Here is a 144,179-nt window from a genome sequence, read left to right as displayed (position 1 = left end):
TTCTTTTTACGATAAAGCCCCAAACCATACTCCCCCCCGCCCCCACTATTTACTATAAAATGTTGTTTCTCATTTAAGTGAATGAGCTTAAAGTGACCTTTTCCTAGGACTAATTATCCTCAAAAATCTTTTTACTAAGGAACTCCTTAATTCTACCCTACAAAAGCATATAGGGCGCACTAGTCATGAAGGTATTCTAGATGTGTTGTGTGTTTGGTTAGTGGAGATTGCAAACCTGGCTTCAGCTCACTGGCCCAGCTCCTTCCTCCAAGAGGAGTGAGGTTTCCCCAAGACAACTGCATCTGCTTGCTCCAGATTTGAATCATGAATCAAATGCTGGACTGGCGCAAAGAAACTGCTCTCTGGGCTTCATGAGAAATTCAGCTGCTGATATGACCAGCTGTTCTTCCTTCCTTTAATGCTGCAGCCACATTTCTTTTCTTTTTCTTTTCTTTTTTTTTGGTGAGGAAGACCAGCCCTGAGCTAACATCTGATGACAATCCTCCTCTTTTTTGCTGAGGAAGATTGGCCCTGGGCTAACATCCATGTCCATCTTCCTCTACTTTATATGGGACACCACCACAGCATGGCTTAACAAGCAGTGTGTTGGTGCACGCCAGGGATCTGAACCTGCCAACCCCGGGCCCCCGAAGTGGAGCACGCGTGCTTAACTGCTGTGCCACCAGGCTGGCCCAATGGCCACATTTCTTAAAAAGCAATACATGTAAATAAAATATTTATAAAGTGGATCAATTGTAAAGAAGGGGAGAAGTCCATGTTTAAAAAGCAGAGAATCCCCCTTTTATGGGAGGAAGTTCTTAAAGCAAAGAATTCCTTCTTTTTTGGAAGAAGATTGTGAAAATTCTTCCCTTCCCCATCCCTCATTTATAGATATTTAGTGGATTTATTTTGTAAATTGAATGGCAAGGGTGGAAACGGGGAGATCAGTTAGGAGGCCATTGCACTGGCTGAGGCGGGAATTGACGGTCACTTAAACCTAGGTGGAAGCAAAGAAAGTGTTAAGAATTGATTAGCTTTGAAGGTAGACCCAACATTTATTCTGATGCATTGAATATGTGATGTGAAAGACAGAGAGGAGTAAAAGATGATTCCAAGTTTTTTGGCTACTGGAAGGATTGAGTTTCCATCAACTGATGTGGAGAAGACTGTGGTTTGAGTGTGAGAAAATCTTAGTAGTTTAGCTTTGGATATGTTAAGTTCAAAATGTTTATTAGATATCCCAGTGGAGATATAAAATAGGCCATTGAAAATATGCATTTAGAGATTAGGAGAATTATAGGCTGGAGATATAAATTGTCATCAGCAGATAGATGGTCGTTAAAGCCACACTGATAGATGAGATTGCCAGAGAAGCCAACAGGCCCAGGATGGAGTCCAAAGGCACTAACACGTTAAGGTGTTGGAGAGAATAGGAGGACCCAAAAATGAAGACTGAGAAGGAGCTGCCAGAGAAGTAGGAGGGGAACTAGGAGACTATAGTGACCTGGAAGCCAGGAGAAGAAAGTGTATAAAAAAGGAGAAAACGATCAACTGTGTCATATACCGCTGAATGATCAAAGATGTGGACTGCGAACTAGTCATTGGGTTTAACAACTTGGGCCTCACTGGCGACCTTGACATGAGAAGTTTTGTTACAGTGGTGCAGGCCAAAGCCTGATTGGAATGGGTTTCAGAGAGAATAGGAGGAAAGTAATTGACAACAGAATAGAAAACACTTTTGAGGAGATTTGCTGCAAGGGGAAGTAGAGAACTGGGGCAGAAACTGGCAGGGAAAGTGGAGTCAAAAGAAGGTTTTGTTTGGTTTTTTAATATGAGGAAATATCAGCATGTTTGTAAGCTGGTAGGAATGATTCATTAAAGTGGGTAACATTTTTGATGCAGGAAAGAAAAGGGAGAAATGATGAAACCATGTCTCTAAATCTACAAGAGGGGATGAGACAAGCGCACAAGGGCACGACTGGCTTTAGGCAGGATCGTGGAGAGTCCATCCAAAGCAGTAGGAGGTGTAGTGGTTAACTTTTGCAGCATAACAAACCATCTTAACCTTAGTGGCCTAGCAGGTCAGTGGGGGTGGTTCTTCTTGACTTAACTTATCTTTCCTGGGCTTGCTGTGGTCAACTGGTGGGTTGACTGGAAGTTGGATGATCTCAGATCATCTGTTTGGCACTCATGTGTCCCTCATATATCTGGTGATCTTCTAGCTGTCAACTGCAGTGCCTCAGTTGTTTTCCACATGGCCTCTTATCTGTTGGGAGGCCAGCTTGAGCTTGTTCACATGGTGGTCTCAGATTTCCAAACTCAGAAAGGGAAGGCAAGCCCCAATGTGCAAATATTTCTCAAGCCTGTATTTGTGTCACATTTACTAATGCCCTATTGTCTAAAGCAAGTCATATGGCCAAGCCCAGATTCAAGAGTTAGAGAAATAGATTCTACGTCCTGCTGGAAGAAGCTGCATAATTACGTTGCAATGGGACACAGATTCAGGAAGGGGAAGAATTTATGGCTATCTTTGCAATTTGCTACAGGAGGGAAGGTGGTGAATATGGATACTGATGCTAATAGGTAGGTAGATGTAATTGTGGGATTCTGGGGAATTCTCTTCTGAGTGCTTCAATTTTCTCAAAGGAAAGGTGTCAAGTTCAAAGCCCATACCAGGCTGATGTTAATTTATTCATTTACAATGAACAACAAAACTGCTAAGGGAACTGGGTCCTCATGGCAGCTTCCTGGAGTCCTCCTTTAGGAAAATATTTCCTGGAAGCCGCTTAATCTTGAAGCCTGGGATTCTTGCAGAGGGGGCTAATTGGATAACTGATGGCTAATGCCATGGAGCTTGACAGCAAGATGCACTCATCTTTGGAAAGGACAGACTTTCCAAGCCAATTGAAATATCCCATCTGCTAGGCACCCCCTGCTCTGGATAATGCTACTCTGCTGGACTCTGCTTTTTGACTGTATTTTCTCTGTGGACCAGTTCCTTTATCCACCTACTTTCTACTACATGTGTTATCAGTGAGGCTGCAATGGACTTCTGTTCTTGCTGCTGTGGGAGGCGTCTTGACTTTTCAAATATATTTCATCCAACCTTTACCTGTTGAATCTACTAGTTTAACTACCAGTGTTCTGAGAGGCTTTTACACTTATGCTTTTCTTTCTTTGAATGTCTAGGTTTTTTCAGACCTCTGTTTCTTCTGGATTTACAGTGCTTCCCTGTAATTTTATGAAATCTCATTCAGTGACAAGAAGTTTCTATGGCCTGGTTTTATGATCAACACATGACTTGTTTCTTGTAGTAAAATTAATCCCTCTCCTGTTTAGTATAGAAGTATTTGGTTGGAAACTAATAATTTTAGAGGGAGGAAAAAGGAACAAAGGTCAGTTTTGTGGACTGAATGCTTGTGTTCCCCGCCTCCAAATTAGTATATTGAAGCCCTAACCCCCAATGTGAAGGTATTAGGAGGTGGGGTCTTTGGGAGGTGATGGTGCTCAGGGCAAGCTACCCCAAGAGGCACCACTATGGTATGTGGATTATTTAGAGCTGAAGACAGTAAGGACTCAGGGAACTCAGGAAGAATCTTTGAGTTTCCCCTCCCAAACTGCCTAAAGTATTTAAAACAAAAGATCTGTTTCAGGAAGGAGATATTATCATGATGGCTGTAAAGATAATGTAGGATAGAGGTTACAATAGGAAAGGCACCAAGCCCCTTTTATCAAAAACTCAATCTCTCCCTGACCACAATATCTATAGATGACCCTGAGAAGAGTTGTCAGGCAAACATTTGCATTTCTATCTCTATGTGAGTTGTCTTCTTGCCCTCTGAGGTCCCAGACCACTACCCACCCCCAACACCTTCCTCGCCTTTAGCTACAATACTTAAGCGGGCAGCTTAGACAGAGGGACGAGTTGCTCATTTCTGAGTTTCTCCCATGTATACATGTTATTAAACTTGGTATTATTTTCTCCTGCTAACCTGTCTTGTTGATTATTTGGCCAGCCATAAGATCCTTAAGGAAAAGGACAGAGGGGGATTCTCCCTCTCTCCCCACAGAGGTAATTAGGTTATATGAGGTCATGTGAGTGGGACCCTCATGATGGTGTGGGGGAAGAGGGAGAAATCCCCCTCTGCCCTTTCCCTTAAGGTTCTCATGGCTGGCCAAATAATTAACAAGACAGGTTAGCAGAAGAAAATAATACCTAGTTTAATAACACGTGTACATGGGAGAAACCAGGGACACTGCGTTTCTCAACACAATAGCAGAAATTCTCGTCTTAAATACCATGTTCAGCCAATGACAAAGGAGGATGTTGGGGGTGGCGGGAGTCAGTTAGAGGAGATTACCACTAAAGCACAGTAAACAAGAGTAAGGTTATTATGCAGATTTAAGGCCTCACCTTCCACCTTGATAAGTTTCTAGAAATGAGGTCATCCCCCCTCTTCCCAATACAGAGAGGGAGATACCTTTACAAATGGAGATTTCCCTTATAAATGTAACTGTTTGTCTGGCAACTCCTTGCAGGGCCATCCAGAGAATGTGGCCAGAGACAGAACTTCCAATAAGATGGGCTTGTTGGTACCTTTTCTACTGTAACATCTATTTTACATTATATTACAGCCATCAGATAGGAAATCTGTTCCAGGAAGGAGTTACTATGTCAATTTCTTTAGGCAGTTAGTGGGGGAGGTCAAATGTCCTCAGAGATAACAATCAAGGTAAAGAGATAGATTTCAGGGTGTCCAAATCTTGATCTCCCACAATGGGATTATTGCCTTTATAACAAAAGACCAGAGAGCTTGCACTCATTCTTGCTCTCTACCATGTGAGGACACAGCAAGAAGGTAGCCGTCTGCAAACCAGGAAGTAGGCTCTCAAAAGACACTAGATCTACCAGCACCTTGATCTTGGACTTCCCACCCTCCAGAACTATGAGAAATAAATGTTGTTTAAGCGACCCATTCTGTGATATTTGTTATAGCAGCCTGAGCTAAGACAGTCAGCATAACTTTGACACACCTAAATATGGATGACCCAGCTGAGAAAATACTAGACACAGTTTTGGTTCAGTGCCTCTAAGTGGCACTTGAGATTCACTTTTGGTACGGCTCCCTTTTTGCTGATTCTCATAACCTTCATCCTGGATTCTTCAATGAGTAAGACTCCCAGTAGTGCCCCTGGTATGGGGTCTGTTGCCCTTCAGAAAGGTTCCTTTTGCTTGCATGGCCACCCCAGAGAAGTCCAGGTGGATCCCCAAGCACTTGGGAGTCACAGTCACCCCAAACAACTGTCACAGGTGATCTGAGGCAGAGAAGTGTCTTGGGAGAATTGAATTTACCTTTCCTCTTCTCATTGCAACTCATTTCTAGGCCTGAGTGTGTCAAGTGCAGCATTAACCACTGCTCCTGAGAATCAGTCAACTCCACCAGTTCTTGAAAATCAAGAAAAAGCACTAGATTAGAGTCAGGTCCCAGCTGGGCTGTGTGATGCTTGGCAAATCACTAAATCTGTCTGTGCCTTGGTTTCCTAATCTCTAAAATAGTGATTATGCCACTTTGATAGGGTGACAGTAAGGATTAAGTGAGAATAAAGGTGTGAAAGAGATTTAGGATGACATTGTAAGAGTATTTTTACTATTTAAAATGAATCGGGTAGAAGGTAAAGGGATTACTCCTTTTGTTTTACATGAGTCATTCACATAATATGCAAGAGCAGGAGAGAGATGTAGAAAGTTGACTGTCAAGGGGTGAAGATAGATCAGCCAGAAGAAGACAGGCTATCTGTGAAGACAGATGACAGAAGTCAGCAGTTATATTTAGTAAAACTGTAGGGCCTAGAGGAGAGCAGTGTGTTGTCTATCAATGTTTCGGGGCATAAAAGCACAGAGCATTCTTGAGGAGGATTGAGCATTGAGCTACATGGATGATTTGGCCACAGCCAGTCCTGGATAGATTGAAATCTGTGTCTTTACTCTGTAGCTTAAACACGATGGATCAATTCATCAGGCCTTCAATGAAAACCTTCGCTGATAGAGGATGTATGGAATGCAAAGGATGTGTTGGACATTGTTCCTATACTCAAGGATCTTGGGAAGAACAGAATTGTGAAACAACTGGAAATTATTAGCAATCTAAGCCACAGACCGAAAATTCAACTGCATACCAGGACCCAGCAGGTGATGTAGCTGAGGAAGCACGCCAGTTGTAAGAAAACCAATAGCATAGATGCCATATAAATGACACGTGACCTTAATGTGAGACTATAGGGAGTGGTAAAGAGCATTTGTCCTGTCGAAACGAGCAGACTCAACTTGCCTTCCATGTTGCCTCGTGAGAATGCAGGCCTAGAATTGCCAGATCTTCTGTTTTTTTCAAAAGAAGTAAGAAATCCAGATTTTTATATGGAATTTCTAAGTTCTTGATTAATTTTTAAAAATTGCAAAACATGAGTCTGCAGCTGTCTTTGTGATCTCTGCAAACATGCTGTGGTGAATGGAAAGCTAGGGAAGCTAAGAGAAGAGAGGGTAGGGGCGAGGCTGGCATCCTGGGCCTGACAGGTGGGCCCCCTGACTGACAGGAGGGTGGGTCCCCAGCTCCCTCTGGTGGAGGACAGGATACAGAGGCTCATTTTCAAGCACACTCCTGTAGCCCAAAGACTGGCCCTGGCTTGGTCTGCTTCCCCCTCTTGACAGCAGTTTCCCTTAGGGCAATGGTGGAGAAGGGAACAATGGGGGCATGGGGAGGAGAATCTTTCCTTTGTTCATTGTTTGCAAAACAATATGGAATTTGAAAAGTGATCCAAGGCAAAATTTTCTAATGTTTGGAGAGTATGAAGTAAAAAGAGCTCCCCTCCCTTCACTCCACTCCCCTCCATTTCCATTTCTGACAGGTAATCACTGATAACATTTTTTTGTGTATCATTTCAGAAATTTTCTAAGCATATAAGACCATATACATGATTTATTTTTTTCCCAGGAGACAGAAGAAGGATGTGATTGGCTCACCTCTGTGCCTTTGTGTCTACAGCGTCTCCTGCATGTAAAGCCTTTCTCTTTCTCCTCTTCTCCTTGCATTAATGTCTTGAAAGGCAGTACAGTGTAGTGGTGAAGAACACAGACCTTGAGTCAGACTTTCTGGCTCCACATCTTGGCTCTGCCATTTACTGGCTCTGATTCCAGCCAAGTTACTCAACCTTTTCATGCCATAATTTTCTCATCTGTAAAAATGGAATTAAAAGTGAAATCTGTTTCAAAGGGTTGTCGTGAGGAATGAATGTGTTAAAGTATATGAAGGGCTTGGGGCAGGATTTGACACAAAGCAAGAGGTATAGAAGTGTTCACTATTATTATTGTTCTCAAAGGTCTATCACTTGTTTCCTTTCTGCTAGAAAACCTTCCTCAATTATCCCTAAACTCTGCTACTCTCTCCTCCTCCAATTTACCTCTTTTAGTGCTAATTATGCCACCTAATTTGGTACCTAATTATATTGCCTCATATTATGTCAACATCAGTCCTATGTTCACGTGTATTGATGACCTGTCGAGGGCAGGAGCCATGCCTCTCACTTCTTTGTGCCTCTGCAGAGGCATTGCATGAACCGAGTTGGGGCAGGAATGCAGGTGTGAGGGACTCCATGTCTGTGTTCTGCTCTGCCCCCTGTTGCAGAGGTCAGTGAGATGCAGCAGGGGGCCTGGGACCCAGATGCCCCTCCCCTCCAGTGCCTAGGGTGAGAGAGAAATTGAGCACTTCCCTTGCTTCGAGCTGCTCTTTATATTCCCCAGAAGGTGCCTTGCCAAAATTTAGAGCAGTTTTAGAAACTCATGCTAGCACCGGGGCCCTAAGGGCAGAAATGCTCGGCACTTCTCCTCTCCCCAGGGAGCCTCTGAGATCATCTCAGTAAAACTTTAATGCCTGGAAGTCAATTAGAGTGGAGAATTCTCCTGTAATCAAAAGAGGCAATGCTTTTATTGGAAAGGTGCAAACTAGAGGGGAAGGATGGCAGCTGTGTGAGGCACTGTAGAGCTAATGGCTTGGGCTGGGAAAGTTATTTCGACAGAGTCAGGCCATATCCACCAGGCCTCAAGGCAAGGGGAGGGACTGTGGAGTGGGTACAGGGGAAACAGACTGTAGGCGGCCTAATGATTGTCCTTAGAGTGTGCTGAAGGGTTCCCGGAGCAGGTTTACACCTTGGTTTTCCTGGCTAACCCGTCAGATTCATGAAGTGAGAATTACTCCCTATGTCTCATTTTATAGAGGAGGAACTGAAGTTCAGAGAGGTTAATATGGCCCTGGAGTTGAAACGCTAGCCTGTCCACTTCTTTTCAGAAAGCAGACCTGGCTGGAGTGAGGAATGTGAATGAGGAGGAGGAAAGCTCTGCTCTCTCTAAGCACATTCTCCAAAACTGGCCCCTTCTCATGGCCTGTTAAGGGAGTTCTGAAAAGCTGTTAGAGGAAACCTTGTGAAATTTATAACTTAAACATCAGTGGACAGATGCACAGGTTGTGTGTGTCTGTTCCAGTTACTGCTCTGTAGCAAATCACCCTAAAACCGATTGTCTCCCAACAACCATTTTATTCTATTCACAGACTGTGTGGGTGAGGAATTCAGGTAGAGCAACAGCGAAGACGGTTTGTCTGCTCCATGACGTCTGGGCCCTCAGCTGGGAAGATATATAGGTAGGGGGTCACCTGACACCTGGGGCTAGAATCTTCTGATGATCCAACTGGCTGGGTATCCAGGATTGCTCATGACATGGCTAGCAGTTGATGTTGACTGTCAGCTGGCAGCTCTGTTGGGAGTGTTGACCAGAGCACTACATGTGGCCTTTCTAGCATGGCAGGCTCAGGGTATTTGGTGCTCTTAGATGGAGGCTGGCTTTCCTCAGAGTGAGTATCCCAAGAGAACTAGGCAGCTTTTTTGATCTAGCATCACTTCCACCCCCTCTATTGGTGGAAGCAGTCGCAAACCTTTCCAGACTCAAGGGAAGGGACATAGACCTCCACCTCTCAATAGTGTCAAAGAACATGTAGCCATTGTTTTAAAAATCACTGTATTGTCTTATTCCTTTATATCCTTCTTCCTTTACTCCCTTATGACCCCATTAATCCCTGATTACTTCAGGAATTGTAGTTGCAGTCAGCAGGTGCTGGAATCCTGCCCTGGCTTTGCCACTAACTAGCTGTGTGAACTTGGCCAAGTCACCTAACCCATCCAATTTTCTGTTTTCTCATTCATAAAATCATTTATTATAAAATAAATATCACTTTATCACTTTTAAAATCTTCTGTCACTTATAAAACATCTTTAAAATGTAGCTGTCCTATAAAACTCTGAACAGGATTATTAGAAAACATTGGAACATTCCGGAGCTGCAGGCCAAACCCTTTTGTTAAACAGAAGCTTGGTGACAGTGGAGAGAGAAATGGGGAGGAGGCCTTGAGAACAACGGTGGGGTGATGAAGTAGGGCTGGACAGAGGTGAGAGGCATGTGTGAGGACCACCTGAGACAGGAAAAGACTTGAAGGTGATCCAAGAGGACAGATGTGAGCTACATGGATGCCACTGCTGCCTGAGACAGGAAGAGAATTGTAAGAAGGAGGGATGGGATAGTCCAGAAACTTTGATGATGGAGACCACAGGATATGGACCTGGCCAGGGAATCGGTAGGATGAAATTGTCTAGGTTCAGAGGGTGAGAGAGAGATAGTAAGTAGAGGAAGGAAGAGAATTTCTGCTTCAGAGTCCTGTGTGGCTCAGCCCATGGCTGGAGAGGGTTGGGGGTACTAGCTGGACGAATGTCAACAGCAGGCCTCAACGCTGTGGACTCAGGAGAAGTAACAGGTAGGCAGGGCTGGCTTCGTGTGTGTGCAACCTATGCAGTCACACAGTCCCCTGAACTTAGATGGGGCTCATGCTTGGTTTAATGCTCTGCTGTCACCATTTTGAAATTCTTAATAATTCGTGAACAACGAGCCTTGCAGTCCTACTTGTACTGGGCAACGCAAATTATGTACCTGGTCCTGCAGGCAGGGCAGTTTGACTGTTGTCTTCAGGCTTAATCCTGAGGCTCAACTGCAGAATCTGTGCCCAAATTCCTCATGGGATGGCATGATAATGTCGAGTTATGTGCTAGCTCTACAGATGTGGGCTGGAGGCAGGGACAGGGTGGGGAAATGTCTTGCCACTGGTAAAGCCAGACGGGCATGGAGTGTGGTCCTTTGTTAAGAGAACTCCTCATTAAGCCTGGGTCTGAGGCAAGAGGGCACCTGGGGTCCCTGAGAGAGCAGCCCTGAGTCTTCTCAGGGCCTGTTCTTTGCATGTTTAGGTAAGACTCAGTAAATCTGATCAGTTAGCAATCACTGAAGGGTCAGTGCCCAGAATGAGTTTCATAGTTTTCACAGGTTGACCATCTCGGGGGTGAAGTTACAGCCCTTCAGATCATGTGGGTGAACAGCTGCCTCCTTCCTGTTCAGCCTTCTCTTAGCAGGCAACTCTTGGGTCTCAGCGTGTCTTGGGGAAATCAATACTTTCCTCAATACTCGACTCACATTCCTTAGGGAGTCTCTGAGAGGGTTCAGGCACTGGGAGAGACCATGTCACCTGTGGAAGAAGCCATAAGCTAGTAATATGGGTCCCAGGAGTGCTTGTGCCATTAGCTAGAACTGCAAGGTGACAATGACTCTTGTAAAACAGGTGGAGTGTGTTGTGTGTGTGTGTGTTTGAGAGAGAGAGAGAGGGAGGGAGAGAGAGAGGGGGAAATGCTTGCATCTTAACACTGACTAGTAGCCTTGGTTGATTTCTTTTATATCTTCAGCTTGGGGTTTCCTCTTCCTTCTGTTGGTCACCTCCCCATATCACCACTCAGTAACTCTTGTGGGCCCCTCTGTGTGTTCTGAACCCAAGTAGGAATCTATGAGGATTTTGAGAAGTAGGGCAGAAGCAGGGTCTGTCCAGCCCAGCTACGCCTTTAATGGGGAACATCCAGCCCCGCTGAAGTCCATTCCATACATCTGGAATGTGTGACCCATTTGTATCTCTCAGAATCTGACCATTCTGCTCTAGCCCTGCCTATTCCTCAGGTCCTTTCTACTAGCTGGGCCCCTCTGACACACCTGCTGGCTCTGTCTGCACTGCCTTCTGGCATCTGTGTGGACAGTGTGGGAGCCAGCCACCAAGATGGCTCCTAGTGATTCTTGCCATCTAGGATCATGCCCCTGTGTAGTCCTCTCTCACACTGAATACGGCTGACCCGTGTAACCCGTAGGATATTGTGGGAATAACAGAGTGTGACTTCTGAGACTAGGTCATAAAAGATCTGGCATCATTCATCTGGAGTAAGGCAGCTGCCATGTTGTGAGGACACTCAACTAGACTGTGAAAAGGTCCATGTAGTGAGGAATGGAAGTTTCCCACCAATGTCCAGCAAAACCTGCCAGCCAGTGAGTGAGCCACCTGCGAAGCGGATCCTCCAGCCCCAACCAAGACTTCAGATGACTGCAGCCCCAGCCAACATCTTAACTGCAACCTCATGAGAGGCCATGAGTCAGGAGCACTGAGCTAAGTCACTCCTGAATTCCTGACCCACAGAACCTGTGAGATAATAACAGCTTATTAACACAGACTATTAAATGACAAGTCTCTTTCTACCACAGTTTTCACCCTCCCAACAAGTGGCAACTCTATCTACTCTGTAATTCAGTCAGGAGTCAACCTTGTTTCTTTTCTTCCCTTCACACCCCACATCAGCAAGTCTTTTAAGGCAGCTTTTCCTTAAAACTGTATAAAAAATCTGTCAGCTCTTCTCCATCTCCATTGTCATAACTCACACTCAGGCCATCATCACCTCTTCCTGGACTCCTGAAATAGTGTCCTCTCTGATCTTTCTATTTCCACACTTGTCTCCCACAGCCAGTTCTCAAGACAGCCAGCCAGAAAGATATTTTTTTAAAAAATCAGAATATGTTACTCCTCTGTTTGAGCCCTCCAGTGGCTCACACCACTTCGTAAAACCCAAACTCCTCGCTGCAGCCTAGAGATGCTCCATGATCTGGCTCCTGCCTGACTCTCTGCTCTCATCTCCTACCTCTCTCTTGCTCACTCACTTGGGTCTAGCCACATCGACCTCCTTGCTGCTCCTTGATTATATTCTTGCCTCAAGGTCTTTGTATTTGCTGTTCCTTCCTAAGATGCTCCTCCCCAGAACTTTGCCTGCCTTGTTCCTATACTTTATTGAAGGCTTAGTACAAATTTCACCTTCTTAGAAACGCCTTCCTTGACAACTCAATATAAACATCTCCGTTTCACCATCTACTCCCTTGCCCTCACCACTGAGGTACCATATTGGAGCTAGGGTTCTTGGGTTGCAAGCAACAGAAAACAACTCTTTCCTATTTAAACTAAAATAACAATTACGAGAAGACAGGGAAGCTCATTTGATTGAAGGCAATGTTGAAGAGCCAAGGAGAGGCAGATATCAGGCAGTTCTGAAAATGCTGGTCTCCAGTTGAACAGAGCACCTGCCCCAGTGAAGGGATCTCAGTTGAAGAGTGACTAAACCCAACGTGGGGAATGCAGTGTAAGAGAGCTCTTAGCAAAACAGACTTGCAGGTTATAGAGCAAGACTGCTCTAAGATTCCTTCTATGGCCTGATGGTTAGGGAGGGAAAGAGGGAGAGCTCGGAGAAGGATGACTGGTATAGAAACCTTCACAAAACAATTAGACTGAAAAGAATTTGAAACGTGATGAGCAGGACTTCATTTTACCCCATTCTCCTGGGAACAAATCAATGAACTGATTATTGTCTTCACCAGAGGCCCATTTAGAAAGAGCACATTTGAAAAGGCACACAGAAATGAAGGATTTTTAATGTGTAAGTTTATCTCTAAGTAATTTCGGTTTCTAACTTCATGGTGGGTGAAACCCAACACAAGCTAGCTTAAGCCGAAAGGGGTTTTGTTTTTTGGTTTTTAAAATAGAGACAGATCGTTCTTTTCTGAAACTATGGGTCTGTCATGATGGCCAAAGGACTAGGACCAGAAAATTTAGAGTCCTTAGCAACCTAAAGGGGTTCTTACACTGCTTCTCACAACCTCACTATGAGGTAAGGACTATTATTAACTTATAGATGAGGAAACCGAGGTACAGAGAGGTTAAGTAACTTGCCTTAGGGTCACACTTTGTCTTGCTTCTAGGGTAGGAGGGTCCTCACTTTTCCTGCCACAGTCCCTGGGAGTTACAGAATTTCCTTGGTCATTCCTCCATGATTTCCTTTCCCCATTCAAATGAGACTCCATCTCCTGGCAGAGGGGAGGGCAGGCTGCAGAGGGCCCAGTGTCCATTAAAACTCTTATTTCACAAGGCACAGTAGTACCCTTTCTCAGTCCCCAATGCTTTTGCTTCCTAGGAGTCCTCAAATGGGGTGCCCAATGTCCTGCACCCTTTGTCTGAGGCCTGAATATTGAGGAATGGCTTGATCACTCTGGGCAGGGTGACGTGGAGCAAAGAACATCTGCTCTCAGGGGTAGAGGAGGAATCATTGAGACCATCTAATCCAGGGGCCACAAGCCCACACGCTGCAAGAACCACTCAGGTACCATAAACAAAATAAGCAGGACAATAGGAGTGTGAGGGCTGTGGCTAACGATCTCATCTAAAACAGCACGGCTTCGGGCTGGCCCCGTGGCTTAGCGGTTAAGTGCGCGCGCTCTGCTACTGGCGGCCCGGGTTCGGATCCCGGGTGCGCACCGACGCACCACTTCTCCGACCATGCTGAGGCCGCGTCCCACGTACAGCAACTAGAAGCATGTGCAACTATGACATACAACTATCTACTGGGGCTTTGGGGGAAAAAAAAAAGGAGGAGGATTGGCAATAGATGTTAGCTTAGAGCCAGTCTTCCTCTGCAAAAAGAGGAGGATTAGCATGGATGTTAGCTCAGGGCTGGTCTTCCTCACAAAAAAAAAAACAGCACGGCTTCTACTCAGCTCTGGCTTATTCTGCCATGTTGGGCTGGTGCCCAACGTTGTCAGACTTGCTGATTTTTCAAGAGAAGCCACAAATGTTCTTCTCTCACCTCCTACCTGAGATTATTGTGACAATTAAATGAAGTAACCCACATAAAGTGCTTGGAACATGTGTGTGGTGCATGGAGAAAGCTCCCCATATGTGTTGGTTGCTGTTATTATTACAGCACTTTACAGATGTGGAAACCAAGGCCTGGAATGGGCTCCCCCGAGATCATAGTTAGTGGTAGATGTTACATGACAGCCTAGGCTCCTGACCCTGGGGCAGGGCTCTTCCTTCCAGGTTTCCCTCTTCTGACCCCACCCCTTTCCTAAGCCATCAACCATCTTTATTGTGTAGCATGACACATTTTAGGTAACCACATAATGCCTTGTCATTGTATCTTTCACACAGTATTTCTGCTGGTTTCCTACCTTCAGAGAAATATTCTTTCCTTAATAAATGAAACCTTTCTTTATATTTGTTCTAGTAGAAGAATCCACAGAATTCTTTCATCTCCCTTTAGGTTCATAGAGGAGTAGCAGCTTTAAAGCAGCTCCCCAACCTGCTTTATTAGCTCTGTGGGGCTGTATTTTATAAACTCAGACTTTTCCATTCAAATCAGGGGCTCATCTACTTACCCAAGGCCCATTAAACCATTAAGAAAAACAATGCCTTGGTGATCCAGGACGATTTGTGCACTTTATTGGGAGTGAAGCTAATTTCCTCTTGCTCTCTGGAAAATGCCCTTTGCACATTAAAAGTTCCAGGAATTCTGCATCCTGACCTGGTCCAGGTGTGGTCCCCACGGAGCCAGCAACAGCGTTACTGTTTTCTCCTGAGCACTCAGCTTTTTGGTCCTCACAGCTCCAAACAAGGCCTGGTATTGGGCTCAGTCTGTACTTTTGTCTTCTTCTCGTTCCCATGGTTCTGGGTTAATGCTATCTCGCTTTGCACTCCCTGTCAGATTCATCCCACTCACTGGAAAGTCTGAGGTTGAATGGGGCCACTCCCTGTCCCTCATGGTTTTTGAACTGGAATTCTCCCTGTAGATTACCCTGTTGCTAGCCTATTTCTTTGCCTTGGAATGACCGCTATGGCACTTAACCTCAAAAATCTGCCATAAGTCAGATGGCCTGCTGCCCTTTCAGGAGACCATGGATAAGAGTACAAAAAGAGAAACTGAAGACATGCCTAAAGACACCACCATAGGGTTGGACCCAGGGGGCACTGACTCCCCTTGGTTTTCAGTCCTTCTCAGCTCTCAGAGCTCTGATTCATGTTGGAGCCAACTTTAAGCCACCTTCCAGGTCTGTTTTTCTGAACTACTTCTTGGAAATGTAATTAAGGTACAGGGGGAGACAACTGTACTCCTTGCATTTGTCCTTCAGGTCAGGAAGTGACATTCCTGGATAATAAGAATTTCCATAATAGATGGGAAGCCCAGCTCCAGAGAAAGCTTATAAATAGGTGGGTGATGAGATTAGAGTTTTTCTGAATGAGGAAGATAAAGAGCCACATAAAATAAACTGTAACCTTGGAAACTGTGACGTGTTAATGACAGATGCAGGCAGAAGGGTAGAAGTCTACAGAGAGGATGGACAAAGGAAGACCAGAGAAAACCAATGTCAAGATTTGTTCACCTGCAGCCAAGTGCGTGAGGCACTGTGTCCCGCATTCTGGTGTATCTTACCTGGGTTTTAGGCAAACCAGTTCTCCATTGCATCAGGAATTTCAGGCTCTGTGTATGTTTTGATTATTAAAAAAGCCAAAACATGTCTACAACTATCTAGTCCCCTTTGGCTCGCTTCCACCCCCAGGAAGTAAACCCCTAGTTATTTATTTGACTTCCCTGGAATCCTGATGCTGGGAAGAGGCTGTCCGAGACAGCAGTCATGACTATTTTGTTAAATAAATGAAATGTTTCTAACCCATTTAAGCTGAGGACAAGATTCGGGGTCTGACCTGACCCATCTGTGAGCTCCTCCCTGCCAGACACAACCACCTACTGGAAACTCGAAAAGCCCCCAAATCTCTCCTGGGCTCAGATGTACTTGAAGCCTGGTTACAGTTTTCAACACACTCTCACACATCTCTCCTTGTCCTCCTGCCTTTCGGATGACGTTCAATTTGCAATCTCCATATCACAGACCTGGAGAGGGGAGGGACTTGCCTGGACTCTTGCAGTGAGAGAATGTAGTAGCTGTGACTCTTGACTCCCGTTAGTGGCTGAGATCACTGTAGCACAGTTGCCTGCAGTGGCTCTGGGACTTTTGTTGCACTGCTCACCCATTAACTTCCCTTCTGGAAAAATGTTTTAAGAACCACTTTGCCTCTGGAAGTGAGCCCCCTTCTTTCTTCTGTTCTTCTCTCTGATCACAGTGCTCCATGGATTTTCTAGGATCCACGTAACTTTCTATTCTTTCAGGGTAAATTGGTCATGTTTTTCTCGAAGAAAGCAGAAAGAGATCCTTTCATTTGCATCCATGGAGTCATTCTGAAAAAGATGTCTCCCCGCAGCATTTAGGTGCACTGAGCAGCCAGCGTTGCCTGCTTCTCTGAGTGTTTCCTCAGGTGTGGGGACTGGCACTGAGTCACCCACACTCTCCTTCTGCCTGATCCCCAGGTGCCAGTGTGCCCAGTGTGCATGTGATATGAGCTGTAGGCAGATGGCAGGCCTGGGTTAAATCTCAGGGTGACCATGGGACAGCTTTCTCCCTTGTTGAGCAAAGAGGCTGAATAATGAAGTTGGGACCATGCTGAAGAGGTCCTTAAATGTTTGCTGGGGCAGCCTTGATTTTGTAGGGAATTGGGGGACTCAGTTTTTTCAGTTAAGAGGAAACCTGTCCATATATGAATTTTTGACTGTGTAGAGAATTGATTAGAGAAGACAAGGGCTGGAGGGCTCTGTTGTAATGGTCTGGATGCCAGAGGACGAGTGTGAGCTATAGATTGACAGTGGAGATGGCGAAACAAAGTCCCAAGAGATTTTGGAGGAATACTGTGCAGATTTGGCAGAGAAGTGTTTTATGAAGGGTGAAGTTTAAAAGCTTCATGGAAGTCCATTTTAAACTTTATTAGTTATGTGTTTATTTTTACATATTGAAGTCCCTGCCTGTCCTAGTCTCATGTGAATGACATGGCACAGGTCCACAGAGAATGGACGTGGAAATGGAAATGGCAGTATCTGGAGGACTCAGAAGGTTCAGAAAGCTCTGACTCTCAAAAACCTGTGAGCAACATGCCCCACTGTGCCTCAGTGGTCCCAGGAAGCAGTTCTGGCCTCACTGGAGAAGCCTGCAGTATTTCCTATTCCTCATGATCAAATTGGAATACAGAAGTGGGGTAGCAAAGAGGAAAGTTACACCCAACAAGGGATTGCAGGGCTTTACTACTTTATATCTGAAAAATCTAGGAGTCATTCATTCATTACTCATTCATTCAGCAAATACTATTAAATACCTACAATGTGTCAGGCACCATGCTTGATTCTGGAAATTCAGTGGTGAACAAAACCAGGAGTGGTCATAGCCCTGGTGGAATACATAATCTGGAGGGAGAGACAGATGTTAATTGATCCCATAAACAAGTGGAAAACTGCCACTGGGATAAGTGCTAAGGAAAGACCCACAGTGCTCTGTAGACTGAGAGTGGGAGGATATGGCCCAATCAGGGAGATCTGAGAAGGTTTTCCCAAGAAAATATCTTACACTGATATTTGAAGGGCTGGAGTGAGTTTAAGTGAGCTAAGAGGGTGAGGAAAAGGATTCTGAGTGAAGGAACAGCACGTGCAAATACCCTGTGGCTGCAGGAGGCATGGCAAGCACTAAGGACAGAAAGAAAGCTGTTGTGACCAGAGTGGAAAGGGCAAGGGGAAGAATGAAGGTACATGAGGCTGGAGGGGTAGGGCTAGATGTCGCGGGGCCTGTGAGACATGGTAGGGGGCTTGTCTTTATTGTTGCTTGTTATATTTCAAGTCTAATCACATCATGTTATCTTCACTGTATTATTTTTTTAGGATTACTTTCTACTTATGGCAACTGTTATTAGTTTTTAATGGATAATAGTGACATACAGATTTTTTAGACAAGTATATTTAAGACTAAAAATTGACTTCATTTAAATAAAAATAGTAAGTTGATAGTTATACAGGTGGTAGGCAGAACTGGCAAAAATTGCAAATGTGGCCCAGAGAAAACTCTCATGGAAGGGGTGTGGGTGCTGGAGACAGCAGACCTGGTTTAAAATCCTGGCCCCTCCACCACCAGCTCTGTGACCTTGGCTCTGAATATGAGGTTTTTTTTTTTTTGTAAAATAGGGATGATAGTAACTGCTTTATGTAGGTGGCTGTGATGAGGAATGAAATATCGTAGAAGGTTCTAACAGAGCTTGGCACATCACAGGCAATCAGTGAGTGTTCTTCTAAGGACAAAAGAATTTTCTGGAAGCATCATGGATAGTGATATTGGTGGCAAAAGGCTAAGGGTGGTTTGACTATTCAAATATTCCTGGCAAGATGTGATATAGATTTGGTATAGGGTGATAGCAAGAAGAGGAAAGTCTGGAGAGAGGGTAACACTTGCATTATGCCTTTAAAAAATGGCCCGTCTGCCTATTAATCACTATGTAGAGAGAAAAAACCTGCATTCCAAGCGGAAGTTACAGAGTGAGTGAAAGTGCAGAAATGGGAAATCACAGGCGTGTTTGAGGGGAATGGAGATGATCCAATTTGGGTTGCAGTGGGAAATGAGTCTAGAAAGGCAGGTGAGGAGAGGGTCCCACTGTGCAGCTTTATCTGCAGGGCAGAGAGTTGTGACCCAAACAAGACAGAACAAAAAAATAACAGTGGTAATGCCTCCCATTTGTTGAGCACTTATGATGTCTCAGGCTATGTTCTAAATGGTTTTCAGATATTAATTCTTCATTCTCATATCAACTTCATGTAAATTATTGTTTTCTATAATTTACAGTTGAGGAAACTGAGGCACAGAGAGTTTAAGCCACTTGTTGCAGGTTATGTAACTCTTATGCAGTAGCTAACGGGGAGCCCTCCAGGCCTTCTGAGTAGCGCTGGTCTTAGAAGTGGCGTGTGCAGGGTGGATGAAGGTAGAGGAGGAACAGGAAGCAGGCTGGCCAGAGAAGAAACCATGGCAACGTTTCAAACAAATTATGAGAGCTGGGCTAGGCTGGTGGAAATTCAGAGTGGAGCAAAAACCCACTCTTTTTTGTTTTTTGGGTTTTTTTTTTGCTTTTTTTGAGTAATCATCATGTACTCAGCAACAGTAATTTATTTAATGATTATTCTTTTATTTAACAGAGATGCACAAGGATCCAAATCCACCATAGGACGTCTGATTAAGAGGGTCTGAAGAGAGACTTTCCAGAGGGTTTTCTTCTCATTCCTGGTCAGGAACCACTTCTCTTGAATGCTCCACACTCAAAGCAGTATCAGATATTAAATTATTTCTACGTGTAATGATAAATCACTACGTTCCCAGGAGAAAGGCTCCTCTGAGTTTGGGCAGGGGGACTGAAGAAAGCTGATATATATATATATATGTAGATACACACACACATTTATTTATTTATTTATTTATGTTTTCCTTCTCAGCACTGACTCCTGACTGCAAGGAGAGCCTGTGAGTCTCTAATTAACAGGCTTGTGAAAAAGCTTTTTCTCTTGAGATTACATTTATTTACACAAAAGCTTCATTGAAAGGAGTATAGCAACTAAAAACTTTTTCTTGTGATACAACTGAAGGTTGAGAATAGTCTTTAAACATAAGATTAAATATAAATTTAAATGTGTGTTTAGGAAAAGTGATGTGGTCTTCAAACTTACACCTGTGTTGTATCTTATAAACCTCTTTTCTGTTTCTGTAATCATGAAAATGTCTTTTAATAGTGCTTGTTAAACCATCTTGTAGACACGTGGACTTCAGCACTTTAATGTTGTCTCCCATATCATGCAACTGTAACTCTCTAAGCCTTGCTAATTAATTGTCATATAAACATTACTTGTGAAATCCTGGTCTGTAACAATTCTATACGTTTCTAAAGTTCTGTCTTTGCTGATGGTGTTATTGTGCTCACTTTGCCTGCCTCTTCTGCCTTTGCCTACAGGATTATTAATACAATCCCAGACTCCAACAGATTCTTTGTTTTAAATTAAGTGTTAGAAAGATTTTTTTCTGTGCAGCCCACAATGAGTTCAACATGCTTGGATCTGTCCTCCTAACTGAGAGAAGCAGAAGCTATGTCTTATTCATTTCTGCATCTCCTTTGACCTCCTCCCCCACTAAGTGCTTTGTAATTTAGTAGGAACTCAGGATATATATATAGCCCATGCAGGGGCCTATATATAGTGAAATGAATAGAAACATAAGAAAAAAAAGACAGTCGAAATCCACGTTTTTGAACAGAGATTAAATCTGCTGTTGAGGCCATCTGGCTTTCTTTTGGGTGAGAGACATCTAAGTGGGGCCCACCAGGCTGTAAGCATGATGTTCAGAGCCTGGGGCATCATTAGGTGACCTCCTGCCACTCAGCCCTCCCCTCTGATTCTCTCTGCCTTGGCTACCTCTCTTCTCTCAGGCCACCTGGCTGCCATGGGTCCAGCCGAGGATGACCAGAGTGTGGGTAATGGGAGCTGGCCACTGCAGGAGGCTAGGCAGTGAGGTTGGCCCAACGCTTATCATCCCATGATGTCTTTGTGGTCCTGGACAAGCTACAAGCCTGAGATTGCTCCCACCTCCCACCCCCATTCAGACAGGCCCAGCATTTTGTTCCCTCCAATTAACTGTGCATAACAACAATGAGTGAAACCAAGTGATTTAAGTAATAATTTATCATATTCAGTTCACCATTAACAGCCATCTAGTGTTTCCTTTGCCCTTTTAAATGAGTCTTTGTTCTGATGCTCAGCTCTTCTGTGTATTCTATAAGCTTTTAGTGAGCACTTTCTCTCCCTCCCTCCCTCTTTTCTACCCTCCTCCTGCTATCCTTGAGCTTTGAAGCACAAGCGTTTTTCTGGAAGCAGCTGAGCCATCTCCCATCTAGCATCCTTCATCCCATTTAGTAGGGTACTGGAATGTTAATTTATGAGCATGAACTCCAGGCTGGGTGTTGAGACATGCAGGGAAGAGGATACAGGCTTTGCCCCAGACCAGCTTTCAACCTAACTGGGATGATGAGGCTCATCCAACATGAAATGGTCAGAGAAGGAAGGAGGGGACAGTATTTATCAGTGTCAGCAAAGAAAGACCTTGCTGTGAGAAATGATCCCTGGGAGAGAGGACTTGAACTGAGTTCTGAATGTTGGTGTGGATTTGGGGAGAAAGTAGAGGAGAAGGCATCCCATACAGGGGCTTGGCAGGAGCACAGGTGTGGATTTGGGCATGAGCCTCCATCTGGCATGAGAGCAGGTAAGGTGAGGTTAGGGAGGTGAGCCCTAACTAGGCCAGTGTCAGGACCCTTTGTCTACCTGCTTGCTAGCTTGTCTCCTCTTTCAGATCATCTGACCTGTGAGCCTCCCTTTCTTAATCCCATGGTTTTTGGGGTGTGGGGACCCTGACTTTACAGAGAAAACCAGCTAGTGGTTCTGATGAAGTTTTAGGTTTTCTGGGTCTATTTACTTTCACATCTCTATTCTGCTGGGCTGTGTGTGTGTGTGTGTGTGTGTGTGTAAGTGTGAGTGTATGAGTGAGTGTGAATGCACACCTGGGTTCTCAGAGACCCACATCAGACACTTGTGTTTCTGGATTTGGGGCTGGGGTGGTAATAACAGAACTGGGGCAGCAGGGACTATAGTGTTGAATCACCGATGCTTTGAGACCCTGGACCCCCCACAGGGGCCCTGATAGCAGCTCTGCCCTTACCTTGAGGCCTGTTGGGCTCCCTTACGGCGGGGGATGGCCTCAACAATGGAGAAGAAGGGAAAGGTGAGCCTTGAGAGGGGCTAAGGGAGCACCCATGCAGGCCCCCCACCACAAGCAAGGTCCCTGGAGGGCTCTGGAGGCACATTGAAGCTCCCATGGTTAGGGCGTGTCCCAGCACACTACGCTGACCCCTTCTCAGAAGGAAACTCCATGCTGGGTGTTGTGAGATAGAGATCTCACTGGCTTTCCAGGGAGTTAAGGTGTGATCAGGCTGGACTGGCCAGGACACAGATAAACCCCGAGAGTGAGCTGAGGAGGGAGAAGATGTAGAGGGACCCCAATGGTCTGACTCTCCAGGCATCTAGGAACCTGTATACACATGCTCACTTCAAGGAGTCTCTTGACTAAAATGTATTAAAAACGAGGCCTCAAAAAAAATTAACTAAGATTTCCAGTACCCATTTATTTTTTTTTGTGAGGAAGATCAGTCCTGAGCTAACATCCTCCTCTTTTTGCTGAGGAAGACTGGCCCTGGGCTAACATCTGTGCCCATCTTCCTCCACTTTATATGGGACACTGTCACAACATGGCCTGACAAGTAGTGCATTGGGGAGCGCCCGGGACCCGAACCCAGGCCACCTGCAGTGGAGCGTGCACACTTAACTGCCACACCGTGGGGCCGGCCCCTCGGTACCCATTTTAATTTCTAAACTTAAACATAAAATCGACAGCAAACAAAATAAGACAATATTACTTTTAATTCCAAATTATGGCAATCCAGTGAGGTGGAGACATGCTCCTTTATTAAAATTTCTTTTGAGGAGAGCATATTATTTATTTGAAAGATATACTCAGATAAATTGCTTGAGATGAAGGGTAAGTCCCCAAGGTCATGCATGTAAAAACAGAGAGGGCGGCATCTTTGAAACTGTTATGCTCAAGGCATCAAAAGAAATTTACCTCATTCTAGAGAGGAAAGATGGTAGGAAATTGAGGTGAACATAAAGGGCTGAGGGTCCAGTGGGGTTGGAAAAGGCCAAGAGAGATCCCCCAGGGCCAGAAGCAAGGGGCAACAGGAGTGGATACAGGTGACAGCAGAGGGACAGCAGCTAACATCTGTGCTACAGATAAGAGGACACATTCTTTTAATGCTGACAGATGACCACAAGGTCAAGCACCTGGGGGTTTTGGTTGAGCCGCCTTATGTGGAGGTAGCCAGGGGAGATGTTGTGCTCAAGATTTTAGAGAGAGAACTGAGCCTCGTCAAGTTTAGGTTTTGACATGAACAATTAACACAAGGCCACGTGGCGTACTGAGGAGGAAGGTCTTCCGATTTCTCCTGTGACACCAGTCATTCTGTTTCTGAACTTGAACCTCAGTTAGCAGACATTGTCTCTCTTCTATGCACATTGTGAATTCATTTCCAGAAGCCTTTAAATTTGTTCCGGAAATACCAACATCCACTTTCTGCCTAGTCAAGGAAAAGCAGAGAAAGAAAGCCGAAATGACCAAACAACTGGGGCATTTCTTCAGGGGACACTGCAGCCACTGGCCCACCTTCACCCTCTAATGGATGAGGAGGGTGGTAGAGAGGGGTGACAACACGGGGGCTTGGGGATAGCAGCTTCACAGTCAGGTCAGACGTGTTTCTTCCTGTCGCTACAGCTCAACTCCCTTCCTCTGTGTTCTCTAAGGAGTGGCCTCGCAGATATCTGATGTCATGGCAGGCCACTGAGGTTTTGTTCAAAGCCTAGACCTGTTTCTCTCTTTTACAAGCTTGGTGGTGCTGCTCCTTTAAGACTTTTCCTTGCCTTTTCCCCTTCCCTTCCCCCCTAACAAGGGCAAACGGAGAAGAATGAAGCCAGGGTAAATTGAGAAAATATTTGAAACCTATTAAGCGTGGCTACAAGTTTATTGTGATTCTTAAGTTAATTATATCCTTTTTGACTTCCAGCCAGTCCCTTCGCTAGGCTTCCATATAGACTTGGCCACCTATCCCAGCCTCAGGCTGGCAGCATGCCTATCTGCCTGCCTTGTTCCCTCCCTCCCTCCATCCCTTCTCCCTCCTTCCTGCACAAATAAGTCAGCAATCCACTGTAGCTACTGCTTGCTGGAGCTTAAATGCAGTAGGGGCTGTGGTGGGTATAAAGAATTTGGAGTGTGTGTGTGTTTGTATCTGTGTGTGGGGCAGGGACATGGTAGCTAGTGGGAGACCATATATGTAAGTGATAACTCTTACCACAATCACATACATTTATTTTAGTTTGCACTTTATAGTTTACAAAGTGTTATCCCTTAATCATTTAAGTCTCATGAATACTTTGTACAGTAGGTGTTATCAGTGCCGTTTCTGGATGAAGAAACTGAGGCTCAGAGAAATTTTAAAAAGAGATCACACAGCTATTAGGTGGGAGAATAAGGTGGGATTCAAGGCCAGATCTTTGATTCTAAATCGTGTGTGTGTGTGTGTGTGTGTGTGTGTGTATGTGTGTGTGTGTGTGTCTGTTTTCCCTCTGTACTATACTGACTTTCAGATAACAATAAATTGTACCTTTGTATAACATTTAAGAGTGTACAAAGGGAAGTTAGTACATATTGCCTCATTTATCCTTAAAACATTGTGATGTTAGTGCCATCTCCATTTGGGAGTTCTTTAGGAATTGCTCCTCCCAGATCCATCCTCAGGTTAGCAGTGGGATCTGCCTGACCTCCAGCTCCCTGACCTCTGTTGATTTGTTCAGAATTAGACGCCTGAGCCAGGTGGGGTCGCTCAGCTCCTTCCCCAGGAATTTTGCACCTGAGAATGAAAGGGATCAGCATGTAAACACGTGGTGGAGAGTGGCCATTTTCTGTCAGGTCAACAAGGACCAGAGAATGCCAGTGTACAGCAAGAAAGGAGAGCAGAGAAACTGTGAACTAGCAATAGAAACAAGAGATGAGGAGAGACAGAACTTCTTGAATGTCCTGCAGGTCTTCAGTCTTGGGTTCTATTTCACAAGGGTCAGCAGTCTCTCTTCCCTTGGATTTTATCTGACACCCCTGTTCCCTGCCAATAAAGTCTCTTTTTTGCTTATACTATATGCTGGGGTTAGGGTTTTATTACTTGTGATTAAAAAAATTCTCAACAATACATATCAGAAAATGGAAGCAGAGTGAACTAAATGCTTAATATAGGTCCCAGGAAGGAACTGTGGTAGTTAGAAGATGGAGCGAGTTTCACTGTTGTGTTGCAGGAGACACTATGGGCTGGGCATTGAAGCCTTTGCTCACAACCTACATATATGAGCAACCCTTTGGCTTTCCCCTGTGGAAGGGAAAGAAGAATACACGGGAACCATCTTTTAGGAAGTTTCCAAGTATAGCAGATGCTTTTGGTACCCTTGCTACATTCCCTTAGCCTACCTCTGATTTCAGTTAAAGCTGTGGTGGACAGTTCCTGCATACTAACAACATCCCACCTCAAGGGTCTGCCTTGCTTCTCTTGGCTTCTCTGTCTCGTTGCTTTCTCCAGAGCCATGGGAGCTCCCTTAGCCCATGAGCAAGCGTAGCCCAGAGATTTGGAGGTGGGAAGGAGGTCAACTCCTAACTGAGATTGGAGGATCTGCTTCCAAGATGGCTTACTCATGTAGCTGATAAGTTGGTGCTGGCTATTGGCAAGAGGCCTCAGTTCCTCCCCACATGGAATCTCCATAAGGCTAATTGAGCATCCTCACAGCATGGTGGCTAGCTTCCTTCAGAGTGGCAATCCAAGAGAGCAAGGAAGAAACCACATTGCCTTTTATGACTGAGCTTCAGAAATTACACATTGTCACTTCTGCAATATCATGTTGGTTACTCCTGTTCAATTCAGGATAGGACTATACAAAAATGTGAATATCAGAAATAAGGGTCATTGGAGGCATCTTGGAGGCTGGTTACTGTAGTGGGCAACCCTCAGCCAATAGGGAATGTAAGCCAGAGGATAAATGCCCAGCCTCTTAATCCTCAAATACATTCTGCATGGTTCCTCAGAGGCTCCCCAGAGATGCTGAGCCCCGGTTGGCCATATCAGTAATCATCTCAAGTGTGTACCCTTTATTGGTTTCTCCTCCCTCTTAGCCTTCCATTCCTCTCTCCCTCGTTCCTGTTTCCTGTGATCACTTCCCAAATAAACTCCTTTACTGAACTGCTTATCTAGTGCTTTTGGAGGAACTCAAACCAAAACACAAAGGTAATATCTAAAATAATTTTGAAACAATGTGGAACTGATCATAAAAGTATATGATGCACTGTGCTATTGGAATATTGTGATTAATCATGTAAAGGGAGCTCACAGAGGGATGGCATGGACAGGAAAGGCTTCATGGAAGCAGCAGGAATCAAGAGATCGAGGATTAGGAAAAGTAGCAAGAAAAAAGGCAAGAGGAGGGCAGCTTAGCAATACTTAGAGTGGGCGCAGGGCCTGGGCAAGGAAGGGGACAGAAAAGAGTGGGATGTGGCTGGGCCAGGAGTGGTCAGCGCATGGGACAGTCTACCAGGAAGAGGCTTGGGCAGACTCTTCATTTGGAAGGCGATTGTGACAGTCCAGGTGAGAGGTGAAAAGGGCTTGTACTAGGTGAGGCTGACTGGAAATGAAAGACGGGAGTGAAGAGCAAAGGGGGACCTACAAAGGAGGACCTGCCAGGGCTTCCTTCCCAGAACCAGACATATACGATTGAGGAGGCAAGGTTAGGTTTCAGAAAGGACTGTGAAGAGGTTAGCAGTTCTTTTATTCACTCACAGATAATTATTAAGCACCTATTAAATGATATATACTGTTGTAAGCATAGGGCCATACCGGTGAACGAGATCATGAAACTATGTCTTCAACAAGCATGTTTTCTATAAGGATCTACCTAGGAATCTCCCTTAGAATCCTGAAGGCAGGTGCTGCACAGAAAAGGATTCTTTACTTCCTTAGAGCTGTGTCCCCAGAATCAGTCACAGCCAATTCTCCCTGGTTTGCTCACTCTTAGTTTTCCCACAAAACGTTCTGTTCACTTTGGCTACTCATGCTGTGGCGTACATTGCACCCTCAGCATTGCCCATTAACATCTGTTTATTTGCATGGATGTCTTATTGTCAGTGAGATATCAGCAGTGGTACACATTAGGGAAACAGACTTGGTGGTTATATATAAAGTAATCAAAAGCTTAAGACAGTGCCAGTGCCATGTCTGTAACTCAATGCAAGTTCAAGTTCAAACTCAGTAGTATTCAAGTGGTATGCAAGGCCATATAAAGCATCCCTTTATCTTAGTCTCCTTTTCTTCTATGCCCCTCCTCCTGTCAATACTCCATCCTCATGGAACCATTTGAGATTCTCTACACATGTCCTGACCTTCCAGGTCTGTGTGTCATTGCCTGTGCTTTTTCTGGAAAGCGCATCCCTATTTTCTCTGCATATTGAGTTCTTACTCATCTTCTGAGCCTCAGCTCAAATCCCACCTCTTCTTGGAAGGCTTCCTAGGATGAGTTGCTCCCTGCTCCATGCTGTGAAGGCCTCTGTTTGCATATTGCTTGCAGCTCCTTGATGCTCTCTTTCTTATTCTATAGCTCTTTGTATACTTTTCTTTCTCATACAGCAAACTGCATGCTCCTCAATGGCTCAGGTCTTGTTTTGATATTTCCAGGTGCTCTGCAATAGTGGAGATTCAACGTCATCTTTGCTTAAACAGATGGAAGGCACGACTGCTGCTAAAGCTAATACACCTTACTTGGCCACTGATGCTGATGCTGATCAGCTTATCAGATGGCAGGACTGAGAGTGGCAGAGTCTTGCTGCTTGCTAGCACCTGAGGGAGGTGACAATGCTGTATGGCTCCAGGGATGCAAATGTGGGACATTCTGACTGTACTCTGATGTTGACATCCTCTTATTTTGAGGATTCAGCACAAGTCCACTGCTCCATCTTTCAAAAGCGTGTTTGCCTTCTCTAAGTTCTCCACAGGAAAGGTGAGTCTGGAGGAAGTCCTGAATGCAAACCCCGTAGTGCTCAGGTGCCTCGTATTTGTGTATTACTCTTTGTCACTTAAGTCCTTACATTTGGAATCATTTGCATTTACCATGAAGATGGAGCTAGAAAGATTCTATGAAACTTCCGAGTGGGAAGTCTGAATATGACTTAATAGCTTAGGAAAATAATATTTGCAAAAAGTTTATATTAAAAAAGGCCAGGGCCTTTTAAGATAATGGATTTAGAGGCCTCCTTTCCTCTTGAAATGTACATGTTTTTATCCACGTAAAAAATGCTTATTAACTCTAAGTACTTCTTCTATTCTTTGATCTTCTCTTATTCTAAGAGTCACCCTGAAATCAAACAAGGGTTTAGAATTTCTGATCACTGCTTTAAAAAGTCAGGTCATGTACACTGTGCCAGTCCTGGTACTAATCCCACGTCTGTGATTTCGGTTCCTGCCTGCACCATTTAGGTGTTGAGTCAGTAGGGGGAGAAAAGCGACCAGGCCTTTTCCCTCTTAAAAATTAACAGATACTCATATCTAGTGTTTGTGAAGTATTTTTACAGCTATTATCACATTTTCTTCTTAAGACTAAGGAGGTTTGAAAGAATTACCCCATTTATAGGGAGAAAGTTAGGCTCAGAAAAATTGAGTGATCCATCCAATATCACGCAGCTCATAGTGGTGGAGCTGGGACTGACGCCCGGTTCTTTTGACTAGTATTCAGTGCCCCTCCAGCAGGACTGAAATCTGCCTCTGATTCCAATCCAACACTCCTTTAAACACCTACTTCCTACCTCCTGCCTCCTTGTAAACACCTGTCTTGTATCCTTTATCTCAGCTGGCTGTCAGCTAGCTTCTGGAAAGTGACAATGGCTGAAAATAGCTTATGGTGTGACACTTTCCAGAGTGATTTAAATTTTCCCCAAGAATTAACAAAACAGAAGCTTACATGGGGGAGTTTTGGGTTTGGTGACAAGTCCATTGTGGAGTTGCTTTGGTGGCCAAGGGATCTTCTTGGTGTCCCTTATGACAGCCACATGAGCAAGCATATATTTTCCTAGTCTGAACCCCCAGTGTTGATGGCACAAGAGAAAAGAAGAGAGGTGGAGCTGAACGGTGCCTTGTGAATAATTTCACACTGTGGGCCTCGGGGTCCTGGGGGGAAGACCCTAGAGCCCCTGGGTTAGGTGGCCTGTAGTCTCAGCTGGATGCAGAAGCACAGCATGGCTTTTCAGATAGACTTTTCTGTATTCTCTCACCCAGTTGGATGAGGCCAAAGAAAAAAAACAACCTGTTTCTTTATTAATGATGCTTTCTGCAGAGTTAGATTAAGCACTGATTAAAGGCAGATGCTTCCAAAGTATAAATGTAAGTACCGTCTCAGTCACTTCTCCGGTTACAGGGTTTCCTACACGATTCTTTAAAATCACTTTGGCTCTCTTCCCATTTGCTTTCCTCCAAGTTCTCCACCCAGCTTCCGAGTTACTCCTCCCAGAAAGGCTCTGACGGCCAGAAGCAGGAGCTCGACTCAGTGAAAGACTTGCTCTGTGGAGAGCTTTGAGAGGTACCACTGGGGCTGCTGTCTAGAGCCAACTTACCAGAGGCAGGTAAGTCCTCTGGGCTGGGGGCAGCCCTGTTCTTCAGTCCTTTCAAGGCTAGACATGTTACTATGCAACTTGGTCTGTTTTTTACACCAGGATGGAGTACAGGCCTTTTGTGACCGTTTCCTTCTCAAATTAGAAGCAGAGACCAGGTACAAGATACGTGGCTCGGGGCATGGGGTCCATCAGGTGGTTCTCCTCCTTTCAAATGCTCTGAGAGGGCATGGGGACAGGAGATGGCTAGCTGGCCTGGTAGGTGCTCACAACCCTGGACTTTGTGTCAGCAATTGGACTTTTCTAAAAAAGATGTGCTCGAGTTTTTTCTCCACCTGAGACTATGGTGCAAATCCTCTAAATATTTTCTGAATTCCCTGTGGCCAATTACCTTAATCAGAAATTGATGTACACTATTTATTTTTTTCTGAAAATTTAGCTAATTAATCTTGGGATTGGTTTTGGACTGAGATCACATTGTGCTAAAGTCTGTTCATGTTCATTTGCTTTCGGATTTTCTTATGGGATCTATGAAAGAAAAAGGATGTATTATTTTTTTGTGACCCACACTAATGAACATGGCTTATGTGTCACCATAGTTAAGAACTTGTTACTCAGACCACCACCCAAAACGGACGAAAGGGCATCCTGGAGGGTGAATCTACCATTGGGCTGTCTGGCTTGGGTGAGTGGGAGGGTGTCATTGTGGGGCTGGTGGAATGCCTGTGGGAGTGACATGTGAATGGGAGGTGGCAGTGAGGCTGATGTCCTGGGAAGCACGTCACATACAGTGAGGGTGCCATCAACCCAGCCCAGCCCAGCTGGAAGCTGTGTGGCATTCTCTTCCTGACTCCCTTCTCTCACCTCCTTGGGATGTCTTAGCTTTAAGTATGAAGAACTAGGCCGGTAGGTGGAATTGCATGTAGTGATTGCTTGGGATTGAGATTCTCCAGCACTTACTTATGTGATCATAGGCAAGCATCTCCATTTCTGTAAGCCCTAATGTTTTCTTCTGTAAAATGTGGATGATATAATAATACCCAACTTGTAGATTTCTTGGGAATTTATGAGAGATAATCCATTTAAAGCATTTGACAGAGTGCTTAGCCCATAGCTCATAGCTCTTATCAACCTCAGTGTGGACCGTTGGCATTTCAGATTGTGTGGACCAGGTCCATGCCGAAATGTTCTGGCCATGCAGTTGCAAACCTTTTGTGACTTCCCCAGGGACTTCCCTTACTGGTTAGGATAAAATGTGAGGGTCAGGTTGTCTGGTTTCACTCCACACCTAGAGAGAAACATTAGTTAAGGAAGATGTAAGGTTTAAACCCCTGCCTTTTAAGAGAAGGCCACAAATGATTCACCTTAATTCCAGATGAACATTTCCTTTCAGAAATTGCCCAAGGATAATATTTATTTCTTGAGATTGTTCTGAGGATTAAATGAGATATTGTGTGTTAACACACTCAAAATTTTACCTGAGACAGCGTAGATACCATTAAATGATATCTACCATTGCGAAAATATTTATGATATCAAATTCATTGAAAAGTTCACAAGGTAAAATTGCATATGCATGACAATGACAGCTATGTAAATATATGCACAAAAAGACTACAGAAAAGAAATAAACCAAAATGTTAAAACTTGCATGTGTTAGGTGGCTTTGGTTTGTTGACGATCCTTTCCTTTTCTTGTTTTCTAAAGTTTATTTAATGGATGATTCTACCAGCCAGGGCCCTGGCAGGAAACAGATATCACATTCAAACTGGATATTCTGAGGATATTTTATTAAAGGGATATTTTACAAAGATATGGGCAAAGTTCAGTAACAGAAACATGTGAGAGCACAGTTCTCAGGTGTGGTGAAAATGGTATGCCATTACACCCCATATCTGAAAGGGCAGGGGAAGGCAGGGGCTGCAGAACCAGAGAGAAAGCTGTGTGGATGGGCCACTTGACAGGAGCTGTGGGCTATGGCCACCGTGAGGGAGAGAGTTAGGGAGGATAACCCTGACTTCACTCTCCACCATTCTCTGGGTAACCTGCTGGTGCCTACCATTCGCCAAACCCAACCATAAGCTAGAGTTCAAAGGATTCCACTGAGAGGTCCATGTGGATCAGTTTCCAGGGCACTGAGCAGGGTGCGGAAGGAAGGGGAGAGATGTGGAAGGCAAACTGAAGGGGCACAGTAAGGTTATGTAACTTTTATAATTACAGATAAAGTTATAAATAAGAAACAAAAGCCCTTTGCTACCGTCAGTGCTTTCACACATGTGTATACCTCCCTCTCTCCTCCCAGCTCAATGACTTTCAATTCTTCACAACCACATCTTCCTCTGGGCTCCCACAGCACCCAGTGCTTCCTCTAGTGCAGCCGTACTCATAGCATGGTTTCATCCTCCTCCTTGGCTTACCTGATTCCCCACAGCATTGTAAGACCCTTGAGAGCTGGGACGGAATTGTTTGTCACTTTGCAATCTCAGCACCCACCACACGAATGAATGAATGATTGGAGTTCAGATCTAAACACCTCTATAAATCTTATAGATTTGAAGTAAGGCCTGGAGCTACCTAATCTTAACGGTGAGTGAATTCCTGAGAAATTATGGGGCTCTGCTTAAGGAAGTGAGGCCTTGGTCCTCTTTCCTAGGTGAGTATTTTTTTCTGTCTATTCAGTGGGAGTGGGCCTGCGAGTGGGCCTGCGAGCCTGCCGCTCAGGCCTGGCCTCTGACGAACAGGAGCAGAGGCCTCTCTGACAGGCAGCTCCCCACCTCCCTTGCAAGTCTAGCCCATCACCTCATGGAGGTCTTGCAGAGCCTCCTCATGGGCCTCCCAGTCTCTGTGATTTCCCACGTCAAATCATAATTCACATGTCGCTGGCCTCCTGGGTTAGGACTGCAAGTTGAGATTATGTTTGCTTCCTTTATGACTCAAGGAGACCTAGAGTCTGTCATTGTACCTGATATTTTGACTCTCTATTTTTGAATCAGAGGATGTTTTGAGCCCTTGAAGGATTTTTACAATCCTTTTGCAATCCTATAAAAGTTACACATATGTGCACATAATTCAAATAACTCAGAAGGAAAAATTGTTGGGAAGAATATAACATGAAAAATAAAATGTGTCCACCTTCACCTATATGTCGAGTTCCACTTTTAACCATTTCAGTTTTTAGTCTTCTGGTCCTTGTCTCACTAAGTCTAACTATTTCTCTTATGCTTCTATTTCCTGATTTATCAAGTTCAAGTGGAAGTTATTGAATTGTCCCTATGCAAGATAAAGAATTTAAGTTATTGACAATAATCCTTCTGCCTTCCCCATGATTCTTCTAGTTTTTGTTACTTATATTTTTAATTTGGTTTGCACTTGATTGCCTGCATAATTTTAAGGGATAGACTTAAACTCTTATTGCTTGATCCATCAACCTTCCATAGAATGTCTTTTTATTAATTAGTTATTTTTTTGAGGAAGATTGGCCCTGCACTAACATCTGTTGCCAATCTTCCTCTTTTTCCTTTTACTCCCCAAAGCCCCAGTATGTAGTTGTGTATCCTAGTTGCAGAGTTGTAGCTCTTCTCTGTGGGACGCTGCCTCAGCATGGCTTGATGAGTGGTGAGTAGGTCCAAGCCCAGGATCTGAACTGGCGCAGCCCGGGCAGCTGAAGCAGAGCGCTCGAACCTAACTGCTATGCCACCGGGCCAGTCCCGCATAGAATGTCTTGATTCTCCAAGTGTTTAGGATGAGGAAATTGGTGTGTCTGAGATTCTCTTCATCTTTTGTTTCCAGCTCCAGCTTGCAATAAAATTTTGTAATATTTGAATTCTGTTCCATAATTGTAATTAACTTTATCTATAGGATGATTGTTAAATTGAAAACTAGCATATAACTTTCATGATATAATGATTTTGTAGCTACTAGTCTCTAAAACCATATTTGGACCTATAGAGAAGGGGATGGACTCTAGTGTCACTGACCTTCTGCTGCATGGAGAATGTTCTAAGTGTCAAGATCAAGTGGACTCTCTTTTCTTCCTATTCTTATGTTCTGAAAGCTGTCCAAACCAAAACATTTAGTTGGCTTCATATGTAAAACATGACTTTCTGAAGAATGATTTGTTTTGATGGAATTTCTAACTATCTTTCTTTTTTACCTATTCAGAAACCAGTGTCTTAATCATATTCTTTGCTACAGAGAATTTACTTTATTCTTGAAGGGTTTTTCTCAGGGCTCTCTGACTTCTAATTCTAGTTGGATCAATTGCTTTTTAAGCCAAATGAAGTGCAGTCACCCTCGAATTTTTTTATTGCATTGTTGGGTTAGGTACAATCTGTTTTGGATTCTATGCATCCTCCATTTTCTGTATTCTTTTTTCATTGTTTGGGAGCATATACTCAAATAATTTTTTTGTAAAAGGTCATTTAGTGTCTGAAAAATTTGCCCTCATACTTAGTTATTAGTAAGGTTTGGGAAATAATTGCACTTAGCCAATTTAATTCTTCAACCAATTTTCCATGTGATGCAATCTATTTTCTGTAGGGAAAATTTTCAGAATTAAGTATTTTTGGCATAAATTTCACTATGAAGATTTGAATCATTCCGAATTGTACCAATTATAGTATGTACCATATTGATTTTTAATTTAATTAAGTTTTGCATGTGCAGCCTCTATTTCCATAGTCCAATTTTCCTGAGTCTACTTTTGTTACAAATATTTGATTCTTCCATCAATTTCTTTCAGTTAATGAGAAAATTTTACTGCATGTGATTTTATTTTGTCAGATTTATTTGAGCCGATAATTTTTATAAAGTCCTCTTTTTCTGGGTCAATTTTTGCAGTTTTCAATGTTTCCTTTAGGATATGGTTCTTTAGTTGTTTCATCATCTATAACAAATTTTAACATGTGCAGTTTCAGGGGTTGTCAATTTTATTTGTGTTATTTATTTCTATGAAGTTTATTTTCCTCAAGAACCCGGGTAAAATATCCCCAGGGTCAGAATGGTAGGGTCAGTGTCCAGTTTCTTCTTTAATAGTCTCATTGTTACGGCAGCAGCCCTCTAGTGGATTCCTTGCTGTAACTTAGCATAAGGTCCAGTTTTTGCCATCCAGGGTCTTTCTCAGCTCATCCATTTTATAGGATCAACTAACATCGATATGCTGTTGACTGCAAAAGACTGCATCCCTATCTTAAATGTCTTTCATGAGCTCTAGAGCCAAATACAGTAGAGTCTCATTATATGTCCACTTCATTTATACAAATTCAATTATATATATTTATGAGTGAGAGAGAGGAATGCAATAGAAGGGAAGAGGAATGTGGGGATGGGAGGGTACAGAAGAACTTAAGTGGTATGATCAATTCCATCATCCAGGTATATCCATAAAGAACCTAACCCTGAATGGATGGGACAGAATGTAGTGAATGTACGGTTCCATATTCATTTCAGTTGACATATGGCTCACTCATTGTGAGCATCACGCTGCCTTCAGTGTGTTTAAAGACACATACATTGCCTTCATCATGGCCCTTAAACACAATCCAACTACTTTGTTTGGGGATTAACTGAAGAAAGAGTGACTGGTTCTGGCACTAGAAGAAAAGCTGGCTATATTGAATTTGCTGACCAATGAGTTGGGTTGCTATTCAGTGTGGTGCCTTCCTGAGGGATTTTCAAGAGAAGTTTCGACTATGTTTTTTTTCTCTTACGTAATGTTTTCAGAGCCTGACATGTATAAGCTGTGATTCCTCTGTATTCAAGTTGTTCTCTCCATTTGCAGGTCCCACAGGCAGCTTCAACTCCATGTGTTTTAAACCGAATTTATTCTCACAAAGTTTCTTCCTTCGTTAGTACTTTCTCTCTCTGAGTGAATAACACCATTGATGACCCAGGTGCCCAAGCCAGGAACCTTGGTTCCTTACTGTCCCTCAAATCCTTCCCTTCCCATTAATCACTTGTCAAAGCCGTTTCTTAAGTGACTCTCAAATCCATCCACTCCATTAGGTCATCCTCAGAGGTTATGATTTGTTGCAATAGTTTCCAAGCTCATTTCTCCTATTCTAGCCTCCCCACCTCCTTCACCCTCTGTCCCAAGCTCTATATTACCCTCATGGTGAATTCCATGGTCTTTACTAAGGATTACAGAGTCCCATGTGCTCTCACAATGCTGACTGAAGCCTTATCTGACCATTCCACTCCACAAAATCTCCATTCTTGGCACATAGAACTTATTGATGGACACTGTGCTTTTTTTCACCCAAGGGTCCCTGTACATGCTGTTTGTTCTCCTGCAACACTCTAATGTCCCCTTTTTTTCTTGTTTAAGTCTTACATCTCCTTCAGGTCTCAACTGAGACATTAAAGTTTTGGAAGGCCATCCCTGATTCCCCAACACTGGTTAGACACCTATCATATGCATAGATATAGCACCCTCTACTTCTCACTATATTAGCATTTGTCTTACTCTATTGAGAAGACAATTGTCTTCTCCATTACACTAGGGCAGCATAACTGGAGGACCAGGAGGAGGGACTATGGTTTTTTCACCATTAGTGCCTAGCCCTATGCCTAGAACAGACACTGAGCACATAGTTGTTGAATGAACAAACCAATGCTACGTTAGGTTCCCCATTGTAATTCCCTGGAGTGGTTTGGGAGTCAATCCCAGATCAGCATTTAGTAAATAAGAAAGGAAGAGGATGCTTGACATGGGGAATAAAGTCATTTAACCTGAACACTACTACTTTTTCTCAGAGTCTAGTTTTAAGCCTGGGGCTATAGAGAAAGTCCTTGTAGAAAGGGTTGGAAGGGATAAGGGCCTGGAGAGCTATCATCTTATGGTAGAGTAACCCTGTTAGCTTTGGCAAATCCTTTCTGCTTTCTTAGAATCTCACTTCTGCCAAGTCTGGGTCTCAGATGTAAGAGAGCTGGCATGGGATCATAGGTGTTAGTATAAATGTTCATGCCTTGTGTTCATGGCTCTTTTGTTTCCATTCCATCATATTTTAAGAACTTTGCTGACCAAACATGAGAAAAAACCCATGCACTTAGTTTTGATTTTGCAACCCATAGCTATGGGCTACTTAATGCCCTATTTCTTCGTCTCCTGTTCACATTGCGGCCACTTGTCTACAATCTGCAGGCCTCACTTCAGTAGTTCAGCTGGTTCAGTCTTATTGTCTTTCTCCATGCTTGGGTTTCAATTTTATTTTATTTTATTTTTATTTATTTATTTTTTTGTGTGAGGAAGATCAGCCCTGAGCTAACATCCGTGCTAATCCTCCTCTTTTTGCTGAGGAAGACCGGCTCTGAGCTAACATCTATTGCCAATCCTCCTCCTTTTTTTCTTCCCCAAAGCCCCAGTAGATAGTGGTATGTCATAGTTGCACATCCTTCTAGTTGCTGTCTGTGGGACGCGGCCTCAGCATGGCTGGAGAAGCAGTGCGTCGCTGCACACCCGGGATCCCAACCCGGGCCGCCAGTAGCGGAGTGCACACACTTAACCGCTAAGCCACGGGGCCGGCCTTTGGGTTTTAATTTTAGAGACTGAACTTCTTCTGCCCAGTGTTTCTGAACTCAACTTCCCAATTATCCCCAGATCCTCCAGGAAAGATGCCCTGCTCTGGTCTTGCCTACGCCCAAAATTCCTGTTATAATCACAGGGGTGGTCATGACTTCTGACCTGCCCCACAACCAATGAGCTCCCAAGCCCCCTCACCTCAGTCTCCACTCTTGTAGACTCCCATGACATCATCCTTGGAGAGCGGAAGGCCAGGGCAGGTTGTGTGATTTCTACCTCCCAGAGCTCTCTGAGGATCTGCTGCTTCTCTCTGTCCCAAGGATGAAGATGGATGATGGGTTCTACCCAGTGATCTTCCCAGATGCACGGAATTTCCGCCCCTTCACTTCTGACTCTCTGGCTGCAATTGAGAAGCGGATCGCCATCCAAAAGGAGAAAAAGAAGTCCAAAGACCAGACAGTGGCAGAACCCCAGCCTCGACCTCAGCTTGACCTAAAGGTCTCCAGGAAGTTGCCCAAGCTCTATGGCAACATTCCCGATGAGCTGATAGCAAAGCCCCTGGAAGACTTGGACCCATTCTACAGAAATCATAAGGTAGTTCCATGGGGAGGCTGAGGCATTCTAACCATGACATTATAACTAGTGTTACAAGGGTCTTCAAATACCGATCTTGGAATTTGCAGAGGGCAGGTCATCCTTCTCCTTTGCTATCACCCCCTGTCATTGCCTTCATAGTCCTGAGAACCCCTTTTAGTCCTCATTTTCTCTATGTAATGGGTGTCTTGGAGAAGAAGATGAGGACTAGGAGCAACAGAAAGTTAAAAGGAGAACAGAGAAATCATAAAATGGTGTCAGGAAAGAGGACTGGACTAGCAGTCAGAAAAGTCGAGTATAGGCCATTTCAAGTGACTGGCTTTTTGACTTTGGGTAAATTGCTTCACTAATCCTCATTTTTCTAATCTGTAAAATGGAAATAATGCCTGCTTTCCCTACTTTACAGCATAGACATACTATGGAAACACTTTATAAACTGTAAAGCATTATACTGATATGAAGGATTAGTATCACTGTCTAGAAATGTCTATTTCAGCAACAAGAGTTTATGTTGAAAGTCTCTTTGGCAATAGGATTTTTAGGCTATTAAATGAGATTTATGAAGGTCAAAGCCCTAGACCAACACTTGATGCATAATATGAGTTCAGTAAATGAAGTTTAGAGTAATGTAATCAAGTAGGCACATGAATATTATGTGTAAATCCCATGCCACTATATGATAGGCTTGCTGTTTCATCTACCTGGTTGTAGTTCTTGCAAGGAAATTATATTGAAAGTTCCTTAAAGGGGCTCCTGAGTGAGGAAATGTGAACTCTGAGCTCCTCTGATGGCTGTTGGAAAGCCTGGGGCAGTGAGGATAGTCCTCTGCAGACCATCCCCTTTCAGGAAAGGCTCAAAAGACCTTGCTGTCATCAACTCACTGTAATCCAGCAGGGAATGGAAAACTCACTTCACCAGACTGAGGTCAGGTAGCAAGAAGGCTAGGGAGTTTGGGGAAGTCCTAGAAAATAGGGGATGCTGAGAGCATCCTTTGCTGGCAACCATGAGAAACAGATCTCTCCAAAGAAAGGTTGACTGGTTTGTATGTCCTTGAATTGGGACAGACTTAGAGTTACCAGGCCAAATGGGGACTATGTGTATAAGGAGCAAAAATACTCCAATATTTCTCCTTCTCCTCATGCCCCAGAATTCCAAGGGCTTCTTGGGGGCAGAGTTGTTGGAGGTGAGTTAACTGTTGGAGGCCTTCTTCGGCCTCAGAGTTGGATAGGAGACCCCCGGGGCTGGCAGCAGCTTGGTGTGCTGTGGACAGTCCTGGGAGGACAGGCTCTGTTCCAGCCTGGGTGGATGTTCTAGGACCATCTCTTCTCAGTCTGGGCTCTCCCTTAAATCAAAAGACATGGTACTTGTTTAGAGCTCGGCACACCTATGACCTCACATGGCCGGTGCTCTCAACAGTCATGTGAGGTATGTGTGGCTGTTGTTGGCACTGCACCTTACAGATGAGGAAACTAAGCCTAGATGGGAAAGTCAACCAGTGAGGGGTAGAGCTGGAACTCAAACCCAAGGGTTCTTTCTATAGTCACAGGTTGCTTCCTCTCTTTAGAAGCTTCCATTTTGGAGAGCTACAGGGAAAAGGGTGAAGATGTGTCAGCAAGCAGAAGGGAGGAGCTAGTCCCTATCATTTAAATCATTAAAAGCCTGGCAAGTGTAGTTAAATACTTAAAGCAGTTGAAATATTTAAAGCAGTCAGAGGAGGCATTAATAAAATATCAAAATCAAAGGGCACAGAAGCAGAGCCATATTATGTTACCTATTAATCTGGGGTGACCCACCTCAAGAAGAGATTTGCTGTCTGCCCTAAAACCGTCTTTCTATCCAAAGGAAGGGCACAGAATCCCCAAAGTGGGTCTTGAACTCCTAAACTCATAGCTTTTAAAGAATCCTATGGCCTATTTCATTTTGTTATGGAGGCAATGGAAAATATCCTAGTCCACACTTTTCCCTGCAGCCAGATCTCCAGCAGACAAGTAAGTTCCAGCAACTCAGTGAAGGAAGGTTGATGATTGACAGTGGCTGAACTTCTGATACTTCAGCCAAGACAGCACCCATCCCGCTGTCTTGGGCCTGTGTGACAATTCCTGTCTTTCCTGTCTGAGAAGATGCAGAATTACATGTCAAGTAGTACTTTTCGCAAATCTGAAAGGAGTAGTGACATGGTGAGACAGGAATGACCCTCGTTCTGTGAAGGCTTTTGTAACTAACAGCCTTGAGGACACTAAGTGGGCAGCCAGATTACTGTTAAATGGAAAGAGGAGGGTCTGGGGGTTGATGTGAGAAGCCTATATGTGATAGGTTGTTGTCCAGGGGTTACTTCATTCCCAGAGCCCAGGAAGACATGCTAGGAGGAAATGGGCACAGGTTGGGTATTTTTCAATGGGGCCCAGTTGGGCAATTTGAGTGGGACAGTGCACCACTTTGCATGTCTGTCCTGGGTTTGGCATCCCTGGACCTACCTACTAAAGGCCAGTAGAGCATTGGGTCATTATAGTAGACAACCAAAAACACCCACATGCATTTCCAGATGACTTCTTGAGGGCCTCCCCTGCCAGTTGAGAACCACAGGCAGATTTGCCCCTATGTCCATGGGGGAATGGGAGTGCAAGTCTGGAAACCTCCATGACTTTTTTATTGAAGATCCTCAAGGTCAAAATTGACCAGCAGACTGTCTCACCAGAATTGCTCAGGCATAACAATATGGACTCTCTAGGTCTCTGACTACTCTAAGATTTGTTACAAAGTTTTCATTAGTAATCAAAATAATTTAAAATAATCTGCTAAATGTGAATGTTCAATACTACTTCCATATCTTCCAGTTCTCTTTTACTTCTTGTCTCCATAGATACATACCATGGAGTACAATACGAAGGGTTTTGTTAGTCACGGTTACTACTCTTTACCCCTATTTTCTTTATTTGCAGGGCCTATGTGCTCCGTTTCTGGATCCTGCAGAGTATTCCACTGGGTGAACAGTCTACAGCCCAACACTTATCTTGGGACTCTGAGTGAGCCCCAGGCCACATGGAGAGATCTGTGGGCTTCCAGAGTCACAGTGTAGGCTGGTCAGAAAGTACCTCAGAATGACAGCTCTCCAACCAGAAGCTGTGGTTATCATAATGAGCCAAGCCATGTCTCAATTCGTAGTTCCACTGAATTTTCTCTAAATGAGCTCATGATAAATATTGACTTGTCACTGCATGTAATTTATGTTGTGTTTGGTTTTTTGCAGACATTTATGGTGTTGAACAAAAAGAGAACAATCTACCGCTTCAGTGCCAAACGTGCCTTGTTCATTTTTGGGCCTTTCAATTCAATCCGAAGTTTAGCCATTAGAATCTCAGTCCATTCATATCCTTTTGTTGCATCTTTTAGTAAGTCTAGGTCATGTGAAAAGTGCATGAGCACTAGGGTGTTCACACGTTTGTTGAGTGGAAACAGCTCATTTTTTCAACTAATACTGGCTGAGTGCCTATTGCTACATGGCAAGGGCTGTGTTAGTGCTGGGGGTGAGCAAGGCATGACCTGTGCTCTGGGGTCCTTTGGCTTCAGAAGGAGATGGGTCAAAAGGCAGGCAATTTCCATTTCTTTAGTGAGATGGGCAGTCTGGAAGTGGTAGTGTGGAGAGGCACTGCTGTGTTTTGGAGGCATCAAGGATGGCTTCCTGGAGAAAGGAACATCTAAGCTGAGACCGAAACAAAGGTTGTAAACTGGCAACCTGTGCACTGTGTGTAGCTGGTAAATGTGTTGTGTTGGAGCTACACAGTGTTTAAAACTTTTTGGAAACACTCTCTAATGTTAAAAGTCCAGATTTCCAGCTTCTTTTGAAAAACGGAAGCTCTGTTAAGGCCAGGCCTGCATTCCTACCTGGCAAAAATCTGTGTAGTAAGAAACTGCTGCCTTTTTAGAGGGGATCTGCAAGCTCTGTTTTACCACATCTCCACCCCTCCCTGTGACACAACATCAGCCCATTTCACCCATTTATATGACTGGCTGGGCTCTTAAGACTTCGAGTTTGCAAACTCAATCTTAAAGGCTAAAGACAAGTAGGAATTATTGAGTGTGTCTGATGTGTGCAGGAGGTGGGGAGGCAGTAGGCAGTTTTAGACTGGGGGCAGCGAAAAAGACATGGATTGGTAGACAGAATGAAGTATCGAGGAGGATGGGAAGGAGTAACTGTTCAGATTGGGTTTCCTAGAAGCAGATCCCGAGACGGAGATTCTTATTTAAAGTGATGTAGTAGGGGAGTGCTCTCTGGAGAGGGAAAACGGAAAGCAGCACGGGGCAAAAAGAGGAGCCAAACAAAGATGGGCTCTCAGCTGAGCCTGTGTCAGCCTGAGCCCACGGGAAGCTCCCAAGCACGAATTATGTCACAGAGCTGGCCCGCCTGGAGGCAAGGGGCCAGATTTTTGTAAGTCTGTCAGTCAGACATGTGGAAGGGGGTTGTAGCCCTCCAGGTGAGGAGGCTGCCATTGGCTGAGGACAGTTCTTCCGGGGAGGGGACAGCTGTGAGTTGTTCTCAGTCAACACACAATTAGAGGACAGGTGCACCTGCAGAAAAGGAGACCTGGAGGGACTCCCACCGCCTCCACTACAACAACTAATGACCATCCTGCAGTGTAGCTGCCTTAACGGATGCTGGTCACATTGTTCAGCATGTTCATCATCTGCACCGTCATTGTCAACTGCGTGTTCATGGCCACAGCTAGTGGGAAGGACAAGAGTACTATAGATACCGACAGTGCTGAGTAAGTGTTTGTCCTGCACTCATCTGTCCTAAGTTTGTAAACAAATAGACCTAAAAGAATTATGATTACATCAGAGTTTAGGCAGAAAAAGAAAAAATCATCCATAATCCCAGCCCCTCAACACAAATGCTGGCAGAGTCAGTTTTATTTTGTATATATATTTTTACAATTGTCTTTAAAGGCCATTTAAAATTACATTTGTAATAAACAGCACACATACAAATTTTATGTCTAGCTTTTAAGTGGTTTTCTTTGTGCTTACATAGGCTTTGTAGGAGTCCATTTTGATGGCTGTACAATATTTTGTCGAGTGAATTAACCGTAATTTTCTTAACCACTCTAGTATTTTACTATTATAAATAGCATTGCAACAAGCATCTGTTTGCATAAAGCTACTTTTTATGTATCAATTTACTCTGCCATAAGCACTATATTCTAATAACCAGTCATACTACATTTTTTCCAGCATTAGTTTTTTTTTTCATTAATTTATGAAGTTAAAAATATTTGCATTTCCTTAATTTCCAGATGAGTTGGACGTTTTTTGTTTTAGTTCATGAATTGTGTATTCCCTTCTTTGCCAATGTATCTTTTTTTTTCCTGGTCAGTTTGAGTGAATTCTTTGTATAACTAAAATATTAACTTTTTGTAATTTTTAATTGGCTAATTAGACATATAAGTTAATTTTTTAAACTTAGAAAGTTCTATATTTTGATAAATATTCTCTTATATTGTGCTAGTTTTTCTGGTTTAACACATTTACTTTAGTCTTTCAGGAGTATATTGAGTAATAAACTGAATAGATAATAAGAGACCATTTATTTCGATCACATATTTAACTATGTGATAGAAACCACCATGTCAACACCCAGGACATTCCAGCCACTCCAAAAAGTTTCCTCATCCTGTTTGTAGTCAATCTCCTACTTCCCACTCCCAACCCCAGGCAAATACTGATATGCTTGCTGTTTCTCTAGTCTAGTTTTGCCTTTTCTAGAATTTCATATAATTCTACATACCACAATGGACACCTCTGGGAATAGAAACCATCCTGGCAGGATCACTGGGGAAAATGGTTTCTCCTTTGGAGAGTTGGCTATTCCATGTGAGGAGCTAACTGAGAGTGCAGCGGCTACTGCTCATTGTTTACTACGGCATCCCCCGAAGCCTTTGTGGTCAACAGAGTGGGACCTATGGAGGAGACAGATCTGGGACGGGGCATTTCTCCCTTAGCAGTGGTTTGCCCTACCCAGCACTTCTTGCGAGATGCGAGTCCTCTCTTCCCATTAACGGGAAGCAGTGGCCCAACTGGAAGCTACTTTGCTTGAAGGCCATTTTCACTATTAAAAGACTCATAAGGCAGAGATATGAAAGAAGCTTCATCTAGGCTGTAGGGAATCAGAGAGGCTGGGGGTAGGGGTCAGGGGTAGGAGAAGCAGCTGCTCTCACCTGGCAGCATTTGGATGGCAGAGGATGCATGAAAATGGGGGGTGAGAGGAGCCTGTTAAAAATGTCCTCGTAAAAGGAGGCATGCAGCTGAGTGGTTAGGCCTATAGGGGAGAGTTTCTTCAGTTTTCTTCGGGTAGAAAACTTTTAAATGGGTAAATTGGTTCCATATTAATAGCTCTCAGAGAATGAACACAGAAGTCCTCTAGGACAGGCAGCGCTGTTCTGTTAACCTAGCTGGACACCACCCATGGCCCTGACTGGATGCCCTAACTATGCTTGAACTGATAGTGACACACTCCAGAGGACCTCATTTGCCTGGTGGGTTGGGGCCTCCTTAGCATGGAGCTCCCAAGCCCTGCTTCCTGCTGGTGGGCTACTCCATATCAGAGGTCATCTTGGTTTGCCTGTCCCACCATTGGCCAGGCTTCTGCTGGAAAAGAGAAAATGGTGGGGGTGGGAGGTGGGAGGCTAGATGGCCAGGCAGACGTAGCAGTCAGGGGCTGCTGTCTTATTTGTTTGAGATCTAGAAGAAGATTTGTAAAATCCCGCATATCTGTGATTACAGCCTTGTTTCAAAATACCCATAACTTTATAAATTATACCTGAGTTTAAAAGATGATATTTCAGGGCAGGTATTAATTAATCTGCTGTGTTCATTTGTCACCTAAAAGGTGAGCAGCTTAGAAAAAGGCTGAAGCAGAGAGGAGCTTTTGCCTATGGCAGCCTCATGAGCATTTCTGCTCTTGGACTTGGCTGCTTTAGGATTTTTCAAGTTCCCAAGACCTTAATTCATTAGCTTTGAGGGCTAACAATAGCTGGATATTCTACCAGAAAAGGTTCTCTTCTTTTACTCTGAATCAACAGATTGTTTGAATTGATTGTTTCTGTCCCCAAATTGGAACCAGTGTGTGTGTGTTGTGTGTGTGTGTGTGTGTCTGCACGTACACACAGATGCAGCATTTTTGACAGCTTGGGATTATAACAAGAGAGAGAGGATATTGTGGGGGGTTTTGGAGGAGGAGGAAGAGGAAGAAGGGAAATACATTATAGGACAGAACATGATAAAGGATTCAGGGAAGAAAATGGAAATAGTTTTTTAAAAAATTGTGGTAAAGCAGACATTACACAAAATTTACCATCTTAACCATTTTTAAGTGTAAAGTTCAATGATATTAAGTACCAAATAGTTGTGCAACCATTACCACCATCCATCTCCAAAACTCTTTTCATCTTGCGACACAAACTCTGCACCCATTAAACAATAACTGTCTATTCTGCCCTCCCCTCCAGTCCCTGGCAACCACCATTCTACTTTCTGTCTCTATGTATTTGACTATTCTAGGTGCCTCATACAAGTGGAATCATACAGTGTTTGTTTTTTTGTAACTGGTCTATTTTTCTTAGCATAATGGCCTCAAGGTTCATCTGTATCATAGCATGCGACAGAATTTCCTTTCTTTTTAAGGCTGAATAATATTCCGTTGTATGTATATACCACCTTTTATTGAGCTATTTATCTGTCAATGGACATGTGGGTTGCTTCCACCTCTTGGTTATTGTGAATAGTGCTGCTATGAATGTGAGTGTGCAAATAACTCTTGGAGACCCTGCTTTCAATTCTTCTGTATATATACCCAGAAGTGGGATTACTAGATTATATTGTAATTCTATTTTTAATTTTTTGAAAAACCTCCATACTGTTTTTCATAGTGGTTGCACCATTTTACAATCCTACCAATAGTGCACAAGTGTTCCAATTTCTCCACATCCTCACCAACACTAGTTATTTTCTGTTTTTTTAAAAGTAGCCATCCTAATGAGTATGAGATGATATCTCATTGTGGTTTTAGTTTGCATTTCCTTGATGATTAGTGATATTAAACATCTTTTCATATGCTTGTTGGCCATTTGTATATCATCTTTGGAGAAGTGTCTGTTCAAGTCATTTGACCCTTTTTAAATTGGATTATTTGATTTTTTGTTGTTGAGTTATAGGGGTTCTGTATATATTCTGGATATGAACCTCTCATCAGATATATGATTTGCAAATATTTTCTTCTAGGAGTTTTATAGTTTCTGGTCTTACATTTAGCTCTTTCATCCATTTTGAGTTAATTTTTTGTATGTGGTGTAATTTTGTACTTCATTCTTTTGCATGTGGATATTGAGCTTTCCCAACACCATTTGTTGAAAAGACTGTCCTTTTTTCATTGCATGGTCTTGGCACCCTTGTTGAAAGTCATTTGACCATATATATGAGGGCATATTCTGGGCTCTCTATTCTATTCCAGTGGTCTTTTTGTCTGTCTTTATGCCAGTACCGCACTGTTTTGATTACTTTAGCTTTGTGATAAGTTTTGATATAAGAAAGTGTGAGATCTCCAACTGTGTTCTTTTTTTTTTTAAGATTGCTTTGGCTATTATTAATATTTGACAATATTAAGTCTTCTAATCCATGAATATGGGATGTGGAAAGATTCAGTTTTTAGCCTCGTCATTCACTCTCTTGGTTCCTTTGCCGTTGTCCCCTTCTGTACATCAGAGTGACAACTCTAGAATAGCGGTGACAAACTACAACCCCCAGTCCTAGGGCCACATATTGTCTGAAACTACTTTCAAGAATATGGCCATGACACTAGGCATTGAAAATCAGTTTTACAACTTTATCCATGGGCTTGTTTCTAAACAGAAATTCTAAAAACAAAAACTTCCTTGAGGAGTTTGCCTTTCTGAACTCTGGTTTGCTGAAGACCAGAATGTTAAATGTGAAGTTGAAATGGAATAAAACCTCATTAATATCAGATAAGACAGATGGGCTCTCTGCTTTTCACATGACTTATCATGTTCCCTCTTGTTCTGATTGATTTGCTTTGTAGGTATGTCTTCACTGGGATTTATATTTTTGAAGCTTTGATAAAAATATTGGCAAGAGGTTTTATTCTGGATGAGTTTTCTTTCCTTCGAGATCCATGGAACTGGCTGGACTCCATTGTCATTGCAACAGCGTAAGAATGTTAAAGGTCTTTATTGAAGAGACTTGGGGTAGGAAAGGAGCACCTTGTGTCACATCAGGGCTCTGTGTGGATCCATGTGAGCGGCTGAGTATGGCCTAATAAGGCCTAGAGGTCTGAATACAGTGTTGGCTGGCCCTGAACAGCATCATGCAGCCAGTTGGCCAGAGGCTTCCATGCACAAATTCACTTCTAGGTCAACACTCATGCTTTCATTCCTTCAGCCATTCACTCACCAAACACTGGCCTGTTATGGGCCAGGCTCTGTGAAAGATACAGGGGTTGTGATAATGAAAAAAAAATCATACATGGTTCTCATCCTCTTGAAGCTCATAGTCCAGAGGGGAAGAGAAACAATTAATGACCATTGCAATCTGGTAGGGTGAGTGCTAGGATAGGAGTTGTGCATGTATTGGGCTGTCAGAGCACGTAGGAGGAACCAAGGAATCTAAAAAGTCTTTCACTATTATAAGGTCACAAAGAGTTTCTCCCCTGTTTTCTTCTAGAAGTTTTATAATTTTGATTCTTTTGTTTAAGTCCACGGTCCATTTTGAGTTAACTATTTTGTATGGCATAAGGCGAGAGCTGAAGTTCTTCCTGAAGGAGAGGACATCAATTTAGAATCATGAGATGGAGTCAGCAAAATAAAAAACAAGAACAATGGCCCGTTGGCAGCACAATAATAATAAACCTAACATTACTTAATTTGTGCCAGCCATTGTTTCAAGCACTTTGCTTATATTTTTCTATTTAATATTCACAAAAGCCCTTTGAGGTAGCTGCTATTAATTTTAGAGTTTTACATTTGAAGTTCAATGGTTGAGTTATTGAAAGGTGGTGTTGTGCAGTGGTGAAGAGTGCAGGCTCTGGAGCCAGACTACCTAGGTTCCTTTTGGGCTTGGCCATGTGGTAAGACCTTAGGGAAGTGCACTGGGGCCTGCGACTTGGCAACCAGCCAATAAATGTTTGAGTTGATTTCTTTTATCCACGGATATAGCCACAATTGAATGGACTATTTCAAAGAATCCTCATCTATGTCCAAGTATAAAAATTAGTTGAGAACAACTTCCTATGCAATCTATGGTCCATAGCAATAGAGAGTGGTATTTCCAGACCCTGAGATTAAGATGGGGCTGGGAAGGCGAGGCTGCAGACTTCACCTTGGTGGACACAGGCCCCAGGCCGTGCTTACTTGTGGCCTTTGCAGAGATTTCCCTGTGCTTTGTCTTGTAGGTTTGTATCATATTTGCCAAGTATCAATGTCAGCGGGATCAGTCTGTCGTCCCTGCGTACCTTTCGAGTCTTCAGAGCTTTGAAAGCAATTTCGGTAGTTTCAGGTAAGTCACTCTAACTTTCAACACTGGCTCTTAGCAGGAGGGAATGCTCTTTCATAGTTAAAATTTCTCAATATGTCTAGTAAAACAAAAACAAACAAACTCTACTTTGCTCATTTATTTGATCATTCAACAAATATGTATTGAGCACCTAATACGTCCAGGCACTGTGCTAGCTGTTTGGGATGTATCAGTGAGCAAACAGACAAAGATCCCTGCCCTCATGCAGTTTACAATCTAGGTGAGGAATGGGGAGACAGACACTAAGCAATAACTATAATTAATAAATAAATTATATAGCATGTTAGAAAGTGATATGTGCATGGAAAAATAAAATGTAAAAGTTGACAGCATGAGGGCTACTGGAAGTCACAGGGGTTAGGGGAAGCAGGTTGCTATTTTAAATAGAATGGTCAGAATAGGTGTCACTGAGAAGGTGAGATGTGAACAGATTTTGAGGCAGTGAGAGAGTTTCACAAGCAGATATATGGGAAAGAGTGTTCTGAGCATGGAAACAGCCAGTCAGAAGACTGGAGTATAGGAAACATATGAATGTGGCTGGAGCAGACAGAATGAGGGTCCAGGTGGTAGAGTTGGGACCACAGAGGTGAAGGAGAGGCATGTAAGCACTGGGAGGACTTGGGCGTTGCTCTGAGAAAAATGGGAGCCATGTAGGGGTTTGAGCAGAGGAGTAACATGGTCTGACTCATGTTTCAAAAGGCTTACTCTGGCTGTTGTGTGGGAAATAGAACATGAGGGATCAAAGGCAGAAGCAGGAAGACCAGATAGGAGGCATGGTGGTCACCATGGAAATGTGCTGCTCAGATCTCCTGCTCTAGGGAGCACAGTTGACTAATGGTTCCAGCTGCCACCTCTTTGGGTTCACCACCGCATTCATGCCAAGATCATGCTTTCCCTGCATGTCAGGGGCACTAGTGCAGGCCTATTCCTGAAGGACATGGGACTCCTCTAATGGGGGACTTTGGCTCAGGGGCTCCCCAGCAACCTGGTTGACACTTTCTCATAGCAGCACTACAGTCTGAGGTGCTTCCTGTCCAAGCTTGCTTCCTTCCCACTCTCCTTTCCCAGATGTCAGCCCTGAGTCACAGTCTGAGGTTCTCCTTGCCAACTCTACTCCCTCCTCCTTATTCTTCACAGGCATTTCACCCCATAAATCTCTCGCACATCTGATCCCAGAGTATCTGCTTCTCAGAGAACCCAAACTGATGCAAGAGGCCACTGCCATAATCCAAGCAAGAGATTGCGGTGCTCTCAGATCAGGTGGTGGTAGAGGAGTTGTTGGACAGTGATCAGATTCTGTATAAATTCGAAGGTAGAAACATAGGATTTCCTGATAGGTCGATTGTATGTGTGGTGTGAGCAAAAGAAAAGAGTCAAGAATGAGTAGAGGTTTTTGGCCTGAATGACTGGAAAGATAGAGTTGTCATTGACTGAGCTAGGGAAGGCTGTGAGAGGAGCAGGTCTTGGGGTTCAGATTAGGAATTAGCTTTGGACGTGTTCTGTTTAAGATGGCTTTGAAACATCCAAGTGAAAGTATCAAGTAGGCAATTAGATTTACGAGTCTGGAGTTCCAGGGAGCAGTCTGGGCTGGAGATATCATTTTGGAAATCATGAGCCTATAGATGATATTTAGAGCCGTGAAATCTGATGAGATCACCAAGAAAGTGAGCAAAGATGGAGAATAGAAAAAGACCAGGGACCGAGTCCCAGGGCACTGCAACCTTAAAGGGAGGGCAGAAGAGGAGCAACCAGCAAAAGAGATGAGCAGGAGCCACCAGAGAAGTGGGAAGGAAGGAAAATGTGGTCTCCTGGAAGCCAGGTAAGGAAGGTGCTCTGTGAATCAGGATGAAGCTAAGGATGGGTTGTGAATATGAATTCCAGTTTATCAAAAATAAGGTTATTATGGCAGATCCTTTTCCTCTTCTTCCTCTTTCCTATCTTTCTTTTACAAAAAAAAAAAAATTTTATTAAAAAATATTCCCTCTCTGGAGTCCTTTCTCTCCTCCCTTCTTCTTCTCTCCTTTTCTAGTCTCTTCTGTCAATGGCTTAGCTCCAATACCAAAACTACAGGCAATTTGGATCTTTTCAAACAGAAGTGTGGGTTATTTTTTGAAACTCCAGAAAAGCAATTGCATACTGATAAAGAAACTGGCAGTCAGAAGGACACTTAGATAGAATTTGTGCCTCCTCCTGCTTCTCTTCCTGTTTTGCAAGGTTGACCTTGGTTTCCCAGATGAATTTGGGGGCTTTCTGCATGAGCTGGGTCCCTCGTATTTTCATACAGGTAAAATATACATTCAGGCAGTCACTTAGTAGCCTTAGTGTCTCCTTCTTCTTCTCTAAGCAGGTGAACATAGTCTCCATTTTGACTCATGAACACATGAGACCCCTGGATACTTTTTGGAAGTAAAGGTGTGAGGTACAATCTTCTATGGGACTATGTAAAAATTACTCAGGAATCACAACTATCTTTCATCCAACTCTTGTTGCTTTAGAGAAGACTCTAGCCTCTTTTTATAGATTAAAATCAAGCTTGGTTGAAGTGTATTATCTTCCTGTTTGGCTGCAATTGGGGACATAGTGAATGTCCCAGTTTGGCCTCAAGGCTCCTCCCCATGTGGTCTCACCCTTTGTGGGAATGTCATCCAATGCAGGCTTAGCCTCCCATTGGATGCTACCTTGTGTTCTCAAGTCTACTGTCCATGGTCTACAGTGGTCAATTGAAACTTTGTCACTTAGTGTCATCTCACACGTTACAATTCACATCCGGTTGTTTATCTCTCCAGCTGTGTTGGGAGCAGAGCCCATAACTCAGTGGTGAGCTGGGGCTGACTTGTTCTGGATCCCCAGCAAGCTATGCACATCTTTTTCCAACTCTGCATCCAGGGATGTCATGTTGGTAGATTGAAACCAGCTGGGGGAGAGGGGTGTATGGAGGGAGAAGAGGAATCTGCACTACGGAATTCAGCAAACAAGAAAATCTGTAAATGCTACAAATGAAGATTTACGCCCCCCCCCACCCTCCCTATTCCCCCTACTCCCTACTCAGAGAGCTGATTTTAAATATTTACCAGCATACTACAAGATTATATCCTTCTTATTTTGTAACTTTGACAGCCTAACAGTGTGCCATGGACACAGTAAGACCTTAGTAAATATTTCTTGAATGAATGAAAAATAAATCCTATTATAACTAGTAATCTAAGTTTTTTTCCTAGGACATCCTCGAATTTGGATCCAGACAAAGCTCCTCCTTCCAGCTCCCTGCCCCTCCATTTAGCTATGTCTCATGGCACCTCAAATACCTTGTAATAGGTAGTGACTAGTAAAAGTTAAATACAGCTCTAACTCCTTCTCTAGAGCAGCTTCACTTTGGCCTTAATGCTGTATGTGACCCCCAGCTGTGGAGGTACCTGCACAGCTGTCATCAAGTTATGCCCTATGCCTGTGTGGCATGTTTCTTCTCAGAGTCTTGTCATTTTCTCTTCAGAGCAACCCCGTGACAGATGTAGGGCAGGGTGAAGAGGCTGAGTCCTAGACTGGTGGACCACTTGATGACATATACCTTCTAAGGCACAGAGTTGGAACTAGAACTCATGGCATCAGAATCCTAGGTCAGGCCAGTTTCCAATTCCAGCCTACGATCAGGAAGGCCTTGGCTGCTCCCTACTGTGTCTGCCCCTTGCCTCTGTCTGGTGTATGTGTGCTTAGGGGCATCTCCCCACACCTGTTCTCCTCCTCAGGTTTGAAGGTCATTGTTGGGGCCTTGCTGCGCTCTGTGAAGAAGCTTGTCAACGTGATGATCCTGACTCTCTTTTGCCTCAGCATTTTCGCCCTGGTAGGTCAGCAGCTCTTCATGGGAAACCTGAACCAGAGATGTGTCAGGAAGACCTGTGAGAATATCAATAACCTTGACGGTAAATACCCCACCTTTCACTCCTTGGTTTATGCATGGTTAACTTTTGTTTATCCCCACTCATACTATCTGCATATCTGCCTTACAAAGTCTCTGAGGAGCAAGGGATGACTTCAGCCATCCAGGGTTCTCAGATAGACAGAAGCATTTCTTGGAGAATTGACTCATTCTTTGGGTTTCCATGGAGAAGGAAAAGCCCGAAGCCACATCCACAAAAGCGGTGTCAGCTCCCATCCTTTCCCACGTAGATCTCTGCCCACTTCTTTGTCATGTTTTGCAGAAGCCTTCAGAATGCCTGGATTTGGCCAAAGGGAACGAGCAACTTCCCAGCCCCCTTCTTGAGTATTTTCTCCAATAATATCACTTCTTTCTATGCCGCATCCTCTCCACACTAAAGTTGACCCTACACCAATTTGATGTGTCCTGAATCTCATGTGGCTATACTTTCTCCATGTCTTTCTTGGTTTATGAGCTTCTCCTGGGCTAAGTCTGTGTCCGGCTTCCCTCAGGAGGTGGTCTCTGGTTCAGTTTTATGTACTGAGGGGCAAAGTGGCGATGGTGGCACAGCTTCCTCCTCCTACTTCTCCTTCCTTCTTCTTTTCCCTCCTTTTCTCTTCCTCCTTCCTGAGGGCTTAGGTCCAGTTCCTCTCTGGACATCCACTTTGATCATTTTAGAGAATTCTGAACCATCTGATTCAAACATAATCTGATGTATTTGCTATTCTTTTTCATTTCAGTGTTTTTTTAAAACCTGAATTTATGATTCTTCCCTTCTCAGACTATTGCTTTGAAAAGAAAGGTTCCACTGAATTCAAAATGTGTGGTGCCTGGCAGGGTAGCAGGTAAGAGGCTTATACTCTTCATTTTTCTTCCAACCAGAACATCTCTAGACGTTTTGAAGTGATGTGGCAAACAGTCTTCATCTATGACTTGTGGAAGCAGTGATGATAGTTCTCAAACAGTACTAATTATTTCATGTATCTAAGCAAGTTTAGATGTGCATTATTAAATTAATAATAATTTCCAAGTGTTTAGAGCAGCTTTATTCCCCAAGTTATGTTGCATTTGTAGCTTATAAGAAACCTACTGAAAACGTAGTGATATTTTGATTTTATGGAGTGAGTATTCAAGACTTTCAAAGGTAAGAAAGGACATTATAATTGAGAGCCCCATGAAGTCCTTGTTTCCTGTTCAGTGGCCCTGATGCAACATCACCTGAGCATGCTTCTTCTATTTGCTTATCTATTGACTACCACTGCCTCTAATTACACCTACAGTTGTGTGTGTGTTCATACACATTTGCCTCAACAGCTGGTAGCCCTCTGGCCCTTTGAAGATACCCTTCCTTCTTTCAGGATATCAGTGCTCTCTGTGGTGAGAGATTCAATTTAGTGAAGATTTATTGAGTGTATTTCAAATTAAGATAATTTGCTAGGCACAACAATAAAATAGACTACATTCATTCCTCAATAACAAATAAGTATCAACACTTGCACTTGGTACACTTACAGTGTACCAAGCTCTGTGTTAGGCCCAAGGGATACAAATATGAACAAGAGAGCTCTCCCCCCTTGAAATGATATCTTGCAGGGAAGAGAGATGTAGAGTAAATCCTTGAAAGTGTGATGAGTGTTATAAGAAAGACGTGCAGATACTGAGAGAGATAACAGGGGATGTAACTCTGTAAAATTAGAGAAGCCTTCTCTAATGACATCTGTAATGGTCACAGGATCAGATTAGGTCAAATTCACAGGACGTAATAGGCTTTAATCTAATACAAGGTTTACTGAGCTCTCTAGAATGGTCCTTGACAGGACACACTGCACCCACAGTGTTTTCATTTATTGAGAGGCCCAACAGCTGTCACATACAGTGTTTCTTTGACCCCTTATCCTTGCAAGGCAGGTATGGTTACTATAGGCAAAATCCAAGGTGGGGTGGGCCCGCTAGACACACAGAAGCAGCAGCTTTGGTTTCTAACTGGTCTTTATAGTGTCCTTGTCTCTCTAAGTTTGTATGACAGTCATGACTCTCTCAGTCTAGGTATAGTCTCGAAGCTCAGGAATTTGGCAGTAAACCAACACCTAGTACATGACCTTCCACATTGATCATAACATGGCAGTTTCCAAGGAGATGGCAAAACCAAAGTCACCTTCCCAGGCAGGCCTTCATCTGTTTAGGGCCCAGGCCTGGTTTTCAACCTTTGCTCATTGCCTCTTTCCCTGAGGACTAACTAACCTGTGACTACAGCTTGGATCTGAAGCATGAGTAAGAGTTTCTCGTAAGTGAGGACATAGAGCAAATAATTCCAGATAGTAGGAACAGCAAGGTTGAAAGCCTCAGGGCATGTGGACATGTTGGGGATAAGAAGCCCAGCAACTTGTTATGCAGAAGGGCAGGAGACAGGAGCCAACCATGCAGGACTTGGTAGCCCATCAATGCCAAGGATTTTGACCTCGATCACAAAAGAAACAAGACCTGAGCAGATTAGATATGTTTACAGGCCACCATGGTTGCTGTGTGGAGAATGGATGGATAGAGTAGATGAGATAGCCACTTAAGAGCTATGTTAGCACAGATGAGAGTCATTAAGCTATACAGTGGCGGTGAAGAGAAATGGATGGATGAATTCTAAAGACATTCAGGAGACAGAAAGAAAAAGACCTGTGGATTGAAGAGGGAGGGGTGTTGGTGTGCATATGTGTACACAAATTCATGTGTAGGATAGTGGTGGGAAGTGCAGAGGAGAGAAAACTGTTATAGGTGTTTCTCTTGCTTCTGGTGTGAGTGACTGGTGATGCCTTTGCTGAGATGGGAACACTGGAAGAGAGACTTAATCACCTATATAGGTTGATGGAAGGCATATCCAGGGAGAAGGAAATTGAACAAAACAAGGAAATGAGGGAAATTAAGTGTGGTAGTAGGTTCAGACCCAACAGGCTCCTGGAAGATGAGGATATGGGCACTTGGCAGAATTCATTGAGATCTAGTGGGAAAGAGGGCACAATAAATGTCCTCCTTCTGAGTCACCCTAAAGCAAGGCCTACCACTCACCAAGTCCCACTCTGCCCACCAAGCAAACAACCAATCAGCTTGTCAGGACCTCTGATTAAATGTGACTGAACAGCCCAGGCTTACTAGGCATCTGAAAAGAGCCTTTGGTATAAAGGAGGCCGAGATAAAGAAACAGAAAAAGCAACCATTTTCTTAGTCAGTTCAGGCTGCTATAACAAAATACCATAAACTGGGTGGCTTATAAACAACAGAAGTTTATTTCTCACAGTTCTGGAAGCTGGAAGTCCAAGATCAGGGCACTAGCATGGTTGGGTTCTAATGAGGGCCCTCTTTGGGGTTGTAGACTACTGTCTACTCATTGTGTCCTCACATGACGGAGAGAGGGCTAGAGAGCTCTCCTGGGGTCTCTTTTATAAGGCCACTAATCCCAAACCATAAGGGCTCCACCCTCATGACCCAACTACCTCCCAAAGGCCCTACCTCCTAACACCATCACCCTGGGGACTAGGATTTCTACATATGAATTTTAGAGGGACAAACATTCAGTCAGTAAGAACTGTGAACAAACCACAAGAATTCAAGGAACCAAAAAGGGCTTTTAAAGCTTTAAATAGGGTCTTTGGTGAAATTAAGAGAGATATTGTTTACATAAAAACAAAAATAGCTTGTTATGAAAGAGCAACAGTCAGAGAACAAGAAAGATCTTTTTTTTGGTAACATGATTACAAAAACTCAATAATAGAATTAAAAGATAAAGTTGAGGAACTAGCCCAGAAAGTAGCAACAAAAGACAAAGACAGAAAATATGAGAATAAATATTAATCTAGAAGTTCCAACTTTCGACAAAGTAGGAATTCCAGAAATAGAGCACAAAAAGAGCAAAAGGGAGGAAATTAGCAAAGGAATAATACAGAGCATTTTCCTGGGATTAAGGATGCAAGTTCCTCCATGTCCCATAAAGTCCCAACACAATGAATGAAAAAGGACCATGCCAAGTGTATTGTCATGGCATTTCAGAAACTTTGGGCGAAAAGATCATAAAACCGAAGAGAAAAAGAAGGTCACCCACAAAGGAACAAAAATCAAAATGGCATCAGAATTCTCAACAGCAGCACAGCTGAGCAGTGCCTTCATATTTCTAAGGAAAAATGATTTTCAACCCAGAATTCTATTTCTGACCAAACTCTCGATCAACTGTGAAGGTAGAATAAAGATATACTCATGTAAGCAAGGACCACCCAATCTTCTTAAGAAGCTACTTGAGATTTGTTCCAGAAAAATGAAGGAGTGCAACATGGAAAGAGCAACAAACAAGAGCCAAGAAAAAATGTATCCAACCCAGGACAGCTATCGACAGAGGCCATCGACACAATATTTTTCTGTGAAGACTGATGTAAGTAGTGATGAAGTAGGATGGGATGTTGGAGGGCTATCCCTCATCTACCATAACAGGAAGTTAATCAACAAGGACTAAAATTGATAGATCAAATATCAATATAAACATTATATTTGGAGATATGGATGTAAAAGAATTAAAAGTTGTTTAATTTGGGGTGTGTAAACAATGGTTAAAGAATGATAAAATGGTTTTCATTACAAGCCTTTTGGTGCCATGTGATCTTTAAACCACACATAAATTATTTTGATAGAAATACTATATTTATTAAAAAATAAGAAAATACATATGCTGAGTATATCCTATAGATACACTTAGTGATGTGTGCTTTGGTGACGTGGGCAAAGACCTATGTGCAAGATACTCATTGTTTGTACAGTAAAACCCAAATGTTTGTAAAAGCAAAAGACTAACAACCGAAACCTAAATATTCATCATTAGCAGAGCAGGTAGATGAATCAAAGGACTGTAAGACGTGAAAAAAAATGAGATATCTTCTTGTATGCTGATATGGAAAGACCTCCTTGGAGGTCTATGGAAAGACCAGCTTGGAACAAGCTGCCTTGTTCCATGAAGAAAGCAAAGTGCAAGAGAGTGTTCAAAGAATGCTCCCATCTATGTGTTATAGAAGATATGAATAGATATATATGTGCCTCTATATTCATAGAAAACTTCTGGAAAAGTTACAAAAGTAACTGTTAGACTGTTGCCTCTGGGAAGTGGGACTGAGGATTGGGGGAGAGAGGGAGACTTCATATTTATTTTATGCCCTTTTTTACTATTAGTTGTTCACTATGTCACTGCACTTAATTTTTCAATGAAAAACTGCTAATATGAATTTACTAATCAATTTATTTGGAAAGAGTCAATGGGTGCCCAGGTGAGGGTATAGGCTGGGAGGGTTGGCAGACAGGGGGATGGCCACTCTACAAATACTCTTTTCATCCAGGACTTTCGGATATGAGCCCATGGCCCTCAGAAGGACCAATGCCGTGGGGGAAAATGGGAAGCTGGGCTGTGGGGAATGTAATTCTTTCTCTGTTCCCTTGTTTCCAATATCTAGTGCCTGTTCTGAACAATTTGAATGCAACCACACTAATAACAATCCTGACAATAATTTTACGAATTTTGACAACTTTGGATGGTCTTTTCTTGCCATGTTCCGGCTAATGACCCAAGATTCGTGGGAGAAGCTTTATCAACAGGTTACCTATTTATTTTTTCTCTCTCTCCATCACTTATCTATCTATCTATCATTTATTTATAATCTACCATCTATCCTCCAACTTTGTCATCTATTCCTCATCCATAACAGTTGTACTGTTAAATTCTGCTTTAGAAATTCTGTTAGAAACATCAAAAAAAATTTATCAACATGATATTTGGAAGAATAGTGCAAAAAAACTCCTCTTCCTAGATATATTACCCCTCCCCAGATTCCCTACTGCCTGATGTTCCACCACTAGCGCTTCAGTTTTCATGAAGCATTGCTATCTCTCTTGCCTTTTTAAATTTAAAATGTAAATACTCTTGAGAAAGTCATAGTAAAGTCCCTGAGACTTCCATGGGAATGTATGGATGGCATTTCCTCACTGAGAAATAGGGCATCAGGAGTCCCTGGGTGATAAGTGAGGCTGTAGATGGTGCTGTGGGCAGCTGAGCCCACCGGTGCTGGGGGAAGACAATTGCCACTGTAATCTCTGCTTGAGGTGATGGTTACCCCTCTGTGGAAGAAGGCTTCAGACACAAGCGTGTGCTCTGTCCCTTGCAGACTTTGCGTACCTCAGGGCTCTACTCAGTCTTCTTCTTTGTGGTGGTCATCTTCTTGGGCTCTTTCTACCTGATTAACTTAACCTTGGCTGTTGTCACCATGGCTTACGAGGAACAGAACAGGAACGTAGCTGCTGAGACGGAGGCCAAGGAGAAGATGTTCCAGGAAGCCCAGCAGCTGTTAAAGAAGGAGAAGGAGGTAGGGGCTCATGGGGTCTGCTTGGGGGGACCCCAGAGGCCTTGGGGCCTGAGGCTCAAGGGTGCTGTATGAGGCCTGGTTGTAGAGCTCTTTCTACTGGTGCTTTTCTGAGAATTTAAGCCCCTTGCAGACTCTGCTGCTGTCTTTCACTAAGATGTCCAAGCACAGGACTCTTGAGAACAGGGAACACTTGCTCTTGATGCTTTTTGACCTTCTGAAACCTGGCCCTTCTGGACAGATCCCAAATTGCTGGTTAGAGGATAAGACATATGTATACGTAAATTCAGGCTCTGCTCTAGGCTTTCTTGTGGGAATTTGGAGATGTTTGTGTTCAGGGCCTTTGCTTGAGAGGGTTTGGGAAGGCAATAATGGTGGCTGTAGAGATGACAGCCATGATCCTCTCTCCTGTCTTGAAATTCCTGTCATATTTACAGGCCATTCTCATTGTTTCCCTGGTATCTTTACATTTTTCCAGTTCAATTCTAAGATTTTCAGGGCAGGGACCATATTATATGCTCCTTCTTATTCTCCACAGAAATCTGACAGGGACAAGCCCATTGTAAGTGCTTAATATCTGCATCATTGGGCACAAACATTTAGTGAGTGCTTAGCACATGCTGGGCACTGTGCTAAGGGTTAGTGATACAGAGATATGAATGAGTCAACCCTGCCTTTGAGGGCTGCAATCTCCCTGGACAAAACAGGAAATGTTCCCCAGATAAATAATGACAAAGCTAGTATATTCCAACTAGATGATGAGCAATCTAAACGGTACAATGCTACCAGAAGAGAGAAAAGAATGCTCAGTAAGGTCGAGGTCATTTGCAGTGTTTTATGGAGAGGTATAATCTGTTCATTAATTGCTTTTTTTCACTTTCTAAGGCTCTGGTTGCCATGGGAATTGACAGAAGTTCACTTAATTCCCTTGAAGCATCATCTTTTTCCCCAAAGAAGAGAAAGCTATTTGGCAATAAGAAAAGGAAATCCTTCTTTCCAAGAGACTCCGGGAAAGACCAGGTTCCAGGATCAGATTCTGATGAAGATTCCCCAAAAAAGGCAAGTCTTGAAGAGAGATTAATGATACTATAGTGCTGTTCAGGGGTACAGGTCAGCTGTCAATCTAATTGAAAGGATTCATTAATTCATTTACTCACTTATCAATTCATACTTTTCTATGTGTCTATTCAATTATCCATTTATTTACAAACATCTATTTAAAGTGTTGATAGTGTTTGCTACCTGCTTGGCAGTGGGATAGGTACTGGGGATAGGTGAGATGTATAAGACAGACAACTAAATATGAAGACACACTAATAAGGAGGCAGTTACTATTCATTGTGATGGCTGACATGTTGATTGCTATGGGAGAACAGAGGAGGAGGACCGTTTCAGTGGGGGTTTCCTCCAAAGCAAGCCGTGAGGCATTAGAGTGAAAGTAGATTATTTGGGAAGTGATCCCGGGAAGCACTGAGAGGGGAAGGGAGAAGTGATAACATGTCTTATCAAGCCAGTTACCATTGAAAGTAGTTGGAGTTTAATCTCCATGTAGTGAGGGCGCTAGGGTATTTACACACCAACTTTGGTCCCTCATTGGTTAAAGACTGCTGGAGTCAGGAGACAATAATTTTCCTGTATTTCTGACTTGCTGTGCATTAGGACAGAGGGGGTTCTGGTGGCCAGAGAAAGCCCTCAGGTAAGGTCTGAGGACATATGGACGGGGCCAACTATAGCATCTGCTTCAGACAACCACCCAGACATGGTGGGGGCTGAGGGAAGAGAAGCAGATCAGAGAAGAATTCCCAGAGGAAGCAGTGTCTAAGTGGAAAAGATGAATTAACCAGGCAAAAGGAAGAATGAAGCACTGCCAATAGAGAGAACAGCACAGGCAAAGGCCTGAAAGCAAAGGAGGGCAGGAGGACATGACCCAGTAGGAAACTTGCAAGCGTGTGTGTGTGGGTGGGTGTGTGTGTGTGTGTGTATGTGATGAGTTCGGGGGGTGGGAGTGGTAAAAGGCTGTAGTGGTAAGAAGGGGGCCATCACAAAAGGCCTTGAAGCCAAGCGAGGAGTTCCACCTTATACTGAGAGTAAGGGGTAAGCAGCATTGAAAGGTTTTAAGCAAATGAGTGATATGACCGAATTTACATTTTTGAAATGCTGTATGCATTGAAGAGATGGGATTGGAGGAGGGCAAGACTGGAGGCAACCGATTAAAAAGTTGTTGCAGGGGCCGGACCTGTGGTGTAGTAGTTAAGTTCGGCACGCTTCCCTTTGGTGGCCCCGGTTTGTGAGTTCAGATCACGGGCATGGACCTATACCACTCATCAGCCATGCTGGGGCAGCAACCCACATATAAAGCGGAAGAAGATTGGCACAGGTGTTAGCTCAGTGTGAATCTTCCTCAAGCGAAAAAAAAGACGAAGGTTGGCAACAGATGTTAGCTCAGGGTTAATCTTTCTCAACAAAGGAAAAAAAACAGGAAGTTGTTGCAGTAATCCAAGTAAGAAATGACAGTGGCTTAAACTAGGGTTAGGGCAGTGAGGACCAAGAGAGATTAACAGGCTATGCTGATCTACAGAAGAAAAAATTTGGCAGTTGACTAATTGTAGAGGTGGGGATGATGCTTGGTTTATGGCTTGGGTAGCTGATATGATGGAGGGTAATTTACTGAGACAGGAAAGGAACACGGTCTGGGGGTGGAGAAGATGGCAAGTTCAGTTCTGAATGTGCCAATTTTGAGGTGCCCATGGGGCATCCCAGCAGGGATATTGAGTAGGCAGTTGGATATGCAGAAAAATGAAGTTATGGGGGGATGTGCACTAGGAAAAACAAAGCTATTCCTGTTAAGGTGAGGGATGTTCAAACATGTTTTAATTGTGGAGAGAGAAGTCAGAAGAGAGGAAAACGTTGAAGATGCAGGCTGCGGAATAATGGCCAGAGCCACTTTCCTGAAATAGAACGAGGGAGATGAAGAGGGCAGAAGGTGGATGTGCATGCCTGAGAATGGGATGTGGAAAGGGACCACAAATATCGAAGAGACAGCAAATATTTTTTAATATTTTGAAAGTTTTTCCTCTTTCCACAAAACAATAGACAAAGAAGACCCAGACAGCTAATATAAAGTGTCTTTTCCCTTTAACTAGAACAGGAAATATCTATAGAAAGAGAAACTGTCTTTAAAATAGCTTATCACAAAGGGATAGTTCCCTCTGGGGCCGTCATTGATCAGAAATTTTGGGAAATAAATCATCTGGACCTAAGTTTTCTGAATAGCTGAAGGTTTATCCTTTAGTCTCCAGAGACTTTAGAATTGTAGGTAAAGTGAGAGTCACTAAGCTCTTGGGCACAGCCTAAGAGAGTGCTTGAGACTTAGTATATAGATTTTGTGATATTTATTTTGACTGTTCTTTTTAGTTACTGACTGTTTTAAAACCTCTTTAGGCAGCCATTTAAGGCACTGCACCATCTGGCCCCAATCCACGTTTCTAAACTTCTTCTCCACTTCCACCCCGCGCAAACGTTGTTTCCAAGTTAGACTTTTTATTGCTTGAACCATTTATTTACCCTGAACCATTGCTCCTTAGTTTTTGTAAAATTTTGTTTGCTCTTTGTTGACAATGAACAAATCAGAGAAAGAAAATTTTGAGAAAAATAATTTCTACATGCAGGACTCTAGAAAGTTGCATTCATAAGAAATATGAATGTTTAAACCATATTTCTCTTATTTATTAAACATGAATAAGCCAACTGAACCTTTGGCATGCCATGACATTGAAGTGACTCAGCCCATATAAAATATTAAGCATCTTTGCTGCATGTGGCGTTGAAACAGAGAAGTTTGCAAAGTTTTGAGGAGAGGCAACCTCTTCTCTTAGAATGTCCACCATGCCTTCTCTTACAGCCACACCTCCTAGAGCAAACCAAACGACTGTCCCAGAATCTGTCAGTGGACCATGCTGATGAGCATGGAGATCCCATCCAAAGGCAGAGGGCGCTGAGTGCTGTCAGTATCCTCACCATTACCATGCAGGGTAAGTTCTGCCTCCCAGCCCAAGGGAGAGCCTAACTTCAATGATGTCCTTCCATTCTCCCTCTCACCTGCCCCACAGAAGCCCTCTGCAACCCACTCTACTTTCTACAAAGAGTGACTTCCTGTGCCTCTTTGGAGCATGTAAGCAAAGTGGTTTGGAAGAAATGGGCCTTCCCTGTGGGTCCACTCTGAGCCAGCAGTTGGGTAGTGTGGGAACTGGCTAGACCTGGGATGGGACTTGGGACCAAGAGCACAGATGGAACCTCCTGATCAGGAGGTCTCAGTGACAATGATAGTCAACCAAAGAAGAGAAGACATAGAAATTTCCAGTAGATGGCAGTTGTCATTGAAATTAGAGTTAGAAATCTGGCATGGACAATAGAAGACCTATGTAGACAGTCTGGAACCATCTGATTGACTTGATTAACAGCAGGTAGCAGGAACTCAACTAAAGGGTTGGTTTTCAAGAGCAGGACTCAAGTCCCTGCAAGGATGGGGTCAAATGGGTCCCTTAGCACTTTTGAGCCTATTGTATCACCTCATTTGGCCTGCATGAGTCCCCTGAAACGGTGCCAGAAAGATCAGGATTGCAGCTGCTTTATGGCCTAAACTCAACCAATTGATAGAATGCCTTTTGTTTCACTGCATGTAGAAGCACTTGCCTGAATATCTCTCCTTCCCCTGAGCCCTGGTAGCGACTTGTGCCTCAGTTACAGCTGTCACCAGGGTCTGCCTTGAATGAACATAACTTGGGCTGTGTGTGTCTCTCTCATGAGTTCACAGCCCGTCAGTGTTGACTTCCTCATCTGTATGTCTAACAGTGCAGCCCAGCTCCCAGATGCTCAGTATAAGTATAAAGACTTGATGTACTTGACTATACCACATGGAAGAGGTATGTGGGAAACCTTTCTGGCTACACTAGTCAATGCCTTTCTTGACTGATTGATTACCTTGCCTCACAAGAGACCCTAGGGAAGAGGGAGGAAGGAATGCACTCAGTCAAAGAGTGATCAGACTGGCTTAGAGCTAACACCTCAACTGCTCTTTCATTCTCCTTCTCCAGAACAAGAAAAATCCCAGAAGCCTTGCCTCCCATGTGGGGAAAACATGGCATCCAAATACCTTGTGTGGGACTGCAGCCCCCAGTGGCTTTGCATTAAGAAGGCCCTGAGAACCGTGATGACCGACCCCTTTACTGAGCTGGCCATTACCATCTGCATCATAATCAACACTATCTTCTTGGCCATGGAGCATTACAAAATGGACCCAAGTTTTGAGAAAATGTTGTCTACAGGGAATTTGGTAACTTTAGACTTTTTAAAATATAAAGCATATTTCAAACTTTGACTTATAACTCTTTCAAAGTCTAAACATTTTGCTAATGGCTTAACCTAAGTCTTTGGTCTCCTTAGTTGGACTAGAGGGAAAAGATGACTGTTAGGATTTTGTTTTTATCCAGTTTAGTTATTTTCCATGGGCCCTGTGTTGGCCCATGTAGTATGTTAAAGTGTGTTTTTCATGGTAAACTAAAACAGTGGTAAGCCAGAGCACATAGACATCTTAGAAGGTCAACTATTTGGAGTAATTAAGAAAACATTAACCATATCCAGAGGCCCATGGTAATGAGTATCATGGTCCCTGGTGATATTGATGACATCATTTGTCACAAAATAATGTGACTGCCGTTACTAAGTATTATTCTCCCTGGAAAGGTGAGTCAGGTCCTGGCAGCTGTGGGAGGTTCACTTTCCTGGGAGAGGGCGTGCCAAGCCTATGGGATGGGGGTGGTGTTCCAGGCTTGAGCTGCTTCAATATGTTTCTCACTGGACGGATCTAGTCTCAGTTAAATTGGGAAAACTAAGATAGGGGAGCAGACTTTTCAGGAACTGTTCACTTTTACAGTTCTTGTAGAAGGCATTTTTTTCCCAAGGGAAAATTAGTCTCCCAAATATCAGAAATAACACATAATTACCCCCGAATGTTCTACTCTAATTAGCTAATGAGTTAATGGGCTAAAAATCTTACCGGAATGTCTAGCCATTTCTTCTTAAAGTTTTATGTTTCCAATTTAAAAAGCAATGCATGCTTTAAAAATTTTTTTTTTAAATAAGGAGAAATACAAAGAATAAACTAATTTCCTATGGTCCTGCTAGCAAAGATGATCATTTTTAACATTGCAGAGTATTTCCAGGCAGTTTATACATGTGTATAGATGGATGGATGCATGTATTTTTTAAATTCTTTTTCTTTTTACATAGATGAGAATACACTGTACCTATTGAATCAGGAGTTGGTCCATAGAGCTGCTTCTATGCATCAAGTTTAGGATGGTGTAGAACTGGAGACATGTACTTGTCACCCTCAGTTGCCCATCCCTCCCAGGAGGAGCAATGATACAGTGGGACTGCAGTACAAGACCAGTGTGGTTCTCCTTAAGACAGTCTGCATTCAAGTTCCTTTCCACATACTGCCTTTGGGAAGAAGTGCCCTGTTTGGGTGCATGGGTTGGATTTGATTCCATGCTGCATGATAAACCTAACACACACAGAACCTTGTATAGCCTGGGGTCTTCTGGGCTCCGGGCCAGTATATTCAACCCTCTCCTGCTGAGGTGTTCCACAAATGGGCTGACGGTGTTTCACCTAGAGGCAGAATATTGTGCCCTCAGGGCCATGGTTCCTGCCTCAACAGAGTCAGCAGATCCACCTTTCAGCACCTCCTGGTGGGTCGAGTTATTGGATAAGTTCTAGAGGATACCCAAAGAACCGAGAGTCATTCCCTGGACAGAGCTTCCCAATTGCAAAAGTGGTCTGTCCATCACTTCATCTGCTGGTCAAACTGTGGGAAATGACAAAAGCTCTCCTCTCAGATTTCCCACAGACTAGGCATCCTGGGTGTTGAGGTGAAGCTGCGTTTTGCAGTCGGAAGGTGGATAATTAAGTGATATTCTTCTTAACTCTCTCCAGAGGCCAAAGGAGGCACAGGGACATTGTCGGTGTCTGAGGACACTGGCAGCAGCCGTGCCCCGGCTCCTGAAAATTGACAAGAAACATGCAGAGCTGGCCACATAGCCTGTGCTTTCGTTCCATTTGCTCCATTCCCCAGATGCACAATACAAAAGTGGCAGCCATCCCATCTATTGTGGTCCCATGGTGGTGGTGGAGGGAGGCCTTGGAGCCTTGAGTTCCAAAGAACACTTCCAAACCTCCTTCCTCTGATGGGTGGACCAGGATTAAGCTGGACTGTGGAGTTCTGTGGGACTGGACTTGAAAACGTACTCTCTAGCCTTCAGGATTGCTCAAATCGAGGGAGTACGTGGAGCTTCCAAGAAGCCATAAATAGTAATTGAATTGGATTGCAAAATGAATGGTCCCAAGGCATCTAGGAAGGCTGTAGGGCTAGACCTAAAGCCTGAAGGAGACAGGAGGAGGAGGAGTGGGTCCAACGGGGATGGGACCAGTCCAACACAATTAACTAGAACAGGCAACACTGCATGCCTTTAGGTCCTGGTTGTGGCATTGAGTGGGGGTAGGCAGCAATGTTTAAAGGGAAAAGATAGATATAAGCTCTGAAATTTCTTTGCCACCCTCAATTTCTTTTTATTTGCCTGTCCTGGATTTATCTTTGCCTATTCTTTTATTTTAACTTGTGTTGTTTTATTTTAGGGATTTTTAAAAAAATAAATAGTAAGTCATTGAAGTATTTATAAAAACAGATCATGTGTTTCTTTTAATAGGGGATTTAAGCATTTATGGTTTATTTTTTTATTTCAGAACTGTGGAGGAGAGTCTTGTAACTGACAAAATTTTTAAAGGCTTTAATTCTTTTTATATTACCTTCTTATTTTCATACTATTATTCTTCTCATTTCTATATATTTGTGTGTGTGTGTGCATGTGTGTGTGTGTGTGATAGAGAACGTGCTATTTGCTGTGAAGGAATGCTTTGCTTTATCTTCTGCAAAGATATAGAAGATAGATTTAGTTTTGAATTTGGCTACTACTTATTCAACATTTTGTAAGTTCCTTAAGTCTATATTTATCTAATTATCAAAGACAAAGACAGAAAATTTATTTTTGCCCATGGAAAACACAAAATTTAGCACTTTTTGTAACTTTCGCCCCTCCTTTTAATTCGAATATTTTGATCTGGAATGAAGAACCCTACATTCTGAAGGAGTTCTTAGGATTATATTCCAACTCACTAATCTTCCTTTCAACCATAACCAATCTAAAGTTTATCCTATACATTGAATTGCTCAAAGACATTTTTCTGTCCCTGGTAGTGTTTTTCAATTCTCTGCTCTGGGCTTCTTTTTAATTTTCTTCTGATCAAGGTGTTGAGATTGAGTAGTTAGGTGAACTCCTCCTGGATTCTGGTTTCTAGAGGATATTTATCTTTAGTTTTCAGAGCTGTTGTGTACTTCCCCCATATTGGAGTTTTTATTGGTATTTTAAAGAGAATTCAGGGAAGATATTGCTTCACACTTCCTATCACTCTGCCATCTACCAAGAAACCATTCAACAGAATGGGAAATAATATTTATTCTCTGTCCTGATGTCTGTGAGCTTGGTAACACTAGAATGGGCACCATGGAGAGGGTTGGAGAGAGGAGCAAAGGCAGAGTGAGATTCATGCTGTAGCAGTAAAAGTTTCTTTTACGTGGACTTTAGGGTATATTGTGTCCACTATGAGAATACATTTCATTTCTTTGTAAGCTCTGTAATTCCCTTGGACCATTCTTAAAAGTGTATCTCCAAAGAGAGATAGCTTCCTTTTCTCATTCTTTTTTTGTCTCGCTGTAGGTTTTCACTGGCATTTTTATGGCAGAAATGTTCCTAAAAATCATTGCACTCGATCCCTACCACTACTTTCGCCGAGGCTGGAACGTTTTTGACAGTATTGTTGCTCTTCTGAGTTTTGCAGATGTGATGAACAGTATAGTTGCAAGAAAACAAAGATGGCCATTTTTCCGTTCCTTAAGAGTGGTAAGGCACTTACTTTCTTACTTTACTGAATAACTTAGCTGTCAAGATTGAAGAGAGTCTTGAGTGAGTTCAGTGGCTATTTTGGATTAAACTTTAATTTATCTTACCTTAACCCAAGAATCAACTGCACTCCTCCTCCCACCTAAGTCTTTAATACTCTTGGGAGTCCCAGAGGGTCTTCTACCAGCTGAACCCCTACTTTCTCCCACCACTCAAGGTGACTCTTTAGGCCAGCAGATGCAAAATTGTGTCTTTCAGCGTCTAGGCTCCGCTTCTTTTTTGTGTACGACCTCTCTAATGATCTACTCCCCCACGGAGCTCTGAGCCAGGCACCCTCCCACTGGGCTCACCAAAGGGGTGAAGACTACAGAGCCCAGGAGGGGGATAGGTGAGGCCAGCAGGTGCTGTCTCACGAGGTCGCTCCTCACTACTATCAAGCCCACGTTCCTATTCTGTAGTCTTTGCTCTCCATTTCCTAACCATTGGAGGCATTCTGGCAACCTTTGCAGAGTACCTGATGTGAGCTGACAAGAGGGAAGGCTCAAAGATGAGGAAAGCACTGTCTTCAAGGAGTTTGCAGTCCAAGGACGGTGTAAGACAGGGCCAAAAATGACAATGAGGCAATGTAGAGTGTGACAGACCCCATGAGAGGTACGGATAGAAAGCTACAGAGAAACTACATCTGAGAGGGGTATCGGGAAACCATAAAAGGTGGCCTTTTGTCCTGTTTCAAAGATTTACTTTTTTTTTTTTTTTTTTTTTTGACATGGATAGGATTTCTAAGCCTACAGAGTAAGACATTTGATTCACTTATCTAAACGGACATTTTGTACTTGGGATATGTTAGGAGATCACACTGCTCGAAGTCAGGCATTATTAGGCTGCTGTCCTAAAGTTTTATTGGCACTCAGGTGAGCAAAATTGCATTTGCTTTACAATTGTTTAGGCTTATTACAGCCATGCTCGGAGGCAAGGAACTCGGTGAGGTTCGTTGTCTGTGTATGAGAGCAGAAGCACAGTTTCCCTATGAGATGCCCCTGGCTCCCCTCTGAGTAGACAGTGGTAGTCCATCTCTTGGGACATAAGTCTTACTGACCTGCAATATTTCCACTCCTAAATAATTGATACTTAACAGGATTGTACTTTGGAGTGAAACCATCACTTTGCGTTGCAAGTTGATATAAGAAATAACCTATGAAACTAGTTGCTGTATTTTCTCTAAGGTTATTGTCACCTATAAGATCTGTAAGGTTCCATGAAAAACTTTTCTCTTTGGAAAGAGTGTGCATGTCTTGAGTAGGTGATTGCCTTTTCTTTCCTGGGTATAAAATGTCATATTCCTCTCATTATTGTTGTAAAGTTTAGATTCAAACTTGTGACCTGAATTATATAATGCAAGAATTAGCAAAATTTTTCTGTAAAAAGCCAAATGGTGAATATTTTCAGCCTTACAGGCCATATGATCTCTGTCAAAATGATTCAACTTTGCTATTGCAGCACAAAAGTAGCCATAGACATTCAAGAATAAATGGGTGTGGCTGTGTTCCAATAAAACTTTATTTATGGATGCAGAAATTTGAACTTCATACAATTTTCATGTACAGTGAAGCACCCTTCTTTTGATTATTTTCCAACCATTTAAAAAATGTAAAAAAACAGTCTTACCTCTCAGGCTATACAAAAACAGGCAATGGGCTGGATTTGGCCCTCAGGCCAGATTTTTGACCCCTGGTATATTAAATAGGATTCCAAAGCATTCATTTTATACAGTAAATGTGTATGCACCATCATAATCCCAACATTTTTATCATTTAAAAAAGTTAGAACAAAATATTTCCATTTTTAAAACAAAAAGTCGATACAGATAAGTATTAGGTTGGGACAGGGAGTTGGTGACTATGTTTAGGATGGATTTGGCTTTGAAAAGATTTCTGAAAGTCATAAATGCTGTGGTGTGGGAACATGTCATTTGCTTTATAGGAGACCAGATGGAATTTGTCCTTAACTGGCTTTTCTTCCATTTTTGTTTATTTTCTCTTTTTACAGCTGAGGGTCTTCAAGTTAGCCAAATCCTGGCCAACTTTAAATACACTGATTAAGATAATTGGCCACTCCGTTGGAGCCCTGGGAAACCTGACTGTAGTCCTGGCCATTGTGGTCTTTATTTTCTCGGTAGTCGGCATGCAGCTTTTTGGCTCTAAATTCAATTCTGAAAAAAGTATTACAAAATCCTGTACCCCTACAGTCCCATGTTTACGACGCTGGCACATGGGGGATTTCTATCACTCCTTTCTGGTGGTATTCCGCATCCTCTGTGGGGAATGGATTGAAAACATGTGGGAATGTATGCAACAAGCTGACCAATCACTGTGCATTATTGTCTTTCTGTTGATCATGGTGATAGGAAAACTCGTGGTGAGTGTCTTAGATATTTTTTTTAAATACATAGACTATACAAATGCATTAGCTTCTTTGCAACACTTCATTGGTGAAAATTGTTATTCTAAATATAATATTCTAAATTTAATATTATATAATATTTAAAATCTGCATTTGAATTTGTTTTGAGGAAAGTATAATAAGCATGAGACAAAACCTCCTTGTCAGGTAGTGTTCGTGTTGACTGATTCCCCAGTAACTATTCTACTCCAGGTGATTATTCTAAGATATTCGTGTTCTCTCAGCTGGTGGTTGGCTGAGGTAGAGGTTTGTGACTTAATTTGGTCAATAAGGTGTAAAGGGATATTCATTGAGGAAAGCTTCTTTTTCTATTAAAAAAAAAAAACAGGGATGAGGGAAAAAACGGTCCTTTTACTTCCTCTGGCCTTTTTATGACTGTGACTCCTGGTAGAACTACAAACATTGTGCAACCATGAGAAGAACCAGCCTAAGACAAAGCAAGCCAGTACTGAGGAAGGTAGAGTGAAAAGACAGAGCAAACCTATCTTCATGTCATAATTGGTCCCTGTTCCATTTTCAAACTTGTTATGTTACATTTTCTTATTGTGTAAGCTGCCTTGTGTCTATTACTTGCAGCTGGAAACATAGATATTTATGGAGAAGCTAATTAGGTATACACCAGTGAGGGTATGAAGAGACAGGAGACCCACAAGGAAACCTGAGCACAAGATCTTCAGAATCAAATTGGGGCTATTGTGCCAACATGATTAACTATCCACACTCAATAGCTTTATCCCCAGTACCGAATAAGTGGTGTAGATAGATAATAAGTGATACAAAAGTTCAGAAGAGTAGGCTATCACCAATGGGAATGGGAAGGGAGCATTAATAAAGGATTTGTGGAAGATACAATGCTTGAGAAGGGCACTCAAGAATCAAGGAGGACTTAGCAAATAGAGGAGAGACTGAGCAAAGATCCAGAGTTGGGCATTCTCGTGGTGAAGCTGAGGAAGCTTCACACCCACAGGACACTTCTCCTTGAAGGCTGTATAATTTTGAGCTGGTGAGAGCCACAAACCAAGTTTAAGGAGGTAAACTTATGAATTGGAGGGTGTGTAAGTGTAAGCAAAAAAAACAAAGTAGGAAGCTGTTGGGATGATCTGCATTTAAAGTGGTATATGCTTCAACAGAAGAGTTGCAGATTTGGTTCAAACCCCTCCAGCTCTGCCCTAAGGCCTCATTGCGTTTCGGGCAGCGGGACCTAAAGAGCTTGCACAAACAGGAGAGGACTCCACAGTGATCTTAGACATTGGACCCATATCCCTGTGGGCAATTACAGCAAAAATCCAAGCTCACGATTCTGGCTGATCCTCAAGGAATATACACTTTTGATTTTGCCGCATGGTTACACTGGCCAGGGTCTCCAATACGTGCTGCCTATATGTAGCTAAACTGGATTTGGCTGTTTGCACTCTTTAATTTCAATTTTTCTTTTTTCTTATCTTGCTGTTTCTACTGCTTCCTCAATCTTCTCTCCTTTTATTTATTCTGTAGAAGAACTTCTTGGGAGACAGAAGGACATAGAACTCTCGTTTGATTTTGTTTTGAGTCTTGGGGAAAAGTTGTTCTGGAAACCGACTGTATCCTTTCCTTTGCTAAACTTTCCATTCTGCTTGTGTCCCTGGCCCCTTCCCAGGTACTCAATCTCTTCATTGCCTTGCTGCTCAATTCCTTCAGCAATGAGGAGAAAGATGGAAACTCGGAAGGACAGGCCAGGAAAACCGAAGTCCAGTTAGCCCTGGATCGGTTCCGCCGGGCTTTTTGTTTTGTGATGTATACTCTTGAGCATTTTTGTCACAAGCGGTACAGGAGGCAAAACTTACCAGAGCAAAAAGAGGTGACAGGAGGCCCTGCTGCAGAGAGCAAAGACATCATTCCCCTGGTCACACAGATGAAAAACGGCCCAGACCCCCGGGGAGAGTTTGGTATACTAACTTCTGCACCAAAAACCTTGAGTGTGGAGCATGATCGGACTTGGTTGGCCCCACTTGCAGAGGAAGAAGATGATATTGAATGTCCTGATGAAAATGATGCACAGCCTGTCACACAACCTGAGGCTGGAAAACAGGTATGAAGGTTCACACATAGACTTAGAAGTTGTGCAAAGCTAGAGTTGCCATGGGGCACTGGTTGCCTGCCCTGTTCTGAGCACTATGCAGGGATATTAAGGGTATACAAGTGGCTACCTGTGAATACCCCTGTGCACATCCCAGAGCTTGTTCTAATCATGGTCCTGCACGTGTGGTACAGATGGAGGGTGTCAGAGGAGTTCAGAGGGGAGCAAGGTTAGAATGGGTTGGGGCAACAGGGGAATCAAGTACCTTTGGTTGAGCCCTAAAAGAAGTATAGAGTTGGGATTGGCTGGAAGGTGAAGAAAGGGAGTGTGGAAAGTGAAGTGAAGAGCATAGAAAAAGACACAGAGGTGAGAACAAACTCAGTCTCTTCAGGGACCAGTGTGGGGCTCGTGGATGAGGAGTGGTGGGAGATGAGGACTGTCATGGAGTGGCAGGGTGATCAATGCCCTAAATAAACAACTACAGCTGTTTGTATATTCCCGAGTTTTCCACAATGGTTGTAACATATTACATTCCCACCAGCAATGTATGGGGGTTCCATTTGCTCCACATCCTTCCCAATGTTTGATGTTGTCTGCGTTTCTAATTTTTAACCATTCTAATGGGTTTGTAGGGGTGCCTCATTGTGGTTTTAATTTTTATTTCACTGATAAATAATGATATTGCATAATATATCTTCACTGGTATAGTGTCTATTGTCTGTTTTTATTGAGCTGTTTTCTTATTATTGAGTTTTAAGAGTTTATTAATATTCTGAACACAAGCCCTGTGTCTGATATGTATAGTGCACATTTTCTAACTGTCTGTGGTTCACCTTTTGTTTTCTTGATGGTATCTTCCAGTGAGCAGAAATTTTTAATTTTGGTAAAGTATAATTTATCAAGATTACTCCTATGGTTCATGTGTTTTGTTTCCATTCTAAGAAATCTTTGTATAACCCAAAGTTGCAAAGATTTTCTCATATGTTTTCTTTGAGAATTTTGTAGGTTTAACTTTTAGCTTCAAGTCCATGATCCATTTCAATTTAATTTTTGTATATGGTATGAATTGGTTTTTTTTTCTGTATATATATATCTAGTGATTCTAGTACCATATATTGAAATGCCTGTGTTTATCCCATTGAATCAACTTGGTATCTTTGTCAAAAATCAGTTGGCTATATATATATATATATATATATATATATATATATATGCCTTTTTCTGGACTCTTAATTCTGTTTCATTGATCTATATATCTATTTTATACAAATACCACACTGTCTTGATTACTGTAGATTTATAATAAGTTTTGAAAGCAAGTTGTGTAACTTTGTTCATTACCAAATTTGTTTTGACTATTGTAGGTCCTTTGCATTTCCTTATGTATTTAAGAATCAGTTGTCAAGTTTTCCTAAAAAAGACTGCTGGGATTTTGTTTGGAATTACATTGAATATATAGATCATTTTATAGATACTTAGATCTTAACAATATTAAGTCTTCTGATTCATGAACATGTATACCTCTCCACCTATTTAGATCTTCTTTAACTTTTCTTAGCAATGTTTTGTAGTTTTCAGTGTACAAGTCTTGACATATTTGGTTAAATTTCTCCCTAAGTAGTTAATGTTTTTATGTTACTGTAAATGTAATTTTTAAAATTTCAATTTCCAAATATTCATTATTAGTATATAGAAATGTAATTGACTTTTGTATATGGACCTTATATCCTGCAAGCTTGGTATACTGACATTAATTCTAATACCTTTTTGTAGATTCTTTAGAATTTTCTTTGCATATAATAGTTTCATCTGTAAATAAAGACAGCTTTACTTTTTTTTTTCGATCTGTATGTTTTTTTCTTGCCTTATTACATTGGTTAGGACCTTCCAATGTTGAATAGGAATCATAGGAGTATATACCTTGCCTTGTTCCTGATCTTAGGTAGAAACATCAAGTCTTTCCCCATTAAGCAAGATCTTAGTTGAGGAAATTCTCTTTATTCCTAATTTGCTAGGAGGTTTTATATTTTTAAATGATGAATATATATTGAATTTTCTGAAATGCATTTCCTATACTTATTGGGATAATCATATTTTTTTTTTCATTTATTCTAAATGTTAAATCACCCATGCATTCCTTGGGTTATCCCTACTTGGCTATGGTATATTGTCCTTATATATATATATATATTTAGATTCAATTTGCTAACATTTTGTTAAAGATTTTGCATCACTAGGTTTTTCCCTTGTAATGTATCCGCCTGGTTTTGGTATCAGGTTAATATGAGCCTCATTAAATGAGGTGAGAAGTCTTCCTCCTCTTCTATATCTTTTCTTTTTTTTTTCAGCCTTGAGATATAATTGACATATAACTGTGTACATTTAAGGTATGCAATGTGTTGATTTGATACACTTATACATTACAATATAATTACCACCATGGCATTAGCTAACACCTCCGTCATGTCACATAATTACTATTTCTTTTTCATGGTGAGAACATTTAAGGTTTACTCTCTTAGCAAGTTCAAGTGTATAGTACGGTATTGTTAACTATAATTACAATGCTATACATTAGATTCCCTGAATTTATTCATCTTCTAACTGGAAGTAGTACTTTTTGACCAACATCTCCCCATTTCACCCAGCCCTTGGTCCCTGGTAACCACCATTCTACTCTCTGTTTCTGCAAATTTGGCTTTTTTAGATTGCACATATAAGTGATATCATATGGTATTTTTCTTTCTCTGTCTGACATATTTCACTTGAGCATAATGTCCTCAAGTTCCATCCAAATGATATTACAAATTATAATTGACATATAGCATTATACGGAAAATTCTCAGTCATTATTGTTTCAAATATTTGTTCTGTTCCTTTCTCTCTTTCTTCTCTTTCTGGTATTCCCATTATGTGTACGTTACACCTTTGTAGTTGCCCCACAGGTCTTGGATATTCTGTTCTGTTTTTTTCCATATTTTTTCTCTTTGCTTCTCCGTTTTGGTGGTTTCTACTGAGATAGCCTCAAGCTCAGAGATTCTTTCTTCAGCTGTGTTCAGTCTACCAATAGGCCCATCAAAGGCATTCTTCATTTCTGTTACAGTGTTTTTGATCTCCAGCATTTCTTTTTTATTCCTTCTTAGAATTTCCGTCTCTCTGCTTAAATTCCCTGTGTCTTCTTGCATGCTGTCTATTTTATCCATTAGATCCCTTAGCATTTTAATCATAGTTGTTTTAAATTCCTGGTCTGATAATTCCTACATCTCTGCCATATTGAGTCTGGTTTTGACACTTGCTCTGTCTCTTCAAACTGTTTTTTGTTTTTTTTTGTTTTGCCTTTTAGTATGACTTCTAATTTTTTCTTCGTAGTCAGACATGATGTACTGGGTAGATGGAACTGCTATAAATAGGCCTTTAGTAATGTGTTGGTAAGGTGTGGGGGGAATGGAAGGGTTCTATAGTCCTATGATTAGGTCTCAGTCTTTTAGTGAGCCTGTGCCACTGGACTGTGAACTTCACAGTGCTTTTCAGTCCCCCCTCATGCCTTTAGGTGGAACAAAATGGCTAGAGTGGACTGGAGTTGGATATTTCCCTCCCTCCACATGGAAATTGAGAGCTGGCTGGAACTGGGTATTTCCTTTCCTCCAGGTCAGTTAGGCCCTGATAAAACCCCAGCAGGTTAGGCTCTGGTTTACTAATTTCTCTTGAGGGCAGTTCTTGTTAAGAACAGACTGCTGTCTCATATTTCAGAATGCTTTCTTTTCCTCTTCCCCCGCCAGAAGCACAAGGGGATTTTTCTCTGATATTCACTGTGAGAATCGGGTAGAGCTCCAAGAGGTAAAACTCATGCAAGTCTGGGGGCCCCCTGCTGACCAGGTCCCCTGGAGCTTTTATCTCTTAGACTTGTCCACACTGAGCCTGCAGCAATTTGTTAATTATAGTTCAGGTTTCCCTACCCTGGCACTGGTTCTCATGGAGGCTTTTGCCCCTGGGTTTCTTCTCTGGTAAGTTGTGATTCTCAGTATTTTCCTGTCTATCTCTGCAACCAGGAGGCAGTGGTTTGCCCTGGTCTTCACTTCTCTTATGGATATAGGAAGAATTGTTGATTTTCCAGTTTGTTCAGCTTTTTACTTGTTAGGATGGGGTGAAGACCTCCAGACTTCTTAGGTGTCAGACCAGAAACTGGATGTCTCTGTGGGAAGTTTTTAAATTATATAGAAATTCAATCTCCTTCCTTGTTATAGGGCTATTCATATTTTCTATTTCTTCTTGAGTCTGTTTTGGTAGTTTTTATATTTCTAGAATATGTCCATTTCATTGAAGTTATCTATTTTGATGACATACAGTTGTTCACAGTATTTCCTTATAATCCTTTTGCTTTCTGTAAGATTGATCGTAACGTCCCCTCTTTCATTCCTGATTTTAGTAATTTGATCTTCTCTCATTTTCTCTTGGTCAGTCTTGTTAAAGTTTTGTCAATTTTGTTGGTCTTTTAAAATAATCAACGTTTGGTTTTGTTGATTTTACCTACTATTTTATTAATTTCTGCTTGAATACTTACTATATCCTTTCTTCTGCTTGCTTTCAGTTTTGTTTTTTCTTCCTTTTCCAGTGCTTTAAGGTGGAAGGTTAAGTTATTGATTTGAGATGTTTCTTTTTTTTATTGTAGATGTTTATAGCTATAAATTTTCCTTTAAGCACTGCTTTAGCTGCATCCAACAATTTTTGGCATATTATATTTTCATTTCCATTTATCTTAAAGTCTTTTCTAATTTCTTTTATGATTTATTCTTTGACTTATTGCTTATTTAAGAATGTTTTGTTTGATTTCCCCATGTTTGTGAATTCATCAATTATCTTTTTGTTATTAATTTCTAATTTTACTTCATTGTTACAGAAAACATACTCTGTACAACTTCAATCCTTTTAAATTTATTGAGGCTTGTTTTATGGCCTAGCATATTGTCTATCCTGGAAGTGTTTCATGGGTACTTGAGAAGAATGTATATCTGTTTGGGGTTGAGTGTTCTATAAATGTTTGTTAGATATAATTGATTTATAATGTTGTTCAAGTCTTCTATTTCCTTGTTGATCTTATACTTAGTTGTTATACTCATTTTTGAAAATGAGTTATTGAAGTCTCCAACCATTATTATTAAATTGTCTATTTCTCCTTTCAGTTCTGTCAGTTTTTGCTTCATATACAGGCATACCTCCAAGATATTGAGGGTTTAGTTCTAGACCACTGAATGAAGTGATTATCACAATAAAGCAAGTCACATGAATTTTTTGGTTTCCCAGTGCATACAGATCTTTACACTATACAGTAGTCTATTAAGTGTACAATAGCATTATGTCTAAAAAAACAATGTACATACCTTAATTTAGAAATATTTTTTTGCTAAAAAATACTAACCATCATCTGAGCCTTCAGCAAGTGGTAATTTTTTTGCTAGTGGAAGGTCTTGTGAAAAACGCAATATCTGCAAAGTGCAATAAAATGAAGCACAATAAAATGAAGTATGCCTGTGTTTTGTGGGTCTTTTGTTATGTGCGTATATGTTTATAAATGTTATATCTTCCTGATATATTGACACTTTTATTATTATAAAATGTCCCTCTTTATCTCTAGTAAATTTTTTGTTTTAAAATCTATTTTGTCTGATATTAACATAGTCACACTAGCTTTCCTATGGTTGCTGCTTGCGTGGTATCTTTTCCCATCCTTTTACTTTCAAATTCTTTGTATCTCTGAATCTAAAATGTGTCTCCCATAGAAAATACGTAATTGGATCTTGTTTTCTTATCCAGTCTGACAATTTCTGCCTCTTGGTTAGATTGTTTAACCTATTTGCATTTAATATTATTACTGATCTAGTTTATTTACTTCTAATATTTTACTTTTTGTTTTTTATCTGTCTCATATGTTTTTATTTCTCTTTTCCTCCTTTACTGCCTTACTTCGCATTATTTGAATATTTCCTTGTGTAACATCTTAATTCCTTTAATAACTTTTTCACAATATTTTTTTTGAGTTGTTTTCCTATTGGTTGCTGTAGGAACTATCATATACATCTAACTTATTAGAATTGATGTCTGGTTTATACTAACTTAATTCCAGTGAGATACAGAAACATTACTCACATATAGCTCTATTCCCTCTCCCCCATTTTGTACTATTTTTATTATATGTATTATGTCTATATATGTTAAAAACCCAACAATACATTTTTATCATTATTGCTTTATATAATTATATGTCTACTAAAGAATCTGAGAAAGGAAAGGAAAGGAGGTATATATTTATAGAGTTTATTTTATTAATCTTATTTACCACTTGTGGCTCTCTTCATTTGTTTTCGTGAATTCAAGTTACCTTCAGGTGTCATTTCGTTACTCTAAAACAGCTTTGCTCCCACTCATCTCTTTCGTGCTGTTATTATCAAATATATTTTATTTCTGTGTTACATGCCTAAAAATACACTACTTTTAAACATATTGTTTTACACAGTTTCCTTTGAAATCAGTTAAGAGAAGAAAGGAAAAGAAATATGCATTTATGTCATCTTTTAATTACATACTTACCTTTACCTGTGCTCTTTGTTTTTTTGTGTGGACTTTTATCACCATTTAGGGTCACTTGCTTTCAGCCTGAAAGCTCTCCTTTAGTATTTTTTGTAAGGTAGGTCAGCCAGCAAAGAATTCTCTTTTTTGTTTATCTGGGAATATCTTTATTTTGTCTTCATTTTTTGAAAGATTGTTTTGCTGGATATTAAAATCTTGGTTCACATTTGTTTTTTAATTTCAGCACTTTGCCTTCTAGTCTCCATTGTTTCTAATGAGAAATCAGCTGTTAATTTCATTGGAGTCCCTTGTACATGATGAGCCGCTTTCCTCTTGCTACTTTCAAGATTTTATCTTTGGCTTTCAGCATTTTTACTATGATGTGTCTAGGAGTGGATCTCTTTGTGTTTATCCTACTTTGAATTCTATAAGCTTCTTAGATGTGTAGATTAATATTTTCAGTCAAATTTGGGCAGTTTATTTCTTTGAGTATTTTTTCTGCTCATCTTTCTCTCTCCTTTCTTTCTGGTTGGTGTGCTTAATGGTGTCCCAGGTACCTCTGAATTTCTTTTAAGTTTTCTTTCTTCTTTTTTCTCTGTGCTCTTTGGATTGTATAATCTCTGTTGATCCCTCTTCAAGTTCACTGATTCTTTGTTCTGCCAGTTCAGATGTACTGCTGCTCCTTCTAGTGAATTTTTTATTTCAGTTATTGTACATTTCAACTCCAGAATTTCCATTTTTTTAAATAATTTCTATCTCTTAATTGATATTCTGTATTTGATTATACATTGTCATCACAGCATCCTTTCTATAAAATATATTATTTTAATTCTTTAAACATATTTATAATAGCTGCTTTGCATTCTTTATTAACTCTGACATCCAGGCCATCTCACAGGCAGCTTATGTTGCCTACTCTTTTCCTATGTATGGATCACATTTTCCTGTTTTTTGCATGTTTCATAATTTTGTTAAAAATTGGGCATTTAAACTAATATATTGTAGCAACTCTGGAATTGATTCCCTTCTCTCCTTTCTGGGACTTTTTTGGTGACTTGGGTAGACTATTTTACTGAAGTCTATTCCCTCCTCTCCCTACTCCTCCCCCAACATACACACACAAATGTGGTCTTTGCCGTCACTCCTCAGAGAGCACAGTATTGGGTTTGCACACAGTCACTCTACAATGACAGTTGGTTTAGCAGGGCCCTCTTTGACTGTCTCTTTCTGTGATCTCTCTGTTAATCTGTCTTCCTCTTTTGGTATCACACCCAGTTTTTAGGCTCAAACAATTGCTCTATTGTTTTTGATAATACCACAGGGCGTTAATTGCTCCATAGTCTGATCTAATTAAATTTGGGAGGGGTAATTTTAAGGCTAGCCTCTGAGATTTGTTCTGACCCCAGGAAGACTCTTTTAGCTGTCTCTTTCCATGGTTCTCTGTGGTGAACTTGCTGACCTATGGTTTATTTGTTGCCTTTAGTGAAGAAAAGCTACCAGTCTCTTCTTATTTGCTTACCATCAAAATCTCCATTGTTTTCAAGAGCACTCTTAGGCTTGGACTTCCCCAATTTGTGTTTCAAATAAAGTCAGTTCCTTTGTGGAGGGTTTCAGAGCTCTTATTTCTTAGGGGTTGCCTCCCAACCTGGGCAAATATCTTAGCCACTGCTCCAGGTACTCAGAGGGGCAGTAGTCTCTCATTTTCTCAGCTTCTCTCTTCCTGCATGGAACATCTGCCCTACAAACTAGCTGCGGTGAGGGCGATCAGGGCCCCAGTATTCTCAAGCTGTTGAACCTGGAATAGAGTTTCTGTCCTATGAGTAGAGGCTGAATTGAAGAAGGGATCCCAAATTCTTGGCCACATTCACCAGGAATTTAGCCTCTTCAACTCAGAAAGTGGCAGGGATGAGAAAAGCTGCTGACCTACCTCTGCTGTTGAGACACATATCCCTTGATTGGGAGCTGAGGGTAGAGAGGACCCCATCTTTTTGGTCACATCTTCCTAGAGTGGGGCTTCCAAGAAGCTGAGCTGAGGGGTGGGGAGAGATAGAACTGATCATGGCTCAAGTGCCATGGACTCCTGTTGTTATTACTGAATTTTGTGGATTGTCTTGAATAAATGTTTCTTCATATAATGTATGCCCTTAGGACAGTTTCCAGAGACTTTAAATGAGTTTTTAAAAATATTTTTCACCACTTATGCTTATTTCCCTGGGGAGCTTGTCCATGGAGCTTCTTACACTGCCATCAAGTGCAATTCTATATATCTTTTTTATTACATCCTAAAACTATTAATTTTAATGACACTTTCAGAGTATTATATTAATTTCTTTTTTTTTTTTTATGAGTAAATTCACCTCCCAGTGGTTAATTTTGAGGAACTACTATTTTATCTTTGTCTCTTTATATATTTTGGAGTATTGGTCTGAAAATTCCTCTTTAGTGGAAGGATCTGTCAACCTTTCTGCAGCCCAAGTTCTGTCATGTCTTTAATAGACCTTTCTAAGGCATCCGTTTCAGAACCAAGTCTTATAATGTCAGCTTGGGATTCTTGTCTAATAGCGATACTAGGCATAGCACAGATCCAGTCACTGAACCAGTGAGTACCTTTGCTCAGGTTCTATTTCCGAGGCTGTACTTCCTCCTGCCTCCCTAGGTATGCACCTTTGTATAATTGTAATTCCAAGCATTGGCCACAGCTTGTTTTGGCTTTCTCTCTTAAGTGCAAGAACTTCAACCCATCCCACTGTTTCAAGCCTTGGACATAGCTGTGGTTCCCTCCCTCATATGGGACACTTTTAGTCACTATTACTTGCTTTGTGTTTTAAATGGTTACTACTTTATATTTCTGTTCTGTGTCTGGTCCATAGATATATTTACCTGTTTTGTGTGTGTGTGTGTGTGTCATTGCATGTGTTCAAAAGGGAGAAGTGTTCTTAAATTATGACCTTACAGTGTCAAATTCACAGGAACCCTCACACAGATTTTAGGGTGACTTCACACATCCTTCTTGGATATCCCTGCAGGTCATCAGACAAAATTTATTTTTTATTTTTATGTAGTGATATATTTTTCTTTATGCCTTTTGGTTTTCTGTTTTGCTAAGCCAACCCTCTGTACCCCAAGTGATAAAAAAATTATTTTCCAAATGATTCTTCTAACATTTTTACTCATCTACTTTTATATTAGAATATCAAATGGTTGTGGATTTTATTTTTACTATATTCTAGCACTGTAGTGTTTCTTCAGTGATAGCTAAATTATACTGGTACCATTTATCAAATAATTTATTATGTAGCCATTGAATTGAAGGGATATAGTAAGTTTCACCTCTGAATTATTTGGTGAACTTTGTACCAAAACCATATTGTTTTGATTATATGACTTCTGAGTAAGTTTCATTATCTTTTTCCTATAGTAGTTTTCCCAGAATTATTTTATGTTGAGTTTTTCCAGGAGCAGTTTTAAAAAGTAAAAAGAAAAAGAGTAATAATGTTATATTTTCATGACAAACAAAACGAAATAGAATTCAATCTTGTTTCATCTCAAGTGAGAGGTCCGGGAGGAATGTTAATTCTACTCTGGGCTTCTTTGTGTCAGGCCTCTGAACTCCATCAGGAGACCAAGGAGTCCAGCAGCCCAAGAGTTCAAAGCGTGGAAATTGACGTGTTCTCTGAAGATGATGCTTCCCTCTCAGAACAGACTTCCCGAAAGGTAGTTTTTCCGGGGTGTTCCCAGAAGGAACATGTGGCTCATCCGTACACCTTCTCCAAGATAGCCACTATGGACAAATATCAAGATTAGTACAGAGCAAACTGCTGGAATCAGGTCTTAAGCAAAAGCCTAGGCCAGGGTTTCTCAACCTCTCTACTACGACATTTGCGGCAAGATAATTCTTGTTGTGGTGAGCTATTCTGTGTATTGCAGGATGTTTAGCAGCATCCATGGCCTCTACCAATGGATGCCAATAGCATTCCCCAGGTGTGAAACAAAAAAGGTCTCTCAATATTGCCAAAATGTCTCCTGGAGGGCAAAATCTGGCACTTTTCTAGGCCTATTATTCCTGGAGTTGAGGTAGCTAAAAATTACAGTCTCAGTAAAGTAGCCTTCTCCTCATCACCTGGCTTCTCTATTTGGGGGCAGAGGATCAGAAGTATGATTTGTAGGGAGGAAAAGGTTGAGGTACTGTGTCTTCATACACCTTGCCTTTCTTCAGCCAGTGGAGAGCAGTTAGAGAATTCTCTCCTGAAGTCAAGACTGGTCAGAGCATTTAGAAAGGATCCAATAAGAGGGACACTTTCTAGACACCTTTTGTACCTAGAAGCCTTTGCCTAGCTAGCTTCATGCCCCCCAAGTCATACAATTATGTATTAGGTACTACCATGGTGAAAGAGAGTCTTGGTAAATGATTCCCCCTTTCATTTGTTCTGATGTGCAGAAGTCTGATGCTGCCAGTGTGTTGTCAGAATGTAGCACCATTGATCCACAGGATCCTTTTGGGCGAGTACCTGAAATGGTTCCCAAAAAAACCCCAGGGAGATGTTTACCCAAAGGTAAGTGACAGTATTCTTGCACCCGGTTTGTAGAATATTTGGATGGGGTTCTGTTATTCTTTGAAGCTCTGTGGTTTTGATAGATGCCTTCTTTCTACTTCTACTAGAGACAAAAGTGAAGAGAGAGCAGCCATAGATTCTTGGGGCCATTATCAGGTCTAGGCAAAGGGGATTTCAGGAAATTCTTGATTCTGGTGGGCTCAATTTACACAACCCAACTATTGAGAAACTCTAGAAAAATTTCCTAGAAAGATCACTGGGCCAATATGTCTGTCACTTTGTATAATCCCCAGTATACCCATTGTCAGGATGCACTTGAGGTCATAGACCAAGATAACTTGACCGTAAGTCCCAGGGTTGATTGGAACCCCTGCCAGGCTTCAACTTATCCCTCAAGATTTTCCTCTGGAAGCAGGATAGCATTGTAGTTAGGAGCTTCATCTCTGGAGCCTGACTGCCTTAGGTCAAATTCTGGCTTCTTCATTTACTAGCTGAGTGACTTGTTCAATTTACTTAGCCTCTCTGTGTCTCATTTATAAAATGGGTATAATAATAGTATCTACTGCAAAGGGTCGTTGTGGGTGTTAAATGAGTGAATGCAAATCATTTAGAAGAGTATCTTGCACATAATAAGCGATCAATAAATGCAGCCTTTCCTGATTCCTTGAGTGAATGTAATGGTTCCTGCTTATGTGCCTTAATTATTTCCTGTATTCATTGTGGCGAATTTATTTGTGTCTGTCTCTCCCGTGAAGTTCTTAAACACAAAGGCAGTGACTTAATCAATATTATATTTCTAATGTGAGAATAGAATCTGGCCCAGATTATGGACTCAACAAATGTTGATACCTAGATAAATAAACAACTTGAATGAATGAATCTAAAAATTAAAAATTTCACCATAAATTTGAGACTTAGTGGTCTCAGAAAGAAGACCAAGAGTGAGTTTCAGACTCATTCTAGGTTGTTTAACCACCCCAAAGCTGCCCACAGGGTCAGAGGTCAGGCTATGGATAGATTACTGTTCTCCTGACTTATATTTGGACTGGTCCTTGAGGTGCACACAGGATGTCAACAGTGGAGATGGAGAAGCAAGGTGGGTAGAAGAAGGGAGGAGTGGGAGCAAAGACAGAAAAACGTAGCCTTTTAGGGAGATTAACCTATTGATGTTCTGAAAGATAGAGCAAGGTAAGGGGCAGAATGAGGAGACCTCACTGTGGCTTAGGAGGATGATGAGGAAAAGAGTAGAATGTTGTAATCACCATGAAACAAGCATTGACAGAACTTGGAGGAGGGGAGGAGACAAGGTGAAAAGGATGATGTGATGCTGAAGGCTTGTGTGTGTTGAGATCACGTGCTCAGCTATGTGTAAAAACTTCAACGATTGATCAAATTCTTCCGTGTATGGTTTGGGTGGTTCACAAAGCCTGTGTCCATCCTCACTTCATTCCCTGCAATCCTTAGGACGCTATTTACTTTTGCCAAAATAGTCTCTGCATAAAAAACAACCATAAAACCTCAGTGGCATACAATAATAAACATGTGTCTGCATGATTCTGCTCATCTAGGCTGGTTATCTCTGCTGATCTTGGCTGACTTTATTCATGTGAGTGGTAATGACTAGCAGTCAGCTACTCTAGCGTGAGCTGAACTGGGCAACTTGGCTCTGCACCACATGTCTATCCTCCTCCTCCTAGAACCAGTGGGCTGGCCCAAATATGCCTTGCTTATGGAGATGGTACAGGAAAGCAAGTGGAAGCATGCAAGGCCTCTCAAAGCCTAGGCTCAGAACTGGCATGCTGTGGCTCTCACTCTGCTCTATTGGCCAAATCAAGTCACATGGCTGAGCCCAGATTCAAGAGGTTGGAAAAAGACTCCACCCCTTTAGTGGGAGCAATTGCAAAGGCACAGGACATGCATAAAGGGAGGGGTGAAGAGTTGGGGTTATTAATATAACTTACTACAGACACTAATGATAGTGCTGCTGCTCATTCTTTGCAGGACTGGGTTGCTGCTTCCCATGCTGTGCTATGGACAAGAGAAAGTCTCCCTGGATCACTTGGTGGAACCTACGGAAAACCTGCTACCAAATAGTGAAACACAGCTGGTTTGAGAGCTTTATTATCTTTGTGATTCTGCTGAGCAGTGGGGCACTGGTAAATTTTCTCAGTCTTTTGAGGCTGTTGGGGATCAAGGCAGCTGGGGAAGCTACATTCTGACTTGGCCCCTCATGGGGCTGTGAATGTGGAGAGACCAGGCAGAAGTGGAATCTCTGCTGCTGGTTCCCCTAAGGGGACAGGATTTTACACAACAACTTCTGGAGTCATGCTCCAACTGGGAAATCCCCAAGCCAAAGACAATTCACCTGTGAGGAAGCATGACAAAAATCAGCACTTATTTATTTATTTATTTATTTATTTATTTATTTATTTATTTAAATGTGGTATCTTTATTTCTTTAATCATGAATTTAAATCAAATGACTTGAGATACTATCATCTCAGATACTTAGAAAACTTAACTAAGTATGTCCTGTTTGAAGATCAAGTTGTAGATTTAATTTATTTTATTCTCTAGACATATATTTCTGTGGTCCTCTGAACTGAATTTTTCCTTACTGGAGCTTAATGTTATAAACCTTTGTTTAATTCTATTGACTCTATTTGATGAGTAGCCCTTGAAAATGGCCTAAAGGACCAGAAGGGAATATGCCTTTTTATAGAAGTTATGTCTTATCTTTACCTTTTTCTTTGTTTTTTTTAAAATTTCAAGTGTACATCTTTATATTTCGATTTCTGTGTAGGTTGCATCATGTTCACCACCCAAAGACTAATTACCATCCATCACCATACGCATGTGCCCAGTCACCCCTTTCACCCTCCTTCCTCCTCCCTTCCCCTCTGGTAACCACCCATCTAGTCTCTGCATCTATGTGTTTGAAAAACCAGCACTTTGAAGTGGCTATTGGAGTCTGGTCCTTGACCCCAGGTCTGTTCGTCGTTCTTGGAGGATTTCTAGACATTTTCTCTGTATCGTATGTGTTTCCTCCTCTAGAATACTCCTACCTTCTCTCTTCCTGAAGACCATAGTGCTGCTTTCTAGAAGGTAAAACATTAGGAGAAGAAGGCTACAGAGCCAGATTAGGATATAAGTTGTCTTGGTATTTTCCACCACTCATGACCCCTTGAGGGGAGGGACAAAAAGATACTGATTTATGTGTGTGACTGATCCTTCCAAATTAAGGTCTGGTGTGTCCTAGTGAGATTTGGAAATAACTCTGAATCTATCAGCCTCCATAGCCAGATAGTCATAAACTCCTTCCTGCTCTCTCTCCTCACCTTTTGATCCTTCTTGCCCCCTCTTCACCTCCCCATTGGGCGATAGTATCTTCTCTCATATCACCTAGCTGTTTCGCTTTCTCCATCTCTTCCCTTCTATCTTGTGTCTCCCCTTAAAATGGCCATAATATAGAACTAAATTCTCTTACTATTTGTTATGTAAGTGAATGGACTCCTGGGTTCCCCTTTATTGATTTAGAGTCACAGAACATTTCACAATAAGTTGCTAGCAAATGGAAGAGACAAGGAAATGTCTTGCTGATTCGCCACTATCTTCCTGGTTAGTGCTTTACACCTGTGTAATCTCTAGGTGAAAGGAGATGAGCACATACTGGGGCCCACCAGAGCCTATGATCAACAGACATCTCCATGTATCTACTTACTGCAATGTAAATTATTCCTCAAACAAAAAAGCAAATTTCTTTAAAACTGTCCCAGAGAACTTCCTTTTTATTGCTAACCCTTGGTCTAGGGTTCTCTGTAGTCTTCTGGAGATTACATTTTCACTGGCTGTCTACTTTTATTCAAGTGGTAAGTTTCTTTCATTGATTCCTCAATGGTAACTGGTGTCTACCAACCCCTGTGCTGGTGAGTGGAAAAGCAGTGGTGTTGTCAAAAGGCAACAGACACATGCCCTCTGGCACCATACAAGAAAACTTATAATTAGAGGAGTAGCAGAGGGCACACAATCCTCATAGTTCTCATCTGCCTTCAGATGAGGCCAGCACAGGCTGGGCAGAGCAACACTGAACACGCAATGCAGAGGGCTCCAGGAGAGGGACACAGGCCTTGTTTCTCTATACATATTTGTAGAGAAATGGAGACAAGAAACTTCTAATCCCCTGCCACTGTATGTGGTGTATGGACCAGCAGCCTCAGTATCCCCTGGAATCTTGTTAGAAATGCAGAATCTTGGGCCAACCCCAGACCTGCTGAATCAGAATCTAGGTGATTTGGGGCTCATTAGAGTCTGAGAAGCTCTGGTCGGGGCAGCTATGTAGTAATGGGAGCTTCTTGGATTAGGAAATGGCCTCCTTATGCTGTGGAAGCCTCAAAGCTCAGTTGCTGATGTCAGCCTGTTCTTCCATTGAGCAAACTCAGACCTGCTGAGTCAGCTTGTTGCTAAGTTTCCAAAATGAGAGAAAAGAAGCTTCCAACACCATTCAGATTTGTCTCTCCTACAGAGGCAAATACACAGACAAAACCCTACTTCCAGGAGCTTGGAGTCTAATAGGGAAGACAGGTGGAGTCCAGGCAATTATAGACCATGGCCACAGTGATACCCTCAGAGAAGTGGGTGACATGAGGCCACGTAGGATTGATGCCTAACTCAGTCTTGGTTGAAGAAGGACAGTTTCCTATAGAAAATATGAGCTAAACTGAGATCTAAAGGCTGACAAGAAGCTGGCAGGACAGAGGAGGAGATAGAGGGCCTTCTCCAGTCAAATGCCCACTTGGGAGTTGGAAGTGAGACTGTCTTATTCTTTTCATTCTTTTTCTGCAGGGCCATGGGGCTGTGGGATTACCTTAGTCCCCAGCAGCAGGGCTAATTTCTTTCTTGCCTTCAGTGTTTGCCCAAATGTCTTGGCAGGTTTAGTGCCAGGGCCCCTTCTCTTCTTTTTTTCATGCTCAGCAACTCTGTGAGGGCCAAAAGAACAGTTTATACCATAGTTACATAGACCCTGGAGAATCACACACACACTTTGGGTAAGGGAAATATTTAGACATAGCATGAAAAAGAGTGTCTCTGAAAACTAGGATGTCTCATTTTCATAGTCACACTTAATGAATGTTTAATATTCAAAGTAATTTACGCTGGGAGCTCTAGCCTAGAGCTTCCCAAACTTTTGCATGTCATGGTGTTCATACAAGATGATCAAATGGATAAGGCTGTTAGTGGTGGAAGATGATGGGCCTCAGGGTTGGCGGGATCTAGAGTGTGGGCTTGATGTTATAAGCAGTGGAGAGCCACTGAATAGAGCCTCTAAGGTAACTAGAAAGATGAAAGAGATGGTATACGCCACTGGGTGGTTCTGGAAAAGTTGGCAAGATGTTGGCAAGAGTTGAAAGGATTAGGAAGACCAGGAAATGACGTGGTGAGCCATTAGGAAGATGTTTTTATATTCCAGGGGCCAGTGATGAGAGCCTGGAAAACTATAGTGGCAATAGAAGTCTAGAAATACGATTTTCTTTCTTCCAGATTTATTTACTCAAGGAATTGATTCCATTGGAAAAGTTCAGCCTTAATACCTTTTGAGCAAAACCTCATCATCGAGAGAGATACTAGTTTATTCAAGTAAGGAAGAAAAATAAAACGTAAAGTGAGCAAGGAGTTCTGTGCAAATATTCAAACTGGCCTATGGCTATGCTTTATCATTTCAGGTATTTGAAGATATTCACCTTAAGGACCAACCTAATATTGAAGCATTACTTAATTATACTGACAGTATTTTCACATACATTTTTATCCTGGAGATGGGTCTGAAATGGGTGGCCTTTGGATTTGGGAAATATTTCACCAGTGCCTGGTGCTGGCTTGATTTCGTCATTGTGATTGTGAGTTTACCATCTCTGTATCCCATAAAGGTAGGGGTGGAGGATGGGAGTGGGGGAGGGGATCATATAGGAGCTGCTATTCCTGTGTGCCTCATATGAGTGCCTTTCCAAAATATTTTTCTTTACAGTACTTGTAAGTAGTTGTCATTTATCTAGAGACCTGCCTTTCCTGGGTCCCCTTCCTCTTACGCTGAACTTCATATGCTCACCACCCCAACATTTTCTATGATGGCACTCATCCACTTCTCTCCATAAGCCCTGCCTATGTCTGATGTATACCTAGAATAACTTGAGTGTCCTCCATTTTCCCTTCTCCTTCCAATCTTCCATTTCTTTTCAAGACTTCTCAAAGCAGGTCAGCAGCCAACAGGCTTGGCTGGTCTCTGTCTTGATTGTGAAGCAACATAAGAGGATTATTCACATACGTTCTTTCATTTAACCTGCACAACAATATTATGAGTTACACAGAGTTATATATCACCTACCACGTTACAAAAATACCTGAAGCTCAGATGATCAGCAACTCGTTTCAGGTGAAACTGGGATTTGCAGCTTGGTCTGTGTGATGCTAAGGCCAATAACAGTAATAGTAGAACACATTTATTGAGTGCTTTCTCTGCCAGTTACTCTGCCATATTCTTCATATGCATTCTCTCTTATAGTTATCACAGTCACTCCATGTGATAGGTACTATTGTTTTTTTCATATACATAAGAAGAAACTAAGTCATAGAGAGACTAAGAAACATGTTCAAGATTGCCCAGCTAGAAGTGGTGGAGGTGAGACTCAAACCTAGTAAGTCTTACTCCAAAGACCTTGATTTTAGTATCTATATCCTTTCTACCACGAGCTAGTTAGTTAGACTTTATCCCTGCTATTTAAGGAAATAGGTATCACAAATGCATAAGCATAAGCCGTGTGGTCAGCACACCCTGCTGGGGAACCATAACGTTGTTGGTAGACACAAATGAGCCATGTTGTTCAGGCATTTTATAAAGGCATCAGTGCCACAGGAGCTTCAACAGAAGTCAAAAAATGAAATAAAAACATCCACATGTTCGTCAACTCTATCAGTTTCTAGAGTGCAAATCACTCTGCACTCATTATCTTATTAGATTATAGTGAAGAATCCATGACAGTGGACAGATTATTGGTATCTCCATTCTAGGCACCTGTGGTTTACTGACCTAAACTTAGGAGACTGGTCCTAAAGCTACCTTGTCTGCTCTCTTTCTGTGTAAACTTAAACAAAGCGCTTCCCTCTTTTGACATAGTTTTCACATGAATAAAAATGAAAGTGTGGACTATAAATTGCCCAAATTTGACCAGATACAAAATGGAAAACATAAATATAACAATAACCATTTAAAATATAAAAAGAGTAGTCCAATACCACACTGTTAAAAAAGCACACTAGGCCCAGATCGTTTGACAAAGTTTTACCAAACTTCCAAGGAGTAATGCTATATAGTGAATGTCTGCATCCCCCAAAAGTCCTATGTTGAAACCTAATCCCCAATGTGTTGGTATTTGGAGGTGAGGCCTTTGGGAGGTGATTAGGTCATGAGGGCCGAGCCATCATGAATGGGACTAGTGCTCTTATAAAAGAGACCCCACAGAGCTTCCTCACTGCTTCTGCCGTGTGAAGACACGGGGAGAAGTCGTCCATCTATGACCCAGGAAGCAGGTTCTCTCCAGACACTGACTCTGCTATTGCCTTGATCTTGGACTTTCCAGCCTCCAGACTATAAGAAATAAATTTCTGTGATTTATAAGCCACCCATGCTGTTGTATTCTGTTACAGCAGCTTGAACTAAGACAAGCAGTTAACGCAACCTTATTCAAATTGTTAGAAAGAGTAGAAAAAGAAAGGAAGCTTGCAAACTTATTTAATGAGACAAGTATAACCTTGATAACAAAATGAATGGAACAAAAATGAATAGAACAAAAAAGGAAATAATCTTATGATTATATATCTTTATAAATCCCAGAGAAAGCACACAATAAGTGTGGTCCACTATTACTATTATTAGCCTTAGCATCATACAGAACAAGGTGTGAACCCCAGTTTCACCTGAAACGAGTTGCTGATCCTCTGAGCTTCAGGTTTCCTTATCAGTAACATAGTAAGTGATATACAATGCTGGTTAATTTGGAACATTATTGGGGCCAGGCTGGTGTCGCAAGCAGTTAAATGCGCATGCTCCACTGCGGGGCCCAGGGTTCGCAGGTTCAGATCCCAGGCGCACACCGACGCACTGCTTGGCAAGCCTTGCTGTGGTGGTGTCCCATATAAAGCAGAGGAAGATGGGCACGGATGTTAGCCCAGGGCCAGTCTTCCTCAAAAAAAAAAAAAAGAGGAGGATTGGCAGATGTTAGCACAGGCCTGATCTTCCTCACACACAAAAAAAAATTTGGAACATTATTGTGCAGCTTATATGAGAGAATATATATGAATAACCCTTTTATGTTGCTTGTTAATCAAGATTATATAAAATGATCTTTATAATTTTGGAGTAGAAAAATGCAAACACAACCACAAAAATATATGTATAAATTCAACTATATCAAAATATAAAACTTTTGTTTTTGTATTAAACAATATCGTAATCATAGTTAAGGACACGCTAGAGCCCGGAGACAGTATTCACCATACACATAACAGATAATTATTATCCACAGTATATAAAAACTCCCTACAGGTCAGCAAGAAAAAGACAACCCAATATAAGAATGGGAGAAGGATATGACAGGCAATTCACAGAAGGAACGTGAGTTGCTAATAAATGTATGAAGAAATACACATTAGTTATATCACCAGTTAGCACAGAAGTGCATATTAAAATGAGAGACTTCTTTTGACTCATCAGATTGACAAAAATTTTAAAGTTGGATAATATCTAATATTGAGAAGGATATAGGAAAATTGAGTCTCTAATCACTGCTAACAATTTAATTGATACAGTCATTTTGGGGGAAGTTTTGTACTATTAAGTAAAATTACAAATGAACCCCATTTACAATCCAGAAGTACTACTTCTAGTTAAAAATATAAGGAAAACTCTTTTGTATGTACCTGGGAGAAATGCATATGTCTGTCCAGTTTGCTGTTGTTCATAATAGCAGAGAAATGGAAATAACCTAGATATTCACCGAGGAGTGGATTTCATATTCACATATCATGTTGTGATATTTCACAACAGTTAAAAGGAGCAAACTGTAAGAATGTATAACATGATGTATCTCAAAAACATAGTTCAGACTGATAAATGCAAGTTAGAGAAAAAATAAGATAAAACTAGCAGAAGACTTCCCACCCTGAAGAATGCTGTAGAGTGGGAAAGAATGTGGGTGTTTTTATGTCTATCTGTCTCCTCAATGCCTCCCAATTTGGTGGAACCGAGACTGGGGGTGAAATTCCAGGTGAAAAGATGTACAGAGTCCCTCTAGGAACATTTCTTCCCCACCCATGATAACAGTCACTTGGTAAAGCCAGAAGAACTGCTAAGCTTTGACATCCTTTTCCTTCTTGCTAGGTACCAGGTAGAAAGAGTATTTGGGGGAAAAGCTGCTTAAATAACTCTCCCAACAGACAATGCTATCATAAACAAAAAGCCTATTTTAAAAACCGTTATAAATAAAAACATTTTGCATTGACAGTGATTTTTTTAAAAAGTTGATTATAAATTTTAAAATCCAATTATCCTGTCATATTAACTCAATTTCTCTCAATTTTGCAAATATTTTACTACAGTGAGATGGGCAAGATTAGTGGTGGATGTTTTTAGATAATGGTGAACTTTGACATCTGTCAGGAGTATCATAATTCACTTCCTGTCCCACTGAGCAACTCCCCTTCCAAGTTGAGCCTCTGCAAGCTCTGCGTAATCAGTAAGAAGGGCTGAAAATCTACAAATGGTGGTCTTCAACTTAAGCACAGGGTATTTGTTAAGTTTTAATTTAGTATATTTACAGAGCTTTCCAATCCTCAGTCCTGTCCTGTTGGGAAGAAGTATGTTGGGAGAGAAAATTGGATTTAATTCCCCGAAAAGGAGCTATTTGAGTGAGAGGAAATTTATTATTTCTTTGTAACTTTTTATTTTGATATCATTTCAAACTTACAGAAAAGTTGCAAGAAAGAGTGTGAAGAAGGACCCCTTATACTCTTTCCCCAGATTAACCAATTATTGACATTTTACCCCATCTGCTTTGTCAGTTTGTCTCTTTTTTTTCTAAACTGCTTGAGATTAAGTTGCAGGCACCACGCCCATTTACCCCTCAACATTTCAGTGTGTATTTCTTAAAACAAGGATATTTTCTGACATAGTCACAGTACAATTATCAAAGTTAGGAAATTGAACATGATCCAATACTAAAACCCACATCCATTTTCAAATTTTGTCAGTTATCACAACAACGTCCTTTATGACTAATTCTCTCTACGCACCCACCACCACCTTCCCCCCCTCCAATCCAGGATCCAAATCAGGACACTTCACAGCATATCATTGTCATATCTCTTTCGTTTTCTTTAATTTACAACAATTTCTCAGTTTTTCTTTGTCTTTCATTAAACAAATGATATAAATGCATCGTTCTCGCCTGAGTGGGCTCTAACTTTGCTAGACAAGGAGAAAAATAGCCTTTCCACCTGCCCTCCCCTTTCCAGCAGCATCTGGCTGTCTTTGTGTCTGGATAATCCATTGTGGGTCTGAAGCATCTGCCTCTCAGAACAAGGGCTCTCAATCCCACACTGGCTTCCCGAGCTTCAAGTCAGTTGTACTACCTGTGGCCTCTCTTCCCACCAGGTCTCTGTGGCCAGTCTCATCGACTTAAAGGGCTTGAAGTCCTTCCGGACTCTCCGAGCACTGAGGCCCCTGCGAGCGCTGTCCCAGTTTGAAGGAATGAAGGTACATTCTTCAGGTGGATGGGAGGAAGTTCAGCTAGCAGGGAAAGGCAGAGAGGCCAACAGCTCTTCTTGGGCTAGGCTTCCCTTAAATTGCCAAGCTTTTCCTGGCCTTCTTTCCATCTAGCTCACTGCTTAGAATCTGAGAGACAGAGAAAAGTCTAAGATATAGTCTCCATCCTAAAAGAGCTTCTGTGACAGCGCTGAGATGGGCTCTGGCTTCCTTTCAAACCTAGGGCGTGTGTCCCATAAGTCTCTACCACCATCATTAGAGGAGACTTCTCAAGTGATCCTCAGTGGCAACAGAAAGACCCATTGCATATGCAGCTGAGAGTAGAGCTTGCCATGGGGTGAGGGGTGGAGAGTGGAGAGTAAAAAGACGTAGCTCCAAGAGATCCAGCCGCACATATCAGGCCCATCCTGGGAGGATCAAGAGTTTGGTGTCCCACAAATCTGGTATGTTTTTCTTCTGTTTTGTTTCCTTCAGGTAGTAGTTAATGCTCTTATAGGTGCCATACCTGCCATTCTGAATGTTTTGCTTGTCTGCCTCATTTTCTGGCTCATATTTTGTATCCTGGGAGTAAACTTCCTTTCTGGAAAATTTGCAAGATGCATCAATGGAACAGATAAAAATTCAGTTATAAATTACAGCATTGTTGCAAACCAAAGCCAATGTAAAAGTAGAAATTTCTCCTGGTTCACCCCGGAAGTCAACTTTGACAATGTGGGAATGGCTTACCTCGCCCTGCTCCAAGTGGTAAGTACTGTCACTACGTTTTTGACTCGGAGGAGAGAAAACCTAAAAGAATCACAAATCATTTCTCAGCTAATAAAAATTCAGTGCCTCCGCTGAGATAATAGAATCAAATCCCAATTCCACATGTGGGAACCAATGCCCTCTGGAATTGTTCCCCACTGAGCATCTCCAACTTTATTGTCTACTGAGCCTCAACATCCAAGTAATGCCCCTGTAAGAGTCTGTGTGTCTCACCCTGTCCTATATGGTGCCTTGCTCTCCAGAGCTCCAGCTAGAGAGGAGTGGAGCCTCAGATGCTAAGCCACACCATTAGTAACAGTTCCCTATTGGAAGTCAGTCCTAGGTCAAACCACAGTTGCCAGGTCTTGGACAGACAGTACAAACAGATGTGGCATCAGGAAAGAGCCTTGGCCAGCTGGCATCAGGAAAGAGCCTTAACCAGGCTCTTTCCAGCAGCTGGACCATAGCTTCTCTAGCAATTTTTAAGGCAGAAATTTCTTTTGTTTTTAAACTTTTTATCTTGTGCAAAGGAAGAAGAAAAAAATCAAGACACTCATCCTTGAGTTCCTTTCTACTGTTCTTTTATTGGACATTCTGTCCCGGAAGGGTGGGACATCATCTTACATATATCTGCCCACTGGGCCTTGCTTGCCTTTGCATGGCACTTGCCTGTTGACGAAGGCACTTTCCTCTATAACTGTGTTTGTATTTCTTTGCTTTTATTGCAGGCAACATTTAAGGGCTGGATGGAAATTATGTATGCAGCTGTTGATTCCACAAAGGTGAGCTTCTGTTCCACCATGTTCTACAGTGCTAGGGTCAAATATCACGACTACATGGACAATCCAGAACTTCCTGCCTCATAGTTCCGGTGGCCAGAGTTCTTTGCCTTGTTTTCCTTGAGGCGAACACGGTGAAGTAGGCATAAAAAGGGTTATTATTCGTCTTGCCATGAGTATTACATCCTAATGTGCTCCAAAGTCCAGTTATCTTCCTCCATAGTGACCAAAGAGAAGCCACTCATATAGGAGATGGAGCCAGAAACAACAGAATCACAGGATGCCTTGATTTTCCTCTCCTACCTCTTCTCCAAATAGGTGGACCGGCAGAAGCCAAATTTCAAAGGGTACTTGCCCTTGACTGGGAAAACCTTAAGACTGGACTAGGTCTGAGCAAGAGTGAATATCTCATGGCTCCAGGCTTCCCAGAGGCTAAAGGGGTTTCTGATGATTGTCAACTGTTAAATTGTGGTTAAATAAAAGTAATCATGGACTCCCAAAGTTGGGAGAATACTCAGCAATCTAGTCTATTTCTATTTCCCAGTTGAAAAAATTGAGGAATAGAAAGGAAGAGTGTTGCCCAAAGCCAAAGCATGAGCAAATGGTTGAATCAAGAATGGAAGCAACATTGTTTATTTTTTCCATTTCATCACACGTGTGTTGTTCTGTTTGAGAGTGCAGATTTGACGCATGGCACATAGTAGGTGTTCCACACATGTGAGTTGGTAGCAGCAGTAGAGGTGGTATGAGTAGTGTTATAATAGCAGTAGAGACCATTTATAACAAAGGAAATGTTTTAAAATATTAATGTGCTCATTTTTTTTGTCTGTTTGAGTACCTGACCTTCACCCTAGTTCACCTTAGGCATCCATCTGCCTTGAAGTGGAAATGGGGGATGGGAAGGAAATCTTATGCAGATGTATGATAGAAGAGGTATGTGGCTTACATATGTTCCCTCAGTGAATGATAGGTGGGTGGAGGTGTGTGGAGAGGTGCCTGTCCTGATGCTTGTCCTGTGACATTCTAGCTGGTGGGTGCTGGCTTCTAGCATGATGGCCCTTGTCTGTGTAGCCACAGAGCATCCTGCTGGTCTCAAATATTGAAGCTGTGACTGGTGAAACCATGGGTCTTTCTCCCCTCTCAACTCCTCCTGGCCTCAAACACTGACTCTCTGCCATATCCTCCATGTGGTCTCTGGCCCAGAAGTCTACTCCCATTGCTTGCTACGAAGCCCACCATGGTAGGCCCATGGCTATCAATCCCATGTCCAAGCCACAGGAGAACTGAAAAAGGTTTGAGAGACCTCTCTCTGTCTGATTATACTACTCCAGCCTCTTAAGTATCCCAGGCCTTCCCAGTGGCAGTTTCCTCTTAGAAAAATACAGAAGTTGAACCAGAACATCCTCTTTGCCCTCCAGGTTCCCCTCAATTTACTGGGCCCGAAGTCCCTTCTCCAAACCCAAAGAGGGAGAATCAGGACACACATCTCATGGCTCTGATGTTCTCTGTCTCTCTATTTCTTTTTCTGACAATTCTCTAGGTACAAATGGGGTGAGCTTTTGTTCTTTCCTCTTTCTATCTGAACCTCCCTTTGCAAGACTACCAGCCCACTGCATAATCTTATTTTAAATGTCAGATGCTGAATATTAATTCTTTCTTTCCATTGTATTGTTTCTGTACTAATGCCTACCCTTGATTCCAACAAGCGGATGCCTCAAGCCAACTGGGACTAAGGTCAGGTACTCTTCCAGGCAAAAGAGAAAAATAATATTTTCAAATATTTACTTCCATTACACTAGTCTATTTGGTGGTTGTTGAATAACAAATATCAGAAATATATCCAACAGATGACAGAGCTATCAGCACTCATAGCTATATCTTTGAATGTGATCGGGGGAAAGATAAGAGAAATCCTCCTGCCACCTATCCCCAAACTGCATAAAGCCGATGACAATGTGAAGAACTTAGAGGAAAGGAATCTCCAATGCTTTGGGTCACACCTTGAGCTGGGGGAGCTTGGTTGTAGTCCATTTGTGTCCATTTAGAAGCTTGATTATTCATTCATTCATTCACTCAATCATTCATTCATTCAATGTGTACTGAGAATCTACATGTCCCAAGGTACACTAGGCACTAGGAATTCAAGAGTGACAGGACATAAACACAGACTAAATACAACAGTGGGCTCTGTATGAGGATATAGTTGTTCAACAACAGTTGCTAGTCAGTAACTTCTGCCTGAGGTGAACATGCCCCTTCTCTGGTAGCCTCATCTGCAGTCTGGCTCCCTCCAGTTAGGTGTCCATATAAACAACCTAGAGACCTTTTCAAAGAATACATGTGATCGTGCCACTCCTATCTCTTACAACCCCTCCACGATTCTTCATTGCTGGTAGAAAAAGCCTAACCGTCTTGCCACAACCCCTCCCCACTGCATGGTACCACTCAAGCTGCACTAGGGGAAACTGAAAGAGGGGCTCCCTGCAGGGGCCGTGACTGTCTGGAGGAGGCTGAGTAGTTAATGCTGCTGCTGCTGAGAAACACTTTGGTCTTCTAGATAAGACAGTTAAGATGGCTTATATTTTTCTCCAGTAATTGTTTTTTTCTCTCATTTAAAAATCCCTAACAGGAAGATGAACAGCCAAAGTTTGAGGACAACAAATACATGTACCTTTACTTCGTAGTTTTTATCATCTTTGGTTCATTCTTTACTCTGAATCTCTTTATTGGTGTTATTATTGACAACTTCAACCAACAGCAGAAAAAGATAAGTATTGGGGTTGTCCTGATTTGGTATTTTCACCTCTCTTCTCCAACGGGCTTGAATGGAACATAATTCTGGTCTAGACTGTTGTGCAAAGTAGCCTTTATCATCTGCCTAAGAACAAAGAGGAAGCCACTTGGAGAAGATTCTTAAAGATATGGCTGAAAAAGAGACTGAAAACAGCTGGGTTTTATTAAATCATTGTTTTTACTCTCCATTCTACCTTCTTAAAAAAAGGACATTGTTGAATCTCAATAGAAAAACAGCTACCACGATTAGTATGTATGACACTATAGTCATCTTTTAGTAACTTTTCAAGTGTAACTTGTTATCCAGGATAAAAAGAATAAACTCTCCTCTTTCAGCAAACTTGTGTTCTGGCTCTCAACACCCAAGTCTCAGCAGATTTATTGAATTTACTTGGAAAGAAGATGATTGGGGAAGAGGCAGGTTTTTTAGGGATATTTTTTTCCCATGCACTGTAATAAACAGATGTTTATTTTTCTGATTCTATGATCCATAGGAACTTGGTAGTAAATGTGGGAAATAGAGGAAGATTAAAAAGAAAATTTAAATCACCCCTAAGGTGGCCACCAAATGATAACCCTGTTAGATTAAGCCTCATCTTTATGGTACATTCTCTTCCAGTTACTTTGTTAACTGTGTATTCTTTTTACACGGATGAGATTACGCAATATTTTTAATTTTTTAGCTTCCTCTCCTCTCCACTAGTTATGAGCCCATGTCATGAAATCATCTTTGTTACCAGAATTTTCAGGGCTGAATTACATCCCATCTTATGGATAGATCATAATTTATGCTAATCATCCTCCTCTCTTTTGGACATTTAGGTCTTTTCTAAATTTCTTGCTCTTCTAAAACAATCATGAACATTCTTGAAATTCTCTCTGTGTGTCTGTGATTATTTCCTCAGGAGAAGTTCCTAGAATTTAAGATATTAAAGATATATTGCTAAAATGCTGTGCTAGGTACTCTCCTTTTGCAACATACGAAAATGCCTGTTTACTCTGTTTTTATCATTTTGATTTTTATAATTTTTTATTATCTTTTCTAGCTCGATGGGTAAAAGTGTTTATCTCATTGTTTTATATTCATTTATGTGATCATTTGTGAGGTTATATACTTTTTCACAGGTTGATTGATGGCCATACATATTTCTCCCTTAAGAATTATCTGTTTAAGGGCCAGCCCCGTGGCTTAGTGGTTAAGTGCGCGCGCTCCGCTGCTGGCGGCCCGGGTTCGGGTCCCGGGCGCGCACCGACGCGCCGCTTCTCCGGCCATGCTGAGGCCGCGTCCCACGTGCAGCGACTGGAGGGATGTGCAACTATGGCATGCAACTATCTACTGGGGCTTTGGGGGAAAAAATAAATAAATAAAATTATAAAAAAAAAAAAAAAAAGAATTATCTGTTTAAGGGCCAGCCCTGTGGCACAGCAGTTAAGTGTGCGCTCTCCACTTCAGCGGCCTGGGGTTCGCAGGTTCAGATCCCAGGTGCGCACTGACAAACTACTTGTCAAGCCATGCTGTGGCGGCATCCCATATAAAGTAGAGGAAGATGGGCCCGAATGTTAGCCCAGGGCCAGTCTTCCTCAGCAAAAAAGAGGAGTTTTGGCATTGGATGTTAGCTCAGGGCTGGTCTTCCTCACACACACACACAAAATTATTATATATTTATAGCCCTTGTCTCTTTTAAAATTGATTGTCATCTTTTTCTTATGTTTTTATACAATAAGCCCAATTTATGCCTTGCCTCCTATATTTTTGTAATGACATTTTTGACTTACAGACGTTTAGCATTTTTTTGGAGTCAAACTCCCAATCTTGTCCTTTTTGGCTTCTTCTCTTGCATTGATGAACTGACAGCATTTCTCAATCCTAAAATCAGATAACTAAATATTCACCTTTGGTTTTCCTAGTTGTTTTGTGGCTCTTTTTTATTTTTCTGTTAGACTCTTGTAATTCATCCAAAATGTATCTTGATACTGATTAGCCTTTTTAGTGTCTGCTGGGAGAGTCATTCACCGTCCTTATGCAGCTGTGTTGCTGCTGTTACTTGGGAGTATGCTATGTAGTCACCTCTGTAATATGCAGCTTGATTGCAATCAATACCTGCAATTTGGATGTCAGGCCTTGTGATTTTAGATTTAAGCTGACATTTGAAATTACTGTTTTGATCAGTCCCTAGCATTTTTGTTTTGTTTTGTTTTACTTTTTACTACAGAAAATTTCAAACATGCACAAGAGTATTCTAAGATGAACCAAAATACCTATCACCCAGCACAACAATTATTGAATTAAGAACATCCTTGTTCCATCTATGCCCTTACCCAATCCTGCCACCAGATTTTTTTTATAGAGCCAATCACAGGCATCATATCATTTCATCCACAGATATTTCAGAACATATCTCTTTTTAAACATACCACAATTCCATTGTCCCATCTAAAAAGTTTAACATGAATCCTTTAAATTTATCAGAACCCAACCAATGTTCAGATTTCCTCGTCTTTCATTTTCTTATATTTATTTATTCATTCTTTGGTTGATTGATTGATTGATTGATATTAAAGTTTATTTCTTTTCAAATCAGAATTCAAATTAGTTCCTCCCATTTGACGACATCTTTGCTCTCTGGAATGACAAGATGTTCCAGGCCTAAGTCATACCCTTCCTGCCCCAGATCTGGAATCAGCCTTTTCTCTAAGGAGTGCTGGTTTTGTTGCGGGAGGTGGTGTTCCAAGACCACAATCTGGAATGCTCATTGTTCTTGCTTCTAGCCATTTAGCTAGAGCCATTCTAGCTCTAGTGGACAGAGCTACTTCAAATTTAGGACTACAATGAAATATATATATGTGGAAATATGAACACTGATCATTCAAATTCAGGACTACAGGGTTTTCACTTAATCTCTTCTCTGATACATTTGTATCTGCTCTCTTCTACACTGAGAAACCTGATTCTCACAGGCACAGCAGATGATAGCATTAAAATTTTCTGTAATTACTCGTTTTCTTTATCTCACAAGTCACACATAGGACAGTCTCAGAGCAACAGTATTAATACTATCATGATGCATATGATTACTAAAGACACTTGTGTCTGCCAGGCATCCTGAAACAGCCTGGTTAACTTCTAGGGCTGTTTTTTTTTTAATGCAGTACAATATACATAACATAAAATTTACCATCTTAACCATTTTTAGTGTACAGTGGTGATATGAAGTACATTCATAATGTTGTGCAACCATCACCACCATCCAGCTCCATAACTCTTTTCATCTTATAAAACTGAAACTCTATACCCGTTAAACAATAACTCCTCATTCCCTCTTACCCCAGCCCCTGGCAACCACCATTCTACTTTCTGTCTCCATGACTTTGACTACTCTAAGTACCTCAAATAAGTGGAATCATACAGTCTGTGTCTTTTTGTGACTGGCTTATTTCATTTAGCATAACGTCCTCAAGTTTCATCCATGTTGTAGCATATTGCAGAATTTCCTTCCTTTTTAAGGCTGAATAATATTCCATTGTGTGTATATAACACATTTTGTTCATCCATTCATCTGTTAATGGACACTTGTGTTGCTTCCACATTTTAGCTATTGTGAATAAAGTTGCTATGAACATGGGTGTGCAAATAGCTCTTCGAGACCTGCTTTCACTTCTTTTGGGTATATACCCAGAGGTGGAATTACTGGATCATATGGTAATACTATTTTTAATTTTTTGAGGAACCACCATACTATTTTCCACAGGTGCTGTACCATTTTACATTTCCACCAACAGTATATGAAGGTTCTGATTTCTCTACTCCTCACCAACAATTGTTTTCTGTTGTTTTTTATTTTTTTTTAAGTTTTTTTTGGGGGTGGGTGGTGAGGAAGTTTGGCCCTAAGCTAACACCTGTTGCCAATCTTCCTCTTTTTGCTGAGGAAGATTAGCCCTGAGCTAACATGTGTGCCCATCTTCCTCTATTTTGTATATGGGATGCCACCACAGCATGGCTTAATGAGCGGTGCTTTGGTCTGTGCCCGGGATCTGAACCTGTGAACTTTGGACTGCTGAAGCGGAGTGCATGGACTTAACCTCTATGCCACTGGGCTGGCCCTGTTTTCTGTTTTTTTGATAGTAGCCATCCTAATGGGTGTGAGGTGGTATCTCATTTTGTTTTGATTTGCATTTGCCTAATGATTAGTGATGTTGAGCATTTTTTCATGTGTTTATTGGCCATTTGTGTATCTTCTTTGGAGAAATGTCTATTCAAGTCCTTTGCCCATTTTTGAGTCAGGTTGTTTGATTTTTTGTTGTTGTTGTTAAGTTTTAGGTGTTCTCTGTGTATTCTGGATATTAATCTCTTATCAGATAGATGATTTGCAAATATTTTTTCCCATTCTGTGGGTTGCCTTTTTACTCCGTTGATAGTGTCTTCTGATATGCAGAAGTTTTAAATTTTTATGAAGTCCAATTTGTCTATTTTTTCTTTTGTTACCTGTGTCTTTGGTGTCATATCCAAGAAATCATTGCCAAATCCAATGTCGTGAAGCTTTTGTCTTATGTTTTCTTCTAAGAGTTTTATTGTTTTAGATCTTACATTTATGTCTTTGATCCATTTTGAGCTGATTTTTGTAACTGTTGTTAGGTAAGGATTCAACTTCATTCTTTTGCATGTGGATACCCTGTTTTCCCAGCATCGTTTGTTGAAAAGACTGTCTTAGGGCTGTATACTCTGGGCCCATACTGGTGGTGTAAATTCAAACCCCACACCCTCATCAAGGCAGGCCTGGATTCACAAATTATCAGGGAAGACTGGCTTTTTACCTATGGTACACACTGAGATAGTTTCCTAGTTGTCTTCCATGGCCAACGGGCAGTTTCTGTTGTCTTATTCACCCTTCCATTGGCAACACTTGGAGATTCCCCTATTCATGCAGGGACCTTGGCGAAAGCCCGCCACCTTTTTCCGTGACCTCCTTGTGATTATTCAAGCCCACGATTCTAGTTTTTACAGAGATTAGCAAATGCTCTTAGGCCAACCACGGCTTCAGGGCTAATTTACAACTCTGTCTCTTCATTTTCAGACCCTGGAGATTTTCCTTACTTTTGTGCAAGTTCAGTTACACATTTAAAAGGAATTCTGTTCTATCTTATTCAGCATTTATGCACATTTTACCCTCCCAAATTTCCAGAAATGAAAATCCTAGTTCATTTTTTCTATTTTTTCTTGCTCAGTAGCGAAAACATTTAAAGATTTTTTTTTTTAAGAATAGCTCTGAACAGATTTTATGAAATTTTATTAGTAGTGATATATGTATTCATTTATTTAGGAGAATTTTAATTGCCACTTTTTGAGATTTTCTTGTTTAAATTTTTGTTACTAATTTCTATTTTTGTTGCATTGTGGTTTGATTTATGCAAACTGAAATACATTCAATTTTTGTAAAGATTCATTTGTGGATGTTTGCAGAGAATTTGTAATCTTTGTTTATGTTATAAAAAGGGAAATATAACTGATAAAAGTAACATTTCTCCCTTATTCCTTAATTTAAACCCTATTTCCTTTCAGCCCTCCCCTAGAGTTCAGCCTCCTTTGCTTCCCATTGGAATGTTAGGAATTGTTGATAGAAATGTAATATAACTTAAACTGTTTCTGAAAATTCAGAACTTGTTTCCAAAAAACTGCTAATAATAATTAGCTCTCATCTTCTCTATATACTTAGGTGGCCAAGACATTTTTATGACAGAAGAACAGAAGAAATACTATAATGCAATGAAAAAATTAGGATCCAAAAAACCTCAGAAGCCCATTCCAAGGCCTCTGGTGAGAGAAATTGATTGATTATAAGTACACAGATCCATTAACGGTCGTGAGGAACTCAAACGTCTGCAATGCTATTCTCCTTTATTTTTTTAATTTACAGACACTATCTAAGAACTCAATAAAAACCTAGATACACTGGTGTATGACTCAAGTCCTTAGGAAAATTAGACATTCAAATTCAATAGTGAGAACTTTGGCAACGACTTTAATTTGCTTGTTAGTGAGCGCACAATAAGTGCTTAGTATACACTCATTGCAATCATCTGAACTTAGCAGTGTTTTAACTTAATCTTGACCAATTTTTAATGTATTTATAACATATTTTACCAACTTTTTCTGGTGTGAAGTTGAGGTCGTGCATACTCACTTCCACTTCACAAGTGTTTATGATACTTTCTGTATCAGGCGCTGACAAACTTTTTCTGTAAAAGGTCAGATGATAAATATTTAGGCTTTGCAGGCCATATAGTCTCTGCTTCTGCCACTCAACTCTGTGGCTGTAACACAAAAGCAGCCACAGACAACATAGAACAAATCTACATGGCTGTGTTCCAGTATAACTTGTTTTATAGACACTAAAATTTGGATTTCATATGATTTTCATATGTCAAAATTTTATTCCTCTTTTGAGTTTTCCCCAAACATTTAAGAATGTAAAACCCATTCTGAGCTCATGGGCTAAGCAAAAACAGGCAGTGGGCTAAATTTGGTCTACAGGCCGTAGTTTGCTGTCCCCTGTTCTCTATGAATCCTGCTTTCCCAGGTACTACAGGGCAAGATAGAAGCGGCACCTGCCGCTGTTCTGTGTTTGCAGTCTAATTGAGGAGCTGGGGTTTGAGAGCGTTAGATGATAAAGTACTACAACAGGCACAGTTGGTAGCTCTGACAAGTGAGTTTGAAGGCTTTCAATGCAGAGGGTGAGTGGGAACTGAGGAGTCTGGGAAATCAGGATGGAAGAGGGGCTGGATATTTAAAGCATGTAGAGGATTTGGAGATTTTTATTTGAACCTCAGACCCAAAATTATCAAAGGTACATTTAATTTACTGCTATTCCCAGCACTCAGAATGGAGCCTGGCACTAAGTGTGTTCTTCATGATTATTTGTTGAATGAAAGAATATGTTTTAGGGCACAGACAGAGTCCATCCCACTAGGGTTAAATATTTGTGTTGCACTAAAAATGTCTGTGAATTTCAGGGTCAAGTGTTTAGAATTTATACAATGAAGAATTTTTTGACCAAGAGGTTAATGATAAAATTATATTTGGGGAGGTTTAATCTGTCAACAGTATGTGGAACTTCAGTTTACGTAAGTCAAATCTAGCTTTTAAGTACCAATCTCACTTTCTAGTACTAGTTTCACTTTGAAGTTCTTATTTGAACTTGAGCCAACAAAAAAGACAAAGAGAATTTTCGTTGCATGTGCATGCTATGCAACCACTGACTCAATACCAGTTGGTCCCCGATTTGGAATTAACTAAAAGACTAATGAGACACAATATGTTCCCACCTATTTACTAGTTTATTTCATGAAGGGTATGAAGCTAACAATGCAGCATACAGCCAAACAGAAGTTGCAATGATACAGATGCAGCTTCTAGGCCTCTCCGCTACACTGGATATGCTAGGCTGTAAGAGATGACTTTGAAGAAAGCACGGACTGCTTTACTGCAAGGAAGCTGCCACCTCCATTCCTTAACTATCTTTTATAGCATGTTTATCACATGGCTTATCTGGGTGTAGGGGCCATGCCACAGCCCTCCCCGTGTGGCCACAGCTCACCAATCAAGGCTTCACAATAAGTGATTCCAGCAACCACGTACGATCTCACCAATGAACGCTGCACATTTATCTTAACTTCTGTATTCCAGAGAGCAGTGTTGCATGAGATAAATCCCACATTATATCCCCAGATGTCCCTGAGTTTGAGCTAAAACTTCAAATCAACTCTTAGCCGGTTACTCACAACTTTACCTCCCCACAAATTTTTTTTAATCTCTAAAATCTAAATAATTATCTTTTGACCTTTGGAACAAATGAATAGCAATTTCATAGGGGGGAAAGTACAGCTGTTTTAACCTGAGCAGTGATGCATGTCATTTCTAGCAGTAAAGCAAGGGATCTCAAATCATTTTTGATTCTTCCTGAAGCATCCCCACATTACTTCATTACTGGGTTTAAAAATCATACTGACATATAGGAGTCACTATACATTCTAAAGTGACATAGAATGTTTTTTGACCATCTGCCACTTTAGTAACTTACACTCTCAATCTCCTCCATTTGTTTAAATATTAGAGTTGAACTATAAGGCCAATGCTTACCCTCCTTCACATTTATTCTCACCCCTCTTTCTGCTTCCTTGGAGAGCACCCGTAAAAGTATCTTTTCTCTAGCTTCTTTCTGACTTCCCAGATGCATTCTCACAAAGGAAGTGCATTTGACTTTCAAGTTTCTCCTCCAGAATCCTTGATAAAAGCTTGAGGGCTCCTGGTGCAAAGTTTGAAAGATACCAACTTAAATGTAGTATCCCTCCAATGCTGTCCCTACTCTCTTTCTTCTCATTCCCCTTGCTCTCCTGAGTGATATCATTCACTCTCATGGTTTCAATTCACATCAGTATTGATGCCATTGAACTCCATATTTGCATTCAGCTCTGCAGCTGAGCTCCAAACCCACACCTCTACATGCCCGTGGCCCCCGGTTGCCCCATTGGCACCTCAAACTCAATGTGCTCAGGACAGGTTTTATCATCTCCCTCCAAAACTCCTCATCCTCTGTTCTCTGGCTGGTTGAATGGCTCCACCAACCAGAAATGATAGCTACAGCCTTAACTTTCCCATAGCCTCCGTTCAAACGCTCTCTGACTCCTCCTGTTTCTACCTCCGTATTAGCTCTTAAACCTAAATGCTTATGTCTTTCTCCACTGTTACCACCACGGACCAACATCATCTTATGCCTAGGTTACCAGAACAGAAGCCTGGGGTTCTAAAGTTGAATTCTTAGGGGTCTATGAGTTCTCTAAAAAGAATAGAGTATGTACATTTTGATTAGGTGATGATATAATAGAAAATAATCTAATGTATTCATATATTGTAAAAAAAAAAAAAAGTACAGTCAAGAATGCCATACAATATCAGTGACTGAGTTTGTGTTTAAGAACAGTTTCCCACTAAGTAAAGAACAAAGTAGTGCTTCACAGCCGTTAGATTAAAGAAAATAGTGGAATAATTGAGTCGTTTCAACGCGCGTGGTAGATTAGGCATGCAAACTTGAGTTAGAACCTGTACCAGAGCAATTAGCACATGCTCACTTTGTGAGCAATATGGCCATCTATGTACAAACCAATATACAAGTTCACTATCAGTAATAATATGATGTGATCAGTTTTTCTGTTTCTGTTTTTAGTAATCATGGGATCAGAATCCCATTTATCTAGTTTTATCTTCAAGTGAACAAGAATTACAAAATTGGCATTCAAGAATTGCTTGAATACAGAGTTTTGGTTAAGTATAAGGTCTGATTATTCTAAACTGACAAATGGAGACTTGGATATGATAATTCCATTTTGTCCCACATAATTATGTGAGCAGGTATTCTCTGCACTAGTGTTATTGAAGTCAAAATACAGAAACAGATGAAATATAGAGACCAAAGTTCATCTTTTTATTATTAGATCCAACATGAGCTGTTTTATTTCAGCAAAACAACATCATCCATCACATCAAAGTTATGTTGTTACTAAAAAATTTATTTAAATTTTTTTGTTTTAAAGTGGAATTAAAGCTATAAGCCTACAACTTAAAACCAGTTATCTAATTAAATTTAAATGAAAGTATATATACAAGAACTTCTTGCCCTTTAAAAAGGGTCTGTGCATTTTTCAAGAAACTGCTTTAATTGTGAGAGAGGACAAATTGTGTTGTATGTGCTTTTTTTATATATGTGATTTTATTTTTACAACTCAAAATGATCTATGATTCGTTTTTTCTCTCTCAGAACAAATGCCAGGGTCTTGTGTTTGACCTAGTCACAAACCAGGTCTTTGACATCGTCATCATCATCCTCATTTTCCTCAACATGGTTACCATGATGGCAGAATCACACGACCAGTCCAAAGACACAACACTCATCCTCGAGCGTCTCAACCTGGCCTTTGTGGTCATCTTTACCATTGAGTGTCTCATCAAAATCTTTGCTTTGAGGCAATACTACTTCACCAATGGCTGGAATTTATTTGATTGTGTGATCGTGGTCCTTTCTATTGTTAGTAAGTAAAATTGGCAGCCAGAGGGGATTTAATCTGAGAGTCAGAAGTAAATTTGTAAGTCTTATCATTTGGAAGTATGTCCAAACTATCCACAAAGCAATAAATTAGGCTTAATGTGGTTTCTGAAAAAATAGACAATTGTACTAATGCTGTTCTCTACTGGGCAGTTGCTAGGAGATACAGAGTAATTTCCAATCCCTTGACTGTCTACACAATTGAGATAGAGACTTAAATAATTATGTGCATCATTTATTCAATGGAGATAGACAAAATTAAGACGACTTAAAGTTTTTGTGGGAGTACCTCATTTACCCAGGTAATTAAGTCAAAGTTCTACCTTTTCCTGTACACCTATAAGCCCTAATGAGCATTTTATAGTTTTAAAGATTTGGTATTTAGTTCCTGTGTTTTTCCTCAGTTCAAAATCTATGTGGATGTCAGATCACTTCCTGTGCAGGGCCTCCATGGCCCAACCTAGACTGGGCTTCCAAGAGTGTGTCATAAGGACAAGCAGTGCTTTCTTTTTATTCTGTATCTGTGGTTAACTTAACCACAGTGTGAACTACACTTGTCTCTACTGCTTGAACCCCATTCAACAACCAACTTTACTCTATAATCGGTATATTTTTCCTAACCATAGGCAGGATTAGCTATAAGCTTTATGGAAGAAGAAAGGGAAGGAAAAGAGTTATTGCCATATATCTTTTTATAAAACACACCAACTTGGAAATTAAATTCTTCATGGCTAAACCATAAGAGTTTACTCTGGGTTTTTGAAGTCTGTTTTTAACTAAACCGATAATTTGACTTTTTATAATTGTGTAAAATTGCCCAGAGGCCCTTCTCATAGTTCGAAAAGCAGTGAAGACAATGAAAACTAATTTCTCAAGTGGAACATTTTGTGTTGTCTCAGAAAGGTTGCATTAAACAGATAAGTTAGATCAAAATATCTTGGTTCCTGTCACTATAGCAGCAATTCAGAGAGCAAGAAAATGACACAGTTCATAGTCTGTTCTGATATCTAAGCCATGAAATTTACATAGATAAAGTTTAGCAATAGATCCTTCCATGTGCTTACAGTTAAATAGACCTTTAATCTTTATTAGTCAATTCCAATCACAAGTCCTGGTGAAATTGACAGCAGCAGTAAAGTTAGAAAATGGTGGTAGGGTGAGTCTGAGGCAGCCCTCTGAGAGCTTAAAGAGCCCTTTCTCCAATATGCAGAGAACAGCTCATTCATTCCACTATTTATTGAACTCCTTCCAGGCAGTGCCAGGCATTGTACAGTTTGTGGAAATATCTCTGATTTCTGCCCTTTAAACAGCTGCTAGGCAATTGCAGTTACACTGCAGAGTGCTGTAGAGCATTTTGCTCCACTGGATGAGAAAATCCACACATTGAGCCAAATTCTACTCTCCAATATGGGCAGCATTTTATATGGCTTTGCCAGGAGGTCTGCCATCCAACACTTAGCCTCTGTACTTTCCCAAGCTCTTTCCTAAGCTTTTAGAGAAATACAAAATGAGTGTGAGTCAAAGTGAATCTCTCTCTGGGAGTTAACAATCCAGTTCAGATATTAAGACTTACTCACCTTAAAGAGTTAGAAAAAGGCGAAGAAATTAGTTGAACACCAAATCACATGGTACACAAAAGAACTGAGTTCAGAGAAAGAACAGATTACTGTGGACTTGATTATTGAAAGAAATATTCATGGAGGAGGTGGGCCTTAAAGGATGGACCTCCTCCAGTTGTTGCTGAATTGGTAGTTAATAAATTCCACGTCTCACCAGGGTTGGCTGCCCAATTAACATAGGAACTAAACTTCTTTGGTACAATTGGGCAGTCGGTGAAGTACTTTATCAACTAGTCCTCTTTAGTCATCAGGTGATGGCAGATAGTTTTGGCTGCTCATCACCCCTAATGACTTAGAGGAAGAACAAGGTCATGTCTACATGAGGCAAGCATGTTTCAGCCATTCTATATATTTGGACCAAAATGTGAATTCTTTTAAATCCTGCAGAGCAGGCAATGAGAGAAGAGGGTGACATTTTGGGCCAAATATTCAGCTGTTTGCAGAAACTTCTGCTTGAGATGCCATTTCTGGGGAGTCTACAGCACGAGAAAAAATATCTCCAGTTTAGTCCCTTAAGCTTTTTGAGTTTGGATTTCAGAAGTCCTTGGAATGAACATATTGACAAATAAGAATGATCTATGACACATTTAGCCCAGAGATGAGCAACCCAACACCACTATCTCCCTGCAGCTGTGTCCTCATCTGTAGCAGGCTGTGTTCAAATTCCTCTAAACACATAAGAACCTGTCCCTTTAAGGAACTTTAGGGTCCGAGTTCTACAATTTCCACTGACAGCTCAGGCTCAAGCCAATCTTCAGTAGCAGAAATTTTCTCCTTACACTCTAATCAAAAAGACTCCATCTGTAGTTCATCTGTTTTCCATTCTATGTATCCAATCTATGTGCAAAACTATTATATTTGTTTACCCCATGAGTGACTTTAAATACCCAATATAGATAATGTTCATGAGATAACTTACAAAAAAGTCTTTCATAAACTGAATTCTCTTTCCTTTCCTTGGGTGTCTTCAATATTTTAGATATCCTATCCCCTCTAACGTTCCATCTAAGATTGTATGGCCCTTGTAAATTATTTCCCAAGTTAAGGCACAGAGAGATGTTTTCCCTGATATTGATAAAGAAAAATTTTAATTTTGTGCATAAATTACAAAGTATTGATAAGTTGGTTCCACTAAGACTCCAAGGCAGGAGAGACAGGCTGGCTCTGAAACCAGCGCGCCTGCTGGAAATCAATCGACTCTTCTCTTTCTCCTAAGGTACAATGGTGTCTGCCTTGGAAAACCAGGAGCACATTCCTTTTCCTCCAACGCTCTTCAGAATTATCCGCTTGGCTCGGATTGGCCGAGTCCTGAGACTTGTTCGGGCAGCACGAGGAATTAGGACTCTCCTTTTTGCTCTGATGATGTCCCTTCCCTCTCTATTCAACATCGGTCTTTTACTCTTTTTGGTTATGTTTATTTATGCCATTTTTGGTATGAGCTGTTTTGGCAAAGTGAAGGACAATGGAATTGATGACATATTCAACTTCAAAACTTTTGTACACAGCATGCTCTGTCTCTTCCAGATAACCACATCAGCAGGCTGGGATGCCCTCCTCAGCCCCATGTTGCAATCAAAGGACTCATGTAATGCCAACTCAGAGAGCTGTCGCCTTTCTACCATAGCCATAACCTACTTCGTCAGTTACATTATCATCTCCTTCCTCATTGTTGTCAACATGTATATTGCTGTGATTTTAGAGAACTTCAATATAGCCACTGAAGAGAGTGAGGACCCTTTAGGGGAAGATGACTTTGAAATATTCTATGAAGTCTGGGAAAAGTTTGACCCAGAAGCAACACAGTTTATCAAATATTCTGCCCTTTCTGACTTTGCTGATGCCCTTCCTGAGCCTTTGCGTGTGGCAAAGCCAAATAAATTTCAATTTCTAGTAATGGATTTGCCCATGGTGAGTGGAGATCGCCTCCATTGCCTGGATATTCTCTTTGCTTTCACCACTAGGGTACTTGGTGACTCCAATGGCCTGGACAGCATGAAGGCAATGATGGAGGAGAAGTTCATGGAAGCCAACCCTTTCAAGAAGTTATATGAACCCATAGTCACCACCACCAAGAGGAAAGAAGAGGAAAGATGTGCTGCTGTTATTCAAAAGGCCTTTAGAAAGTACATGCTGAAGATGACCAAGTGTGCCTTGGAAGACAGGCCTCATTCACCATTCCAGTCACTCTGCAACGGAGATTTGCCCAGATCTGGGGTGGCTGAGGGCAAGGTCCACTTTGACTGAGCTCCTCACCTCCACCCCTATCTCACAGCCTCACATCCTTGCCTCCAGCCTCTGAGCTCCAGGTTTCCACAGATCAGTGTATGAATAAGCAGTGGACTCACTGAACTAGCGATTCCATTTTTTTCTGGCTAAAAGAAATGGTATTCCAATGTTCATTTCAAATGGTTCTTACAGAGATATAAATGAGGCTAGCTGACTATTAACCACTGTTAATAGTTTACTGTTTTAAGAAGGAAGAAGAAACTAGAAAGGGCTGTAGAGGACACACTAATGTTAGGATTGAAACACAGTTCAAATTATGTCAAAATAAAAGAATAAGAAACAAAAAACATCTTAAAATTTTAAATTGTGTTTTTCCACATGTTTCTAGGTACACTAACCAATACCTTTGTTTGATGTTTTCCCCAATACAAGTATGTGGCTTATCATATATAGCTGTTTTGCATGCTAAGTGAAAATTCAAAACCTGCCAATAAATAAATAGCTTATTGCAGATATTTTTTTACCGACACTAAATATTTTGGGTTTATTTCAAACCTAAAGGCATGATCTTGACTTTTAAGTTACTACCCTTTATTACACCAGCTACAATCTCTGTTATATGTATTTGGAAAATAAATAAATAAATGAGGCTTTCAGTTTGCATTTCATTCAGATAGTTCACTGAAAAATCCTCTTGGGGTCAGCCTGGTGGTGTAGTGGTTAAGTTCACATGCTCCACTTCAGCGACCCAGGGTTCATGGCTTCGGATCCTGGGCGTGGACCTATGCACCACTCATCAAGCCATGCTGTGTCAGGCATCCCACATGTAAAGTAGAAGAAGATGGGCATGGATGTTAGCCCAGCACCAATCTTCCTCAGCAAAAAAGAGGAAGATTGGCAACAGATGGTAGCTCAGGGCTAATCTTCTTCACCGAAAAAAAAACAACAAAAATCCTCTTGTTTGGTAGTTGTGTAAGTAGTGGTTTAAATGTGGTGCTTTGCTTGAAATTAAAGGTGGGAACCAGTGGTGTGCTGCTCAGCGCACAACAATTGGCTCTTCAGAAAAAAAAAAAAGCCATGATTTATAGCATTTAATAATTTCTATGGTGAATACTCCATCATGGCTGATTTCGAGCTACCAACATGATGTTACTGAAAGTGGAGTTGGGAAGAGATGCCCACAATCAGTTCTCACGAGCTGGCCCTCGCTGGCTCCAGCACACCACGGACTGGAACCAATAAGAAAGTCTCGCTGGACTCTGATTAAAATATCTGCAGTGTGCACCTTGGGTGGAGAAAGCACCCTCTTAGCAACACCTGGACCCCAGGGAGGGGGAGCTGTAAGACATACTGGTTAGCCAGTGATCTTAGCCATTTGATGAGCCCTACACTCAGTTCTGGCTAAATGTCTGCATGAAATGCAGCCCTGAGAAAAACCTAGGCCTAGCAAAAGAGACTGGCCCGAGGAGTAGCCCAGGACCTCCCTAAAAACTGGAGGTACCCAGAGGCCAAATAAGACATTAGGCTATCAGCCCCCAAAGAGGCTGGAGTGGGGGCAAAGAACTTACATTGTGATAATCTACGTGTGGAGGAAAACCCTGCACAACTAGCCCTGGAATTCTGTACCTGAGACAGGCTGGAGAAGCTGATGTGTCTGTCAGCAGCCTGGAGTCTGAGGTCTGAGCATTTGACCTTCTCCTCACCGTCCAGTGGAGGGAAGGCCAGCACCAGATGCTATGGTTCACTGAGGGGGTGATTATTTTCAATGTGCATGAGATCTAATCATAACTTGATGTATTCATGTCCAGGGCCCAACTTTCATGAGTTTTGTAGGCAGGCTTGTGCCCTGGAGCATTGACAAAATAGTAATAATATCATTATCTAATCATTATCGATATCTAATTTTTACTTAGCAGTTGCCATGTATCAGGCACTGGCTAAGGATTTGTCATGAATAATTTCATTTGTACCTCCCAATAACCCAATGAGTGTGCAGTCACTCACCTGGTGGAGCCTGAGCCTTCATGCCACGCTGGGGAAGGGGGAGTGGGTGGTCCCAGAACCACAAAACCTTTGAGATATGCAAGGCTGCAAGGGCCTTGTGAAATCACAAGTCCTAAAGTCATGGCCAGTTTGGCTTAAAGCACTGAGGGCAACCTATGGCCTCCCTAAAAGATGTGTCTGGTTAGGAACTCTGGGTGTTTTATGGATCCCTACCAAGTTTTCTGAAAAAGATGACTGGCTGGAGGTAGGGGAGGATCTGGAAGTATATGGTCTTGCTCATTCCAGATGACAATTTAGGGGCTTGGATGTGATCTGTTCTGTGCAGGAGCTTAGGCCCTTCCCACACACACTTGTCAACCCCCAGATGGTCCTCTTTTGCCAAGGCTAGATGCTTAGAGCCAGCTGCTGGGGAGAGCACAGGATCTGCTTGGCTTTAGTAAGAGGCTGAGGCACGCTTCCTTCACTAGATGGCAGCAAATGCCCGACATGCTCTTTTCCAAGAGCTGCACAGCATCTGTGTGTGAGCTTGGTGCTCAAAGAGCCAGAGAGCTAAGGGAGAAGAGCCAAGCAGAAAGTGGTGAATTATCCAAATCCTGCAGGGGTCCTAGAAAGCTCATACTCCCTAGAGATAGCTCTCACTGTGCAAGGACCCAGGATACCCCCAAGAGGCAGAGATGTTGGTCTGAGCTCTGTCCTGGGGTTGTGCTGAATGTCCATGGCAAACAACCCTACAGGCAAGTGAAGTTAGTCTTCTGGTCCTCTGCATCTTCTCTTCTCCGGGCAAATCAGTCCCTGCTCAATTCAGTGGACAGACATATTCCTGAGGCCAATGTAGTACCACTTTGTGTAAATTACTTCTAACCAATGGCCCTTAACCTCAAGAGCGTATATGTTGATTGGGAGGAGAATTAGACAAGTGTTCACGTGATGATAATAGAATATAATATAATAAGTGCCATAAACCAAGGACACATCTCTGCTCTGAGAGTGAATGGAGGCAGGCTCACAAGAAGGCTGAGAGAGGGGGCATCTGAGATGAGCTTGATAGGTGTGTAGGACTGTGACAGGTGGAGGTGGTTTGGGAGGGTGTGGAGGAGACAGCATAGGCAGCACCATGGAGTGGAAGGGGTGTAGCCAGTGTAAGGAAATAAGAGACACCCAATTGACCGGACACAGAGTATAGATAGTAGAGCAGCAGCAACTGAATCTTAGAAATGGACTGTTTTGTGGAGAGCCTCAAGTGCCAGAGTGAGGAGTTATAATATATTTAGGTAATAAAGAGGCATGAACGTATTTGAGCAAGGGAGGAAAATTAACTGGACAGAGTGTTCAGGGCGGAATGGCAGAGAGAGAGACCAGAATACTAGTCCTGGTGGGGAAGAGAGGCGCTGAGTAAGGAGGGAGGCAGGGGCCAGTGCAACGTGACTAGGATGCTTGTGCCAATTGACTGGCCATGGGGGAGGAGTCTAGGGGGACCCCTAGGATATTTGGTCAGGGTGACAAGACAGATGGCACTACAAGTCACCGAGTTAACGGATACAGGAGGAGCAAGGTTTTTTTGGTTTATTTTTGTTTGCTGTTATGGCTAAGGAAGAAGAAAATCTAAAAATTAATTCAGTTTTGAACATTTTGAAGGTTTAAGATACCAGGTCCAAGTGACAGTGTCCAGCCAAACCTGGAACTTGAGGACATGGCATGGGCAAGAGTCCTCAGCACAAGGGTGACATTTGAAACCCCAGGAGCAGATGAAATCATGGAGGAGAGAGCATACCCAGATCTAGGAGGCAGAGGACTCCCCTGGGGGCATGCTTTCAGAGAATAAGGATGAGGAGGAGTGAGGCAACTCAGAGAAGGGTGCGGGGAAGGCAGAAGGTGAACATGCAGGAAAACACCACTGTGTGTGGACACGGAGCAGGCGTCACGGGAAATTCACAGTCAACAAGACGAGATTCATGGTCCCACCTTTTCATCCCTTCCACCAAGCAGCATGCTAGTAGCCAGGGCCCAGCGTGGTTGTGTTCCAGGAAATGATCCCACTCCCTACTCCTCTACCTTTTTATTGAACAAGCACCAGAGCTTGCTTGTGAACAATCCAGGTTCAGGAGCCAGTTGTTCCAGGGAACTGTCTTGGAATGTCAGCTACTAGCACCCAGTGCCCTTGGGGAAGCTGAAATCCTGTGCAGCTCCTCCTGCTCAAGGAGGGGGAGCCACTGGTCCCAGAGAGCTTGTTGCCTGGCAACCCAGATAGAACCGCCAGGGTCATTCAGTGGGCAATCCTGTCCCTCACTGCACAAGGAGTAATCAAAGAGGCGGTGAGAGAACAAGCGCTAACATTCATTGAGCACTTTTTCTAGACTCGGTAGCCACTTGACCAGTATTACTCATTTAAGCTTCACAACAGCTCTATTAGCGAGAAACTATTTTTGATCTTCATTATTCCGACAAGGAAACCGAGGAGTGTAGAGGACATAAGAAGCTTGTTCAAGGCCACACAGCCAGTAATTGGCCCTGACAGGATTCAGACCCAAGCAGTCTGGCTCCAGGGCTCAAGTTATCAACCACTACACTGCACTGCCTACAAACAGAAAGGGATAGTGGGATGGAGGTTGAAGGGAGGGTACAGAGTTTTCCTGGTAATGTCTGTGAACCTTTCACCATCCATTTCCTCTCCTCTGGAGATAATGCATGTTTTCAAAGTTCTTACATTGTGGAAACATCCTCTACATGGGGAGATATTGTGATCCCTCTCTAAATTTAACATCCTCACTTCTGTCAACTTCCTCGGTTCTCTAATATTTTGACATAGTTTCCATCCTTTTACCATTCTCTCCCTCTTTCTCTAGGCAAACTCTGGTTAATCTATCTCCTCTAGCACCTGGTGCCCAGGACGCAGAAGGGGACTATCCCCTCCTTTTGGACAATATATTTTTACTAATGTAGACCTTGAGTGTGCTAGTCAGACAGTGGTGATACCAAGAGGTATCATGGGGCTGCTGATTTAGCATCCCTTAATCTCCATCAGTCCCCTACCCAAGCCACCCTGAATGAGCATACAGGCTAACTAAAGACAGCATGTCTGCTGTGCCACTGCAGCTTCAAGTCCCCTTACCTCCTTTCCATACTCCAAGCTGTTTCTATATTTTAGAATCACTTCTGGAGCCAAATCACACTGATGGCTTATATTCCAGTTTTTTCCAGCTTTATTGAGGTATAATTGATAAATAAAATTGTACATATTTAAGGTTTACGACATGATGGTTTGATATATGTATACAATGTGAAATGATTACCACAATTAAGTTAATTCACACATCCATCACCTCACATAGTTACCTTTTTTTTTTTTTTTGGTGTGCTGAGAAAACTTAAGATCTACTCTCTTAGCAAACTTCTAGTATACAATACAGTATTATTAACTATAGTCACCACACTGTATGTTAGATCCCCAGAACTTCTTCATCTTGTAACTAAAAGTTTGTACCCTTTGACCAACTTATCCCTATCCCCCCTCCCCCCGACCCCCATCTCCTGGTAACCACCATTATACTTGCTGGTTCTATGAGTCTGACTTTTTAGATTCCACAAAGTGAGATCGTGCAGTATTTGTCTTTCTGTGTCTGGCTTATTTCACTTAGCATAATGTCCTCCGTGTTCATCCATGTTGTCACAAATGGCAGGATTCTTTTATTTTTCACCACTAAATGATATTCCATTGTGTACAGTAAACATACAACACAGTTTCTTTATCTCTGCATCCGTTGATGGACACTTTGTTTTTTTCCTTATCATGGCTCTTGTGAATAATGCTGCAATGAACATTGGAGTGCAGATATCTCTTTGAAATAGTGATTTTATTTCCTTTGACTATATTTCCAGTAGTGGGTTTGTTGGATCTTATGGTAGTTCTGTTTTTAATTTTTTGAGGAACCTACATACTGTTTTCCATTATGGCTGTACCAATTTACATTCCCACCAACAGTGTACAAGGGTTTCTTTTACTCCATACCCTCACCAACACTTATGTCTTGTCTTTTTGATAATAGCCATTCTAACAGGTGTGAGATGATATCTCACTGTGGTTTTGATTTGCATTTCCCTGATGACTGGTGATGTTGAACACCTTTTCATGTACCTGTTGGCCATTTGTATGTCTTCTTTGGAAAAATATCCACTCAGGATCTTTGCTCATTTTTTAATTGGGTTATTTGTTTTTTTTACTATTGAGTTGTGTGAGTTCCTTATATATTTTGTGTATTAACCACTTATCCGATATATGGTTCACAAATATTTTCTCCCATTCCTTAGGTTGCCTTTTCCTTTTGTTGATTGTTTTCTTTGCTGTGCAGAAGCTTTTTAGTTGGACGTAGTCTCACGTTTATTTTTGTTGCCTGTGTTTTTGTGTCATATCCAAAAAATTATTGCTAAGACCAATGCCAAAGAGATTTTCTCCTATGTTTTCTTCTAAGAGAAGAAATGGTTTCAGGTTTTAAGTTTTAAGTTTAAAGTTTTAAGTTTATGGTTTCAGGTCTTAAGTTTAAGCCTTTAATCCATTATGAGTTGATTTTTGTTTATGGTATAAGATAAGGGTGTAATTTTATTCTTTTGCATGAGGACATCCTGTTTTCCCAGCACCATTTATTGAAGAGACTATCCTTTGTTGTGTATTCTTGGCACACTTGTAAGATCCATTCACTGTATATGTGTGTGTCTATTTCTGGACTCTCTATTCTGTTCCATTGGTCTATATGTCTGTTTTTATGCCAGCACCACTATTTTAATTACTATAGCTTTGTAATACAGCTTGAAATCAAAAAGTGTTATGCCTCTAGCTTTGTTCTTCTTTCTCAAGATTGCTTTGGCTATTCAAGATCTTTTGAGGTTCCATAGGAATTTTAAGATTGTTTTTTCTATTTATGTGAAAAAAAACGCTGTTGGAATTTTGATAGGGATTGCATTGAACCTGTAGATTGCTTTGGGTAGTATGGAAATTTTCACAACATTAATTCTTCCAATCCGAAATCACAGGATATCTTTCCATTTATTTCTTTAATTTCTTTCATCAATGTCTAATAGTTTTCAGTGTACAGTTCTTTCACCTCCTTGGTTATATTTATTCCTAAGTACTTTATTTTTTTATTTTTTATTTTTTGTGAGGAAAATCAGCCCTGAGCTAACATCCGTGCTAATCCTCCTCTTTTTGCTGAGGAAGACCGGCTCTTAGCTAACATCTATTGCCAATCCTCCTCCTTTCCCCCCCCCCCCAAAGCCCCAGGAGATAGTTGTATGTCATAGCTGCACATCCTTCTAGTTGCTGTATGTGGGACGCAGCCTCAGCATGGCCGGAGAAGCGATGCGTCGGTGTGCGCCCAGGATCCGAACCCGGCCGCCAGCAGCGGAGCGTGCGCACTTAACTGCTAAGCCACGGGGCCAGCCAGTACTTTATTGTTTTTAACGCTATCATAAGAGGCATTGTTTTCTTAATTTCTTTTTTGGACAGTTTGTTGTTAATATATGGAAACACAACTGATTTTTCTGTCGATTTTGTATCCTGCAACTTTATTGAATTCATTTGTTAGTTCTAATAGTTTCTTGGTGGAATCTTTAGTATTTTCTATATATAAGATTATGTCATCTGCAAATAAGGACAATTTAACATCTTCCTTTCTGATTTGAATGCCTTTTATTTATTTTTCTTGTCTAATTGCTCTAGCTTGGACTTCCAGTACTATGTTGAATAGAAGTGGTGAGAGTGGGCACCCCTGTCTTGTTTCTGATCTTAGAGGGACAGCTTTCAACTTTCACCATTGAGTATGATGTTAGCTGAAGGCTTGTCACATACGGCCTTTATTATGTTGAGGTACATTCCCTCTATACCTAATTTGTTGAGAGTTTTTATCATGAAAGGATGTTGAATTTTTCAGATGCTTTTTCTGCATCTGTTGAGATGCGCATGTGATTTTTATCCTTAATTTTGTTAATGTGGTGTATCAGGTTTATTGATTTGTATATGTTGAACCATCCTTGCAGCCCAAGGATAAATCCCACTTGATCGTGGTGTATGATCCTTTTAATGTGCTGTTGAATTCAGTTTGCTAGTACTTTGTTGAGGATTTTTGCATCTATGTTTATCAGGGATATTTGCCTGTAATTTTCTTTTCTTGAAGTGTCCTTGTCTGGCTTTGGTATCAGAGTAATGCTGGCTTTGTAGAATGAGTTTAGAAGTGTTCCCTCCTGTTCAGATTTTTGGAAGAGTTTGAGAAGGATTGGCATTAATTCTTCTTTAAGTGTTTGATAGAATTCACCAGTAAAGCCATCAGATCCTAGGCTTTTTTTTAGTGAGAAGTTTTTGATTACTAACCCAATCTGGTTATTAGTTATTGGTCTGTCCAGATTTTCTATTTCTTCATGATTCAGTCTTAGTAGGTTGCATGTTTCTAGGAATTTATCCATTTCTTCTAATTTATCCAATTTCTTGGTGTATAATTGTTCATACTAGTCTCCTATTATGGTTTGTATTTCTGTGGTATCAGTTGTAGTGCCTCCTCTTTCATTTATAATTTTGTTTATCTGAGTCCTCTCCCTTTTTTCCCTGATTAGTCTAGGTTTGTCAATTTTGTTTATCTTTTCAATAAACCAACCCTTAGTTTTATTGAATTTTTTGTATTGCTTTTTTAGTCTCTAATTCATTGATTTCTGCTCTAATTTTTATTATTTTTTTCCTCTTGCTGACTTTGGCCTTAGTTTCTTCTTCTTGTTCTAGTTCCTTGAGGTTCAAAGTTAAGTTGTTTATTTGAGCTCTTTCTTTTTTCTTAATGTAGGCATTTATCACTCTAAACTCTCCTCTTAAAACTGTTTTTGCTGCATCTCACAGGTTTTGGTATGTTGTGCCTCCATTTTCATTTGTCTCAAGAGACTTTTTGATTTTCCTTTTGATTTCTTATTTGACCCGTTCATTGTTCAGGAATGTATTGTTTAAAAAATTTCCACATATCTGTGAATTTTCCAATTTTCCTCCTGTTATTGATTTCCAGTTTCATACTATTATGATTGAAAAAGATACTTGATGTGATTTCAATCTTCTTAAATTTTTAAGATTTGCTTCGTCACCCAGCATATGATCTATCCCGGCAAATGTTGTGTGTGTACTTGAGAAGAATGTATATTCTGGTGCAGTGGGATGGAATGTTCTAAATATGTCTGTTAGGTCCATTTGATCTATAGTATTATTAAAGTCCACTGTTTCCTCATTGATTTTCTGTCTGGATGATCTATCCAACGTTAAAAGTTGAGTATTAAAGTCCCCTACTGTTATTGTATTGAGTCTCTTGTAGGCAGCTTATTGTTGGATCTTGTTTTTTTAAAATCCATTCAGCCACTTTGTGTCATTCAGTTGAAGAATTTAATCCATTTGCACTTAAAATAATTATTGATAGATATGGACTTACTAGTGCCATTTTATTAATTGCTTTCTGTTTGTACTTCCTTTGTTCCTTTCTTCTCCTCTTGCTTTCTTCCTTTGTGATTTAGTTTTGGTATTGGTATACTTTAATCCTTTCTCTTTCTCTTTTGCATATCTACTAGAGGTTTTTCCTTTGTGGTTACCATGAGGCTTACATAAAACATCTTATAGTTATAGTAGTCTTTTTTAAGCTAATAACAACTTACCTTTAATCACATACCAGTAAATTTAATACTTGCATATGTTTTCATGGTGGTACTTAGTGTACTTTTGTTTCAACCTGAAGAACTCCCTTTAGCATTTCCTGTAAGACAGGTGTAGTGGTAATGAACTCCTTTAGCTTTTGTTTATTGGGGAATGTCTTCATCTCTCCTTCATTTCTGAAGAACAGTTTTGCTGGGTATAATATTCTTGGACTTCAAAATTAAAGACGTTTGCTCTTAAAAGACACTGTTAAGAAAATGAAAAGGCAAGCCAAAGACTGGGAGAAAATATTTGCGAAACATAAATCAGACAAAGGACTTGTCTCTAGAATATACAAAGGGCTCTTCCAACTCTGTAATAATAAGAAAAGCAACATAATAAAAGAATGGGTAAAAGATTTAAACAGATGGCAAAAAAGTACATGAAAAGATGCTCAACATCATTAGTCATTAGTCATTAGGCAAATGCAAAATAAAACCTCAATGAGATACCACTACACACTTGTTAGAATGGCTAAAAGTAAAAGAAAAGACCAACCACACCAAGTTTTGCTGAAGATGTGGAGCAACTAGAACTTCGTATATTGCTAGTAGGAGTATAAAATGGTGCAGACGCTTTGGAAAACTGTTTGGTTATTTCTTATGGACTTAAATTTACACCTAAAACGCAACCCAGCCATTCCACTCTTGGGAATTTACCCAATAGAAATGAAAGCATATGCCCACATGAAGACTTGCCCCCAAATATTAATAGTGGCTTTATTTTTAATGGCCCCAAACTGCAAACAACTCAAATGTCCATCAACAGGTGAATGGATAAATAAATTGTGGTTATCTATCCAATGCTATAATACTCAGTACAAAGGAATGAACTATTGATATATGCAATGACATGAATCATTCTCAAAAGAATCATGCTAGGTGAAAGAAACTAGATAAAAACAAATATATATTGTATGATTCCATTTATATAAAACTCTAAGAAATATAAACTAAACTATAGTGACAGAAAGTAAGTCAGTGGTAACCTGGGGCTGGGGGAAGTGTTTGTAAGAAGGGAGGATAAAGATGCATGGGGAAACTTTGTGGGTGATGGTTATGTTCACTATCTTGATTGTGGTGATGGTTTTACCAGTGACTAATCTATATCACAATTAATCAAATTGTACACTTTAAATATATGCAGTTTATGGTATATCAATTATGCTTCAATAAGCCTGTTAAAAAAAGCCCAGCCCTTGAGTGTTTTGGATCTAAGTGGAAGTTTCCTTGAAACTCTGGATCTCTTATTTTAGCACTAAAGTCTGAAAGGAGAGCCTGCCGCTGTTCCAGGGATGACAACTAAGCCCACATCAAAGGTGGAGACACATCAGAGGTGATACCCTGCCTGGGGGTGAGGAGTGGCTGCCTCAATTATTTGGAAAGAAGCCTTGGGGTAAGAATTGGGATAATCCCCTCATTAGGGAATAACAAAGCTCAAAAAATTTCAAGACATCGTCTTGTCCAGCTCCTCATTATACTGATAAGAAAACTGATGCCCAGAGACTGGTAGAGATTTAAACAAGGTCCATGATTGATGGCAGGACATAGACAGGTGAGTGAGCAGGGTCAGGGGAGGGGAGGGGTGCTCCCTATGAGCAGAGTTCTCTGTTTCTTCTCCACTACCCCTGCAGAAGCCGCTCATTACAAAGGCACGACTGCTTGAAGGCTGTTGAGTGGGTGGTCTTAGCTCCCATTCCCCCTGTCCTCCCTAGAATTAGTGAGAACCAGTTGGCTACCGAGCACTGTATCCTGGCCTGAAATCTCTCCCAGGGCCTCACCCCTCTTCTCTCTCCCAGAGGAGGGCTCCATCCTGCAGCTTGGAGGATGGGCTTTCTGCACCCCAGACGCTGCCCCAAGAGACAGGAAATGCCAGGCACTTTCCTTCTCCCTACAGACATTGTGAGCTCATTCTGGTAAAAGTTTAATGCCTAAAAGTCAATTACACTTAAGCACGCTCTGATGAGCCCCACAGCAGCCTTTTCTCAGAGCCACTGGGGCCTGAAGCTGCTTTCCCGCTCCCTCTGCATGATGCTGAGAAAGCCTCCCTGCCCTTCCTCACAGTGCAGGGAGGCCTGATCTCTGCTTTGCCACCAACTTGCTATGTGACCTTGAGCAAGGCCCATCCCCTCTATGAGCCTAATTTTGGCATTACTAAAAAAGAAGTGCTGCCTCAGATGCTCTCCGAGGCATGTGCTGGCCTTGTTCATCCTCATAGCCCCTCATCTCTAGGTGAGCAGAGAAGGAAGAGGGGGGTACATCCAGGTTGGAGGCCTGTAGGGGAATGGTAAGGGCAGAAATGCCAAAAGACAGAGGTGTTGGAAAAAAGGGAGAAATTCTGGATGAGTTTCTGTTCATTTAGAGGGTAAACACATTATAATCAACACACCAAGAATTATACAAACCACAATCCGGGTTACAGTGACCTGGCCACTTTTCCTACACAGCATCCAATCTACTGGCCATTCCAGACCTTTCATCAGCTGGCCCCAGGTGTGCCACAGCTGTCCTCAGGCCTGGGCTAAATGGCTCAGGTAGGCTCCAGGGAGGGAAAGAAAGAAGGTGTCTGGGTCTTCCTGTGCAGGCTGTGGTGTGCAATTTACCTCTAATTTACCCACTCATCACTTCCCATTCAGGCCCTGACAGCCGTCAGGCTGGTCTTTGCATAATCCTGATGGTTCCTGCCCCCACATCCTCCTCCCTCCAATTCCCTCCTCTGGAATGCCCTCCCCTTCTTGTTCTCTTCCCAAAGCAGCTCTGGACTGACCTCAGGAAACTTCTCTGCTTCACTTCACTCCAAGACAACTTGGAAGATTCCTATTCTCCTTCAAACTCTACATATCCCGTCCCTATGGAGGGAACAGCTAGGACACAGATGTGGAGGAGGCTCTGTCCGGGAATATAGGCTTGGTCTGCTGCCCCAAGATCTGTACCTTGCCCCTATCCCGCCACTGGGGCCCCACACAGCATGACAAACCACAGGAAAAACACTAGTAGCCCTGAGAGATTCATTCCAAATCCCAAAAGTCACCTCTTTTGAGTCCAGGGAGCCCTTCTCCACGGGAACAAGAGCCCGATTCTGCTCCTGGTTGAGGCTGCTTCAGAAATGTGGAACAGTGTGTAAACCAGGGGATCCCCCCTTTCTAGACAAAACTCCCTCATTTAACTCTCTTTAAGCCATTATTCTGTGCTTTGGTCCAAATTATTTCCTTTGTTGTGTGTTCTGACCAGAGATGTTATATAAAATATTTAACCTGATAAGGCTTGGGCACCGACCAAACAGAATGGATGTCAGTGAGTGCTAGAGAGGTCCTTGAGGGTGGCCACAGAGGAGGTAGTGAGGGGAGGGATTAGAGGTATGGCGAGTTTGACCCTTTAGTTGTTGGATCACAGGACATACTGTGGGGGTCACAGGGGAGGAGCCAGGGCAGCTTGGGTGGCCAGAGAACATTTGGGGGTGCTGGTTAGAATCCACTTACCCACACACCCACGTCAGATCTATTTTCTGCCCTTCTCTTCCTTGATCTGTGTCCAGGGAGACAGAGCCTTTCAGGCTGCATCAGCTGGACTCGATTGCTGCCTGACTTCCAGTTGGTTTCACCCAATGGGAGGCACCAGCAGGAGATCGAAGGGAAGGAAGAGGAAGCAGTCAGGGTATTTTTCCCTGCTTTCTGCTTGCTCCAGGCTGCTTCTAGCAGTGGCTGCATCCCTCTAATTCTACAGCTCCTGTTATGCATGACTTTTCTGTGTGTCTAGCTTTTCCTGGACTCTAGTAACACCAGCATCCCCTTGCCCCTTCAGGTCTGGGGTAGGAATGCTTCCTGCCGTTGCTAGTCTGAGTGCTCCAGCATTCTCACTGTGGTTGGAGCCAGGCTTCAGGATGGCCCCCAGTGATCTTTGCCTCCTGGTATCCCCCCTTGAGTAGTCCCCTCCCACATTGTACCAGGTTTGTTTTGTATGACCAATAGCACGCAGCAGAAGGGATGGTATGTCACTTTTGGGATTAGGTTAAGAAGACTACAGCTTCTGTCTTGGGTATCTTCTGGCTTGCTCTCTCTTGGGTCACTCATTCTGGGGCAGTCAGGCTGCCAAGTCGTGAGCAGCCCTATGGAGAGGCCCATATGATGAAAAACTGAAGTCTCTAACTAATAGCCAGCAAGGAACTGTGGCTTTCCAACAATCCCCTGAATGAGCCTGGAGGGTGACCCTGCAGCCCTAGGCAAGTCTTGAGATGATGGCAGCTCCTACAGACAGCTTGGCTGCAACCTCTTGAGAGACCATGAGTCAGAGCCACCCAGCTAAACCACTCCCAGATTCTCATCCCTCAGAAACTATGTGAGGTAATAAAATGCAAGATATTGGGGTAATTTGTTACACAGCAATAGATAACTAATACAACTCCATCCATACCTCTATAAACAGTCACTTCATTCACGTTTCCTGAACCATCTGAGGTAGATTCTGCTTTCTGACTAACACAGGGGCTCAAGGCCTTGGAGAGGACAAGCCTAGGGATTGAGGAGGGAGAAGCACAGGGGGAGGAGAGAGGGGAAAGGGAAAAAGAGAAGGGAAAGGGAGGCAGATAGGGAGCTAGATGGCAGAATAGAAGATTCTGGCCTGAGTTAGTCCACAAGAAACCAGGAGAGGCCTCTTCCTGGTCTTCTCCTGTTGTGTGGTGGGTCCTACCTACCTTATCAAAGGGATCAAGGTGAGAGCCAGAGATGGTCCAGTACAGATAAGAGTCTCTGGACTGGCAGATTTGTGTGGGGAATTGAGTACGATTTCTAGGTGAGTTTTCCTTGAGGCGCCAAATCCTGAGGCTGAGTGCGGGGTTCTCAGCCTCACGGCTCTGTTCTGTCTCTGGGCCAGCATGCCAGCAGTCCCTGGGCCCCACAGAGAGCCCCAGCCTAGAGAAGACAGCTCCCCCAGAGGCGAGGCACTTTCCTTTCCACAGTCGCCAGCAGCCTTGCATTACTGGGCAGGAGGCCCTTTGTACAGCTGAGCAGCCTTGAGGTGCCCTCTGTGAGTCATTTCCTGTTATTCTCCTTGGAAAAGTCCTGCCATTCTTTAAAGCAAGATATGACATTTTTACAAGACTAACTTCTGGGCCCTTTTGGTCAAGAAAAAAAGCAGGGATCCTTTCTTTTATATTTACAAAGACATTAATTGGCTTCTTTATAAAATTAGACTCCATTATAAGCTCAATTGGAGTGGGAGCACAGCTTTATTTAGTCCAAAACATCAAGCAGCCTTTTTAATAACCAATTGTTCAGTGGCAAGACAACTGGCAAGGTAGGGTTCACTTCTTTCTGCTGATGAAAGCCGGCGGCATTGACTCAATGGCGTGCTCACTGCTCACCCATGCACCTCAGGTGCCCATCTCTACCTGGGACAGAGAGAAGGGGAGGACGGAGGCATAGTCCAGAGCCATCCCCAGAGCCCCACCTGCAGCTCCTGCTTCTGTCTCCAGGTACCCATCCGGCTCCAAAGGAGAAGAGCCAGATGAGAAACCCCCACGCCTGGTCCCTGCTCCAGACCAACCCAAGCATCTGCAGTACCAGCCGTGTGGCTCACTACGCTCCCTGACTCTGGGGTCTGCCAGTCACTGAGCTTTCAAAGGGAGTCTGTCTCCACTCTCCCCAACCCATGGAGCTGCAGGAATCTGTAGTCTTCCGTCATCCACATCACAGTCTCGGGCCCTGGGACCAGTTGCCTAAATTGCTTTGATTTCTCTCGCTTCAGGACGCACAGAGCATCTAGTGCAGGGCTTCTCAAACTTAAATGCACAGATGCATCCCCGAGGGAGGTTGTTAAGATGCAGACTCTTATTCAGTCACTCTGGGGTGGGGCCTGAGAGTCTGCATTTCTAACTGGGCAATGCTCATGCTGTTGGTCCAAGACCACATTTTATGGAGCAGGGATCTGGTGCACACCTCTCCTATAACAAGTAGGAAGACTGAGCCCAGAGTGGGACAGTGACTTTCCCAAGACACTTAATCAGGCTGGAGGAAGTGTCTCAGGTGAGCTTACCTGTCTCCTGTCACCTGGCCTCCCTTATGATATAAGCCCACAGCTCTTTTAAGAAGTGCTTCTTAAACTTGAACGTGCACCTGAATTACCTGGGTCCTTGTTAAAATGCAGATTCTGGTTCGGTAGGCCTGAAGGGCGTTGAGAATTTTCATTTCCAGCAAGTTCCCAGGTGATGCCAATGCTGTTGGTTCTTGGACCCCATTTTAGTAGTGAGGTCCTGGACAACAGCAGTCCATCGTGGTTTATGAGGTGCTGTTACATGATAGCTCCCGTGAGGCTCATGGCAGTCATGGGGCATAGCCAAGCCAAAGGGGTGTATTCTCCCCACGTGTAGGTGCTTTCCCTCCTGAGGGCAGCCCAGAGGTAGGCTGTGCTATTGAGGCTGCTGCTAGATAGAGTTTAGAGCAGGGCCAGACTCACCGCAAGGTTTCTGCTGGTCAAGCCACTTACAGCTTAGTCTCCATGAAAATGCTGCCCAGGGCTGTCCTTGACTACTGAGACCAAAGTCAGGCCAAGGCAAAGTGAAGTTGTAGCAGAGGCGGTGAGGGGCTCACCCAATATCCACTTTCATCTTTTCTTAGTAAAGGAAACCTGATTTTATTAGAGGCATCAAAGTGCCCACCTTAAAAAAAATATACAGTTCCAATTCTCCTTTGAAACTAGGAGTAGATTTGCACTAAATTCTGGCCAGTGAGTTATAAGTGGACATTGCTGTACTGAGGCTTCTAGAAAAACTCCTTAAAAGAGGGGGCTAAATCAGTTGATATATGCCTTTTTATCTTTCTTCCTGCCTGCAATACACATGTGATGGTGGGGCTCCAATAGCCATATTTTGACCATGAGGCACACTAAAGAATGGAAGCCACACCTTAAAGATGGCAGAACACAAAGATGGAAAGATTTTGAAACCTGAGGAAATCACAGCTCTGCTGCACCAGCTCTCAATCACCTGCTTCTACACATCACCTTATGTTAGCAAAAGAGAGAGCTACATATTCTTTAAGAAACTATTTAGTGATCTCTGTTACGAGCAACTGTAGGGAATTTCTAACTGATACAATAGTTCTGTCATCAACCTTGAAGAGTGACACGACCCTTCCTATGTATTCCATTTTCAGAATGAAATAATGGAATTTAAATTGGATTTAAAATAACCAGCAATAGATAAATTTGGGTGGGGTGAGCTAGAGAGGGTGCCACTGGATCTGTGAGTGGGTGTGTGCAGTCTGGGGATTCCCAATCCCATCCCATCCTCATTGCAAGAACTCTTTGTTGCTCTCTCTGGGCTGGAAACACGGCAGACAATGGAGGCTGCTTGGGTCTCACATCGACACTCCCAAATAGCAGTGGGGTGACCTTGGACCCACTCCTCAGTATCTCTGAGGCTCTAATCATCTAAAAAATGGAGACAATAATGGCAATACCTACTTTATGAGAGTCGTGATCCTTAAATGAGATACAGTTCAATTAGCATTGACTATCATTACTATGTATTAAATATTTATTGTACTTATTTGTTGTACATGTATTTAATACTATATATTAAATATGTATATTTGCTAGATTTTGAAGAGTCAGGATGGAGGTACAAAGATGATAAGAGTTGTCCTATGCTCTCAAGGAATCCCCAATCTCATTCTTTGAAGAGGGTTGTTTCATGCCTTTGATTGTTCGGAAATCATTCAGATGCTGCCAAAGAAACAGCCCCTCTGGGAGCCTGGATCCTGGAACTGATCCTACCAAGCCTCTGGGTGGATGTCCTCCCAGAAGTCCATATCAAAGCGTCCCTGGAGACTCTGCAGGGTGAGTTCTAAACGGGTTCCTCCAGTGTCCTTGACAGTGCAGAGGTCTTCAAGGAACTGGCCGTCTCAACATCTCTCCTGGACTTTACCTTTGTGACTTAGAAAAGTTTGTCCCTAACTCAGTTTTCTGGGCACTAAAATGGGAGAGATAAAACCACTAGTCTCTCAGGGCTGCTGCGAGAGGTCAATGAGGCTTGTATGAAAGGGACTGGGCGTACTGCCTGTCCTCCGGGGCACTCAGTCTGTGTCCAACCTCCCTTCACTGAGTCTGCCTGTTGGTACTGACCCCACTCAGATCCCCTTCTCTACACCTCTCGGGCTGAGGGGTCCAGCTGCCACACCCTCCCACTGCTTCCCAGAGAGTTGGTCATGGAGAACTGGAGCAGCCCTCCTGGTTCCGGGCCTGGAGGAGCGGGAGGAGGAGGAGCTGCGGGAATAATTATGGCAAATCGACACTTACCCAAATAAATGAGTCACGTACTCTGTGAGGCAGTGAGGGCAGCTGCTGCCTCCAATGTCTGACTGTCTGAGGGCTCGGGGCTCACCTCAGCACTACTTTCCATAGAAATAACTGGACTAAGTGAACTTTGTTTCCCCGCTTCTCTGAGAGCTGCCTTGTTCTGCCTCTGAAGTCTGGTGGCTGCCTCTCCTAGCACCAGCCCAGGTCAGGGAGAGCACTCGGGACATGGGGGATATGAGCAGGAGGGAGAACGTGGTCTGGAGGCCAGAATCAGACAGGGCAGGGCTCCTGAGAGCAGCCTCCTTCTCTTACTCCTTTCCTACCCTTGTTTGTGGCCAGCAGGACACAAATGCACTTGCTTTTACCAACCAGGCTGACTCCCAGCTGATGGCTGAAGATTTTAGGGGTAAGTTCAGGGAAAGACCCAGAACTCACTTAGAATATTTTATCGGAGGAAACCGGGAGTCATCCTTGCTCCTCCCTCTCCCGTGTGCTCCACGTTGATCCAGCCCCCAAAAGTCACACGTTGAACTCCTCTTCACCTGCAGCTCCACCAGTGTGCAAACTTCATTCTGGGAATTAAGTGAGATAAGCCATGTAAGGCACTTGGCACATAATAAGCACTAGTAAGTGTCAGCCAGTATCATGTTAGCATTCGTGCTCTTCCCCCTCGCTCTCACCATCCTGCGTGGCCTCACCCTTCCTCCATGGACCTCCTCACTGCAGAAGGGGAGTGCTGACTTAGGAATCTGGAGCTGCACCCAGGTCCCTTCCCTCCCTGTCTTGGCTGCGGTATGCCCAGGTCGGGACGCATGGCTGCCAGGTCTCAAAGGAATGCACTGGGTACCACCCCACTTTCCTAATGGCTCACTGACTGCTGAGCATAGTGGGTTTAGCACTGCTGAAAGGGAGTATGGATCCTCTCCCTGCCCTCTGTGGTCTGGCGGGGTTCCCTTTGTGGACACCCATTCCCATCCTGAGCTTGGTGGTGAGGGCTGGATGCAACGGTCCACACTCTTCATTGGGGTGGGGAGGACATGGGAAAGCTGCCTCCCCCAGCTGCGGGCCAGCGCTCTGAGCTGGGTGTTTCTCTCCATGTCCCCGGAGAACATGCCCCCCAGTGCTAACAGCCGTTACCTCCGAATGGTGGTGTGTGTGTGCACGTACATGTGGGTGTTATATGCGTGCCTGTGTGTGTGTCCCTAAGGCTTCTAGATGTACTGTGAGTTTTCTGATGAAGTACATGGTAATTTTATGGTCAGCAAAACCAAGTAAATTATACGATCTAGTTGGAGCACAGAAATCAGGCCCACATCAAAAGAGAATGAGAAGAGCAGGGCCAGAGTGGGAGTCAGGGTCTCAAGGATCTGTTCCTGCCCTGGAACTGGCTTGCTGTGTGACCTTGGGCAAGTCTCTTCCCCTTTCTGGGTCTCTGATTCCTCATCTGTGAAACCAGGAGACTGATCAGATGAGCTCTAGGTTCTCTCCCAGCATTGACATTCTACCACCTACTCATTCTTGTGAAGTCACTGGATCTCTTTTGGCACCATTACTTTTCAGACACTTAAGAAATATGCCCCCTGGCTTCTTCCTGCCTTCCAGGGCTGGGGGATCTGCATATTACAACCCAGGTTCCAGAGACCTGAACACTGCAGGGTTCTGTGAGGGATAGGTCGTTAAACTCTGCAGGGCAGTGGTTCTCAAATTTCACAGGCACCAGGTCACCAGCTTTCACCTGATCTTCCCAAGCCCTGTCCCCAGGAAGGAGGGACAGCATTGTTCCACCACACGCCTGCTGGGCACAGATCGTGGGGTCCCTCCCAGAACAGGAAGGCATGGGTGGTGCAGGATTGACCGCCAGAGTCTAAAGATGAAGTGCGTGTTCCCTGGAACTAGGAAGGGGATGTTCTTCAGTGCTAGAGACCTCAATACCTGTGCGCTCTATTCAGTTTGACTGGAGAAATTTGGGGCTAGGAGTAGTGAAGGTCGGGGAGAGAGTGGAACCAGAGCAAAATAGCCTCATGATGTTAAAGGGAAGCTGCATTCTAGGCCCTGGTGTCCCAGCCCTGGCAAAAGATGACTTGCCACGCAGGGCACCAACTGGTAACCTACTACCTCCAAGAGACCATGCAGTTGTAGACAATGAGCACGGCCACCGTGCAAGGCCAGCACACCTTCCCCAAGTGTTCCAGACTTTGTAAGTAAGTTTGGAGAATTTCCCTCACTAGGAGGAGATGGAGAGAGAAAGAGCCCAGGGACAACTGAGATGGAATTCTCATCCTCTGGAGGCTCACAGAGGCACGTCATTTAATTTTAGAAAAATAAAGTCATGTAGCACTATTTGCACCTGAGCTGTAAAATCCCTGCTTGCTGCAAGAAGATCCTCAAATGATCTGGAACAGGTGGCAACATTGGCGTCAGTCATCTCCTTGCACAGGATCCTTCACCAGAGTCTTGGCCTCTGTCCCTGACCGTCCTCCACCATCCTCTGCCAGGTACTCAGGCCCCTCTCTCCTTCTACAGGAGTGGTACCTGCTATGGACTAAATTGTGTCTCCCCAAAATTCATAGTTTGAAACCCCAACTCCCAAGGTGACAGTATCTGGAAATGGGGCCTTTAAGAAGATAATTAAGGTTAAACAAGGTCATAATGGTGGGGCCCTAATCTGACATAAATCTGGTCTTTCTAGGAAGAGGAAGAGATACCATAGATTGTGTCCACATGGAAGAAAGACCATGTGAGGACACAGTGAGAGGGTGGCTGTCTGCAAGCCGGGAAGACAGTCCTCACCAGAAACCAAACCCTGCTCAACCTTGATCTTGGACTTCCAGCCTCCAGTATGTAAGTCTCTGTTATGTAAGTCACCCAGCCTGTGGGATTTTGTTATGATGGCCCTCACGAATACGGAACCCAGAGTGTAATTCTTGACCCCCTGCATCAGAATCATCTAGAGTACTTGTGAAAAATGTAGATTCTTGGAATCAACTGCAAACCTACCAAAAGAAAAAAGAAAAACCTCTAGGAATAGGGCTTTGGACTATGCGTTTTAGGATCACTCAGGCAATTCCTGAAGTTTGACAGGTGCTGCTGGACAAGATACTCCTGCCGATGACATTTGGCTGCCCTTCTGCCCATTCCATTGCTGGGTCTCCCCCAATCCCACTCTTCCATCCTCCCTATCCTGAGGAGCCCATATACCGCCCTGCCCCTTCCAGGAAAGCTCCAGCCCACCCTGACCCCCCTCCAGTGAAATCCTTGGATGAATTTCTGCTCTGAGTGCCAGCATACCCTGGGGAGATCTGAGATGGTTTGCCATGTTCCAGTCATTTCTGACCAGTGAGAGGGGTTGTGGGCCAGGACACACACTTCTCCTCTGCATCCACAGCAGTTTCTCCGTAGACACAGTTCCCACTCATCTGCCAGCCATCCTTCTTCAGCTCCACTCCGGCACTGCTGTCTTCATTGGCCACAGGCACAGACAAGTTGTTCTAGAATTACATGTACCAAGTACATGAAATTTCACAGCCAAACTGTAAGCTTGCTGGGGGAGAGGCCATCTGAGGGCCCTCACCTGGAATGCCAGTTCCGTGCACAGTTCCTGATGCAGAGACTTGGTCCCAGCTGGTTCACTGCCCAGCCTTGCTGACCAGTATCTGCCTTCATCTTTCAGCCCTTGGTGGGTTCACGGGTCAGGAGAGCACCGTCTCTGGCCCAGGAGAGGGGGCATCTCACTGCTCCCTCAGGAAACTCTCCCTTAAGAGAACAGACTCCTAATCAGTCCCCTACCCAGTTTTAATTTTACTCCAATTATCAAAGTAAAATCTTATCACTGTAGAAAACCTGGAAAGCATAGGAAATTAACTGTTTTATTAAAAGTACATCTTCAAAAACTTCCTCTGCCAATTTCAACTTCACTCATTCATTCAATCGTTCATTCAGCAAATACTTGAGCTAACAGTTCTCTCCCAAAATAAGCATTTAGAGAGGGAGAAAGTAAAGGCCACAGAGCAATTCTCACTCTGCATGGAATTGCTAACATCATTTTTGATTTAAGATACATAGTTCATTTCAATTAAATATATATTATAGCAAAATGCTCCTTGGACTCATATTTCATCTTGGATTGAAATATCCATTAACATCCATTCCGTATTTCCTCTGTCCATTTATGTTAAGCTGTATTCCGAGCTCCCGATTCTCCTGGGCAAGACCTAGCTCTCTGAGCACACACTGCTTCTTCTAGCCCATCTCTGTGTTTTTCCTCTAGCTGAGGGCTAAGATGTTTGAGATCCCAAATGTTTTCTCTTCTTATAAAAATCTTTTCATCCAACTTCTACTGAATCCACCCACATCAGGCAGTGCACTTTCCTCTGAACAACACTCTGTAAAATGAAATGCTATTGTCTCAGGACGGCGCCTTCAGATTTCACCGCCATCGCTGATTTCGGCATCTTTTCTTCTACCCATTTTTCTCTTACTACGAAATTATGAAAACAGGTATCAATTATGACTTTAAAACAATTGTCATTTAAATGAATGTGAATATATTTCAAAGATATTGTGAGCAACACTGCATCTCTCTTGCCAGCACCACCCCCATCCAATGCTATTGTAACGAGGAGCTTGGGGTACAGAATAAGATCCCTCCTCTCTTAGTATTCAAATTCATGTAACTCCAAGCTCCCTTCTGTTTCCTATGAGGATGTCTTTCTTCCCTGGTGCTGTCTGCTCATGCAAAGTTCGAGAATCTTAATGATGTTTATACTATACTTGATCCTTCCATGTCCTGGTAAGTTGAAACCCCAAGGGGAAAAGCCATGGTATCAATCCATTTCTTTCCAGATGACTCCTTGACCACTACGCAAAGTATCCCTCTCTCATCCCAGTGACCTTCCTTTCTCAGCAGTTTGGGGTGGGGGGTGGTTCAATAAATCTCATGCCTACAGCACCCCAGACCTCCCAAACTGATATCCTGTTATACCTTCCCACAGAGCAGTGGGCATTCTAGGTCCTGAGGGTCTCAGATGAGACCCCTCAGCAGCTATGCCTCATCCCCTTGGATCCTAGCTAAGCTCGATGATTTAATCTTGCCTCTAGGATTTATTAGCTGTGTAACCTCTGGGATCACCTTTCTGAGCTCTAGGCTTATTACTTGTAAAGTTGGCACAGAGAGCATACACCCAGTAGCAGCTACTTTCAATCATGGCTCTTGGAGCAAGAGGGACCCCTTCTCCCCTGCCTGAGTCAGCAGCTGCCATCCTTAGGGAGAGGGCCCCTGCTTGGGAAGCCAATCTCAGAGTCTCAGAATGCTGGGATGCCAGGGTAGGAGGGGCCCGCAGAGGCTACCCCACCAGTGTTCCTCACAATGAGGTTGATGGGAACCTGCAGCATCAGTATCCTCGTGCTCATTAGGAATGGGAACCTCATCGCACCCTGATCTCTGGGGTCAGAATCATTAGCTGGGGACCAGGAATCTGTTTTAACAAGCTCTCCAGGTGATGCTAATGCACACTGAGGTTTGAGAACCACTGTTCCAAAACATTCCATCTCAACTTTTCCCTACCCACCACTCCACCCTGGCCATTTTGCACCAAGGAACACTGAGACCCAGACATGAGAGACCAGATCTCCTGAGTCCACAGTAGAGAATCATTCAGCACTGCCTTTTAAACCCCCTGCAAGTCTCCCTGTAATGGTCACCAAGCCAGCTCACCTGAATTGCCCTTTTCCCACAACTTCAAATCCCCCTCCCACGATTCTGCTTCAGGAGCTCCCCTTGCCGTGGCTTCTGGAACAACAGGCCCCAACATCCCTCTGGCTCTGCATGACTTCCCTCTCCTTCCTACAGGATCCCCCAAGACTATATCCTTCTGCCTTTCTATAATCTTGGTCCCTTTATCCAGATCCTCTCTTAATCCCCTCAGCACCATGGTTGTGCAGACAGACTAGTCTAGATTCAAGTCCTGCCCCACAACAGCTGTGTGATCCGGACAAATGACTTAACACATTTGAGACTCAATTTACTGCTCTGTGATGTGGGGATGATGGCACCTGTCTCCCAGGGCTGTTGTGAGGGTGAGATGAGGTCCTGGCACATGCCTGGCACGTCCTGGCTGCTCAGTGAGTTGGAGTGACTGTCTTGCTAAGGAATTCACTGGCAGGAGGTGCAGAGGTAGAAACAGAGCCCACCTCAGGGATGGTACTTACAACGGAAGAGAAGAGATGTAGGCATGGGAGGAAGAGTAGCCAACTGAATTACGCTTCGGGTCCTCAGAGGTCCGCTCCCCACGTCTCCTCCACTTTCACTGAATGGATTTCTGCTTAGAAACCAGACAGGTGATTTTCTCAAGACTCAGGGCAGTGTCTTTTCTTGTCTGTGTCACCGCTTCACCCCTGAGGCCCTGAGGACAGTCTCAGGCCCTAGACATGGATGGTGAAGTACACAGTGTGTGGGCCGGGGGAAGGGCGCACTGCAAGCATCATCCCTGGTACATGGGGTTCCTGGCAGGTAGAGAAGCCTCACTGACTGACCCACACTTACATGACGGTTACATATGCACACCCCAAATCTTCCTGCAACTCTGGGGCCTCCAGCACAGCTATGGGAGTGGCAATGAGGAAGGAGGCCATTCTGCCTAGAGGTGAGACACTTGGCACAAGGGCCAGACTCCGCCGCTTAGGTGCTGTGGACCTGGGTGGTCACTTCACTGCTCTGACTCCTGCATCCTCCTCTATAAAATGAGCTAATAGGTGTATCTATCTCATAGGATGAAAGGAGATGATAGAAGTAAGGTGCGAAGGCCTAGAGTCCACAAGCATGCAGTAGGCACTCAGTACATGGTAGTTATTTTTGCTATTATTATTATCTCCCTGACTTCAGAGGCATACAAGATCAGAATCAAGCATGAGAGGACTTTCTAGATCATCTAGTCCAGACTCATCCGTTTTCCAGTTGAGAGAGCTGCCCAGGGCTCCAAAGTGAGCAGGGCAAATTTGATAGGTATGGTGGACATGGTATGAACTGTGACCAGACCCCTTCCACAACACTCACTGCCCAGCTCCGGGAGTGCTGAAGGCAGACTCCAGTGGCCAACCTCTTGGGGACTGCCTCAGCTGCAGGCAGCTGCCTCCCTGAGGTCATGCCCTTCTGGGGGTGCCCCATATCCAATGACCAACCGAGGTGCGGGTATAAAGGCCTGGCCCTCCCGCCCAATGCAGGAAACTCTGACAGGCGTCTCACCTCCAGAGCCACCCAGGGGGTGGGCCGGTGCTCTGTCAGGCCTGCATCACAGTTGACTTCTCCCACTGCCCAGTCCTGCCACTGGCCCCTCCCTTCAGAGGAGTTGACCTGAGAGCTCTCCATAATGAACCTCTGCAGACTAACCTCCCTCTCCAAGAGTCTTCCTGAGAACCCCTCCTGTGAAGATAGGAGGGTGAGGCATCTGTCAGCTGCCAGCCAGATCTCCTGGCTCCTGGTTCCTGCCATTTCCATACGGAGGTACAGAATCAACGCACTTGGCCACACCTCATGGGGAAGGAGGCCCCTGACTCTCAGAAATTAGTCACCAGCCTCTACGAGTTGGCCAGGATCTCTACAGCCACTTCACTATCCGCCCCCCCTCTAATATACCCTTCCTTAAATCGGTCGCTTCACAGCATCCTCGGTGACATTTCTAAATCACTAATCCAGCCACACTTCTTTCCTGCATAAAATGACTCCTCTTTCCCTATGGGACACGCCCAAGCTCGTTGGCTCAGTTTGGGGCTTCTGCCCATTCCCCAAGTCATACCTCCTCCTTCCCTCTTTCCACAACACCCCGAACCTTGTTATTTCACACAGCATAATCTTTCCTCTTGCCTTTTTGCAGGAGCCCTTCTCTCCACTTGGAATGCCTCCCTCTCCCCCTGTGGAAATTTGTCCCAGAGTTGATCAGTCCTTCCCGTTGCTTGTTCCTAGTTCCACTGTTGCTGGGCCATGCTGCATTGTAATTATCAGCTCAATGGGCTGTCTTCCTCGCTCCTCCTTAAGGGTGGGGACTGTGCCTCAGTCATCTTGGTGTCCCTAGGCCCTGGCATAGAGGGAATGCCCTATACATGGCACAGGAAGCCCCATAGTCCCAAATTCTTAAATCTACCTTTGGTTGGGGGGTGGGTTGAGGGACTAGGATACCTGAAACTCAATCTTTCTTCCAAAGGCTCTGAGCCTGGGAGGAGCTGCCTGAATTGCAGGGCAGTTGGGATCTGGGGATCTGACCACAGGCAGCATGTGCCCACAGCCGTCCCCATGGGAACCATGTCAGGCAAAGCTCCAGCTTAGAATGAGCAGCCTGCCTCGGGCCTCAACCCGGCGGGGTCCAACGTGGGCATAGGGCTGGCTTGGGCTACCCGCAGCCCCTGCCTCAGGGCCCGTGAGGGGCTGCAGCTGTAGAGATCGGGTAGGCAGGTTACCATGGAAACCAAGCTGCTCGCCTTTCCTGGTGCTTGGAGTTCTGACAGGGAGGCCAGACTCCACAGAGTACCCTTGCCCCTGGGCTCCTCCTCGCCGTCTCAGCCTGTGTCCAGGGCACATCACGGGCACAGAGATGCATGACAGGGGCTCAGAAGCCCAGGGAAAGCAAAGCGACCAAGAAACTGGCAATGATTCTCTCCTTTCCACCTCTTCTGATCACTGCCACGGGTTCAGGGATGGTTACTGCCTGAAACGAGATGACTTGCCCGAAGAGCAGTACCCAAAGGAGGCAAGAGTCACATCTGGGAAATCTGTGGTGTCAAGACCCTCGGCATAGGACACCTTGAATTTTCACCCTTGTCCTCACACTTCACAGCTGGGCGTCATTGCTGAAGCCTCTCAATGTCTCTAATCCCAATTTCCCCACTTAGAAAATAAGGACCATTTGATCCACCAGATATCCATCAGCCATCATTATTCAAGGTAAAGTGCAAGCTATAAAGCCCTCATACGTATAAGAGATTGTTACTACAGCAGACTAAAAGCATAATTTGTATTCAAAAGAATTAGATAAATCCATGCACGACAAATCGTTGATGGATTAAAAGGAGCAATTTCTTTATTCCTTCCGTAAGTCTCAGCTCAATACCATTCTATCTAGACAGGCATGGTGCCAGGGGCTGGAGTTCCAGGAATAAGTCATGGACCCTGCCCTGGAGGGACTCCCAGCCTCACAGAAGGGTTCTCTGTTGACCCACTGTGTGCCTAGCACTGTGAAGCAGGTCGGAATAGGCATGGTCACACTTTTCTCAAGGAGCACAAATAAAACTTCTTAGGGAGATGAACACAAGGCATCCCCTACGAAACACAGAAGGAAGGTTGTAACTTATTGAGGAAGAAGACTTTCACGAGTGTCTTTACTTGGGACCAGAAGGTTCCTGGGATGAAGCACAAAAAGAGGAGGTTGAGTCAAGGGGTGTCATAGAATTCTAGGTTGTCTGGAGCAGAGGAAATCTTTGCAAAATATATTGCTTTTCTAGAAAATAATTCTTTTCCTTTACTATGCTATAATTGTCCTGAGCAGCCAATCCCAATGTGTGTGTGAGGGGAGGGTTTCCCTCACATCCAGCTAGCAAGTCTCCAACAACTAGCTGGTGTCCTACAATTCAACTCAATTCTGACACTACCTACCTGGAGACAGCATCAGATTCCACAGACTAAGGACTCAGACCCACAAGACTGCCCTCTCCTTTAGATGCCAATCGCAAGCCTGTGCTTCTGACCCACTAACTATAAATCAGAGGTTCCCACAATTCCCTCCTTGGGCTTGATTAATTTGCTAGAGCAGCTCACAGAACCCTGAAAACCTGTTTACTCACTCGATTACCAGTTTATTATAAAAAGATGTAACTCAGGAACAGCCAGATGGAAGAGATGCTTAGGGCCCAGAGCTTCCATGCCCTCTCCAGGCACGCCACTGTCCCAGAATCTCCACGTGTTCACCAGTTCAGAAGCTCCCTAAACCCCGTCCTCTTGAGTTTTTATGGAGGCTTCATTATAGAGGCATGATTGATGAAATCTTTGGCCACTGGTGATTAAATTCACCCTCCCTGGAGGTGGGGAGGGGGGACGATCGAAAACTCCAACCCTCTAATCACATTGTTGGTTCTCCTGGCAGCCCGTCCCCAACTTTAGGTGCAGTCCAAAAGTCACCAAGGAAGTGCCAAGGGTTTTAGGATCTCTGTGCCAGAAAATGAGATGAAGACCAAATATATATTTCTTATTATAAATCACAACGTCACATATTATTCATTAATCTTTTAACTGCTTATTTTCTACCCCCCCCCTTCTAGAATGTAAGCTCCCTGAGAGCAGAACTTCATTTCATTTCTGTAACCTCAGCACTCAACATAGACAAGGAGTAGGTTCTTACTAAGCACTAGTTAAATAAGTAAATAGTAGGGAAGATAGGTTTGAAGAAGTGCTTTATATCCTCAGTGATACAAGCACTTAATTCCCTGTATTTTTCCTATTGCAGTTGGTTGCACAGTAATGCCATAATGCCTTAAGCGAGGCCCAAAAAGTTCAGTTATGTAGAACACGTGTTGCATTAAAATGAGGCTCATGAAGTGACCAGGGTGAGCCAGCTGCCAAGGATGCCAATCGCTGATTGCTGTCTGTCTGAATTTGCATTATTATAGGATACACCATCACAAAACACATTGTTGTGGTCGTTTGCAGAACTATTTGTTCAATATCTGTTTCCCCCACTAGGCTGTGGGATTTTGGCACTCAATAAATATGTGCTGAATGGACGAAAAGATGAATTCATATGAGGGTAGAACACAAGTATCTGCCCTGGTTTGGAGGGTCAGGGAATGTATTCTCCAGAGAGTAATGTTTAGTCTGAGGAGTGAAGGATGCCTAGAGGTTGGTAAGTGAAGGGGAGGGAGGATATTAAATATAAGAAAACAGGAAAGAACGGGATCGGCAAGGGCTCCGGATTGGAAGAGCGTGTGGTGTGCGCAAGCGTCCGAAAGGAGCCCAGTAGCACGGGCCATGGGAAAGGGAGTGGGCTGGGACGTTGCCACCACTAGGCTGAGAGAGCAGGGAGAGCTCATGAGCCACTTCTGGGACCTGGGACTTCACTGTAACAGCAGTGGGCAGACATTTAGGGGTTTTCGGCAGAGGTGTTTTCTGAGCAGATGTCTGTTATAAAGAATGTTCTCTAGCTGCTGTGTACAGAGTATATTGCAGAGTGGTGGAGTGGCAGTGGGGAAACTGAGGTGCAGAGAAACTAGGTGACATGTCCAAGGACACAAAGTTTACTGGCAGCAGAGCCCACCCTCTGTGACATCAACCCCAGAGGTTCCCTTAATGATGCCACCTCTGAGAACTCTGACGTCCAGGTTCTAAGCTGGGTAGAGGAGAGAAAGCAAGGGGAAACGGTGATTTCTAAAAGCAGAGAGCAGCCCTCTTCCAGCTGTGCAGATTCTTTCAAGTGGTGATGATAGGGCTTAATGTATACTCCAGGAGTGCTCAGGGAACACCCCTTGAATGAAAGGATTCCCTTCTCCCAGCCAACACTCCCAGCAGCCCCTCCCTCTTAATCACCAGACCAGGACTTGCAGAGCAGAGATCCTGAGAGATGGACCCCTAACCATGCTCCTTAAACATTGTCTTAAATTACAATATTTGTTACAGAAAAACTTTAATACAGAGGCAAAAAAACAAGAAAAAAATTTAAAATTACTCATAATTCCACTATACACATACAAACACATAAACGTGGCGTCTTTCATCCCAGACAATATTCTCTGCAGATAGCTAGAATATTTTTTCATAGAGTTAGGTCAATATAGTGTCATTATCCACTTTTCACGTAATAGCCTAGTGCTAATGCCTTTGCATAAGGATTATGTTTTTAAAACTTTATGTTATAGAAATTCAAGCATATACCAAACTGGAGAGAATAATATAATAAATCCCTACCTATTTCAATTCCACAATTATCTACTCATGTCCAATCTTGTTTCCCTTTTCACACATCCCCCCCCCCTTAGATTATTTTGCAGCAAATCCCAGACATCATGTCATTCCACCCATAAATGTTTCAGAAGCATCATCTTTTGAGGCAGTTCAGATACTAGTGCCTGGATGGCTCTCAAGGAGAAGCATCTTAAAGAGGTTGCTGGAGGTGGAAGAAGCACCATTCTCCCTCCCCGTCCCCTGTGGAGCTGTCCTGATGCCTAAACCCTCTGGCCTCCACACTTTCTGCTGAGCTATACCTTGGAGCAGGGATGTTGGCCTTGCTTGGCTTGTCCCTTCGAAAGCTGTGGTCCCTACAGGGGGAGGCCAACACTTCATAAGAACTGAATCCTGACCTGAAGAAGCTGCTTTCTGTTTGATTTGGGAGGTTTTGAATAAACGGAGTCCTAATGTAATAAAGCATCCAGCCAGTTTCCTGCAGTATAAGCTGGTCTTGAGGGACAACCCTCATGCCAGCAGAGTGAACCAGGCAGCCACGGAGGAGTGGGGATGGGCTGTGACCTCTCTGCTCCACTTCCCCCTCCCTCTTGGTCCCATGGCCGTGTGGACAGGTTATCTTCTCCTGCTCTTTTCTTTTACCACATCTGAGGCTTTAGACTTTTTTGTAACTTCATTTCAAACTATTGTTTCATAAGACCTGTGTATTACTGAGTATGCATGAAGAATATGAAAATTACTCAAATACATTTTCCAATTCAATTTTTCCAAAATGCAAAAAGTAAAATTTTTCAATTTTAGTTGGGGAAGGGGAACAAAAACATTTTAATAAACACAAGTGTTTGTTCTGGAACGAGGATCTAGAGACAAGGCAGGCACCACGTAAATGGGTGCAGCTCTGCTCTCATGGATCGGTGCTAGGAAACTGCCTGTCCGCTATCCACGGCAGCCTAGCTCCAGGCTTGGAGTCCGTGATGGACTCTGAGAGCATTGTTATCTAAGTGCAGCTTCTTTGCTTCCTCAGGTTTCAATATTTCCCATGAGATCATTTAAAATCACATTTGTTACTTTACCATCTAATCACACATAAGCTTCTCCCCCCGCCCTGCTTCCATCCAAGGAGTGCACTGCCTGCAGCACCAGCAGCCGGGGTGGGACCCGTGGCGGGAATGGGAATGGCACCCAAGACAACAGGATTCCTCGCAGTTCCTTGAATAACAGCGAGCCTCCCATCAGACAGGCCAGACCACCTCCACCGAGGAGGACAAACAAGTGTAAGTCTTTGCAAAACTGGGGGTCTTGGCCTTGCCTCTCCTACCAGAGCGGCTCACTAGCCTCTCAGCAGATCAGACGTCAGGCGGAATTTCTTCTTCATGCTTGAGTGTTAAGCTGAGCATATGTTCCAGGAGCTCGTGGTTTCCAGTGGAGGCGACCTGGGATAGAAGAGAGGATCTCTTACGAGAAGACAAGCAAAGTTGAGCGGCAAAGGTTTGGCTGTGGGACTTGGGGGCCAGTCTATGGCTAGTGGTGTAAAGATGGATGCTTGGGGTTATATGGGAAGAACTACAGGTTTTATCCATGAGCCAAAAATGAAGCACATTTTGTAGGTTGTTTGAATACCTTCCCAAAACACCCATAGAGCTTAGAAAAATAGTTGTTATTAATCTATTTGTATAGAAGACTCCCGCCGCTTCCCTTCCTCTGAAGGATAAAGGGAAAATATTATAGCTAAATCCAAAAACTATAAATTTCTACATGCCACATCAATGTCAAGTTTACACTCTTCAGAGAATCACACTGATATAAAGAGTTGTTTTATTGTCAGATGTGATTTCAGAAATTTTACCAAAGCTATGAACACAGAGGCCAAATATCCTAGGAGTGTTGATGAAAATGTTAAAACTAAATAAAAGTGGACATAGAAAGCAGAGAACCCACAGTTTTGGGGTAAAAGGTGACACACTCCTTCAGAGATAAGTTTTGCCTCAAACTCGAGGCAACAAGAACTCTTGTTAGAGAAGTGTGGGCAGAATTGACAGCAGTGATTTCCACTCTTGGTCACACATCGGAATTAACTGG

At 42.5% G+C, this 144,179-nt stretch overlaps 1 protein-coding gene across 1 annotated transcript; it reads left to right on the top strand.

Annotated features, from left to right (window-relative positions):
- The first annotated feature begins 37,313 nt into the window (after nt 1–37,313).
- On the top strand, nt 37,314–112,186 carry SCN11A (sodium voltage-gated channel alpha subunit 11). Its single transcript, XM_058549418.1, has 26 exons — nt 37,314–37,580; nt 40,828–40,946; nt 42,242–42,343; nt 46,669–46,797; nt 48,037–48,140; nt 51,902–52,075; nt 52,853–52,916; nt 57,549–57,690; nt 58,257–58,454; nt 59,337–59,510; nt 62,353–62,482; nt 63,545–63,783; nt 67,286–67,468; nt 69,515–69,883; nt 71,565–71,996; nt 82,149–82,262; nt 82,987–83,101; nt 85,103–85,257; nt 88,821–88,994; nt 93,803–93,904; nt 94,388–94,657; nt 95,386–95,439; nt 98,066–98,207; nt 103,941–104,041; nt 108,039–108,309; nt 111,159–112,186. Exons 1-26 carry the CDS (start codon nt 37,314–37,316, stop codon nt 112,184–112,186), a joined length of 5,352 nt encoding a protein of 1,783 aa, XP_058405401.1.
- Nucleotides 112,187–144,179: the final 31,993 nt, after the last annotated feature.

This window comes from Diceros bicornis, chromosome 2, assembly GCF_020826845.1.
Source record: "Diceros bicornis minor isolate mBicDic1 chromosome 2, mDicBic1.mat.cur, whole genome shotgun sequence".
Taxonomy (NCBI): domain Eukaryota; kingdom Metazoa; phylum Chordata; class Mammalia; order Perissodactyla; family Rhinocerotidae; genus Diceros; species Diceros bicornis.
The sequence above is the reverse complement of the archived record's forward strand: the minus strand, read 5'-3'. Positions and strand labels throughout refer to the sequence as shown.

What these genes read in the sequence shown, in the direction of transcription:
- SCN11A (XM_058549418.1), top strand. Translation starts at nt 37,314, where the DNA reads ATGGATGATGGGTTCTACCCAGTGATCTTCCCAGATGCACGGAATTTC. An exon ending in TGTTAAAGAAGGAGAAGGAG is followed by an intron (nt 58,455 to 59,336) that starts GTAGGGGCTCAT and finishes TCACTTTCTAAG; the next exon opens with GCTCTGGTTGCCATGGGAAT. An exon ending in CCTCACCATTACCATGCAGG is followed by an intron (nt 62,483 to 63,544) that starts GTAAGTTCTGCC and finishes CTCCTTCTCCAG; the next exon opens with AACAAGAAAAATCCCAGAAG.